This window comes from Sapajus apella, unplaced genomic scaffold (assembly GCF_009761245.1).
Source record: "Sapajus apella isolate SASKATOON/1434 unplaced genomic scaffold, GSC_monkey_1.0 scaffold125, whole genome shotgun sequence".
Classification (NCBI taxonomy): Eukaryota; Metazoa; Chordata; class Mammalia; order Primates; family Cebidae; genus Sapajus; species Sapajus apella.
The window spans coordinates 385,801-529,979 of NW_022437065.1; the positions used below are offsets into that span (position 1 = coordinate 385,801).

Genomic DNA, 144,179 nt, shown 5'->3' on the forward strand with positions numbered 1-144,179 from the left:
CTCATACTGGAGGTGGAATCTCTCTTCTTGTTTCTTTAATTGAAAGTACTAATGAATTGAGGCCTGGCAGATGATGACTTTAGAGGTCTTTTTTTTAAATTGTACTTTAGGTTCTGGGGTACATGTGCAGATCACGCAGGATTGTTGCATAGGTACATACATGGCAAGGTGGTTTGCTGCCTTCATCCCCCCATCACCTATGTCTGGTATTTCTCCCCTCCTTATCCCTCCCCACCCTCCTCACCCCCAGCTGTCCCTCTCCTAGCCCCCTGACAACTGACCACAGTGAGTTTTTTTTTGTTGTTGTTGTTGTTTTTTTTTTTTTTTTCTTTTTTTTTTTTTTTTTTTTTTTGAGACAGAGTCTCACTCTGTCGCCAGGTGCCAGGCTGGAGTGCAGTGGCACGATCTCGGCTCACTGTAACCTCTGCCTCCCCGGTTCAAGCAATTCCCCTGCCTCAGCCTCCCGAGTAGCTGGGACTACAGGCGCAAGCCACCACGCCCAGCTAATTTTTGTATTTTTAGTGGAGACGGGGTTTTACCATGTTGGCCAGGATGGTCTCGATCTCTTGACCTCGTGATCCGCCCACCTCGGCCTCCCAAAGTGCTGGGATTACAGGCATGAGCCACTGTGCCCAGCCGAGTTTCTTTTTAAATTTGTTTTTCTTTCTTAAAACATTGAACCTTGTCATTTTTATCTAGACTCTTCCACAAATGGCAAGGTCACTTATCTGCAGAATTCCCTGTATCTTCTTTTGCCTTTGTGTATCTGTTAATTACCCACTCTGAACTGAATTTGAAAAAATTACTTAAAATAACCAAATCACCCGTATTTTTGTTTTTAGGGGGATTGGTGAGTAATGTGGACTCAGACTATCCTCTCTTTTTTGTCTTTCTCCTCCCTGTCCAATACTGAAGAAGGAGAGGGAGAAGGGGGTAAAGATACATGAGGCTTAACTATCCAGGGTTATGAAAACAGTTTGCAAGGACTTCCTGTTTGCTTCCCTTTTGGTTTTTCTTAGTTCCTGTAGGAAATAGTTTACCCCTCTGTGTGTGTGTGTGTGTGTGTGTGTGTGTGTGTGTGTGTGTGTGTGTAAGTAGTTGAGCAAAAGAGAATGAGACTGACTTAAGGAGAGTCGATATCTCATATGAAGCAAAAGCTGACATTTAGCTATTTGATAGATCTCAGTGAAATGCTATGTTCAAGCTAAGTTGAATAAGTTTATTAAACTTATTTATTAAGCTTGACTGAGCTTATTAAAACTTCTGTCAGGTGGAAGCCATTAGTAACCATCTGTAGAAGACAACAGCCATGAGTTTCACAAATACAGTAGTGTGTGATGTGAGCCACAAATGTAAACCACATATGCAATTTTCAAATTTTCTAGTAGCTACATCAAAAAGGTAAAAAGAAAAAGATGAGATTAATTTTAATAATATATTTGACTTAGCCTCATATATCCAAAATGTTAGCATTTCAATATGCAATCAATATAAAAACATGAATGAGATAGCTTACATTTTTGTACTGAATCTTCAAAATCTAGTGTGTATTTTATACTTACTATATATCTCCAGTCAAAGTAGCCACATTCCAAGTGTATAAAAGCTGCATGTGAGTTAACTATTATATGGGACAGTGCAGGGCCTACATCCCATACCTGTTTCCTAGTACTGATAAAGTCTTCCTACCTTCCTTTGTTGTTATGAGAGAAAATGGAAGCAGAACCTCCCTATTACATGAGTGCTGCAATATTTCCCCAAACGCAGCCCAGCAGTACCAAGAGCTGCCCTGTAGAAAAATTGATTCTGTGATTAAATATGTTATGAAAGTTATTATTTTACCCCCTTTTGAAGAATACATGGTACATTAACATATTAAAGATTGAGAAAACTACCCTGGGTAAAGAAACCTGTTTGAAGTTGTTTAGTTGTTGAGTTCTGCGTCTGTAAGAATCCTGAAAATTGCCACAAGTGTCTCTCCATAAGAAAACCTTTGTGTTTTCCTCTCTTTCTCCACTCTTTTTGGAGCCCATTTCTATTTATCTTTGCATTCAGAATCACCTGAGAGCGAAAATATTTCTTGTTCTAGAAAAACCACCACCTACATTGAAACCAACAGATGGCTTTAAAGTCTAGCACTTGGACATAGATCTTCAGAAAGTACCCAAATATATACCTTCCTCTTATTCCTTCAGAAATGGTGAACACTCTAAAAAGATGTGTGGGTGGGGTGGGGGACATTTGAATGTACATATGTGTAAACACCAAATACAGTTTCTTAAGTAGAGTAATGCAATTCTTGCTGATGCTTTATTTTTATATTTTGTTTGTGGTGTTAATGTACATTCTTTAATGTGTACTGTTCTTGTAATATGTATGAAGTAGCTGTGACATAGCAGTCAGTTTAAAAAAAGATATGGACTATACTTGACTACTGTCAATCTATAATAAGTGATCTTTTTGCAACTTGGTTTTAGTGGGGTCTCTGATGTCGTTCCCGTAAGTTTCATTTTTAAAATCTATGCTTAAGTGGCAATTACCAATATAATTAATTCTGCATTGCAGACCACTGTATTTGGAAGACAAAGGGACATGCTCACATGGCACAGTGAAAAGTGAAATCTTTTCCCACTTGGTGGTGGGTGTATGACAATTAATTAGGTCTGCCTCGGAATAAAAATCTGCTTCCTTATTGGGCTCTGATCTTTGCCTTGAATTAATTAGTTATAGAGGAATACATTTTGTAGGCAGTTTTTCTGGGAGATAAGGAATTGGTTCCTAGAGATGATCTTTTCACCATTGGAAATTAATATTCTTTCATACTGAATTAATATACTTAAGTATTAAAAATTTTAAAGACTGTAGGAGCAGTAGAATCCCTATGTTCTTGAAAATGCAAAATGTAACATGAGTTGCACATAGACGCTCTAGTAGTAGAAATGGAATATTCTAAGTGCAAAAGTTTCGTTATAGAATCTGATAAGGAAGGACAGCCTAATCTTTAAAAAGATACAGCTTCCTCAGCTTTGAACATCTGGGGGAACTCTTCTTGGAAGTCTGAGTTTTAGTATCTTGAATTTAATGGCTCTAAATTAGCAAACATTAAAAAATGGATTTTGTAGAATCAAATTATCATGGGGAGCACTTTGCAAAGTCCTATACTTGGGAATATATACTGGGTCAAGCACCACATGTTAGTTTTGGAATCTGTATTTCCCAGTGAATAGAATTCACTGCACCAAAAAGCTTTTTTGGCACAATTCACAATACTTACAGAAATATAATTGTATCATTGAAGAAAACAAAGCTCACCTTCCTAATGATACATTTCACAAACAGCACATTAGGGTAATTTCTTAATTACAAGGAGGTATAAAGAAATACTCTGTCAATATAGTATAACTGCTTATTTCTAATTGTACCTAGGAATGAATAACTATTATTTAAAGTACTATTGAATTTTGAGGAACTGATCAAAGAATTACTATTATTAATAAAAATGTACTATTTGCAATATATTTGCCTTGGCACAAATGCAGAGTTAAAAACATAAAATTGTATTTCAAAATATACCAAATAATAGAGATTGGTTATTACTACTTTAAAATCTTACTAATTTCCACTAGCACTAAATTCAACACCAGTTATCTGTTGTATACAAGTAAAATTTTGAAAGACTTGTACACAAAATGAAAGGCTTTTTAAAATTGTCTTTTGCCATAACAGGTTATATGACCTCTTGCTAATTGTTATATTTCCTTAGAGGCACTTTGAGGCTCTTTCAAAGACATCTGCAGCAATTAGGTCTAAATTTAGAGTAGAATATTCTGCCAGATATTTTACTATATCACAAAATGTCATGCTACTGTATTTTATAATAAAACCAAATTCTCAAGTATTCTGGTATGTTACATATTATACCAAAACATCACTTTCTATAAATCTATTATTGTATACATAATATTTTTAAATATAATGGATATTTTGGTCCTAGTGAAAAAGTATAATGCAATACATTAATCTTTAGTCAAAACCCATTGAGGTGTCTGACAGGGAAACTAGCAACCATAAACTATAAGGTATATATTATTCTCAAGGACAAAATGGCAAATGATAATACAGAAAGAGATGATCACTGGAGCAATTTAGCTGGTGTGCAGACTGAATGGGCAAGTTGGCTGGTGCACAGACTAAGAAGGATCAACGTGCAAATGCCCATCAGAATTTAGCTTTTGTTATTGGTTGTTCCTGGAGGGGTTAGCACTAGTCAGTTGATATTGCTTCCCTTCCATGTGGTGTGTTTGCTCACAGCCCACTGCATGGTATACTGAAATCTCTTTATAACCAAGATAGAGTCTGAAGGTTAGAGATGCATCTTATGGTTTTTAAAACTGCTGTTACAATGTTCTAAACACTGTGATCTTTCCAAATGTGTTTTCTGTATTCGTTTTGTACTGTAGAAAATAATTCGCTATAAACTGGACTTTATAGTGTTTAAAGCAATGTTATTTATTGGCTTATTGCCCCCCTTATAATACATTTATGTACAGTATACTTAATGTAAAAGCTGTGATAATCCTTTGCCTTAAAATAAAATCCAATGCTAAATATTGAGTGTCCCAATTAATAATTCTAAGCTCCCAATTTTTCCTTTAAAGCTAACCGCAGCATCAAGTAAAACATTACACAAATACTCTGTGGAGTGTTGCTGCTGATTCTGTATTTGTCACAGTGTATGCATCTTGGCACAGGATACGGTGGCCTTCTGGGTTCTATAAATAGATATTAGTAATCCTTTTAGGGAAAGGGCCTGCTACCTCTCAGCTGTTGGCTGAATTTTCTCCTTAACTCATAAATGGATTTTCTCATGCCACATAAAAAACAGAATGACGGCCCACCATGTTCTCTCCCTGTACCTTTCTTTTTTTGTCTTGATTCCGTTTGAATCTTTATATTCTACTGGTTTTTACATTATTTTTCCCAAATAGAAAAATGCCAGAGATACCTGAAGATTGAAATCACCCACTTTCAACAGGGGAAGAGATCTTATAATTACTTAAGTCTAATCCCTTTATGGAACCTGAGTTTTAGAGAGATTTAGTGGCTAGATCGAGGTCTGAGGGACAGGGGTGGGCTGAGTACATCTTAATATCAAGAAGATGATGGAAAGTTCAATGGACGAAAAGGAGTTGTGTTAGTCTTGGTATTAGCACATGAATAAGCAGAGGTCTGCCTTGGAATAAAAATCTACTTCCTTATTGGGCTCTGATCTTTGCCCCGAATTAATTACAGTTACAGAGGAACACATTTTGTAGGCAGTTTTTCTGGGAGATAAGGAATTGGTTCCTAGAGATGATCTTTTCACCACTGGAAGCAATGCAGACCACTGTATTTGGAAGACAAAGGGACATGCTCACATGGCACAGTGAAAAGTGAAATCTTTTCCCCCTTAGTGGTGGGTGTATGACAATATACTTGCACTTTGAAAAGCATATTGTGTGGTCTGGTTATTTTTTAAAGGATCGGAAACGCTGGCCCTCTGAAGAATCAGGCGTTTCCTCGGCCCAGAAAATAGAGTGGGCTAGAAAGGCGTCCTGACTCCAATTCTTGGGCCGGGTGGTTGCAGTTTTTCAAAGGGATGTGAACAATTTCCCAAGAAAGCGCCGGCCAAGGGACTCTAGGACCCAGAGGCTGCGCGCGACGCTCGCGAGGCCCACTGTATCCTTTCGAGCTCCGGCGCCAAGGCATGAGCTGTCGGAGGACAAGGGTTCGCGGCCCGCCAGGGGACAGTCACCACAGAGACGCAGCTGGCACTGGGGCGAGCAAGCGGGCGGGCGGCGCACGGAGCGCGTAGGCGTGTCCCGGCTGGGCCGCGCTGCCCGCCCCACCCCACCGCACGCCAGCCAGGTCGGCCGCCCCCTCCCAGATCCAGCTCCAGAGCCGAGGCCGGTCGGCCGGGCCCGCGTGCCCTCGGCGGGCTGCGCAGAGCGCGGGAGTAGTTTGGGGCTGGGCATGCTGGGAGCCTCTCAAGCAACGGCCGCTGCCGCCGCCGCCGCCGCCGCGACACAGCCACAGCCACTGCGTCCGCCCCCGGTGAGCGCCACTGACGCGCGGAGATGAAATTCCCGGCCTCAGTGCTGGCGTCCGTGTTCCTGTTCGTGGCCGAGACAACGGCGGCGCTCAGCCTGAGCAGCACCTACCGCTCAGGCGGGGACCGCATGTGGCAGGCACTGACGTTGCTTTTCTCGCTACTGCCCTGCGCGCTGGTGCAGCTCACGCTCCTCTTCGTACACCGCGACCTCAGCCGCGACCGCCCGCTGGTACTGCTGCTGCACCTGCTGCAACTCGGGCCCCTTTTCAGGTGCGTGCAGAAGCCCAGAGCCAGCCCCAGGCCGTAACCCTTGTCCTCTGGCCTGATTCCCACACCGGCCCGAGTGGAGGGAGGCGGTTTTCCTGTGGAGACAGGTGGCTGGGCCCGAAGGAGGCCCGCCCTGCCCCTCAGCCCCATTATTCCAGTCAGGAGTGTGACGAATCATGGCATAATGGTCATAAACCTGGGGCACAATGAATTCCTGCTGGGTTCCCTCAGATGAAATAGCCAACATTCAGCTGAATTTGACCAACAAAAATGGCAGTTTCTTGTGATTCAACCTCATTAAACACACTGCTTTCTCTGGGGTCAAGTAGGCTCTGACAGGATTGGCTTCGGTGGTCACAAACCCTTGGGAAGTGTGTTCTAAGCTGTGGTTATGGGGACAGCATGTACAGGTGATTTAATTTTAATTTATCAAACACATGGAGCTTACTGTGTGCCAAGCACTGTTCTAAACGGTTTTCAAATATTTAATTCTCATAGGGAAGTCAAGAAATCCATGCACCCTTCTTTTCTTTTGATGGTGTTATTAATATTATGGGATATGGAAACATATGGGGTTCTAGAAATGTCTTCCAGCCCTGCCGAACTTATAAACATAGCCATTAAAGCTGGTGCACAATGCACCATTAAGACAAAACTTGCTGTGTGTTAAATAAAGAAAAATTGTTAATGACATTTCTGGAAATTATTTTTTATTAACACAAAGCAAGTAGAAATATATGGTAATAAAGGAGACTGGCTTATCTAAGGAGTTTAAAATGTGTTGTTTTGGTTCCTTTCATCTCTATGGGAAAAGCAAAACAAAGGCTGTTCATCTGGATTAGAAATAAGTTTATAATGCTGAACCTTAGACATAGGCGTCAGAGGAATTTGAAGAGATGGAAAGGCCAGAGAGACACCTTAGCTGCCAGAAAATTCAGCTAGCCAAGGACCTTTTCTACCGGGAAATCTCTCTCGCTCGCTCTCGCTTTCTCTCTCTCTCTCACACACACACACACACACAGACACACACACACAAACACACACACATCGAGTAGCAAGATAAATTTTACAAAGTTATAATATATAATTTTTGAGACAGGGTCTTGCTTTGTCGGCCAGGTTGGAGTGCAGTGAAGATCATAGCTCATTGGCTCCTCCACCTCCTGGGCTCAAGTGATACTCCTCTCTCAGTCTCCAGAGTGCCTAGGACTATAGGCAAGTGCCATCATGCCTGGCTGATTTTCTTCTTCTTCTTCTTTTTTTTTTCTTTGTAGAGAAAGAGTTTCCCTATGTTACCTAGGCTGGTCTCGAGCTCCTGAGCTCAAGTGATCCTCCTGCCTGGGCCTACCAGAGTTCTCCCTATGTTGCCCAGGCTGGTCTGGAACTCTTGAGCTCAAGTGATCCTCCTACCCAGGCCTCCCAAAGTGCAGGAATTAAAGGCGTGAGCCACCATGCCTGGCCATAAAAGTTTTGCACTTCACATTAAAGAAAACTGTTCCAGCTGACATACAGACTACTGACTTGTAGTTTACACTCAGTCACAGAAAACTTGGTGAACAAGTTTCTCAGCCTCCAGAAGCTGCAGAACCCTAGAAAGGAAAATAAACAGGTACACTGGCAGGAGTTGAGTGGGAATTTGCTGCTGATTTCCTGATAGGCTGGGAAGAGTCTGGGGCAAAAGAAAGGGAGAGAGGGGAATTTAAAAAGTCCTGCAACCTGGAGCCATTTAGTGAAGAGAGATTTAGTCCTCCCTAGCCAAGTGAGTCCTGTGGTCCAGACAGTGTTCCCACTCAGTAAAATAAATGTGATCTGACTTGGGCAGGGCAGTCATCATTTCTTAACCTTATCTGTGAAAAGAAAACAGATAATGTTTAAGTGGAGTAACAGGAAAAAGGGGAAGTGACATTTCTTAAAAGCTTCTTGTGCTAGATAGTTTGGTATGTACTTACATGCCTCAATTCACTGAATCCTCACCATGACATACATGTAATTGTCCCCATTTTGTAGGGCAGGAAAATGAGGCCTCGGACTGTGTTCTCAAGGCTCCTTAAAAACACAGTGGAGTTAATTATGCTCCCTATGCTCAGTGGAAGAAAGCAGAGGACTGTGTAGTACATTCTATCAGTAGTACCATTTTAAATTAAGAAAAAGTTTGGTCATCTTGGCAAAATCAAATAATCACAACCTAAATAGCTATCCAAATAAACGATAAGACCCTATCATTGCTACCATTTAAAATGTTTCTAAACACCAAGAGTAACCCAAAACAAAGCTAATGACACAATATATATAAAAACAGGATGACAAGTATAAACCTGAACTCAAGAAAACATGCCAAGATGTTAAGAATAGTAATTTCTGAATAGTGAGGTTATAAGTGATTTTAATATTCTGGAAAATATGTAAAACTATATAATAAAACAATTATATGCTTTGCTATATTTTTCCATTTTTAGAGTAAAAATATTTTAACTTTATTAAGGAAAGAAAACTTTTGGTGCTTTGAAGAGGTAACTTCTCAGCTATATATAAAGTTTCAACACTATAAAAATACCTATTTCCAGAAAGTTCTGAATGTGCCATTGTCTTCTTGGAGCAAAAACAAAACAAAAGATAAAAACCAAAACAACAGGCAACCCCCTTCCATCAATAAGGAGTCTCTGATTCTAATGCAGCTGATTTATTTCAAGGAGATATTGGACCCGTGACCTTAGAGCTGAGATAAACAAAATGTGGCTCCAAGTCTCTTAGATTCCAGATTAAAAGAAAAGCAGTTTGTTCTTGGGTATTAGCCTGACTTAATATCTTGCTGGAATTTCTTCCTGCTGACTGATTCTGTTTTAACTCTAAGACATCAACTTTACATGATAAATATTCTTTCCCTCAAACAAAGGAGAGTCATGGTGTTTCTTACCCCCTTCCTTATGGATTAGATTTAGTAATATTTCTAAACTGTGTTTTGACAGTTTAACTCTTCTTACCTTTGGGTGAGTACTAGCCAAACTCATGTTTTTGCTAGGTAGATGCTGTGTTTGAGAGTTCATGCAGCACGATGGCCCAGTTAAACTGCAAGAGATTACACTAATGATTCTGGGCTAAATACTACTAACTAGGCTTTGCTCCTTCTTTTCTTTAGGGAGGCATAGAGAGAGCACCATATTTCATTTGTATCAGTCTTGTATTTAAAATGGTAGTTGCAATTTATATGATTGTTTTCACATTAAGCCTGAGATTGAATGATATAAACTTTGGATAATGCCTTGAATGTATTTATAATTTTAAGGAAAATCTTATTGTGCATTAAAATAGATACTCTAGCAAACCAGAGCAGGGAAAAGATGTCTTACCCAAAACACAAAAAATTGTAAAATTCTGTTTATCATTCTTTTACATTTATGCTAATTTTCATAAATTAATTGGGAGGAATAAATATAATTGAGTCACAAGTTCAGGGATTCGCCTCATCTTTTTTTTATTGTTGGTATAGTGAGGAAAAATGGTACATGAAAAATCTGGATTTATAAAATAAAGGCTAAGAAGTTCTCGAAATCTTTTCCAGAATATTGCAAATGATTCACCATAATATATCCTTCTACGGTAAACTTTTGTAAGAATTTAAAGTATTAATAGTCTACATTTGAAGAGCGTTTATTTTTTTTCGTTTGCAAAGTGCTTTTACATACAGTATTTAATTTCATCCGTGGTAAAACCATGTGAGTTAACTGTCATTATCTTATTTTTACAGTCCAGGAATTGAGGTTCAGTGAGATTAAGCAAGTGGCTTTTCAAAGGTTTCACAGCATTTTCTATTTAACCAATTTGGGTTTTGTGTAGGCTTACAGAGCATGTGTGTCATGTGAAGATAATGCGGCTTATTGGAAATTATAGTATTTCTTTGGAAAAAGTATTTTAATTAGGGTCTCTGGTACCACGGATTATTTATGCTGGCATCAACATGCATGATTTCAGCTAAGGAATAAGCTCCTTCTGCTAGGATGCTTGAAAAATGGGATATATGATACTTGAAAATGGGATAAAGTGAAAAATAAGGATCAACATGCTGATTATCTGTATTGGGGTTGGCAAACTGTGCCCCACAGACCAAATACCCTCATCACTTGTTTTTGTAAGTAAAGTTTTATTAGAACACAGCCTTACCCACTGGTTTATGTATTGGCTGTAACTGCTTTCACATTGCAGAGACAGAATTGAGCAGTTGCAACAGAGACCATGGCCTGCAAATCATAAAATATTTACTGTTTATAAATACTTCACAGAAACGTTTGCTGTCCCTTGGTGTACATGATACTGAAAAACTATCTTGAATATTCAATTTTGATAAAAGTATCTTAATTTCTGGCTTTATTTAGACAACGTCTCAAGTAACAAACAAAAAACCCCAAAAAAATAACAGATTTTGAGTAATTAGATGAGTCTTGCAGAATTCCAAGCATAGTAGTTTGTTTCTTATCAGTTTTCTTAACCAACAGTGGCAGGAGATCGTGGAGACTTTTACAAATGTGTTAAACACCTATGACTACATGTAAATCTCTGTGCTAATACAAAAGTATCACCTGGGAAAAACAGGCTCTTACAAGAGGTTCTACCTGAGCTTTAGGACCTTCTTTCATTTCCATCAAATGACCATGAAAGTTTTATTTTGTTTACGATTCTGCAGAATGCTTCCAGTTTCACACAGCCCCTTCCCTGGCATCAGGAAAATTGCTTTCTCCTCTGAACCCTCATTTCATTCATTCAGTTCTTAGCATGTGCTGGTATTTAATTTTTTTTGTTTTAGTCTTTCAAAACTCTAAGCTTGATTTTATTATGCAAGTAAAACATTTTTTGAATGACAGGAGAGCAGAAAACAGATATGCACAATGAGGAAAAGAAAAGCTCTAATTCGACTGCTCAGAGAGAACAATTCCTAATTTTTTTGTTGTATATACTTACTAATATTTTTATAATGGTATGCTAGTAAACTGTCTCTTGGAGAAAACAAGCCTGGATTTTCAGTGTTTGCTGATTTCTTTAATGCATATATTCCCATCATGATTGATCAAGCTACCAGTTGTTTAACAACTGGCTCACAAAATTTCTATTTAACAGTCTGCACTCTTGAGTCAGCATGAGCCAACTCAAACAGCCAGGTTGCTTTTTATATGTATGTGTATTTGTGTGTAATCTGTATGTATTCTTATATATGTGATTTTCTTTTTACAAACAGAAATGGAATTTAAAATATATGATTCTATTGTAATTTGCTTCTTTCGCATGCCAAATATGTTAAAAATATTTAGCTTGGTCAACATAGTAAGATTGTTTCCTCACAAAAAATAAAATTAGCTGAGCACAGTAGCATGCATCTGGAGTTTCAGCTTCTTAGGAGGCTCAGGAATGAGGGTACCCTGAGGCCAGTAGTTGGAGGCTGCAATGAGTTATGATCACACCACTGCACTCCAGCCTGGGTGAGAGAGTGAGACTGACATTTTTAAAAATTTTGTATATTGGTATATGTACTTCTATACCATTGATGTTAAGGACTGTATAATGTTTCATTAAATTGATATATGAGGATTTATTTATTCTTTCATTTTGGGTACCTTTAGAGTATTCCCAGAATTTTGCTATTACACATAATGCTATGATTTAAATTGTTGCAATATATTTTCTTCTAAGTGAGATCGTATATGATAAAATATTTCACAACTAAAAGTGCTATATAAATATTAATTTTCATCGTTTATTATTCTTATTGTGCATATGTCCCACTATCCCATTTAGATTGTGAGTGCCCCAGAATGAGGCAGGAGTATCCGGCTGTCTGCATTCCTCACAGCACTTAGTAAACTGCATCTTCATTCATCTCGTATTTGAGAATAAAGATGATTATCAGTTTATTCTTTTTTTTTTTTTTTTAGACGGAGTCTCGCTCTGTCACCCAGGCTGGAGTGCAGTGGTATGATTTCAGCTCACTGCAACCTCCGCCTCCTGATTTCAAGCGATTCTCCTCCCTCGGCCTCCCCATTAGGTAGGAATATAGGGGCGCACCACCATGTTTGGCAAATTTTTGTATTTTTAATAGAGATGTGGTTTCGCCATGTTGGCCAGGCTGGTCTCAAACTTCTGACCTCAGGTGATCCACCTGCCTCAGGCTCCCAAAGTGCTGGGATTACAGGCGTGAGCCACCGCGCTCAGCCAATTTATTCTGTTTTCTAATCCTTGTTTTGGTCCGTGGTCCAACAGTGTGAAGTTGCTAGGCCCTATACAATCTCAGTCATTAATTTGAGTTTTCCTTCAGAGAAAATTCAACTGGACATGCTTGGGATTGAACTCATGGCCTGAACTTTATTGACATTATTTCCAACTGAAAAAACTGGTCTATGTGGTTTTACGTGTTTTCATGTAATATATTAAAGTGTTCTTGACCCCATGGGACAAAATGTACTATACAAATCAACCCCCATTCCCACACCCCCACACATTATGCACCTTCTTTCCCCTAGCAACAAATGAACAATGGTATTGATCACAAAATAAGTCCACTTCGAACTCACCAGAAAGGTTCCTGCATTTCCTCTCTTACATCAAGCTTTATTTTATTATTTCAAATTATAAATACATTCTAGTTGCTATAGTCGCCTCAGGGTAAGAGTATAAAGTAAACATTATAACATTAACATTTAATGAAATAGATAAAGCCATTAAAATCTTCTGGCAGCATCATAAGGTTGATATAAAAGTGCGTGTTAGAGGAGGGACAAAAAGTCCTTTAACAAGTTTTAAACCTAAGGCTGTGAGCATTTTTCTTACTCCTCAGGAAAACACATTTTTCCCCCAGAATTTTATTATGAAAATTTTTAAACACACAGAAGAAAAGTTGAAGGAATTCTATAGTGAACACCCAAGTACCCACCACCTAGATTCTACAATTAACATTTTGTTTCACATATTTATCCATCAATTCGTGTGTGTGTGTGTGTGTGTGTGTGTGTGTGTGTGTGTGTGTGTGTATACTTCAAAGTTAATCACAGACATCAGTACTTTTCCCACTTCAGCATCTATATTTTTACCTAGAGAGTAAATACAAATTTTAAAACCCAGGTATTCTCAGTCTGGAAAGGTCACTGGTTAAGCCTCCATCCCTAGGTGGGATTGACTTTAATCCTGCCCTGTAAGGGCTTATGAAAACAGAGAGTTAGGTAACATATTGTGGTCTCCCAGTGAAATGCTAGATGGCAAGCTGCCCTGTGCTGGACCATTTCTGAGCCATAGCTTCTGCTTTAACTGGGGTGGTTTGGGGCATTTTTTGGATGTGGAACACACATGCACATGTTTGCATGCATGTGCACAGTCACACTGTATTATCACCATTTTTCACAGCAATATGACAAGGTGGGTATTATATCTGCTTCATAGTGGAGGGAATGCACGGGACTGGGGTTAGTAAGCAACTTGGCTATGGCTACACAGCTAGTATGCACATTTTTTCTGTGGCTCTGGAGCCAGAACCACTTTCCATTCTCTAAGAGATCTCTTTGCTTCAGTGGCCTTTGGTGTTACCTCTTCATTTGATTCTCATTCAATTCCCATTGGCCTGCTGGAAAGCCTCAAGAGGACTGCATACTGAGAATTGGTCCTTGGAATGATTGATTTAGAAGAGTGACTACAGTTCAGAATAGCCAAGTCAAGGCCTTGAGAATCAAGCTAAAAGTAAGTAGGATGAGCATGAAAAGTCAGAATCCTGTCTGTCTCTAATTATTATGACTTGCTGATTTGTTTTCAGGTGTTTTGAAGTCTTCTGCATCTACTTTCAGTCAGGCAACAATGAAGAGCCCTATGTCAGTATCACCAAGAAAAGGCAAATGCCAAAAAATGGACTCTCAGAGGAGATTGAGAAGGAGGTGGGCCAGGCAGAAGGCAAGCTAATTACCCACCGATCAGCATTCAGCCGGGCATCGGTGATCCAAGCTTTCTTGGGCTCAGCCCCCCAGCTGACCCTACAGTTGTACATAAGCATCATGCAGCAGGACGTCACTGTTGGAAGAAGTATGTATATTTTTTATTTCTGCCTGCATTTGGGATCAAAATGAGAAGCAAAACATACAGTTTACTTTGTTTCAAGTGAAATTTGTTCATAAGTGCATTTAATTCTGAATCTGTGTTCTAGCTACTATGCTCAAAACTCAGTTAAAATAACAACATTTATTTTGCTTATAACTGCATTCTTGGCAGGGCTCAAAAGGGTTATCTCATCTGTCATCCACTGTGGATCAGCTGGGGTGGCTCAAAAGTTGGGAGTTGGAATCTGTTGAAGCTCACTGTTGAAGGCGCCTTCACTCACATGTCTTGCTGCACACATGTTTTCATATTGGTTGTTGCTGGGAGTCTCAGAACTTCTCCATTTGATTTCTCTGGGTGGGTGAGTTTGGGCTTCCTTCGAGCATGGTAGCTGCTTCCAAGGGTGAGTGTTCTAAGAATGAGGAAAGGCCAGATGGAAGCCATATCAGCTTTTGTGATCCAGGCTTGGGAGTTGTGGGACATCATTTCTGCTTCCTTCTCTTTGTTGATGTAGTTACAGAGTTCTGCCCAGATTCAAGGGAAGGGAGAGAGATGTAAACCAAAAATACTGTTGTGGCCATTTTTAGAAAACATGGTTTACTAGAGGCTGAAAATTCAGCTACTGGAGGCTGAAGATAAGTGCCTCTCTGAGGGTAAATTGTGGGGTATCTAACCAAGTTTGGGAAATGAGGCAAAGGTTTCCAGAACATAGGTTTAAACTGAAAACTGGTAGATGAAGAAAAGAAGCCAGGCTGAAGAAAAAGCAGGAAACAGCATCCCAGGATTTCAAGCTTTATTCCAGAGGCAATGGGAAGGCACTGATGAGTTTTAAGCAACAAGTGTAAGGATCAAATTTAGTTTTAGAAACTTATTACTCTGCAAAATGGATTGGAAGAGAGTGAAGGGAGAAACAGAGAAGCTAGGAAGTGGGCTACTATAGTTGTCAAGGTGAGAATAATGGCCTGGACTGGAATAGTCAGAGTGGATATTGGAGCAATATTAAGAATGCATAAGTGTAACAATGTGATGATTATTTGGATATGAAGGCATAGCAGTGAGAGATGTCAAGAATAATTCGCAGTTCCTGATGGATCTCCATTTGCCTTGGTAGAGCACTCTGGAGAAGTAGCAGGTTTGTGATGTATATTTTACTTTCAATTTCAGACTTAAAGAAACTAATACATTTTAAAGATTATATCTAACTCATGAGAGAACAAGCAAATGTTTGGACCAGCTTATAAGATAACCCAAAGGACAGACATAGGAATATTGACTAGAGATATTGAAATGAGTATGTAAATGGAAGTAAAACTGGTTTTATTACAGCATGAGAGGGGTGACAATTGAACCTCTACTGTACGATACATTGAGCATGTCTATTAGGGACTTATAGCTTACACAGGAATGTAAATGAGCTCACTGGCAATACAAAGTTAGAATCAGAGAACCTGGAGTGGTGTACTGAAGACAGGACAATGTTTTAATTGAAACACATTTTTTGGCTGTTGCTAGAATGTTTAAGTCAAGTACAAAGTTAGACTTTCCTCAAATAGATGGTCCACTTATTAGGGTGAGTAGGTTCCTGTCACAGACATTTTGAGACCAGGTTTGATCAGGGCCCAGTGGACACCAATAATATCACAAAGTTGATTTTGTCACAAAGGCAGCTCCCTGACCAAAGAGGGCCTGGAGCACAGTGGGCGGGAATAAGCACTGGTGCCTGGAGAGGCTCAGGCCAATGGGAAAATCAATGAGGGCTGGTCAAGACAAACTCACCAAGACCATGTCAGGGCAAAAAGGAGCTTTAGAAAGGAGATTCTTTCCTGCTCCACAAAAGCCTAGCTGCAGTTTCTTGTTAGCCACATGGATGGCTTTCTGTGAGAAGGTCAGTATGCCTAGCACCTGAGCTCATCCATACCTGTTTTCCTGGCTGGTATTCTCTAGTATCTGACAGCCAACATCCTGGGGCAGGCAGGCAAGGAGACCCAGAACAGCTGCGGGGTACCCATCACCCCAGAACACACGGAGAGGGCCATGCACAAGGATAAGCAACTCAGATGCATCTTGGAGGATGTACCCACCCTCAGGTTGATGAAGTGCCCCAGCCCAAGAAGGATGGATGGCTGGGTCTCAGAACCTGGCAGGACTTCATCAATCGCTTCATCCAGCCTCAAAAATTTCCACAGATGAGAGACCCAGGCCGCTGCCATCAACCCATGCTATTAAAGTCTTTAATGACAGTGCCCCTGACTTCTCTCAGGTTCTCTCGTTTTGTGTTGGAGGTGTCTGTGAGACATTTAGGAGAAGCTATCCCATAGAGAGCTGAATGGGTGGAACGTAATGACCAGTGTGGGGTGTTAATATCAGTGATTTTAAAGGGAGACAGTTTCCAATGGTGATAGTGAGAGCACCAGCCCTGGTGGGAAGAGCTGACTGGGGTAAAGACACAGGCATCCTCATTGGCTTTGAACTGGAAGGCCTTTTGAGGCCAAGTAGTTGGCTGGGGGCCTCCTAGGCTTGTTAAATTCTCAGCCTGATCCTGGGGCCTGGCGTGGAGTTGCAAACTCTGACTTAGGTGCGGGAGGCTTTATTCAGGATAGGAATGTCTAAAGTAAGAGGTTGGTGGCCACAGGGGTGAGTGCAGAGGGGGCATATTGTATACTGGCTGGCATGAACTTAATGGGACAGGCTTTACATGGATATTGAGGAGTGATGGGGAAAACACAAAGAAAAATGCAAAAAAAAAAAAAAGTTATGGTCATGTTATTTTATTTATTTCTGCCTCATTCCAAAAGAGGACTTGAGATAGGGGTTAGTAACTGGTACTGTGAAACTTTGTTAGGAATATATTCTTCTGTCGTCTTGTGGACACTGGACACTGTTAAATTAACTGGTAACGTTATATGAAAGTTCTGTGGCCTAGGACATGCAATCTAATCAGTTCTTAATGGTGCTAAATATTAGAAAACTTATTTGTAAATGTAATCCATTATAAACACAATTATCAATCGCATTCCCAGAAAAAATAATCTGTGTGTGATCATGTATTTCATAGAACAGCATAGAGTTATCAGTGGCCAAAAACAGGTTTGAAAGGTATACAAATGACCTGTGTAATTCTGTCTCGAGTGATGGCCTCCAAAGCATGTACTGTACTTTTAAAAATTCATGCTCTGTACTATTTTAAAAAGGTGTCACATCAAGTGTTGTAGCAATCTGTCCCCTTGCCTGTGAATGTCCATATTTTAGATTTTCACCTGTTCTTTGGATCCTCTATGGTCACACTCTGCTGCCTGCTGGGCAGAGGCTGCAGATTCAATAACACATCAGACAACCTGGGTTTAAGATCCCAGTTCACCACTTTCTGGCCATGCAATCTTGGACTTTTATTTACTCTCACAGAGCAGATTTGCTCATGTGTAAAATAGCCATAACAAGAGCCCCTCTATCTTTAGTTTTCCAAAAGATTGAGTCCACTTGGGATATGCACAGTGTGGTCCTTAATAAACAGCTGCATCTGTCTCCCTCCCTAACCCCAGACATGCAGGCAGGCTTCCACAGGGTGTCTCCGGGCCTGGTTCTCAGGTTACTGTTGGGCACTTGGGCCACCGGCTGTGAGAACCACATCCTGCTGAGCCCTGTGGAGAGACAAGAGAGTGCCCAGCAGAGGAAGGAGACAACAGAAGAGGGATGGGCCAGGTGGTCCCCACTCTGGTGTCCCCTTTGCTCCTCCTGCCTTGTGACTCGCCCTCTCTCTGCCTCTGTCTAAGCAAAAGGACCCACCTTGGCCTTTGGCTAATTCACAGGAGTGTCCTGAGAATGAAGGAAATAGCAGTCTCTTGTTTAAAAACTGGATTGTGAGAAACCTATGTCCTGGACACAAAGATGTTTTACTTCAGCAAGGGGAGGGGGTACTGATGTTGCCATGAAGTGATAAGCTGAAGGAGACTCCGCACTTGGAGCTGCTGGAGAGAGGCCTGCTTGCAACTCAAATGCACAGAAGAGAAAGCAAGGAGCTGGGCTAAGGCTGGGAGTGCTCCACGGCTCTCCATAAAAAAATCACTCAGTGGTGGGGTGGGCAGCTTGACAATAAGGTGCCTGGAAATATAATGTTCAGTGGACATGGTATGGCAAGAAAGGCTTCTGGGATTTAGACAAGCACATCTTCCAAATGGCAAGGACAGCCCTGATACTACTAATCTCTAATAAATTATTTCCTAAGCATAATCTACAAAGTGGCATCTTACAACTCAATATGGATGGCAGACATGTATGCTAGTTCTAAGCAGACTTCTTAAAAGAAAATTAATAAGCTGGTAACAGTTGAAAATCAAGAACATTTTACCTGAAAGTTGTGATTTCTGGCTCTCTTGAGACGTAAAAGTGAGAGTACACATGATTACAGTCGCATAGAAATGACTAGCTATTGCTCCATGAAGACTGGGCCTCTGGTTTGCCATAGTCTTTCCGCACTCTTCCCTATGGAGTCCCATATCTGATCCACTTCATCAATTTATAGTAGTTGTCTGATTAATGGAGATACTTGAGATTGTTACCCTCACTATAAATTAATTCTAAGTCCACAGTATTCAGAACAATCAATCTCATTTAATGAAGTACTATGGGTGTAGTGCTGGGTGTAGTGCTTCTCAAAATATCATTGGTGTAGGACCAGTATTAGCAAACTTCATTGTTTTTCTTGTTCCAGTACATTGTGAACTGATATGTGGTTTTATTACTAGTATGCCACTCATATTTGACTTGTCATTCGAGTTTAACAACTGCATTGGTATATACCTTGTTCAAAAAGTGAGCCCACTAATTCAAATGTTGTGGCCAAATCAGATGATATGCAAATTCCTAAATGCCATCTCTCAGTGTTTCTATCCATACTTATTGTAACTGACTGGTAACAGACAGTTCATTGACCAGTACCAGTCCTCAAACTTTTTAGATTTATATTTTAGATCTAATGAAAAGCAGTAAACGGTACCTGCATTTGGTATTTTTCTTCTTCAGAGTCTTCATGAAAACAGATTTATCCTTCTTATATTTAGGACTTTAGAATAATACTGATGAAAATGTTGCTAAACTACTTCTGTGAAAGCAAAAGATATTAAGGAAACCAATTAGCAACAGAGGGGCATGTTAGATGTGGCAGTTGTGAGATTGTTGAATTGTGAAATGTACGATGAAAAGAATCCACGAAGGCAACTGTGAAAGGGAGTCTTCATGACAAGAAGGAACAACATACTGAAAGGAGAGGCAGAACTGGGTTCTGGTCTCCTTCAGCATAGTTTACTTGGGGGCCCATCAGTTTCCAGTGAGGAAAATGGAAAAATTATTTCAAAGGTCAGCTAGAGATGTACAATTTGTTAGGTCTTCTCCTAACAAAATATATCTATGGAAAATGGGTAAATAGTGTTCAGAGGACAGGATTCTTTTAGAGTCTCCATTTTACAGCTGAGGCCACTGAGGCCCAGTGATGGTAATCAGCTCAAGTAAAGTCACATGGTGAGTGGGCCACATAGTAGAACAACATCCTGGCCTTCCTTACACGTTATTAAGGCTCTTTCCTCTACTGTATCCTGAAAAAAGGGTCTCAAAAGAGAAAATGTTCAATGTTCTCCTCTGAGAAAAAGAAGCTAAAGTCTTCAATACCAAGGTGTTAGGTCTCTTGGATTTTTTGGGATGCACTCAATAACTCACTCCCAAGAATATTTACTTGTACTTTACTTGGGGAATGCCAGACAGATTAGGAGAAAAGTGATGATTTTATAGTATAGGTCTTTGGACTTTGCAAACTTAGGTCTTGTTCCACTGGACATTGTGTTAAACTGTGTTATGAACACAAATATGTCTCAGTTACAGTGTTCTGGAAATTCTGACTCTGTCCACTAACCATAGTCTTAAATGTGGCTATGTGATGGCATGAGAAGTCTGTGTTCAAGAGCCTAGTATTTGAAGTACTTGAGATACTGACATTTTTCATGGTGCTTTAAGACAATTCTTTGTTGAAGACAAAAATCTCCATCCTGTAGCTGATTGTAGGGCCTTTAGGGAAGCATCAATGTAAATAAAAAACTATCTGGAGAGTCAGGCATGCCGGTTCATGCCTGTAATCCAGGCAACTTGGAAGGCTGAGGTAAGAGGAACTTCTGAGGCCAGCAGTTCAAGACCAGCTTGGGCAACATAGTGAGACCTCCATCTCTACAAAAATATTTTAAAAATTAGCTGGATGTGGTGGTACATAACCATAGTCCCAGCTATAAGAGATTCTCCCCAGCTGAGCTGAGCTGGGAGAATCTCTCGAGCAAAGGAGTTCTGAGCTGCAGTGAGCTACAATTGTAGCACTGCACTCCAGACTAGGCCACGAAGTAAACCACAATTCTTAAAAAAAAAAAAAGTATCTGGAGATGACAGAGACTTAAAGTGCCTGTGGTTCACTTATGACTTGTGATACAGTAGAAAGTCTGATGGAAGTACATAACAAACATAATACAACTGAAGAAGAAATTGTGACATACAAAATAATATAAAATACAATGTAAAAAAGTTTTGGACAAAACATTTGTAAGAATAATGATTAAGCCTATTTTCAAATAAGTCTAGAGTAGATTCTAAACATCTGTATTTTACTAAATCTCCACAAAAAAAATTTGATGGGCATCCTCAATTTAAAAAGCCCTGAGGAAAGATGCTTTATAAAATTTAAAAGAGAAAGTTGTGACTAAATAGTTTTAGAAATCTACTGAAATGATGACTGATAGCACTATAATTTTGTTGTCTAATATCATGAAGGAGAGCACCAGCAGGAGTCTGATAATTAGAAACATATTATGGACAGTGGGGGAACTGACAAATCTCTAGGAACTTCTCATACAATCTAGAACTTCTGAAATACTTATATAATAATATATTTTATATTCAGATTTAATCTAGGGAATGCTGAGTACCTCTTTTCTTTTCTTTCCTTTCCTTTCTTTTCTTTTCTTTTCTTTTTTTCTTTTCTTTTCTTTTTTGAGACAGGGTCTCACTTTGTCACCCAGGATGGAGTGCAGTGGGGCAATCATGGTTCACCATAGCCTCAAACTCCTGGGCTCAAGTCATCCTGAGCCTCCCAAGTAAGTGGGAGTACAAGTGCACACTACCATGCCTGGCTATTTTTTTTTTTAGAGACATGATCTCACTTATGTTGCCCAGGCTGGATAGCACCTCTTTTGATTTTTTTTTTCCATGCAACTCATCAATGCTAACAGCAAACAAAGCTAATTTTATCTAACATCTCTCTTTTCATGAGGTGAAGGAACAAATCTTTCCTATTTTTAGGTACTCTGTTGGAAATCTCAAAGATAAATCTAAGTGTAAAAGATTTATGGAGTTTTATTTCGTTTAAAATTTTGAATTTGATTTTGAAAGGCAAAATTGCTAGGAGATTTGAGAATTAAGGTAGGATCATGGGTGGCTAAGTACATGAAGGGTTGTAGCTTGGCTTTCTGTTAATTAAAGTGACAGTACAATGTTTAGATAAACATACAAAAGCCCTTTACGCATTCTTAATTCAGAATTTGTGTGTTGTTGTTTTTTTTTTTTTTTTTTTTTAATTTTAAAGAGAATAATCAAGGGCATGATGAAGTCAGGGGAAAAGGGTGTTATTGTAGTAAGATGCAGAATCCCTACTTTGGGGGCAGGATTACATAGGTAATATTTTGAGCTAAATTATGACCCCCAAAGATATTCAAGTTCTACTCCCTGAAACCTTTATATGGCAATGGGAACTTTGCAGATAAAGAGATTGAGGTTAGGAGAGTATTGTATTTTTTGTAGATCATGCAGGTGGGCCTGGGACAAGTGTTGTTATAAGGGAGATGCAGCAACAGGTTTGATCACAGAGGAAGAAGACAGTGGTGAGGAGTGAAACAAGATGCTGCACTTCTGGCTTTAAAGATGGAGAAAAGAGGCAGGATCCAAAGAATGCAGTTGTAGAAGCTGGGAAAGGCAAGGAAATGGATTCTTTTCTTGATCCTTTGGAGGGAGCATGCCCGTTAACACCTTGACTTCAGTCCAGCCAAACTGATTTCAGACTTCTGATATCCAGAACTGTAAGAAAATAAACATATGTTGTTTTAAGCCACCATGTTTGTGGTAATGTGTTATGGCAGTCGTAGGAAACAAATACACGTCAAAAGTAATCTTTTACAATATCTTATTAAGAACAGACCAATACTCCAAGAAAACTCATTCTCACAGACAAACTAAATTCTAGATTTGTTTCAATGAAATATTTGTTTCTAAATAACCCACTATTTACTTTTAGTAGTCTCACAAATAAATCATCAAAACTGAGCCAGATTTGGCAATATGTTAACACAAAATTGTGTTCCTTTTCAGACTCTTTCTGCAAACCTCTATAACTTTCTTAATTCATTCAGGTTTTATCCTTCACCATTCTTCCTCATTTCTATCCTGAAACAAGTTATTTTTCTGTAAAACAGAAATATACCTTTTTGCCATAATAAAAATTTCATTATCTTGAGATTCCTAGTAATCTCATTCACATGTATTAATTATAACTTTTAAGCATCCACTTGTATTTCACAAAGAAAACCATGGAGTAGATAATTGTGAATTTCTGTCATTTTAGCAGTCTAGTCAATCTCATGAATATACTTCACTGAGCTTTATCCAGCCACATACTTCCCTTATGTAATTCCATAGTGTGGCAGAAATGAACATGTTCATTTGCAGACCCAAAGATAGAGCCTCTTTGTAGCATGTACAAATAATAAGCAATAGTGTAAAAATAAAAACTGTGCTTGCTAATCAATTTTTCAGTATTGCCGTCTTACTTAGAAATGATTTGGAAAGCCAGTGAATATCCAAGATCTTCAGTTATTTAAAGATTTTGGAAATGCTTTTCAAGGTAACATAGTACACAACCTCATTACTATGGAACTATAAGTTCATCAGAACAATGATTCAATTTGCTTAAAAATAGATTTAAGTTTTTAAATAGTTTTAAATATTTAACAGGAATAATTCTAGCTCATTTGATCAAAAAGCTGTATAAGTTTAGGAAAAACATACCCTAGAGTATAAAAATATATGCATGTATTAAATATAACACTGATAAATCAGAGATGTTTACATTAAACTCAAAGTCTTAAACTAGTCTTATTTGCCAAAGAGTTACATAAATTATATAAATCTGAATTCTTAAAATGGTTTTGAGTTGGTTTCTAGAATAATATATACTTTTAAACTAGCACATTTAAAAATCAATAGTACAATTTCTGTATTTTAGGAAATTCCAGGTATATTCAATTTATATAAGCACTTATTTGTCTAGATATGCCAGAATGGAACTCCTTTAATTTGGAAGACTTTATAATCTAGTATATTAATACTGTGCAAAGGTAGGTAAATATTACACACTCATACAGTCAGCGGTTAGGGTATTACAGATAGAGAGAAATAGGGTTTGTAGCTTCAGTTCTGCAATTTCAGGCATAGGTCAAGAGTGAACACAAAATCAGAAAATCTCCCCAGTTCAGATTTTATTAGCTCTTTTCTTACCAAAGGGCATGAAATTCTTAAGTGATTTAGCTTAGAAAAATAAACTAACAAAAAGGATGACAAACCAGATTTTCTGTTGCCTGTCACCCAACAGGGACTAAATTTCTATAAACCATCAATGCACTTAGAGAGATCTCCAGATTGTTAGACCATAAAATCAGATTTCAAACAATTTCTCCCAATAAGGGGGAGTAACTTAATGGCCATAAGTAAACCAGAACAAAACAGAAACACAAAATTTGTAAAGAGAGGATTTAAAATGAGAAAATGAAGGTGTCAACAAAGCTCTATTGGTGCTCTAGATGATTAACCTATGAGAGCAAAGAAAGGGCATGCCTAGGTTTTAACTGCTCACGAGGTACATTTCCTTGTTAACAATGTTTACCTGGATCTTACAGGTGAATCTATTGGATTTCTTGTTATGACTTCCAAAGTGGTTAAAATATATTTTTCAAAAGGGTAAAATTATGTTGCTCATACAGATGTGAACCTGTTGTTTACTCATGAGGGAATGAACAGATGTTATGGCCAGGTGTGGTGGCTCACACTTGTAATCCCAGCACTCTTCAAGGTCAAGGCGGGTGGATCACCTGAGGCCAGGAGTTTGAGACCAGCATGGCCAACATAGTGAAACCTTGTCTCTACTAAAAATACAAAATAAATAAACAAATAAAAAATAAAATAAAAGAGAACCAACAAAGGATTGTTTATTAGGGATAACAAAATAAATATTTAATTGGAAACAAAACTTCTTGTATGACATTTTGAGAGGGAAGACAGTTGAACCTCTATTGAACAATGCATTTTGCAATGTGTATCAGTGACCTGACAGCCTGTATCCTGGAGTTGAAAAGCAACAAGACCAGTAACAACAACAGGAGTTACATCATCCTACAGAATATGGAGATGCCAGTGCACAGCCCTGAGTGCCACCAATTCTTTAGGGGTGGGACAGTCAGTCTAATTGACATGTCCCAATTCAAGAATTGCTGATGCCTGGGTTCCAGAGCCTGGCGGGTGTCCTCACAGCCTCATCCATCGGCAAAACCACTCAATTGAAAAAGCCCCATGCTGTTCCCATCAGCAAATTCTCTCAAAAAGTTTAAATCCATGGATGTGTTTCCGACTCCTCTCAGTTTCTGTCATTTTTAGTTGGAGGTGTCTGTGGGATGTCTAAAGGAACACATACCATAGGAGATTTTTAAGATTTAGAATGGAGGCAGGAATGGCTGTGTAGCCTGGGGAGCTACATAGGCTGATAGCAGTCCTTGGATGCTCTGAGCCACATGTCCATGCAGCTGTGGTGAAAGATTCTGTGCACATTGCCAACATCCCGTCTCGAGCTTGTGTCGCAGCACACACTGCAGTGTTTCTCTTCCTTTCTGCCTTGGGCCTTTCTCCTCTGGCAGGGAATGCAGCTCAGTTACTGATGAGAAGTGTGGGGAAGGTAACGCCCATGGAGCCACCCCCAAATTAAGGGAGACGGTAGTTGATGGATAAGGCCTCAACCTGTCTGTCCTTTAGATGGATAATTTGGGGTACAATTTACACAGTCCTCTGTGGATCTCCGGTGGGAAGGAGCCCCATTTGCCACACTGGAAACCAGTTTTAAAATGTAGTCTTTATTAGCCTTGCTTCCTTCCCTCTCCCACTTCCCACCCAACTCCTTCATTCTGCTTTTTAGGCTTACCTCCCAAATGAACCACCTGCACTCAGATGCTTGTCTCAAGCTCTTCAGCTTGAGAGTAGTCATCTAAATAGAGATGATAATTTGAGTCACAGTGGGCCAGGCATATGCAGCTGTGAAAAAGACAGTTAGGTTCATCCAGGGACAATTTCTGTCACAGAGGATGTGACAGAATTGAAGGGTAAGCATGTTTGAGGTTTGTGTAAGAGAATGAATGAAGTTTTGCACCAAGTAGTATTAGCTGGATATGGGAAAATAGTGGATTTGTTTCATTGGAGGACTTGTTAAAAATTTAAAAAACGATTGTAGTAGCTCTTAGGCAAGCAAGTCAGATGTATGGAAGGTGGTGTTGGTCAGGATAGGGTGTTTGAATTAGTGATTTCAGAGGTGTTTATTGACTCTTGGATTCCTCCTGCTGTTTTACTTCTGCTGTATTTACAGGAAGGCTGAATAGGCTAGGATTCATAGGTCTAATTTTATACTACAGTTCTCCAAACTTTGCATAACCTGATGCAATCATCTTTTATTTGATCAGAACACTGCCCAGAGGTCTACCTTGGCCAGACACATTGCCTAGATTCTGAAAAACCCTTAATTTTTTCCTGTTTTCTGGACCAACTGTTTTATGAACTAATCTAATGATAATAGCTTTAATTCGTATGTTCTTAAAGGAATATTGTGAAGAGGTAGTTGAAGGAATAGCTTTTTATGTTTGTATGTTTACATGATACATGCTTATAAACTTTTGCCAGAACATCATCTGTTTTTTGCATGTGTGTATTCACACACATGCACACAAAATACAAAACTTCAGAAAGTATGAAGGGAAACACACTGGAATGTCAATTAGTTGTTGTCCTGAGATAGTGAGAGTATAGGGTACTTTTTCTTCTTTCCATGTATCTGTTTTTCATGCTTCCATAGTGAATGTAAGTTTTTGTTGCAACAGAGAGAATGATTGATCATGGGCTACTCTGGGTGGCTGTGGGTCTTTGTCTTACTCGTTTGCGCATGCCCAGTTCAGGCACATATGACCACTCAATGTAAGGTCAGTGAATGTTGAAAAACCTAACTTCTATCCCAGAAGGTATTTTTGTGAGTTAAGCAGGGAAGTTAAATTAATCTCAATTTCAGAGAGGAAAAAACTGAGGGTATCATTTGAGATATTTTAATTGCAAGTGATAGAATGTGCAACTAAAAGCAATTTAAAACTGTAAAATGTATTACCTCATATAATATGTTCAAAGGCAGAGTGATCCTATGGTTGACTAACTTATTATCACAAGCAGTGTTGAGGATCCAGACACTTTCCATCTTTTTATCTGTCTTCTTTGGCTTCTTTTTGGTGTCTCCCCTGATAACTGCAAGAGGACCGTGTATCCATTGTATATTTCTGCATAACAAACCACCATCAAACGTAGTACTTAAACTAATAGCAGTTATTTTTTATTACATGAAATAATAGCAGTCTTTTTTTGCTTATGATTTTGTAATTTGTGTAGATATCTGCAGGGCTTACCTTGCTCCATGTGGCATCAGCTGAGGCAGCTTGACTAGGGGCTGGCAATTTGTTACTGTTTAATACTGGTTGTTTAGCTATGGCTGAGGGCTGGAGGCCTTGGTTCTTTTCCATGTGGACCTCTTTTTGGCTTTTTTACAACATGGAAGCTAGATCTTAAAAGTGAGGATTCCAAGAGACATGATGTAGAAGTTTTTGTGTCTTAATATGTTGTCCTGGAAACCAGAATCATTTTTCCTTGATCCTATTCAGAAGTCACATGATCTCAGATTCAAGAAGAGAAGACATAGATCCTAGTTTTTGGTGGGTGGCATTTCAAAGGACTTTAGGAGCCATGTTTTAAAACATCTACAGGTAGTTTTAGGTCTAAACATTACATGCAGACATGATGAAGAGGGAGATTTCTTCCTGTGTACTTCTTTTTATTGAAAAAGAATGCCTACATAGTTCTATTCAGTTTCCATTGGCCAAGACTGGGTCACATGTCCATGCCAAACCAATCTCTAGCTACAAGAATAGAAAATGAAGTTACAGATTTCTCTGTGGTATAGATATCCTTGACCCTACAGAACGGTTGAGCAGGGCCAGGAGTGGATAGACCAGCTTCATCCTCTTAACCCAATGAATGCAAATTACAAGTAGTATAATTTTTGTACTTGTCTGTAACACAGAATAAGTTAGGAGACTGGTCTACACTAATCTTTATTTACTACAATGGTCAAACGTGGGATCATCTTCCTTGAACATGTAGAAGGGTGAGCAGCACCTAATCCGAATTAGAGTTCTGCATTTAAGGAAGAAGAGAGGAGGGATACCAATTAAGTGGGAGGCCCACAGTATCTGCAACACTGAGAATTAGGAAGTTTAAGGACCCAAAGCCAAGACCAAGACCCGGTTTTTGGACCCTTGACCCAGTGTTAGTTGTTTTAACCAACACTGCTTCTCATGGAGTTGGAGAATGTTAGAGGTGGAAGTGACCTAAGAGATCATGATGTTTGATTTTGCACACTCTGTAGAAGCCACTTATTCAGTGTCCCTGAAAGGTAGTCCACCAGCCTCTGCTTGATTATGTTCAGCAGTGGCACTGTCAGTATTCAAAAGACACTTCTACTGGTGAAGCACTCGTTGTTAGAAATTATTTCTTGTATAGTAAGAAAATAAGTGGGACTTTTCCTTTTTCTCCAGAAATGACATCTGGCCCACGTGCTGAATATATTGCACTCAGAACAAAATCCAGTAAGACTTGGTCAGTTTTCTTCTTTCAGGATTTTCTGAGAGTGACAAACCAGCACTACCACAGTCAATCTCACATACCCCTACCTTCAGATTCTAAAAGGACTTACCTGGGGAGAAGGGGCAGAAGAGAATAGGATCTTCTGTAATCTATTTATGGTGAAAGGTTACGTCCTACCTTCCAGAAGCTACTTAAAGTAGGATTTCAAGATGAAGGGTCCTAGCATCAAGGGTTGCCAAGCCACTTCCTGGCTTGCAAAGCTGGGAACACATAGGCCTATCTCACAGTTGCTTACCTCCCTTAAAGCTAGCTTACTGTGTGTACCCTGGAGTTTAGGAGTATGAGCATAGTGACTGAGGCCTCCTTTTTATTTGTAGATTCCTGAAGGAGGGAGACTTGAGGGAATAGCCTGGAATGAGTAAAGACTGTGGTGCCATATGCCTGGAAAGGGGGTGAGAGGTCTCTGCTGTATCAGCTAGCTATTGCTAAAAAACAAACCAGCAAAGACTTAATGGTTTAAATAACACATTTATTGTTGTTCAACAGTCTACAGCTCAGTTGGTATGTTGGGATTCTCTAGAAAAGCATTATATAGATATATAATATATATCTATATAAATTTCCATATATACATATTTATCTGTGTGTGTGTGTGCGTAGATATATATATATATATATATACGCACACACACACACACACACACCTCTTTGACTGCTTTATCAAATCTTTACATGACATGTTTGCTTTAGATATATATTTTTTTGTCTTTTTAAGCAATAACATTTATGGTATATTTGGGGCACCCTGTGAGTCTTCCTTGTCTTGATTTCAGAGTTTGTCATTCTTGTGTATGATTTATAACTTTGTTGCTTAGGCACTGTATCCATAAATAGGATATATTGATTTTGTAGATCTTTAAACTTTATCACACTGCAAATATCGTTCTGAAACTTGCATTTTTTTGGTCAACATTATATTTTTGAGAGCTATACAAATTGATGAATGTAATCTTAGTTCATTCATTTTTGTGGCAGAAAAGTGTTCTATTATAGGGTGGCCAACTTTTTTCTGTAAAGGGATAAAAGAAAAACGTTTTAGATTTTGCAGACCGTCTATGGTCTGTGTCATATATTGCAAATTCAAGAAAGAAATAACTTGTATATATCTGATAGTAGATTGGACGCCCTGGTACTTTTCTTACTTTATTGGCTAACATTTCTAACAACAATTCCATTTAATGGTTTTCTGTACCAGAAGTCATTTTCAGCTATAGTCAGTATAGGATACATAGCTGCTATAGCAACCTAAACAATGGTCCATATGATTGTGTAATGGTATATGCCTATTACAAGATTATATGAAGTTTGCAAGACTTGAAGGTGGGTTCACATTCATTCCTCCTAAATTAAACCCACCTCCAAATGGGCCAGCAGGGAGAATGCTTCCATTTACCCACCAAGAGTTTTCACTTAGGTTTGGCTTTAGCATGATGTTGGCTCTGATTTTTTGTTTGTTTGTTTTTTTTGAGTTTGTGGCCACAAGTCAGTGGAAGTTACTTAGTGGTACTCAGCGGGAAGACATATGCTTCCTACCCACTTCCACACAAGGATGTCTTGTCAAGGCTGTGCCTGAGTTTAGTGAAACATGTAACTGCTGCTTATATAGCTTCCTAGATGTCTTTCAAAAGTTTTATTTGAATAATCCGATATCCAGTATAAGCCTTCTGATTCCTCATCCACATTTCTGTAAAGTAAGTAGGTCTTGGTAGTGCTGTGTAGAATTAGAGGCACTGAGCAGATATAATCACACCCAGAAGTTATGTCCTTGCAAGGTCCAAACCACTTACTTTTTATTCTTTATATCCTACCTATTTCTAAAAGGCTTTTCATATTGTTTATAACCATGGACACATATCAAACATGACCATAACATAAGGAGAATAAAAAATAAAGTATTTGAAAAAAGAGAACAGAAGATAGATTTGGGGGTTGCGGGGGAGTACACTGAGGATTATTGTGGTAGTTAAAAAGATTAGTGGAGGTAAGAATGTGTGTGAAAATATTTGTTAGTGTCTATGGTTCAAGTGTTGGCAAAGGGAAAAATATAATAGATTGATTCAGTCATGGAGGGTCTAATGGCCATGCTGTATTATTTGCAAAGTTCACTGTACATGAGTAGCTACATTTTAAGACAGTTTGTGATAACTTGCCCTAGCTGAAAATCTGCAGTAGGATAGAGAACCTCTATCTTGGGTTTCTGAGTAGTCTTGCTACCATATTGATGTTAGATACCATTTTGCTGCTACCAATTTGCTGATAGAGGGCCCTGCATGAGTCTAGGATCTTACTTCCTTGATCTGGCTATTGAAAGGAAGGGTTTTTTTTGGGGGGGGCAGGTTAGGGTGTCTAGCTCAACTCACTGATGCCCCTTTTCTCTGCCTGAGGCAGGATGATAAGGAAGGAGGAGGACAAATTGTTAGGGCAGATAGAGGCATCTGCTTCTGCCCCACTTTTCCCTGATCATTGGTTATTCCTTGAGAGGCAGTTCTCAGAAACCAGCTTAGCACAGTGAGACTTACCCATTCCCGGGTGCCTAAATAGCATTATTTCAGAAGGTCTTTACATATGAAATGCTCACATAATAGAAGACAGATATGAAATTTGGGCTCAGTGGAAGCAAGGAAAAATTGTACAATTACTCAAAGTACCCTTGGTGGATTATCCAGACTCCTTGAGGCCCTGGGCAGTTTTAAGGATAGCAGACTCCTTGCCTTCAAGTGATAAAACAGATAAAATGTGAAGCTGAGACCACTGCTAGGGAAATGGACCTAATTATATTTATTTTGGCAGAATAGCCTACTGGTTAAGACTACAATTCTGGAGCAAGACTACTTAGGTTTGAATTCCAGCTCTGTTAGCTGAGTGATCTCTGGGAAGTTAACATCTCTATGTCTCCACTTTCTCATCTCTGTTATGAGGATAATAACAGCATCTACTTCATAGGATTGTTGTTAGGATTAAGTGGTTCATACCTGTAAAATTCTTACAATAGTCCCTTAGCATGAACTAAGAGTGCAGTAATTTTTTGCATAAGAAAGGTGAGCTGGAGGAGATCTTATCATCCAGATCCTTAGGCAAGAAATCGAAATATATCTGGGAGAAAAGAAAAAAATCACTCAGGATCTCTAAGGATTATAGACTATATAGTTATAATCACATCATGTGGGTTATGGATGATGGGCCATAGAATTTGTTCTCACAGTTCTGAGAACTAAACGTGATATAAATATATATTGAAAGAAAAGTCCTCAATTTTTGACTAAACATCTGGTAAGCTGGCAGATGTTCAAGATAGATTTTAATAACAGTGAAATCTTAGTCACTAAGACTTTAATAATATTTTTTAACAGTACCAGGGTGTTGTACTGGTTACATCTGCAGAATGAATTTTGCTATAGTAATCTAAATAGGAGATTATGCCATATCTATTTTCTACTTGGCATTTTGCCAGGATAGGGAAAAATGTCTCTGAAACAACTTCATTATAACAATGAAATGATAGTCCTTTTGCCTTTAAAAAATCTAATCTAATAAACATTTATTGGGTGCCTACTAAGTATAGTAGTAGTGCATCTAGTTCTTTCAAATACATATTCTTACTGAAGTATAAAGTACACACAGAAAACTATACTCATAATAAGGCCAAATCTTGATGATTTATCACAAAGTAAACTTACTCATGTAGTCCTTTATCCAAGGTGAGAAACAGAAGAGTACCAGAATACCCAAAAGACTCCTTATGTTTCTTTTCAGTCAGTTTCCCCACCCTCCTCCCCAAAAGGTAACCAGTAAGCAGAAAGCAGACTTCTCACACGACAGATTATTTTTTCCTGGGTTTTAAAGTTTTATGTAAATGGAATCAGAGTTCTAGTTTCTTTCATTCACACTGTATTCATGAGAGTTACCCATATTGTAGTTTGTAACAGAAGTTTGTTCCTTAGCATTGCTGTATAGTATTCCATTGTATGAATATACCACAGTGTATTAATACAGTCTGCTTTTGATTAATATTTAGGTTATTTCCAGATTGTGACTGTGACAAATAATGCTTCTGTAAATATCCTTGTGCAGGCCTTTTAGCACACATATATATGCAGTTCTGTTGCATGTATATGCAGGTGTAGAACTACAAGACCTATAAGCAATGCCAATGTTTAGTTTCAGTGGAGACTGCAAAGGCAGTTTTACCATTTTACACTCCCATAAGCAGTGTATGAGAGTTCCAGTTGCTCCATATCCTTGCCAGCACTAGGTATTACTTTTTGTGATTGAGTATATGTATAGTATCTCATTGTAGTTTGAATTTGCATTTATTGATGACTAATGAGCTAATTTTATTTTCATGTCTTTACTGGCCATTTTGGGGGTGTGTGTTTCTGTGTGTGTCTGTGTTTGCATGCATACACACGTGTGTCAAATGACTGCTCAAGTATTTTCACTCATTACAAAACTGGTTGTATTTGCCCTTTTGGTCTTTGTTCATACCTTCTTGTATCTCCATGCTTCCACGTAGGATCATTTCTTGTTGGCCTGGAATACTACTTTTAGCATCTCTCCTTTAGTGCAGATCTGCTGGTGACAGATTCCCTCTCCTCATTTTTGTTTTGACAGAAAATGTATTTCTTTTACCTTCATCTTTAGGTATCCAAGCCTGTGTTACTTCCTACTTTTAGGTTATCATTCGTCTTCCGGCTTCCATTATTTCTGTTGAGATGCTATTGTCCACTGTCATTGTTGTTACTCCTTTGAAGTTCATCTATTTATTTATACTTTCTGACTGCTTTTAAAGACTTTCTCTCTGACTTTGGTTTTCAGCAGTTTTAACATGATATGCTTATTTGTGGTTTTCTTCATATTTACCATACTTGGGATTTGTAGCATTTCCTCAATCTGTGGTTTGATATTTTAGCAGTGTGAGAAAATCTCAGCTTTTATTGCTTTACATATTGCATCTCATCATCATTCTCTCTTGCTCATTCTCTCTCTCTTTTTCTCTCTCTAGGACATTTTCACTCTCCCATAAGTTTTTCATGCTTTTTGTTTCTCCATTTGAGTGTTTTCTTCTGACCTGCCTTCTAGTGAATACTAATTATCTTTATAGCTGTATCCAATCTGCTATTAAACCCATCTGTTGATTTCTTAATTGTAATTATGGTATTTTTTTTAGTTCTAGAATTGTCATATGAGTTCTTTAAATAGTTTTCAGTCCCTGATAAGTTCCCAATTTTGTCACACAATTTAAAAAATTTATAAATTATAGTTATTTTAAGTCCATGTCAGATATTTATAAAATCTGTATCTCCTATAGGTCTATTTTTATAATCTATTATTATTTTTGGATTTTAGTCATTTTTTGTTGTTGGCATACTATGTTATTTTTAATTTAATGCCAGATATTTGTAAGAAAAATAGTAGAGAATATTTGAGGCTCTGCAGGAAGATGTTGCTTTTTTTTATGGCAGTCAAATGGACTAGATGCAGATCAACTTGACACAGTCATGATTTGAAATGATTGAAATATGTACTTCAGTCTTTGCAAGGGCTGAATCTCTTTCCAGTCACCCTTACTCCTGATGTTCTTTGAACTTCTACCAGAAAGTTTTGGGTGTACACCGGGATCATTATGGGACCTGAACGTCAATATTTGCTCCCATACACACCAGCTTTGAGAGATTGCTGTAAGTTGTAATCATATTATTTGTCTCTTAGTGTTCACTTTCATTTGGGAAACTGTCTTGAGGGAAAAAGCAGCTTCAGAATTTTCTCGAAAATCTCTTCAGATTTTTTTTTCTCTCAAAGATCTTAGCCCCAGGAGTACTCACTGCTTTGGAATATCTCTGATGCCTTTGAACAGATGTTTGTCTAGTTGTTCTTGACAGACATAATGGATTATAACAAGCCAATCCACCAGGCTAGCATGGAAATCTTTTGCTTTTTGATGCCTTTTTAGGGAATTCAAAACGCATAAGAAAATAAAATTGTACTTTTTTGTTATTTTAAATGTTTGTTGATGGCTGTAAGACTAATAATTTATTCTTTTTTTCTTTTTCTTTTTTCTGTTTGTATGAATTTCAGAGGTACAAGTAGTTTTGTTACATGAATTTATTGCATAGTAGTGAAGTCTGGGCTTCTAGTGTATCCATCACCCTAATAATGTACATTGTACCCATTAAGTAATTTCTTATCCTTCACCACCCTCCCAAGTCTCCAGCATCTATCATTTCACACTCTGTGTCCGTATGTACACATTATTTAGCTCGCTTAGCTCCCACTAAGTGAGAATGAATATACGGTATTTGACTCTTCTTCTGAGTTAGTTCACCTAGCATAATGACCTCTGGTTCCATCCACATTACTGCAAAAGACATTTCATTCTCTTTTTATGACTGAGTAGTATTCCAATGTATATCACATTTCCTTTATACAATCATTCATTGATTGATACCTGTTGACTCCATATCTTTGCTATTATGAATAGTGCTACAATAAATATATGAGTGCAGGTATCTTTTTAATATGATTGGTTTTTTTTGGTAGATACCCAGTAGTAGGATTTCTGGATTAAATGGTAGTTCTATGTTTAGTTATTTGAGAAATCTCCACACTGTTTTCCATAGACGTTGTACTAATTTACACTCCCACCAACAGTGTATATGCATTCCTTTTTCTCCCATCCTCGCCAACATCTGTTATTTTTATTACCATTTTACAATAGCCATTCTGACTGGTATAAAATGATACTTCATTACGGTATTAACTTGCATTTTTCTGATGATTAGTGATGATCATTTTTAATATTTTATTCTATAATATATATTTAGTGTATGCAGATCTGGCCTTTGAATTCTGGCACACGTTTTGGGTTATCTATAGGACAATGTGAAATCTATTATGAGTTTTATTCATAGTTAAGAACCAAAAGCAACCAAAAGAGATATACAAATGGCCAATAAGCACATGAAAATATGCTGGAAATTATTAGTCATCAAGGAAATGCAAATCAAAATCGCAATATACTTCACACTCATTAGAATGGCTAGAATAAAAAAGTTAGATAATAAGAAATGCTGATGGAGATGTGGAAAAATTGGAATCCTCATAGACTAATGGTTGAAATGTAAAATGGTGCAACCCACTTTGGAAAACACTATGGCAGTCACTTCAATAGTTAAACATTATGTTATCATATGACCTAGCAACTCCACTTCTATAAACTCAAGAGAAAATAAGACATATGTTCACACAAAAATTTCCACATGAATGTTCATAACAGCATTATTTACAGTAACCAAAAGTTAGAAACTATCCAAATGTTTATCAACTGATGAATGGACAAAGTTGTGTATATCCATACAATGGGATATTATTTGGCCATACAAAGTACTGATAAATGTCACAACATGGATGAACCTTAGAAACATATGGAAAGTGAAAGAAACCAGTCCCCCAATACCACATATTCTATTACATTATTCATATGAAAGTCCAAAATAGGGAAATATTTAAAGATTGGAAGTGTATTAGTGATTGCTTAGGACCAGTGGGGACAATATTGACAGCTAAAGGATATGGGGTTTCTTTTTGAGGTGATGAAAATTTATTAAAATTGACTGGTGATGGTTGTACTTATATGTGAATATATTTTTTAAAATTATTAAAGTGTTCACTTTAAATGTATGTGAATTATAGCTTCATTATTATATAAATTTTTCAACATACAAAAAGATGTAAAGGATATTATTATGAACCCCCATGCATCTATCACATCTTCAACAATTATGTATGTTTTTAACCAATGAAGAATGTTTTCTAAAGATGCAGCTGACATAGGCGGATTCATACACTAAGAGAAAAGAGTCAGGATTGAGAGATTAGTTGAAAATTTAGAAGGGAAAAGTGATAATTGATACAGCAAAGTTTTTGAGGAGGCAAATGATAGCGTATAGTGCAGGTGGAGAGACCTTGGCTCCAGATCGTAAGAAAGACTCTGTGGCGGCTCTTGTGGAGGCAGCTAACGTGAGGCTGGGGAGCACTGAGCTGCGCATCATGCCCTGCGCTGCCCAGACTATTGAACAGTACAATCAGGATGGGTAAAGGTGACCCCAAGAAACCAAAGGGCAAGATATTTGCCTATGCCTTCTTTGTGCAGATGTGCAGAGGAGAACATAAGAAAAACCCAGAGGTCCCTGTCAATTTTGCAGAATTTTCCAAGAAATGCTCTGAGAGATGGAAGACAATGTCTGAGAAAGTGAAATATATCTAAATTTGATGAAATGGCAAAGGTGGATAAAGTGTGCTGTAATCGGGAAATGAAGGATTATAGACCAGCTAAGGGAGGCAAGAAGGATCCTAATGCCCCCAAAAGGCCACTGTCTGGATTCTTCCTGTTCTGCTCAGAATTCTGCCACTAAGATCAAATCCACAAACCCTGGCATCTCTATTGTAGACGTGGCAAAAAAGCTGGGTGGGATGTGGAATAACCTAAATGACAGTGAAAAGCAGCCTTGTATCACTAAGATGGCAAAGCTGAAGAAGTATGAGAAGGATGTTGCTGACTATAAACAGAAAGGAAAGGTCGATGGCACAAAGGGTCCTGCTAAAGTTGCCCGGAAAAATGTAGAAGAGGAAGATGAAGAAGACAAGGAGGAAGAAGAGGAAGAGGAAGAAGAGGATAAATAAAAAACACTGTTTATCTGTCTCCTTGTGAATACTTAGAGTAGGGGAATGCCGTAATTGACACATCTCTTATTTGAGAAGTGTCTGTTTCCCTCATTAGATTTAATTACAAAATTAGATCATGATCATATTGTAGTCTCTCAAGGTGCCCTAGAGATTGCCAGTGGTTTACATGAAGTGGCCATGGGTGTCTGGAGCACCCTGAAACTGTATCAAAGTTGTACGTATTTCCAAACATTTTTAAAATGAAAAGACACTCTCATGTTCTCCTCATTCTGTGTACTTTGCTGTTGGTGTGACAAGGCATTTAAAGATGTTTCTGGCATTTTTTTTTATTTGTAAGGTGGTATTAACTATATGGTTATTGGCTAGAAATCCTGAGTTATCAACTTTCTATATCTATAGTTTGTAAAAGGAACAAAACAACCGAGACAAACTCTTGATGCTCCTTGTTTGGCATTGAGGCTGTGGGGAAGATGCCTTTTGGAGGGGCTGTAGCTCAGGTGTGCACTGTGAGGCTGGACCTGTTGACTCTGCAGTGGGCATCTGTTTAGCTTCAAGTTGTCTTGTTTCTGTATATAGTGACGTAGCATTCTGCCACCATCTTAGCTGTGGATAAAGCGGGTCAGCTGGCATGAGATTTTTTTGTTTTGTTTTTGTTTTTTAGTTAAGTGAGGTATTTTTTAAACTGTTTGTTTTTATACAAACTGTAAAACTCTTCATTGTCAACAAAGTGAAGAGCCACTGCATCAATGAAAGTTCAAGAACCTTCTGTACTTAAACACAATTTGTAACGTTCTGTTATTCTTTTGTATGTTTAGAATGCTGAAATGTTTTTGAAGTTAAATAAACAGTATTACATTTTTAAAACTGTTCTCTATTATAACAGTCAATTTGTGACTCACAGCAGTGAACAACCACCACTCCATTGTATTTGGAGACTGGCCTCCCTATAAATACGGTAGCTTCCTTTATTACTCACTGGCCAGTTCACTTAGGGCTGAGATGAAGGAGAGGGCTACTTGAAGCTACTGCCTGCTTTTGTTTGTGTCTGAGTGGCATTAAGATGAAGTCTGGAGGAACCAAGAGAAGGACATAGGCAAGGTTCAAGCCTTCCAAGGTACAGGAAGGTGGGTGATTAGGACTGAGGCTGACTGCTAGGTTTAACTTTCTCTATTCCACCTCCACCCCGTATTTTGTGGGCCAAATGCATCGCTAAATAGCAATTTCAGACTGTATGGTGTTTCAAAAATTCAGGCCTTAGTTTTCCTCTTTCACACCTACCCCCATGCTCCTGGCACATATCACATTATTTGTGGTGCCCAACATTTGGGGTCTTGAGCCTGCTGCTTGTCTCCTGGAAGCCAGTGAGGGTGTGTGGGATGGGGTGGTGGGGTAGGAGAAAGTATCTATCTTTTTGCTCCTACTTTACGCCTTCAAAACACCAAATCCTCAAGGAAGATTGTAGGCTCCATCTTGGGACACCTGAGCTATAGGGCAGGCTAATGGAATCAACCATTTCCAAGCACTAAATGTATCATGAAAAGTTGAATGGCCTACTCACAAGTTTAGCTCGTTCACTGGAAATGTAGATTGATGTTCAATGTTTTTAAACTGGAAGAAGATTGGTTTGTGTGTCAGTGGTTATATTAGTGAGCAGAGTAAGATTTTATCCAGGTTGGAGTGAGGGGAGATGGCCACAATGGCAAGTGGTGACACTAAATACCATTTTGAAGGCTGATATATACATACATCATTACTGCCTGCAGCAATGAAGGATACAGTACTGTGTTGTGGGTGAGTATTGCTATTGCCCAGCATTAATATTTGGATGCATATGTTTGAGGCTATGAGACATGCAGGAGTGTTTTTGTGGTATTAATTTTAAGAAAAAGCAGCTTTTTCTTAAAATTCACTGTTCAGAAACTTGCATGTCTGGAGGCAGTGTCCTCTCTACCCTGTCAAGTCCTGGATAAGTACAAGTTATGGTCACGGTCATGGCCTGATCTCTATATATTCATATCCATTCCTTCTCCCATCAGAACTGTTTATCCTAAATGTGTTCTGTAGTTCTAGAAAATGACCACTAATTTAAAAAACTCAGTTTTGAGGTTTGCCCAGAGGCACTTGTTCTGGAATTGCCCCTCCTGCTTCAGCTATGTCCTTGTCATTTGGCATTCTAAGCTAAAGCTTCTGCTTCCCAATCCATGATGTGCTAGGCCAAGATTTAGGAGCTGTGGCCAGCCTTGTCAAATGTGGAAGAGAAACAACCTGTAGTAAAAAAAAAAGTGTGATTTGTTAAGTAGTGCCCATCTACCTTGTAACTAGACACACCAACCAGGGAAGGGCAAAGGATGGAAAGGGGTAACTTGTGCTTCCAAAGTAGCTAAGCAGAAGTGGCAAAGCAGTTTAGCCAAATGATCTTTGATTAGGCAAACACTGAGTTTTAAAGAGGCTGTCAAGTTGAGGCTAGTTGGTCCATTAGCTGGTGCAGCAAGACCACTACTCAACGTTTTCACACTGTCACAAGGTTGCTCCTCTAATGGAATAATACCCTAGTTTCTCTGAGATGCTATAAGTGGCATGATGTTACCGAAGGCTTGGGCTTAGCTTGATTTCTGGGCCCACTGTATGTGTTCTTAAGATGACAACCTGCTGCTCTTTTTTTTCCATTTAAAAAGATAGTACCTATTCCCTCTAACCACCTCACCCCATTCTTGAATGACATTTTATCCTTTGGAAAGAAGAAGGCTGTGATGAAGTGACTATTGTCTGTTTCTCCTGTGTGTCTGTTCTTATCACAAATGTATTTGGGGACGTTGGGTGCATTCATTTTTCTGTAGTAAAGTTTCTTAATCACTCTTTCCCACCTCAAAAAGCAAGAAAGACTCTTTTCATTTAGTTGAAAGAAAAAAGATAAGAATTACTGGCTCTCAGAAATCTGGTGATATTTCTAATTTTCAGAAGCTTTCTATGCTAACTTCCTCCAGTTTCCCTCTGCCACTGCACTCCATATCTCCCTAGATTTCCCCAGTTTCCCCTTTTAAGTCATTCACTATTTTTTTTGAAAAGTCTATCCCACAAAAGCATTTCATGAGTTCAGTCATTTTACTGAAGGTTCAATGTCTACAGAGAGTAATCATAATACAGAAAACAACCATCTACCATCCTCCATCTTACAGGCAGCCTCTGTTATCTCTTACAGAGCAACAGACAAACTATTCCCTTGTCCTATAAATAGAATTCCCTTCCTAAGAGGAATTCTGGGGAAGAAATATTCTCCATAACTTTACATACAGATTAAGTTTTTGGTGTCATCGGGAAATGAGCAAATGCATGCCTAGTGACAATTTCTCTGTGAAATAGGAAGATTCATTTATAAAGAGTTCATTTGGCTGGAATTGGGTAGGAGGAAGGTTTAGGAGTGTGCCAAGGGTTTGAAATATTGCCAAAGCCTTCCTTTTAGCTTTACCTACAGTAATGTCTTCCCTTCTAATAAAGATGAAAACAGCAAAATGCCTCCATCCATACAAACATCTAGGAAATGAGATTAGGATTACTAGGGGATGTTAGACTTCTGTGAAATGCCACTTAAATAGGCAGGACTGCCAATTTATTCCCTTTTGTGTTGGCTGTGTGAAGATAAGATTGGGAAGTATTGTCAGGGAACTTTCCTCCATTTAAGTCTGAATAAGTAGGTATTTGCATGAGCATCATCCTCATCGTTCATTAGATGACAGCTTAATTCTAGAGCTGGAAATGTACTTTGGAAGCGTTTTGTACAAACTTCTTGTCTCCCAAGTGTTTCTCCCTCCCTGACCCCATTTCTATCTGTGACATTTTGTAGTGAACAGTCAATAGTAAGAATGATGATTGAAGCCAGTGATTTCAAAATAATTTCTATGCATTCTCAGAAGGTTTCTGGGGTTGATTAAGCACCAGAATAATTCTGGGTAATAATTGCCTATTTCTCTTGATGGAGAAAAAGATGTAATTTGAAAATAATTGAACAAGAGAAAAATGAATGGATACTTGAAAAAGTTATGTAGGCCATAGTATTGCTTAAAGCAATAAATATTTTGGAGTTAAAATACCATAAATATAACAATATAAATACTGTGTATGTGTGACTACATAAGTTAGATTTTAATAATTTATGCTTAGCTCATCTTCCACACTTGAAGTATTTTTCTTATATTGGAGAAAACATAATGACTATAAAAATGATTTAATACTGGATCCTTTGAATTTGGAAATTTGTAACCACACATACATGTATAAGTCATATACAAAGTATATCACTAATATGTTCTGCTTTACAATGCTCCATTGAATTAGCCTCTCAGGAAAAATAACTTAGTCCAGTTACTTCCCAGTCAACTCAGCTAAGGGTGTTTCTATCTTTTAAATTTGATTAGTAGATTCCAGTCTTTCCAGTGAATGACATCATTAATTAAAGTCAGTGCCAAAAGACTATGAGAAAAACTGATGCTTTGAGTAAAACTGAGCTTCTCCCAGGCAAATAAATAATAAAGCTTCGGAGTTTTTATGTCCACCATCTATAGATGTTTTTCCATTTATTCAGAAACTAAATAATAAAAACCTTTATTCCTATGCATTTTAAGTTGTACATTTAGATAGAGACAATTACATTGCATGGACAGAATTACATGGTATTGAATTTTAAGAAGCAGGCGTGGATAAAGCTACAGCAATCAAGACAGTGTAGTAGTGGCAAACGAATACACAAATAGATCAATGGAACATAATAGAGAGCCTACAAATAGACCTACATAACAGTCAACTAATCTTTGATAAAGGAACAAATGCAATACGATGGAGAAATGATAATCTTTAAGACTCTAGACACAGACCTTACACCCTTGACACACACACACACACACACAAAAAAAAAAACAAAATAGATCACAGACCTAAATGCAGAATACAAATCTGTAAAATTCCTAGAAGATAACATAGGAGAAAATGTAAATGACCTTGGGTTTGGTGATTGCTTTGTAGCTACAACACCAAAGGCATGATGCATGAAAGAACTGATAAGCTGAACTTCATTAAAATTAAAAATTCCTGCTCTGCAGAAGACACTGTCAAGAGGATAAAAAGATAAACCACAGACTGAAAGAATATATTTGCAAAAGTCTTATCTGATAAAGGGCTGTTATGCAAAATGTACAAAGAACTCTTAAAACTCAACAATAAGAAAACAACCAGATTTTTTTAAAAAGAGTCAAAGACCTTAACAGACACCTTGCCAGAGATAGACAGATTGCAAATACACATATGAAAAAATACTCTATATTATATGTCATCAGGGAAATACAAATTAACACAATGATGAGGTACCACTATGTATCTATTGGAATGGAATATCATTTAGCCTTAAAAAAATAAGGAAATTTTGTCATTTCTCAATAACATGAATGAACCTGGAGGACATTATGCTAGGTGAGATAACCTAGATACGGAAAGAAATATACTGCATGATCTGACTTATATGTGTAATCTACAAAAGTCAAATTGATAGAACCAGAGAATAGAATGGCAGTTACTAGGGACAGGGATAGGTCTGGGAAATAGGGAGATGATGGTCAAAGGATACAATGTTTCAGTTATGTAAGATAAATAAGTTCTAGAGATCTAATGTACAGCATGTTGACTACAGTTAATAATACCATATATATACTTGAAATTTGCTAAGTGTTCTCACATAGAAAAGGTAACTACATGAGGTGATAGATAAATTAATTAGCTTGATGATAGTCATCATTTTACAGTATATTTGTATATCAAATATTATGTTGTATACCTTAAGTATATTGGCAAAAAATCAGAACACTGACTACGCAAAATGCTGGTAGGGATGTGGAGCAACAGGAGCTCTCATTAATACCTGTTGGGAATGCAAAATGGTACAATCATTTTGGAATACAGTTGGGAGGTTTCTTACAAAATTATACATGCTCTTACTCTACGATCCAGCAAACAAATCACACCCATGGGTATTTACCCAAAGGAGTTGAAAACTTATGTCCCTCCAAAAATCTACATACGGATGCTTATAACAAATTTATTCATAACTGTCAAAACATAGAAGCAACCAAGATGTCCTTTAACAAGTGAATGGATAAATAAATTGTACATCCAGATAATGGACTATTATTCAGCACTAAAAAGAAACTGGCTATCAAGCCATGAAAAGATATGGTGAAGAAAACTTAAATGTACATTACTAAGTGAAAAAAGTCAATCTGAGAAGGCCACATACTGTATGATTTCAACTATATAACATTCTGGAAAATGTAAAACTATAGAGACAATAAAAAGATCAGTGGTTTCCAGGAGCTGGAGACAAGGGAGGGATGAATAGGTGGAGAACAGAGGATTTTTAGATCACTTAAACTGCTCTTAATGATACTGTAATGGTGGCTACGTGTCATTATACATTTGTCCAATGTATAATGTCCAGTGTACCCATAGGATGTACAATGCCAAGAGTGAACCCTAATGTAAACTACAGACTTTGAATGATAACGTTGTAAAAAATGTACCACTCTGGTGAGCAATGGTGATAATGGGGGTTGTCGATATGCGTGTGTGGGGTCAGGGAATATATGGGAAATTTCTGTACCTTCTGCTCAACTTTGCTGTGAACCTAAAATTACTTTAAAAATAAAGTTAATTAAAATAAATGAATAAACATTTCAAGATTTTTTTTTTAAAATGAAGCAGCAGGCATAGAAAGGTATTATCTCAATTTTATGGGTAAGAAAACAGAACCCAGAGAGGTTGCCATTTCTTCCGTGTGAACTGGTGAGACAAGAATAAAACAAGAGCCAAATTGTCGGTTCCTAACTCATAGCCCTGCTTCCCATCCTTACTTGTGCCAGTATTTAGAGATGGTGGCAGCCTGTAGTAAGTAGTTTTGACCACAGTCTACTTATCGGTTGGCAGCATGTATCTTAGATAATACAACTCAAGGCCAACAGTGCTGTGCTCTGGAATGCAATACCACATTCTGTTTAAATGAGCCACATCTTGTCTCCTCTTCTACTTCCATTATAAACTGGATAAACCCATTACCCATTAGTCATTTTAAGAAATAAACAGTTAGAGTTGAGACTTCTTGAAATGCTAAGGACTTTCAGCCCAAGACAGATTGACTCTCAGTAACAGTGAAGTTCATTTGTTCAGCTCCCCACAGCATTTAAGAATGCAACCTCAATGAACATTCTATAGCCAGTGTATCAGTTTAAAAGATCCTGCAGATACAGAGGAACATACTGAGCAACTTATTACTGAGTGTCTTCTGTTTGTATATCTACTGCTGGTATGTGCTCAGGAACATCAAGAGGAAATACAAGATTTGGTTGGTCGGTCTTGATTCCCCAGAAGCTTAGAAGCCAATTGAGGAATCAAAACACACCATATAAAGGACTCTACATATTCAGATAGGCCCAGATGCGGCCAGGAAGGTATTTTAATTTGAGTTACCTGGAAGCAGACCCTCAGAGAAGAATTTCAGTGCATGTATTTTGGGAGGAAGATGTAAGGAGTGTGGGAGAAGAAAAATGAGGCAAGGAAGGGAAGGCAGCCAATAAAGGAATACAACTATTAGACGACTATCACCATGGGTGACTAGAAGTTAACCCAATGAGGAAATACTAGGAAATGGCATAGAACACATGCCTCAGAGATATTCTATGTAAGGAATAGGGAAGCCATGGTACTTGTATTCCCACTCTTAATCTGGGCTGGAATTGGGGCATTGAGGGTGCTCCCAGGAGTGTTAATTCTTGGCACTTCAGCCTGCCAGGCACCTGGACGCAGCAGCTTTCTGCAGTTCTGGAAAACATACTCAAGCACAGTGGGCAGACGCTAACAACTGGAAGTCAGGCTGTGCACATAAAACAGAAGAGTCCAAGGAATGCAGGTGGAGTGCTTGACAGAGTATCTGCTACAGTACGATTCCTAGTGGCGGTGAGACTTGACAATACTTTCTCTTTTCTCTCCAGGTCTCCTCATGACCATATCCCTGTTGTCCATTGTGTATGGAGCCTTGCGCTGTAACATCCTAGCCATCAAAATCAAGTACGATGAATATGAAGTTAAAGTGAAGCCTCTGGCATACGTCTGTATCTTCCTGTGGAGGAGCTTTGAGATTGCCACTCGAGTTGTAGTTCTGGTCCTCTTTACCTCCGTCCTGAAGACCTGGGTGGTGGTTATAATACTCATCAACTTCTTCAGCTTCTTCTTGTACCCCTGGATCCTCTTCTGGTACAGTGGTTCCCCATTCCCTGAGAACATAGAGAAAGCCCTCAGTCGGGTGGGCACCACCATTGTACTATGCTTTCTAACTTTACTGTATACTGGTATCAACATGTTCTGCTGGTCTGCTGTACAGTTGAAAATAGACAGCCCTGACCTTATCAGCAAGTCCCATAATTGGTACCAGCTACTGGTGTATTACATGATGAGATTCATTGAGAATGCCGTCCTCCTCCTCCTGTGGTATCTTTTCAAGACTGACATTTATATGTATGTGTGCGCACCTCTGTTGGTTCTGCAGCTGCTCATTGCGTACTGCACAGCCATTCTCTTCATGCTTGTGTTCTATCAGTTCTTCCACCCTTGCAAAAAGCTCTTTTCCTCCAGTGTTGTTGAAGGCTTTCAGAGGTGGTTGAGATGTTTTTGCTGGGCCTGCAGGCAGCAAAAACCCTGTGATCCAACAGGAAAGGCAGATCTACAGTCATCCAGAGATAGAGATGAGACACCTTCTAGCAGTAAAACAAGTCCTGAGCCTAGTCAGTTCTTGAATGCTGAAGATCTCTGCTCTGCTTAATGGGACCCAAGGTCTCAGGGCACAGACATATTATTTTCTGGGTTTGATACCCTGTTGTTCATATAAATAATTAGCCCTGCACAGGGAACAAGGCAGGAAGTTAGCTGTCAACTTCTTGTGAGATGCTCCTCTTTATAGAGCTCTTGGGTATGTAGAACTGTATGGGAAGATGCCAGGGGTGTTGAAGGGGCAGCCCAAGGCATCACAGTTCACAGGTAACCATGTTATGTTCTTCTAGGCATTATTGGCCTTTTCACTGACAAGTTACCCCTGAAATCTGAGTTGTACTGGTTAGATGCATCAGGTGGAATGAGGAGAGGGGCTTACCTGTTCTCTAGTGTTCCAGATTGTTGGGTTTGGGTAACCTGAAGATTTATTATCCCTGAACATAGTTTTCACCCAAGAGCTGTCCTGGTGACCAAAAAAGGTTACTAGAGTTTGCTATCAATGACATCATTCCAGTCAGAGCTTTCAGGGAGGGATGTTCAAGTTTGGTTTTTGAATAGATAGATGTTTCATATTCATCTCATTAGGGCTTTTTGTACATAGCCAACTGTAGCTACCCTGGCATGCTATCTCTAATTGATTCAAGAGCCTAGATTTGGAGACTTTATTCCTTAGCATCCATGGATGCAGAAATGAATAATAAATTTGGCTATGGAAGCCCTGGAATTTTAGGAAAGTTGTGATTCTTTGATATTTTGGTGAAATTCTGGATCAGGAGGGGTGTTAAAATATCAGAATTATGGAGGCTCATATAAGAAGAATTCTTATCATCTTAGTCCTCCTCCCCCATCTTTGCCTGTCAGGAACATTTTAGACAAGAGTTACCTTGGTTAACTTAAGGGTTTGTTTTTTGGTTTTTGGTCTTGTTTTTTTTTTTTAGAAAACCTCATAGAAATCTCTCACCCAGTTCAGGTATATAGGGAATTTTCCTTTTCATTATTTGAAGGAAGAGGGTTTTCCTCACCACCACCCATAATTAGAGATTGGCATCAGAAACTTTTCTAAATTATAAAGACAAATGACCAGAAAATTTTTGTCTTTCATTGAATGCAGTTTGATTTAGCATAATCATGAGTTAATTTGATAAAGATCTCCAGTTTTATCCTTTGACACCCTTTAATGTTCTATATATTTTTTCCTTTAATCTGAGACCCTATTTGTTTCATAAAAGAAGATTGGTTAGCATATCCTCAATTGTCTTGGAAAAAATGCCTAGATCTAGTACCATTATTTCTATGATTAAAATCTTGAAAATGAAATACTTGAAAACAGGTAACCATAAAGATCATACCAATTTAGAATGAATATTAGAGTAAAGTATGAGAAATTTACAAAAGGACTCTATTTATGGACTCAATTTTACCATATGGAATAGGGATCCATTCTCTGTGTTAACCTACAAAACGTATTTATCTGGCCATTGCACTTCTGATAAATTTCATTTTTAAATCTTCATGGTGTCAAATTCTTAAGTAATTTCATGCACACAGGTGAAAATGCAATTTAGTAATCAGTTTCTACTACATTTAGAGGTCAAGGAAACTGCATATATTCTTTCACAAGGCATCTATATTGTTTAATATTTATAGAGCTCATAGAAATACATCAATAAGCTCCTAAACTATACAGCCTCAATTTCGGGTTTTCACATTTAAAATGTTTTTGATTTATCAATATTTGTGGTTTAACTTTGTGGGGATGCCCAGACAGTAGATCATTTTTGTCTCTATTTTACCAAATAAGAATAACACTAAAGACTATGTTTTCCATTCCAACACATCACTTACCACTTTCACCATTTTTAGTAGGCCTAAAATAGTGAGCATATATAATCAAAATGATACTTCATACAACATATACTTCCATGCACTCTCCATGTAATCACATATATGCATAGATACACAATTGTATACATAAAATACCCTTGAAAATATATAAAGACTTGGAGTAAAATAAAACTACCATGTTAACACATAATTTTTTTGTTTTTTTTAATTAACAAAAGGGCTCTATAAATGATTAGGAGAGCAGTAAGGGAATTCTTTAGTCATTTCAAGTGTGTATTTGTATCACACCAGTTACTTGTGTTCATTGACACCAAATATTTTCAAGCTTTTTGTCAGGTATACTTGCCTTGAGGTTTTGCAGTAGCAAGTGGTAGGGATGATAGTGCTCCCTTTTCACCTGAGATGCCTTCAGCTCATACCTTGGGAGTGAGGTGTGGGAGTAGCCACCAGCCTGCCACTGACTAGGCACGTTAAGAATTAGACAAGGATCGAGAGACTGGTTTTTTCCAGCCTTGGCTTGGAAGCTTGTTTCAAAAACCGTTACAAAATCTTAACCTTCAAATACATTTTAAATCACTTTAATTTAGAATATAGGTGAGTAACTTGAGTGATCCTAAACCAAACTAACAAGTGCTGGTTTGTCAGACACCCAAAGCCCACTTCACACATTTATAAGGACAGAGATTTAGGCATTTTGTCAGTTTTAAGCCCTGATATATAGGTATTCCAGCTTTGGGGACATGTATGTCCATTCACTTTTGGGGAGAGATATTACTACTTTCTTTCTGTGTGGTGAAAACATAAGCCATGGTGAACTGATAATTTTTGTTTTTAAATTATTTATATTACTGAATTGGCAAAATTACGGTTCACACTTCAGAGCTACATTGTCCTATGGGCATAAAACAAGCCAGCAAATTTTCTGATGCATTTGAAGTTGAAATGTGTTTTTCAGTTATCATTTCAATTTTTAAATTTCTTGGTGCTTTGTCTAATTAATTACATGCCATAATTTGTCAGAATAGCTGCTTCAACTGAATTGCTATCATTTGGCTGGATGGGAGTGAACTATGTCCTCAAAATATATTGAAATAAGTTCGTCAAACATGTTTAGACTTCCTCTCATTGCTGTAGACAGGCCAGTGTAGAGATTGGCATTTCCCTGTCCAGCCCTACAACTTAATTCCTCTCTGCCTCAGTTTCCCCATGATACACTTGTCCAACCTACCTCACAAGGTTGTCAGAAAGATCAAATTAAATAATAGATGTGAAAATGCTTCGAAAATGTTTTTAAGTGCTATGCATATTTATAGAGTTGTCATTATAGTAATTCAAATCCATAAAAAGGTTATTATTATTTTTTTACTGTTTGAAAAGAAATATGTAGTGTCATTCATAGGAGTTCCTGAGTGGATATGTGAATCTTTGGTCTTCTTGGCAGGTGCCCTTTCTCTTACCACCAGTTGCTTACAAAAATTAGCACCCAAACACATGGCACTTGGAGGAAAAAGACCCACTGAATCTGATAAAGTACTTTCTGGTGGCAAATGAATTTTTCATTTTGGTATAGTTTTCTATAAAGGATATAACAACATCTTTTGATAATTGTGCTTTACAACTTGAATGCTGATTCAAGGCATTAATTGGATGTGAGTTTAATCTTTTCAGCCTTGTAAATGGGAAAATATACATTAAAATTGATTGTCAAATACAGCATTTCTTTGGAAACCACCTTGAAACATTAGTGCTATGGTTATGAGTGTATGTGCCAGTACTTACCATTGTGGATATGAGCTTTCGTTGACTGCTTCTCTGCAGTCATTAATGCTAATAAATATTGTTATGTTTCTTCATGTAATAAATTAATTTTTCAATTTCTCCTTGTATTTCATTCCTTATACAATTCTTACATGGCCTTTTAACTTCAGGGACCATTTTTAAAACAGAAATCTTTAAATGGTTTTGGTTTCATTGTGACTAATTATAGTTTTATAACCTCACCTGGAAATTCTTTCTGTAGGCTGAGAAATTTGAGATTGCTAAGATTCAGCTTTGCAGGACAACAACAGTCCATGAAAACTCCTCTGATTGTTTTATAAGTATTTACTCCATTTGTTAAAAACTATGCTTCTGGATACTAAGATTCTGTTCAGTTGTCCATTAGTTGCCATGCACAATACAAAAAAGGGAGGCAATATACATCCCTTCTAGACAAAAAAAATGTATGCTGATTCAGAAATATAAAGCACCAAAGAAATGGCTTGGTATTAACATAAATAATCAAATGTAAATGGTTGGGAAAAACATCAGTCATTAAAGGGATCATTTCAGAGCATGAGAGAGACATGGACTGTTTCAATAATTTGTTTGCTTCTGAAGGTGGCCTTGGAATTTGCAAAGACCCATGAAACCATCACCACAATCAAGATAATAGACATATTCATCACCTCTAAAAGTTTCCTTGTGCCTCTTTGTTTTTGTTTTGTTTTCTCTTTGTAAGAACACAACATGAGATCTATGCTCTTAATATTTTAAATTCACAATACAGTATCATCGACTATGAGTTCTATGTTGTACAACAGATGTCTGTAACTTATTTTTCCAACATAACTGAAAACTTTATACCCATGAACAACAACTTCCCATTTCCCCTACCTCCTAGGCCCTAGCAACTGCCATTCTATTCTCTGCTTCTATAAGTTTCACTATTTTGGACACCCCATATACGTGGAATCATGCCATATTTGTCCTGTGTCTAGCTTATTTCACTTAGCATAATATCTTCCAGATTTTTCCATGTTGTCACAAATGGCAAGGTATCCTTCTTTTTTTAAGGCTGAATAGTATTTGGGAATATGCCATATTTTATTTATCCATTTACCTATCAATTGACATTTAGGTTATTTTTATATCTTGGCTATTGTGAATAATGGTTCAATGAACACTGGAGTGCAAATATCTCTTCAAGATCCTGATTTCAATTATTTTGGATACATACCCAGAAGTGAGGCTGTTGGATCACACAGAAGTTTTATTTTTTTTAATTTTTAGAGGAGCCTTCATACTATTGTCCATATTGGTCTTACTATTTTACATTCTTACCAACAGTATACAAGTATTCTAATTTCTCCAAATCCTTACTTATATTTAATTTTTTGGTTTTGGGGATAGTAGCCATTCTAACAGGTGTGAGGTGATATTTCACGTGGTTTTGATTTGTATTAAGGATGTTGAGCACTTTTTCATATACCAGTTTTCCATTTGTATATTTTCTTTGGAAAAAGGTCTATTCCAGTCCTTTGTCCATCTTTTAATTGGGTTATTAAGCGCTTTCTGCTATTGAGTTGTAGGAGCTGTTCTGAGACTGTCAGATATATGATTTGCAAATATTTTCTCCAATCTGTAAATTTCTTCCTTTACTGTGCAGGGGTCTTTTAAAATAAATATTTTCATGTTAAGAAAACTGAATATTAACAACTATAGCATTCAGGTAAGTCCATATAAAATTACTTAATTTGGTATTTATGTTTTATTTTGAAATAATTTTAAACTAATAGAAAAGCATGAAGAATAGTGGAAGGAATTTCTTTATGATCTTCACCAAGATTCACCTATCATTAATATTTTGCCATGACCATTATCATTGTCACTTTCTTTCTCTTTCTTGTGAACCATTTAAGATTACGCTGCCTACGTTACACCCCTTTGTTCCTAAATACTTTGATATGTTTTCCCTATGAGTAAAGGTATTCTTTTACAGAGCCATACTACAGTTATCAAATTTAGGAAATTTAATGTTGACACAATACTAATATTTAATCTGATATCTATACTCCAGTTAACAATTGTGCCAGTCACTTCATTTGTTTTCACAAAGCTTCCTCAACCATGTGAATCAACTCAGTTTTCTTCTTTGGGATTGTCTTTATTTAAAACTATGAGTAAGTTTTAACTTTTCTATGAATAATGGGAGAACTACAGCAGATGTTGAAAGTTATTTGAAGAAAAAACATAGATGTTATCAGTGCTGACTAATAGCTTAAAACTGGAAATTTGAGATGTTTATTGGCAAACTGGGCAATTCTTTTTCATGGACATCCATTTTAGGCTTCAAGTATTTGCTGTTTAATATTTCAACCTGTAATTCACTCCCCTCCTCTGCCTTGCTGCTATAACTCTATTTTACAGTGTTTGGGTCCAAGTTTTAAAAGATTAGGAATGAGGTGAGGGAAGTAGATATTATTGTGCTATGACCATATTTCTCTGGGCGACTCTCTTCCAGGAAGAAAGCATATTTTCTATAAATATCTCTCCAACTGGAAAAGAGCTCAGAAATATCAGCTATACATTGTAACATTTTGAGCATTTCCTCTTTTTCAGGAAAAGGCACTTTATAGCAGCAGAGATTTGTACAGAGCTGGAAATTCAGAAACATCCCCAATCCCTCCTTTCCCAGCACACATATACAAACACACAACCCCTGTCAGAGTAGACCCTCAATATGCTAAGAAGTTGAGTCTGCCACAGAAGCCTGCTCTAGAGAATGACCTAACATCGTATCCCCTCTCTGCATGGCTATTTCTCTGGAAATTATTAGGCCAAGGAGATCTAGAACACTTGGTTTAAGCAGGTTTTAGAATTCAGAGCACTTTTAAAGAGTGTTACTGCAACATATAGCTGCATCTCTCTGCTGCAGGTTATCAGAAAACTTCACACTCAGACTCTGCAGTAGCATGCACCTAGCAGGCAAACCGAGGGTTTGCCTCCTCCCAAGAAGGATAAATTTATCTAAATTGATTTTGAGGTTCTGCCTGTGCTTTCGCTCCCTCCTGCCTCCCATCCTGAATTAATTTTCTCTCTCTGAATGATGAGTTCCTGATTGAAACCTGATTAGCCTGCTTCCCAGAGCCCTGGAGATACCATCCTCCTTAGACATATACATTATGCATACTGGTTTAATTTCTTATCAGTTTGCTTCCTATCTTAATTACCTAAACTCTGGAGTTAATGAGTTAGGTTTTCAGGGGTGATAGCACTCAAGAAATAAAACAGGATTTTGAAATTTTGTTTTGGAGTGATACTGCAACACCACACCCACTGCCACCCTAGCAGGGAGGATAATGATTCCCTTTTGTCATCTTCCCAAGGTGACCTTCTTAATTGGATTGGCAGAATTTTCTAGAAAAATGGTTCCCGTCTGTAGGGCTGCAGGTCTCCAAGAATCAAAGGTATTGTGATTCTCTCCACTAACTACAGATATCTGGCACACACTTGTGCAATTATTTTTCAAACTAATGGGAATGCTATTGTGAGTGATAGGACAGGATTGATTAAAAGTGTCACTGTAGTCAAAGTAATTTTGTCATTACCCTCTCAGCTCCCACAATGAACAAATATTAAAAATTCAACCACTGTCATTTGGAGGGTGACCTTAAAGGATGTCTTTTGTAATTAAGGCTATTGGGAACTATTACCCTGGGAAGTTTTTCTTTATGTTTCGTTTTCTGCTGAATTATTTTCTTCTATGGACTTATGGTACAGTCTTTTCCTTTTAAAATGAGGATAATTCACCCACAAATCATGTGGCTTCTCTCATTTCCAGCTTGCTTCAAGAGATCAGAAAATATTTTTATATTAAAAGTGTACTGTAAATGTTCTTCCTTCAAAAAGTATATTATCTACCTTCACAGGAAGTATGTAATCAAGGTGAAATGCTTCTGTAGTTTCAAAGCATTAATAAATGTATATTATTATCATAATATCCATCAAAATAATATGATTTCTACACACTCTTCAATTCACCTCCCAGTTTACTTCCTTGGTGTTATTATAATATCAGGGTGCTTTCAGCTATAATTTGTAAAATACCTGGTTAAAAGTGGCTTAAACAGTAGGACTTCATTACCTGTACTAGCAAGCAGCTTGGAAAGAGGTGATTTTAGATTCTAGCAGGCAAACCATCCTCAGGCCCCAGAGGCTTTCCATCTTTCCTGTCGCCTTCAACCTGTTGCTCCATCTTCATGCTTGTCTTCTTATTATTGAAGCATAGTAACCTGACCTTCAGGTATCATATGTACTAAACTGAATCTGGGCTTCTTTTTCTTGAAAGATGTCAGGGGTCCCAAGAGTTTTGGAAGGAGGCAAAATGGTCATCTTCAGCTGCCAGGGTCGCACATTTCTTCCAGTACCATGAGTTACAGAAAAAAAAATAATCCTAATTTTTCTGCCTGAATGTTGACCTCATGTTTTAGGTCTTAGAACTTCTTGGCATTGCTTTCTATTACACTTTCCACCTCCTAGACTGAATTTATGGTCTACTTTCTCTGGAGAACTGATTCTGAAGGAAAAAGAAAAGCAAGGTTTCTATTAAGCCCTAAAGAGCTACCAGGGTACAGCAGGACAATTTATATCCAAACAGAGCTTTGGGGTAATAGAAGAAAACAAATATTATGTTCTTGGGTCCCTGATAACATCTGCATATTTCCGAAGAAAAATCAATTTGATGCTAGAATGCCGTCTCTTTAAAAGCACTCAGTTCGGCATTTAATACTAACGACATTATTAACACCAGCGATGTCCAGTATTGCAGCCACTAGACACATGTGACTACTAAGCATGTGAGATGTGGTTATTCCAAATTGAAATGAAATTCCAAATTGAAAAGTGTTAATTACACACCAGATTTTGAAGATTTAGCACAAAGAATTCAAAATATCTTAATAATTTCTACATTTGATACCATGTTGGAAAGTTTTTTTTTATATATGAGGCTAAATAAAAGATACTATTAAAATTAATTTCACTTCTTTCTACTTTTTTACAGTGGTTACTAAAAAATTTAAAATTTCCTCTGTAGCTCCCTTATCTGGTTTGTATTACAGTGGACAAGACATTTTGCAGATATGTTTTATCATGAAGAGCACTAAGTGTACACCAGAAAAATGCTGGATTAGCCAAGATCTGTTCCTTGGATGGCATTTCCCTTCTCTCATGTCAGGAAAAGTGTGTTTACAATAAGAACAAGGACATCTCACTCTAATGTATTACTTATGTGTTCAGAAAGTGTCCTGAGTAATGAAGAGATATTTTCGTTTTCTTTTTCTTTCTTTCTTTTTTTTTTTTTTTTTTTTTTTTTTGTGACACAGTCTTGCTCAGTTGGCCCAGCTGGAGTGCAGCGGCACCATCTCAGCTCACTGCAACCTCCACCTCCTGTGTTCAAGCAAGTCTCCTGCCTCAGCCTCCTAAGAAGCTGGGATCACAGGCACCTGCCACCATGCCTGGCTAATTTTTTTTTGGTATTTTTAGTAGACACAGGGGTTTCACTATGTTGACCAGGCCAGTCTCGAACTCCTTATTTCAAGTGATCCTCCCACCTCAGCCTCTCAAAATGCAGGGATTACAGGTGTGAGCCACCACTCCCGGCCTAGATGTTTTCTACTAAGTGGTTTCCAAACATGGCTTCCCATTGGAATCACCTGGAGAGGATGGGGGTCATTGAAAATGCTGCTTCCAGGCCACACCTCAGGCCAATTAAATCAGTATCTCTGGGCATGGGACCCAAGCATCAGGATTTGCATCTGGACTCTCTAGTATCCCAGCAATCTTCCTTTATAAGCAAAGGTAGGTGTCTGGAGCTTACAACAGTGAGCCAGTCATCAGATATAGGTATCTAAAAGTATCAGAATTACTGATTTCTTCACACTGTGTTCAGGTGTTCAAGTAAATGTAGCTTCTTTATATTCTAGTTGGATTTACACTTCCTTGTGATTCCCTGCCAGAATTGGGTACCAAAGAAAGTTGAGGGGAACCAGCCTTGCTAAGCTCAGTGTCCCCATCTCTTCTCACCTGGAGGGTCTGTCTCTTTGGAGTGATTGCACGTCTGTGAATTAAGTGCTCTATATTTCAGGATGCCTCCCCCTGCCCTCCTCCTTCCCTGAGATGGCAGTACCTAGGTGTTTGGGAAAGACACTGCATGCTACCTCCTGGTAGAGGGGTACCAGGACCTACCGGCCTGAGGCTGGGCCTACGGCTGGGTCAGGCCCGGGTTTGCTCACATGGGTCCCTCTGAGTTCTCCTGGACTCTGCTGCCAAGATCTTCAGTTGTCAGGGCCTGTCTTCTGCTTGCTTCCAGGCCTCTGCTTAGCTCGATCTACTGTGAGCTGCAGCCCAGGAGTCCATACCATGGCCTCTTGCAAGGGCCGGAACTGGGCAGTTCTACACAGGGGCACCATGGAAGGCTCTCACCCCTCAGCTTCACATCCCAGCCTCCCATGGATCAGGCTGGACTCCTGGATTCCACGTTGCCTCATCAAAGGACCACTTTCTACCCTCTGTAGGCATGGCCACATCTCTCCTGCTTGGGAATATGGGATCAGACAGCACCCCAGAAAAGGGACCCTCAGACAGTACCCAATGAAAAGAGGTGGAGAAAACCCTGAGCCTCTGGTATTGCCTCAACCAATTTATTGTGTCCTTCCCGGGCTTAGTTGTGGAGGAAGCCATCAGAACACAGGGGCCTCAAATGCCAGCCTCCCTCTTTCAACAGTCTATGGATGCCCACTGCCTCTTGCCCTCATTCACAGCCTCCTTTCTCTGGGACAGCAAGTCTCCAGTGCCAGGCATCCCAGGTTGAAGCAGTGTCCCCTTTGCACTGTGGGTGCACTGTGACCTCAGTCCTCTAAGACTTGCTTTTGATCTGCTAAGTGACAGCCAGAGGAACTTGAACAAGGTTCTCTCTCACGACAAAACCTGGCTTTCAGCATCATGACTTCAACTAAAAAAGTCTTAGTTTTGCTAGCCCCGAATGGAAATACTCTGCCTTCCTCTTTCCAATTCAAACCCAAATCTCATCCGTCCCTTCTCCCATGCCAAACAGATGATGCCTTAGGGGGCCTAGAGCCAGGGTCGGAAAAATGCAATAGAGAAAAGTCCATTCATATGCATTTTAAGCCATGACAACTACTCTAGTTGCAATTATGTAGGAACACTTATTGATTGCCAGGCCCTGTTCTGTGTATTCCATGTGAATTAAATCATTGTAATCCAAGCCACAATCTAATGAGGAAACAGGCACAGAGACATTAAGTTACTCACCAGAGTCAGACAGCTGTCAAATGCCAACCGGAGACTTGAGTCTAGCCTGGCTCCAGAATCTGTGCCCTAACCACTGAGCTCTTCTCTCCCTTTGTGTGGCCCTTTCCCTCTGCAGTCTCCCACCTTTCCTCTTGAGAGACGCCAAGAAGGAGAGCTGCAAGAGAGTTTTCTTTTGACAAGGGAGGGCCAGGAGAGTCTCTCCTGATATGCTTTTGGAAGGAGTTGGAGGACAATATTTTAAAAGTAAATCAACGTGCAGGAAGACTACGTCAGTTGTGTTTGTTATCCATTATGAATGTGCCCCCTATTCACAGGAGATGTGGAGTCCAAATCCTTTGCTTATGGCTATTTGAAATCTAGGCACCTTCATTAACTTAGTGTTACTTATCTTAAAATGGCCCCACCCCCACTCCACGGCTTCACTCATTACTGCCTCCTCATTTCTTCTGTCACCTGTTCTCGGCCCTGGACAATTCATAACATGTCTTTATGCAATTCAATGTCACCTTCTCATTGCTTCCTACATGTGTGTTCTATTTCTCTATCTTGACAATGACCTCCTTGCAGGTGGGACCTATATCCTATATCAGATTTGCAGCCTTCACAGTGACTCACACAGTGGGGAACACATAGTAGGTGCTCAAAAAATATCTGTGGATTGATTCGCTGGAGAAATGCTAAATGATCTCCGTGTCTTCTTGGTTAGTTCACCTCCTTTACCTAATTGCTTACCTTGAAAGTTACATTCAATCTCTTGCTTCCTGTATACTTCAGATATGTGCGTTGGGCTCAGAGCTAAACTGCCTGGGCTGAAAGTTTAGCTCTGCCAGCTCCTTGCTGAGTGACTTTTGGCTAGGTGTATTTACCTCTCTGTCTGTTTTCACAAATGTAAAACAGGGACATAATTGTATTGTTTCACAAGGTTGATGTGAGAAGAAAATGAGATAATGCACACTCAACAGACTAGTGCCCAGCACGCTGTCAACATTCAGTAAATTTCAGCTATCAATAGCATGGTGTGTGTTCCTCATTTATCTCATAATCTCACTTCGATTGCTCTCCAGTTCCTATATTCCAAACACATATTTACACTTGCATGATAAAACACAACGTGTTAAATATTTTAAATTTTCTATGTTCACTCCTGTTTCATCATATTTTTCAGATACAGGTATACCTCAGAGATTTCGTAGGTTTGGTTCCAGACCACTGTAATAAAGTTAATATTGCAATAAGTGAATCACAGGAATTTTTTGTTTTTCAGTTCATATAAAAATATGCTTAGAGCATATTGTCATCTATTAAGTGTACAATAGCATTATGTCTAAAAACAATGCACATACCTTAATTTAAAAATACGTTATGGCCAAAAATGCTAATGATTATCTGAGCCTTCAATGAGTCATAATCCTTTTGCTGGGGGAGGGTCTCACCTTAAGGTCGATGGCAGCTGACCGATCAGATTGGTCATTGCTGAAGGTTAGGGTGTCTGCAGCAATTTCTTAAAGCAATGAACTTTCCTGCATTGATTGAGTCTTCCTTTCAAAAAATATTTTTCCAGCATGTAATGCTGTTTGATAGCACTTTACCCACAGAAGAACTTCTTTCAAAATTGGAGTCAATCCTTTCAAGTTGCAAATGATTTAGCAACTAAGTTTATGTAATGTTCTAAATCCTGTATTATCATTTCAACAATGTTCACAGCATCTCCACCTGAAGCAAATTCCCTGTCAAGAAACTACTTTCTTTTCTCATCCATAGAAGCAACTTCTAATCTGTTAACGTTTTATCATGAAGGGAGCAAGATGGCTGATAGAAGACTCCACCAGTTTCCCCCTGCCCCTGCAGGAGCACCAGATTTAACAACTATCTACACACACAAAAAAGTGCCTTCATAAGAAAAGTGCCTCATAAGAGCACTCACATTACCTGCTTTTCGCTTCATGTCACTGAAAGCGGCACTGAAGAGGGTAAAAAAAGACAGACTTGAATTGCTGATGCCACTCCTCCCCATCTCCTGGCAGTGGCAGCATGGCATGGAGAGAGAATCTGTGCACTTAGGAGAGGGAGAGCACAGCAATTATGAGACATTGCATTGAACTCAGTGTTGCCCTGCCACAGCAGAAAACAAAACCAGGCTGAATTCAGCTGACCCCTGCCTATGGAGGAAGTATTCAAACCAGCCCTAGCCAGAGGAGAATTGCCCATCTCAGCAGTCACACTTCAGTTCCAGCAAGCCTCATCACTGTGGTATAAAGTGCTTTGGGGCCAGGTGACACAAAGACTGCAACTCCTGGGCAAGTCCTAGTGCTGAACCGGGCTCAGAGGGAGTGCACTTGGGGGGCACACCCTCCTGAGACACCAGCCTGGGTGGCTAATGGAGTGCTATAGGCACTCCTCCCCCAGTCCCAAGCTGCACACCTCATAGCTCCAAAAGAGACCCCTTTTTTCCACTTGAGGAGAAGAAACGGAAAAATAAAGAGGACTTTCTTTTACATCTTGGATACCAGCTCAGCCACAGTAGGATAGGGCAGCAATCAGAATCATAAGTCTTCTTTCCTGGGCCCTAGCTTCTTAATGACATTTCTAGACACATCCTGGACCAGAAGAGAAACTGCTGCCCTGAAGAGAGGGACCCAGTCCTTGCAGGACCCATCGACTTCTGGCTAAATAAGAATTCGTTTGAATAAACAACCTAATGATGCATCTGAAAAGCTAGAAAAGCAAGAGGAAACCAAACCCAAAATTAGTCGAAGAAAAAACAATTATAAAGATCAGAGCAGAAATAAATGAATTTGAAATGAAGAAAACAATACAAAATATCAATGAAAAAAATGTTTGTTTTTTGAAAAGATAAACAAAATTGACAAAACTTCAGGTTAACTAAGAAAAAAAAGAGAGAAGACCCAAATAAATAAGAGGTGAGATGAAAAAGGAGACATTATAACTGATACTGCCAAAATTCAAAGGATTATTAGTGGCTAGTATGAGCACCTATATGCCAATAAATTGGAAAATCTAGAAGAAATAGATAAATTCCTAGCCACATACAAAATGCCAAGACTGAACCATGAAGAAATGCAAAACCTGAACAGACCAATAGCAAGTAACAAGATTGAAGACAATAAAAAGTCTTCCAGCATAGAAAAGCCCAGAACCCAATGGTTTTACTGCTGAATTCTACAAAACATTTTAACAACTAATACCAATTCTACAAGAACAGATTTTAAAAACAAAGGAGGAGGGAATACTTGCGAACTCATTTTATGAGGCTGGTATTACCTTGATACCAAAGTCAGACAAAGACACATCAAAAAAAGAAAACTCCAGGCCAGTATTACTGATGACTATCAATGCAGAAATCCTCAATAAAATAGCAGCAAGCTGATTTCAACAGCACATTAAAGAGATTATTCATTATGACCAAATGAGATTTAACCCAGGGATGCAAGGATGGTTCAACATATGGAAATCGATTAATGTGATACATTATATTAACAGAATGGAGGACAAAAACCATATGATCATTTTAATTGATCCAGAAAAATCACTTGACAAAATTAACATCTCTTCATGATACAAACCCTGAAAAATCTGGGTATAGAAGGAACATACCTTAACATAATAAAAGCCACATACAACAGACCTATAGTTGGTATCATACTAAGTTGAGAAAAACTGAAAGCCTTTCCTCTAAAATCTACAACATGATAAGGATGCCCACTTTCACCACTGTTCTGTAAATCCTAGGTAGAGCAAACAGACAAGAGAAAGAAATAAAAGGCACCCAAATTGGAACGGAAGAAGTCAAATTATCCTTATATGTAGATAATACGATTTTATATTTGGAAAAACCTAAAGACTCCACCAAAAAACTATTAGAACTGATAAACAAATTTAGTAATGTTGCAGAACACAAAATCAACGTACAAAATCAGTAGCATTTCTACATCCCAACTGTGAACAACCTGAAAAAGAAATAGTAATCTCATTTATAATAGCTACAAATAAAATAAAATAAGTAGGAATTAAGCAAAAAAGTGAAAGATCTCTATAATTAAAACGGTAAAACATTGATGTGAGAAACCGAAGAAAACATAAAAAATGGAAAGACATTCCATGTTTATGGAAGAATCAATATTGTTAAAATGTCCACACTACCCAAAGAAATCTACAGATTTAATGTAATCCCTATCACAATACCAATGACATTTTTCAAAGAAACAGAAAAAAACCATCCGAAATTTATATGGAACACAAAAAGACCCAGAATAGCCAAAGATGTCCTAAAAAAAAAGAAAAGAAAAGAAAAAAAGAAGAAAACTGGAGAAATCTCATCAACTAACTCTGAATTACACTACAGAGACATGGTAACCCAAATGGCACAGTACTGGCACAAAAATAGACACATAGATCAGTGGAACAGAATAGAGAATCCAGAAACAAATCCACACACCTACAGTGAACTCATTTTTGACAAAGGTGTCAAGAACATACACTAGGGCAACGACAGCCTCTTCAATAAATGGCACTGGGATGATTCTACATTTATATGCAGAAGAATGAAACTAGCCTCCTATCTCCCACCATGTATAAAAATCAAATCAAAATGAATAAAAGGCTTAAATCAAGACCTGAAACTATGAATCCACTAAAACAAACATTGGGGAAACTCTCCAGGACACTGGAGTGGGCAAATATTTCTTGAACAACACCCAACAAGCACGGGCAACCAAAGCAAATATGGACAAATGGGATCACATCAAGTTAAAAAGCTTCTGCACAGCAAAGGAAACAATCAACAAAGTAAAGAGACAACCACAAAATGGAAGAAAATATTTACAATCTGCACATTTGACAAAAGATTAGTAACCAGAGTCTATAAGGAACTCAACATTTTAGGAAAAAAAGTTATTATCTCAGTTTTAAAAGCGCAAAAGATCTTAATAGACATTTTCCAAAAGATAAGACATACAAATTGCAAGAAGACATATGAAAAGGTGCTCAACAGCACTGATTGTCAGAGAAATGCAAATTAAAACTACAGTGAGATATTATCTCACCCCAGTTAAAATAGCTTTTATCCAAAAGACAGGCAATAACAAATGCTGGCAAGAATGTGGAGAAAAGGGAAGCCTGGTATGCAGTTGGTGGTAAAGTAAATTGGTACAACCAATATGGAGAACCTACTTTTCTCTACGTGGGCTTAACATATTCAGTAAATCATGCTGTAAGCAGATGTGCTGTCATCTAGGCTTTGTTGCTTCATTTCTAGAGCACAGGCAGAGTAGATGTGGCCTAATTCTTATGGGCCCTAGAAGTTTGGAATGGTAAATGATCATTGGCTTCAGCTTAAAGAAGAGAAAGAAAATGTGGTACACATACACACTGGAGTACTGTTCAGCTATAAAAAGGAACAAGATACTGTCATTTGCAACAACATTCATGGAACTGGAGATCATTATGTTAAGTGAAATAACCACAGACAAACTTTACATGTTCTTCCTTATTTGTGAAGAGCTAAAATTTAAAACAATTAAATTCATGGATATGGAGAGTAGAAGGATGGTTACAAGAAGATGAGAAGGGTATTAGTTGGGGTGCGGTCAGAAGTGGGAATTGTTAAGTGGTACAAAAACATAGTTAGAAAAAATGAATAAGACCTAGTATTTGCCAGCACCACAGGGTGACTATAGTCAAAAATAATTTAGTTGTACATTTTAAAATAACAAAGAGTGTAATTTGTAACACAAAGGATAAATGCTTGAAGTGATGAATACCCCATTTGCATGGATATGATTATTATGCATTGCATGCCTGTATCAGAATATCATGTGACCCATAAATGTATGCACCTATTATATACTCACAAAAATTAAGAACAAAAAATGAGATTGCAGCAATTCAGTCACTTTTTTATACTCCAGTTCTAATTCTAGCTCTGTTGCTATTTCTACTACATCTGCAGTTGCTTCCTCCATTGAAGTTTTGTATTGTTCAAAGTCATCCATGAGGGTTAGAATAAGCTTATTCCAAACTCCTGTTAATGTTGATATTTCTGACTTCCTCCCATGAATCTTGAATGTTCTTAATGTCATCTTAAATGGTAACTTTTTTTCAGAAGATTTTTCAATTTCTTTTGACTAAAGGCATCAGAGTAATCACTTTGTATGGCAGCTGTACCTTACAAAATGTATTTCTTACATAATAACACTTGAAACCTTAAATAACTATTTGATCCATGGCCATCAGAAAGGATGCTATGTTAGCAGGCATGAAAACAACATTCATCTCCATGCACATTTCCATCAGAGCTCTTCGTTGACCAGGTGCAGTGTCAATGAACAGTAATATTTTGAAAGGAATTTTTTTCTCTACAGTAGGTTTATGTGGGCTTATTCAGTAAACCATGCCGTACACAGATGTGCTGTCATCTAGAAATGTGTTTCATTTCTAGAGTATAGGCAGAGTAGATTTGGCATAAGCCTTTTGGGCCCTAGAAGTTTGGGAATGGTAAATGAGCATTGTCTTCAGCTTAAAGTTACCAACAGCATTAGCCCCTAACAAGAGAGTCAGTCTGTCTTTTGAAGTTTCGAAGCCAGGCATTGTCTTCTCTTCTTTGGCTATGAAAGTCCTGGATGCATCTTCTTCCAATATAAGGCTGTTTGTCTATATTGAAAATCTGTTGTTTAGTGGAGCCACCTTAATGATCTTAGCTGAATCTTCTGGATGATGTTTTGCAGCTTCTCCATCAGCACTTGCTGCTTCATCTTGCATTTTTATGTTATGGAAACAGCTTCTTTCCCCAAACCTCATGAACCAACCTCTTCTACCTTCTAACTTTTCTTCTGCAGCTTCCTCAACTCCCTCAGACTTCACAGAATTGAAGAGCTAGGGCCTTGCCCTGAATTAGGCTTTGGCTTAAGGGAATGTTGTGGCTGGTTTGATCTTCTATCCCGACCACTAAAACTTTCTCCATATCAGCAATAAAACGGTTTTCCTTTTTGTCATTCCTATGTTGACTGGAGTGGCACTTCTAATTTCCTTCAGGAACTTTTCATTTGCATTCAAAACTTGTCTGTTTGGCACAGAGGTCTGGTTTTTTGCCTCTCTCAGCTTTCAACATCGCTTCTTCACTAAAAATCATTTCTAGCTTTTGGTTGAAAGTGTAGATGTGTGACTCTTCCTTTTACTTGAAAACTTGGAGCCATTGTATGGTTATTAATTGGCCTAATTTCAATACTGATGTGTATCAGGGAATAGGAAGGCCTGAGGAGAGGGAGACAGATAGGGGAACTGTCAGTTTGTGGAACAGTCAGAAGACACACACATTTATCCATTAAATTTGCTGTCTTATATGGGTGTGGTTTGTAGTGCTCCAGAAGAATTCTGATAGTAATATCAAAGATCACTGATCACAGACCATCATAACAAATACAATAATAGTGAAAATATTTGAAATTTTTCATTTCTTTAAAAAATTTCAGAGAATTACCAAAATGTAGCAGAGACATAAAGTGAGCACATGCTGTTGGAAAAATGGCGCCGATAGACTTGATTGAGGTAAGGCTGCCACAAACTTTCAATTCGTAAAAACAAACAAACAAAAAACAATTACGTTCAAAGCACAACAAAATGATGTAAGCATGTGTGCCATTTTCAAATGTATCCCTTGGCAGTCACATTCCCCTTGGCCAGCAGGTGGCAGTGTTTACTCATTGAGGTACAGAATATTGTCCCTGCCTTACTTAGCACCAGGGCCCAGTTTTACCCAGTTTTAGCTTGTTGTTTTACAGTGTATGTGTTCTAATTTTCTCCTTTTTATATTTCTTATTCTGTGACTTGTTGTTTTTTCTTTTTCACCACTTCTGTTCCCCTCCAATGCTAGGCCCATCTCTATTACGCACCTAACAACCTCCTTAAATATGTGCCTTGTAGAATATTTTCAGGAATGTAGGTGAGGCTTATGTATCACCCCCGGAAATGCCAATGAGAAATAATGCCTTTAAAAAGAGCCACCTTGAAAAGCCTGAAAAATTAAGGCTAAATCAAAAAATATTAAGTCCTAGAAAGGAAGGGAAGGCAAATACTCAGCTGGCTTGCCCATGTTTACCACTCCAAATCCATGACAGGGCAAGATGCTCAGTGCGAGGCTCTGTTACCACACTGGGTCTTGCCATGGTTTCGCAGTCCTTCTGAGCACAGCTGCTCAAGAAACTTCTCTTCCTAACAGGCAAGTATGACACACCCTGCCAAACCAGGAAGGGCAAATTTCTGTAATAGGGCACACTATATGTGCAGTTCCCAGGCATTACATCTGCATTTAGCTTCATTCCAGGGGCCACTGGCTAAGTCTTTACACCTTTTTCTCTTACCCAGTATGATAACAACAGCAATGCATTAATAATAGCAGCTACCATTAATAAGCCCATGCTATATGTTAGGCAATTCGTGATTCATGTGCATTATCACATGTATTCTTCAAAACAGGATGAAAAGTAGAAGTTACACAAGTGGAGACCACAGACTAGGTTAAAAAATTGGTCAACGGCAAAGTCATACAGACAATAAGGGGAAAACCCAAGATTTACTTGAAACCATCTGACTTTTAAAATCTTACCCTTAACCTCCCACTCTTTTGAGATCCTCCAAGCCACCACATGTTCTTCCTTCAGCTGCTAAAAGTGAAGCAGAGCCATCACCCCCATGCCCACCCACACCCCCAATTTCCCATTTCAATCCCCTCTCATAGTTCTGCAGATCAGACTTGGCAACCTGATCTGCTGCTCTGGAAAGGCTGTGGTCCTTTACTTCAGGGTCCCATCTCCAGCATTGTGAGAAAGAGGCCCTATAGCAATCGGCCCAGTGGCAAAGGGTAGCTGGGCTTAAGGCAAGAAAGCTCACACCACCAGCAGGGCTGCAGGAGCCTGGTGAACTTGGAGCAAATGGGGAAACCTGAAGGGAGGCTTAGAGGCGGCATGTCCCATGATTCAGAACTGGGGTTTGGCTTCTCTGAGTAAACAGTAATTCTTCACACCCTGGGGGAGGGCAGCTCCTCAAAGGACCCATAAAGGAATAAATTCTAGTCTGAGTGGCTGTTGAAGCGAAGGAAGGGGTCAGCACTTTCACAGCATGGGTAAGATATATGAACCATTTCTTGCGAAAACTGGCCTGATTTCCCTGCGAAAGCACTGTCAAGAGATGTCACATTCCTGCTGCTTTCATTGTGTGGTGCTTTCATTGTGTGGTCCCAGGTCTGATGAAGAAGAAAGAGAGGAGCAGATCGCCATGATAGTTTTGGTTCACTGCATCATTGATTTTATTGACCTGAAAAATGTGTAGCCATGGAAACTGTGGAAAGCTTGTTCTGGAAAGGCCCTACTAGCCTAGTGTTCTGTACTTTTTGCAACTTATGTTCCAGAAGTTTTCCACCTGTGGGTTGCAAACTATTAATAGATCCTCATATAAATTTAGTAAGTCACAACCAAAAATTATTGAAAAGGAAATAGACAAGAATTAAATACTAATGAGATATCACACAGCTCTCCTTATATTGAGTCAAGTAGCCTTTGGGAGAATTTTTGTTTCCATTCTATACAGTTATGAGTACATTGAGTCACAATATAAAATGTGTTCTTACTGTGGCTGTGGTAACAAATATTTGTAAACTTGCTGTATGGTGTCTCATGCCTGTAATTCCAGCACTTTGGGAGGCTGAGGCAGTTGGATCACTTGAGCTCAGGAGTTCAAGATCAGCCTGGGCAACATGGTAAAACCTCATTTCTACTGAAAAAAAGACAAAAATTAGCTGGGCATGGTGCACGTGCCCGTAGTCCCAGCTACCTGGGAGGCTGAGACAGTAGAATCTCTTGAACCCTGGAGACAGAGGGAGACCCTGCCTCAAAAAAAAAAAAATTGTAAACTACTGTGAACCCAAATCTCAACTTTACTGAAAGGAAAATTCTCCTTTTTCATTTTTCCAGAGGAGGGCACTAGTAATAGTCAAACACTGGTCACAACTCAAATGACCATCAACAGTAGAAGAGGTAAATAAAATATGGCATATTTATGCAATAAGAATATTACACAGCAATAAAAGAATGAACTATAGCTACATGCAACATCATGGATGAATCTTACTGACATATTGAACGTAAGAAACAAGATGGAAAAAGAATTCCTGCTTTATGATTCAATTTATATAGTTTTTTTTTATATGGCAATTCTATTTTTTTAACATTTTTAAGAGCTACCAAATAGTTTTCCAAAGTGGCTACAATTCATATAGTTTTTAAAAGGCAAATTAAATTCCATGGTTTATTAATCCATTCATAGGTGGTAAGATTATAAAGAAAAGTGATAATCACATAAAATCAGGGTATTACCTCCTGAAAGAAGAAGGACCATAATTAAGAAGGAATATAACAAGTAGCAGATTCTAGAGGACAGGCAATGTTGTTTCTTAACCCAAGTGGTGCTTACATAGGTATTCATTTTATAATTGTATGTTTATGTTATATTCATTCCCAGGTGTACATATTTTATCATTTTTAAAAGAGATTTTTAAAAGTATAGTTATCAAAATTTTATCTTTCTTTTTAGGCTTTAATTTTTTTTATTATGAGTACTGTTGCCATGTATCACCTTGCATATGTTTCCTGTGGCATTTGTGCACACATTTCTATACACTATACATCTAAGAATAAGATTGCTAAACTAGGCCTGGTGCAGTGGCTCATGCCTGTAATCCCAGCACTTGCGAGGCCAAGGTGAATGGATCACCTGAGGTCAGGAGTTCAAGACCAGTCTGGTCAACATGATGAAATCCCATCTCAACTAAAAATACAGAAATTAGCCAGGTATGATGGCAGGTGCCTATAATCCCAGCTACTCAGGAGGCTGAGGTGGAAGAATTGCTTGAACCCAGGAGGTGGAGGTTGCAGTGAGCTAAGATCATGCCACTACACTCCAGCCTTGGCCACAAAAGGAGACAAAAAAAAAAAAAAGAAAGAGAAAGAGAAAGAGAAAGAGAAGAAAGAAGGAAAGAAAGAAAGAAAGAAAGAAAGAAGAAAGAAAGAAAGAAAGAAAGAAAGAAAGAAAGAAGTAAAGAAAAGAAAAAAAGGAAGGAAGGAAGAAAGAAAGAAAGAAAGAAAGAGAGAGAGAGAAAGAAAGGAAGGAAGGAAGGAAAGAAGGAAGGAAGGGAAAGAAGGAAGGAAGGAAGGAAGGGAAAGAAGGAAGGAAGGAAGGAAGGAAAGAAGAAAGGAGGGAAGGAAGGAAGGAAGGAAGGAAGGAAGGAAGGAAGGAAGGAAGGAAGGAAGGAAGGAAAGAAGGAAGGAAGGAAGGAAAGAAAAGATTACTAAACTATAGGATAGGCATATCTTGAAATTGCCAGTTATTTCCAAATTAATTGTACTAATAAACTCTCACATGGGTATTAACAGGATAGCTCCTATGCTCCACACACTTTCTGCAGCTTAGTGTTGTTAACATGTTTAATTTTAGTCATTCTGTTATTTTAATTTTATGTTTTACTAATGTCATTGGAATATTTCAGTGTGTTTTTTAGTAGACCTGCCAATTCAAGGTGCTTGCCCATTTTTTGAGTGATTTCTTGAATACAAAATCAAATGCACAGGCAACAAAAACAAAAATAGATGAGTGAGAGTATATCAAAATAAAAAACTTCTGCACACCAAAGGAAACAATTAACATATTTTAAAAGCAACCTATAGAATGGAAGAAAATATTTGCCAACAATATATCTGATAAAGAGTTAATATCAAAATATACAAAAAACTCCTACAACTCAACAGTTAAAAAAAAAAAGGCAGGCAAAGTACTTGAAAACATTTTTTTAAAGAAGGCATACGACTGACCATCAAGTAGATGAAAAGATGCTCAACATCACTAACCATCAGGGAAATACAAATTAAAACCACTATGAGACATCACCTTTTACCTGTTAGAATGGTTATTATCAAATAACCCAAAAGAGAAGAAGTGTTGGCAAGAAGTCTAGAAATTAGAACACTTGCACACTGTTGATGGGAATATAAAAAGGTACAGCCACTATAAAAAACAGTATGGAAATACCTCAAAAAATTAAAACTAGAACTACCATATGATCCAGCAATCCTACTTCTGGCAGTATATCCAAAAGAATTGAACTCAGAATTTCAAAAAGATATCTCCACTGCCATGTTTATTATAGCATAATGCACAATAGCCAGGACGTGGAAACAACCTAAATGTCTATCAAGAGATGAATGGATAAAGAAAATGTGGTATATACATACAAGGAAATATTATTCAGCCTTAAAAAGAAGGAAATCCTGTCATTTGCTATAACATGATGAACCTGGAGGACCTCATGATAAGTGAATAAGGCAGATACAGAAAGAAAAATGCTGTATGATTCCACTTATATGGGATATTTAAAATAGTCAAACTCATAGAAACAGAAAACAGATGGCAGTTGCCAAAGGCTGGTGGGTGAGGAAACTGGGAGTTCATGTTCAATGGGTATAAAGTTATGTAAAATGAGTAAGTACTAGAGATGTTCTCTACAATATTGTGCCTATAATTAACAATACTATATTTTGCACTTAAAAATTTGGTGCCAAGTGTTCTTACCACAATAAAAAAATAAAATAAAAATATAAAATCTTCTCTTCATCAAAAGATCCCATTAAAGAGTAAAAATGCAAATGCTGGAATGGGATATATATATATATATATATATATATATATATATATATATATATATATTTAAGACAGAGTCACACTTTGTCACCCAATCTGGAGTGTAGTGGGGCAATCTTGGCTCACTGCAACCTCCGCCTCCCAGGTTCAAGCCATTCTCCTGCTGCAGCCTCCGGAGTAGCTGGGATTACAGGCACGTGCCACTAAGCCCAGCTAGTTTTTGTATTTTTTAGTAGAGACAGGGTTTTGTCATGTTGGCCAGGCTGGTCTCGAACTCCTGACCTCAAGTGATCCTCCCACCTTGGCCTCCCAAAGTGCTGGGATTACAGGCGTGAGCCACCACGCCCAGCTGTATAATATATTTCAATGCATATACCCAACAAGGACTTCCACCTAAAATATGTAAAGACTCCTGCAAATCAGTATGAGAAAGAAATTTCTAGCTTTCAATTTACATAGTTTAATTAGTTGTTGGAAAACATCTTGTCAATGAAATACTCGTAGAAGTGATTATACAATTAAATTATGTCAGGACCTGTTAGTTCTATATCAGCATTCTCCAATGAAACTTTCAGTGATGATGGAAGTGTTCTATATCTTTAATGTTCAGTAGAAAAGCCACTAGCCACATGTGGCTATTGAGCACTCAAAATGTTCCCAGTTGAACTGAAGAACTGAATTTTAAATTGTATTTGATTTAAATTAATTTAAATTTTAAAAGTCACGTATAGCTTTTGGCTATTATATATTGGACAACACTGGTTGAAGTCCATTTGGTAGATACAATCAAAAGTACTAATGCTCTGTTTTTAGATAAACCTGAATTTGAATTTTATTTGTCACTCTCACCATGAAACATTACATGGGTTTCATAACTCTCAACATATTCATCTATAAAATGGGGATGAGAAGAGATACTTCTCTTTATATTTTTAATTTTTGTAAATACATAGTAGTTCCACATTTTTACGAGGTACATGTGATATTTTGATTCAATCTTACAATGCGTAATGAGCAAATCAGGGTAACTGAGATATCCATAACCTCAAACATTTATCTTTTTTTTTTTTTTTTTGGTGTTGGAAACATTCCATATCGACTCCTCTAGTTATTTTGAGATATCTAAAAAATTATTTTTAACTATATTGATCCTATTGTGCTACTGAACACTATATCTTATTCCTTCTATCTAGCTGTATTTTTGTACCCATTAACCAACCTCTCTTGCTCCCCACTTTTCCACTATCCTCCCTAGCCTCTAGTAACCATTATTCTACTCTCTACGTCCATGACATCAATTTGTTTTTAGCTGCCACATATGAGTGAAAACATGCAATGTTTTTCATTCTGTGCCTGGCTTATTTCACTTAACATAATGTCTTCCAGTTTCATCTATGTTGTTGCAAATGACCAAATTTCATTCTTTTTATGGCTGAATAGTATTCTGTCATGTATATATACCACATTTTCTTTTTCTATTCATCCATTGGTAGACATTTAAGTTAATTCTTATCTGGGCTATTGGCTATTGTGAATAGTGCTGCAATAAACATGGGAGTGTTTAGTCTTCAATACTGACTTGCTTTACTTTGGATATATACCCAGTGCTGGGATTCCTGGATCATATGGTACTTCTATTTTTCATTTTTTGTTTTTGTTTTTGTAATCTCCATACTGTTCTCATAGGGGCTGTACTACTTTACAAATTGCCACCAAAAGTGTGCAATCATTCCCCTTTCTCTGCATCTTCACCAGTATCTACTATTTTTTTTTTTTGTCTTTTTGATTAAAGCCATTTTAACAGGGGTGAAGTGATAGCTCATTGCGGTTTTGATTTGCATTTTTCTAATGATCAGTGATGGTGAGCATTTTTCATATGCCTGTTTACCATTTGTATGTCTTTTGAGAAATGTCTATTCAGAACTGTATTAGTCCATTCCAGCATCTGTAAAGAAATACCTGAGACTGGGTAATTTATATAGAAAAGAGTTTTAATTGGCTCATGGTTCTGCAGATTGTAAGCATGATACTGGCATCTGCTTGACATCTGGGCATGCCTCAGGAAATTTACAATCATGGCAGAAGGTGAAGGGGGAGGAGGCACATCACACAGCCAGAGCAGGAGTCAAAGAGGGATAGGGGAGGTGCCTTACACTTTTAAACGCCCAGATCTTGTAAGAACTCACTCATTATCACCAGGGCAGCACAAAGGGGATTGTATTAAACCATTCATGAGAAATCCACCCCCATGATCCAATCATCTCCCACCAGACCGCACCTCCAACATTGGGGATTACATTTTGACATAAGATTTGGGCTGGGATAACATCCAAACTCTATCAAGATATTTTGCCCATTTTTAAATCAGATTATTTGCATTTTGCCCACTTTAAATCAGATTATTTGCATTTTTCTTGACGTGAATACTTTATTAAATTAATTACTCCAAACCACCTATCACAGAACCTACTAGTAGGTGATGTTTGAGGAATATTGGTTCCTCTTTCCTTACCTACGTGGTCATCTTGAAATTGTGTGACCTCCTTCACATAAGAACTGGGCAAGAGAATCTAGATGATTTAATGTAGTCTACCCAACAACTCTTAACAGGAACTCCAAGCATGTATCTGCAGGGCAGCAGCAGCAACATCCTAGCCATTCTTTCCAGGGCTTTTTCCATAGGTAAAACTCTAAAGAAACACTTATTCCCATGTTTCTAAGGAGGAAGACATGGCCAGGCATCAGCCAAGTACTGAAATATAGAAAAAGATAAACTTCCCATGTGAGTTTTTTTTTTAATTTTGCCTTGTTTTGTTCCTTAGACTTGAACACTTGTACATTTAATCATTTAACCTGTAGTAAAGAGGATGCATTACTTACTTCTTCACTCAATGAATACTTTTTTCAGAGATTTTTCTCTTTCATATGAAGAACACCCATCCCTTATTATATGTTACTCAAACTTAATTTATATTCTCCCTCAGCATTTATTTTTTGTGTGTTTCTAATGTATATTAAAATGTGACAAGAACACTTGGCAAATTTTTGGTGTTTGAAAATAAAATTCTCATTCACCACTACTGTTATGGGCTGAATTTTGTCCCCTTTGAAATTTATATATTGAAATCTTAGCCCTTAGGATCTCTGAATGTGACTTAATTCAGTGATCTTTAAAGAGGCATTCAAATTAAAATGAAGTTAGAAGGTGAGTTCTAAACTAATATAACTTTATAGGAAGAGGACACAGTCATGTACACACAGAGGAAAGACCACACAGAGGAAAGACCATGTTAAGATAAAGGAAGAGGATGACCAACTACAAGCCAAGTAAAGGGGCCTGAGAAGGAAATCAAACATGCTGAAATCTTGACATTGGATTTGTAGCTTCTAAAACTGTGAGAAAATAAATTTCTGTTATTTAAACCATCCAGGCTGAGCGACTTTGTTATGGAACCCCTATCAAACTAATACAACAACACTTCCTCCTATTAGGTTGCTTGATTCATGTATACTTTGACTGATATGTCTTATCAGCTAACCCAACTCAATTGCTGCAATTACATTTTTCAAAGTTCTGGTGGTTGTGGTTGATTGCACACTTCTATATGAGCCAATAAGGTGAGGCAAGTCTTTAAAAGGGTAGCACAATCAGTCTGAGGTTACACCATAGATGTGTGGTCTCCACAACATAGGAAGTCAAGCTCCCCCGTCACTCTTGACCAGTCAGATCACACCTAGAACATTTTCTTCAATTCTGCATACCACATTTAAAGAAGAAGACAAAACCCATGCATTGTGCAGCTCCACATGTGGAGCATCAGACTATGTGCATTGTGTACACTTAGTCCTCCCACCAACTCAATGAAGATGGTATTAATACCCACTTCCCATTGTTCAGATGACGAGACTGAGGCTAAAAAAGGTCAAATAGGTTACCCAGGGTCTAACAGTTTGTTAGTACGGTGGTCAGAATTTGAACAAATTCTATGTAAGTTTATCATGAAACCACTTTGCAAGAAAAGGAGGGCAAACAAGGTGGGGAGGTATTTGGCTATTGAGCCACCTGGGAATGTTGTAAAATGTTGATTGTGGTTCATCTCAATAAAAGGAACCAAAAAATTCTTGAAATATGTTTGAGAGACTCTTGTCTTGAACCAAGAGACTCTTGAAACATATTTGAGGGAACAGGATCAAGGGAGGGCAGCTCTTCCAATTCTCCCATCTCTTCTACATTCTCTTAATTCATCTGGGCAACCACATAGTCTTCCCCATCCTCTACAAAACCTTCACACTGGACATCTGTACTTCTCCTCCCATGGTTAACAGCCTCCCCTACACCCTCAGCTCTTCTTTGAACATCTCCACCACTTCATAGCCTTCTTTTCTCCAGAAGACCCCATGGCCTACAGACAGCTAAACTACAGCAGTTGGCTCTCTAACTACTCTGCATGCCATGCTATGAGAGTGGACTAGGCTATGAGAGTTGCCTTTGTCCTAGCTCCTCATTAACATTTCTATACTTTCAGTCCTTCCACTGCATGTAAATCCTTGTGCCCCATTGAGGTTCGGGCCACTCCTTTTTAAAGGAGGCAGTCCATGTACTACTGTGTCCTCACATGAGTTGCTTTATTAAGAACTTGGGCACTGCATTATAGTCTGCCTCTCCTGGTTAACATTTGCCATCTTTCTGGGTGACTTCAGTGGATCAGATACCCTGCCTCAGTCATCCTTAACTTCCTCATTCAAAGGTCTTCACCTCCATGCACTCCCATGGCCAGACTCTGAACCCTGTTATCTCTCAGAAGTGCACTGCCTCCAAAATCTGCATCTCACACACCCTCTTAACAACCTCCTGCTCCTCGGCTTCCTAATTCACTTATGTCCAAGATGATTGTCCTTCAAATTCATCAAACTTCGATTTTGAGTTTCTTTTTGACTCTTTGACTTTGCTCCCATCTTGTGTTCACTTCTTGGTATTCTACTCATCTTAGACTCAGTTCACTTCAGCCATTTTTCTTACAGAAGTCCTGAATTCTCTCAGGCAGTGCCCCTCTGTACCACCTGCAGGCGAAACCCAACCCTGATCAACTCAATTGTCCCCTACACTTGCACGTGGGTGTGTAAGAAAAACTAGAAAAGCTACCCATAGACTCCTACCACTATTGATTTATGAGCTCCAGGCTCAGCTGGGCCCTTAACTGAGCCTGGAAATCATTTTGTGTTTCTACAGTCAAGTATCCCTTCTGAAAAGCAGATACAGTACAGCAAACTGTCTTCTGTTTCCTGAAATGTCTACCCACTACCTCACTTTCAACAGATAACCTTGCCCTCTCTTTCACAAACAAAATGGAAACCACAAAGAGGAAGTCCCTCACCCCACTGCCCCCAGCCCTACAAACGCTCCTGCATCTGCACTCTGCTCCTTCTCTCCTTTTACAGAGAGAAGGCCCCTCCTCCTGTCTAAACCAAGGTCCATTTCCTTCCTTGAGCTCAAAAACCTCGCTCCATCCAAGATCTTCCATAGTTAGCCTCTCCCTTTGTTGTAGCTCCTTCTCAATATTTCCAAGCTCCTATTTTTTTTCAAAGTAACAAAACTATATCGTCCTGGTGTTCACATGTTTTCCCAATTGTAGCCAAGCCCTCTCTTTCTTATCATAGCCTCAAACATTTTGAGGTGTCTCACTCCCTCACCTCAACCCACATCTGCTGTCCTTCAAACCAAGATCTCCAGCCACTGTTCTTCCCTAGAGCACCCTCCTTTCTAACTGCTGCACTTTCTCATGACTTTGTTTACTTTCTCCTTACTCATGACACCCTCACCTGTGTCTCCAGGCTAGATGTTGTTATTGGACTCCACCTTTGTACATCCAACTAACCAGCCAACATATTTCATTAGAGATGGCCCCTGCCCAACTCATCTAAACTCAATCATATAAAAAGCTGAATTCATTCTCTTCCTCCACATAATGGTTATTCCTCCTGTGCATTTTTTCCAGGGGATGACATTATCATTAACTCAGATGCCCAAGCCAGAAACCTGAGGCCAGCCTTGGCCCCTTCCTGCCTCGCAGCCCTATTTTAGTTTATTCATTCAACTATTCCTGGAAATATTGCTTTTGAGTCTTTCCATTTCTCTTTCTTGCCTTCCTCTCTATTATCATCTAATTCACATCATTAATATTTCTCCATGTGGTGGTGTAATATGTATTTGCTATATTGTTTCAGAATATTCAATTATACCACAAAAGACAAGAAAATAATGGGATGAGTGAAATTCATACAATGTGCCAGGCAAAGATGACTGCCTTAGGTCTGACTGCCATAAGAAAATACCATAGACTAGATGGCTTCAAACAGAAATTTATTTCTCATAGTTCTGGGAGCTGGACATCAAGATTAGGGTGCCAGCATGGGCAAGTTCTGTGAGGGCCCTCTTCTGGGCTTGCTGCTGACTGACTTATTGCTGTGTGCTCACATGACCTTTTTTCAGTTTGTGTGTGCTCAGTGTGAAGAAAGGATTTCTCTCACTCTTCCTTTTCTTATACAACCACTAATTATATCAGATTAGAACTCAAGCCTTATGAACAAATTTAACCTTATTTATTTCCTAAAAGCCCTATCTCTAAATACAGTTCATATTAGATGTTAGGGTTTCAACATATGAATTTTGGAAGGGCACAATTCAGCCAGTAGCAATAAATAGCATATTAACCTTGCAGGCATGTAAGATAAGTGAAGTAAGTAGAACATGTATGTGTGAACATAGAAAAAGATAGAAGGACCAAGGGAATGCTAATACTCACTGATATATATGATAAATATACATGAAGTACATGGGGCACACCATTTTTACTTCAGGAATATGAGGCACTCTGTATTCATGAAGTCTTAATTTGGCCACCCATTGGTGACACCCATCTTGGTCCCATGTGTCCTCTGCCTAGGAAATGCAATTAAACTCTAAGTTGTTCAGCAGCCTTATTGGCAAGCTGCAACTGTAGCCAGGTGTACTTGTCTCAGCATCTCTCAGAGGATAGTGTGTGTCACTGGTCCCAAGCACTTTCCTCTGTGGAACCCATACTCAAACCTCAACTCTGGTATTTGTAACAACACCATTAGCAGGGAAGACTGATGCAACAGAGAGAAAGGATGAATGCCCAGTCCATACCCCAGGATTCAGTAGTTCTGCTTTTTTGAACACTGTCTTATATGTGTGAACCTATCTCATCTCTTTCCCTTTGAATATTGCTGTGTGCATTAAAATTTACTTGGTAAATGGTGATTTTAGCATCTTACTATGTTCTGTGAATCTTTTTTGTGTCCTCTGGGATAGTTTGCCTCGTGATTTACTTGGAGGCTACCATTGCATCAAGGCGATTTCCGATGACAGATGGATTGTATTAATGATCTCAATCTTTAACCCTTCCCCAAATGTATAGCCTTTGCCATGTGACTTTACATTTTCTTCAATCAAAAGACAAAATGTAATTCCCTGTCCTTTGAAATTTAACTCAACTATGTGGTGTGTTTTGCCCAGTGGAATGTTAGCAGACATAATACTAACAAAAGCTTGACAGAATGCTTGTCTGCCTGGGCTTGCCCTCCTGAACCTCTTCCATATCTACATGAAGGATATGTCCAAGCTTGCTCACTGTTTCCAGGAGGAAAATAAAACACACAGAGTGTGAAGCCAATCCTAGGCAAACCCAGTCTATATGACTCTCAGCTTGCTGCAGATGCCCAGACAAACTAAGTTTAGATTAGCCATCTATCATCTGATCTGTATACTCATGAGAAATCATCTTTAAATGTTGTTTTAAGCCACTGAGTTTGGGGTACTTTCTTATACAGTAATATCACCTAGACAAATTCTGTGGCCTCTTAACTTGTTTTCCTGCTACAGTACTCTCCTCCAATCTGTTTCTTACTGAAGTCATAGTGCTCTTCTACAACACAAATCTGATTACCTTATTTTCTTTCTTAAACCATTTAAATATAAATCTTATATTTATCTTTAGGTTAAATTACAAACTTCTGCTTAATCTTATCCCTGCTTATTCAACTAGCCAGTCTCATTTCTGGGCATTATCTTCTCCATCTATAAATTTCAACTATAGTGAGATACTTACATATCCCTAACTGAGACATTCTCTCTCTTGCTTCTAGGCCTGTAAACATATCATTTTCTCTAAAGGGGACATCTATTAATTCCCTAGGTCTGAAATCAAGGTGTTAACAAAATCTCACTCCCTCTGAAACAAGCACTCATCCTTGCATCTTTCTAGCTTCAGGAGGTTGCTAGCAGTCCCTGGCATTCTTTGGCTTCTAGCTGCAGCACTTCAATCTCTGCCTCTATCATCACATGATAGTCTTCCCTCATGTCTTCACATCCTCTTCTTATAAGGACACCAGTCATGTTAGATTTAAGGTTCATTTACTTCAGTATGACCTTATCTTAAGTAAATACATCTGCAACAATCTTACTTCCAAATAAGGTCACATTCCAAGGTACTGGTATTTAGGACATCAACGTATTTTAGGGAAGACACAATTCAATCCATATCAGCATACTCTTCCAAATAGCCTTTTCTGGCCATTAATCTACTCTTTGATCAGATCACATCCTTGATATTAGTTTTCCTTGGAAATCATTCCTTGTCTCCAAGATCTAGTTAAGTGCCACTTCAATGTATAAATGAGATGTCATGAGTTGCTGAATATGGAACAATTACATTAAAAACTTTGATTTAGTGGCTTCCAAATTAATGGGATCTTATTTTATTATGAATGTAATGGTGGTACACTGAGGTTTGATATTGGCTTTGTTTCGTACTACATACATATCTTTAAGGCATATTATAAACCCAGATTAGACCAGAAACTAAAGTACTTTCATGACTTTCTCTCAATTTCTCATTGCTGTTTCCTTTTGTACATCAGCATTATACGTCTTTCCAGATGCAGGCAAGCTTTCTTTGCTCTTTGTCACATAGAAACTTGTGGCCATCCTGTTGTCCTGCCAAGTGAGTTTAGGTATTACTCACTTGAAGTATTACAGTCTCTCACAAAAACAGAGATAGGGTATCCAAAAATTCCAGGTAAAATAATCTGGTTTGCACAACTTAGGCTAGTGTTAACCAGTTAACCAACCAGCTACGGCCTGGGATAACGTTATGCAGTTTAAACATGATTTCAGTGGGTATGTTGGTGTCAGTGTTCTCTGTAAAATGGGATTTATTAATTGGTGGTTGGAACCATACACTAAATGTAATGGTGCTCATCATAGTGTAATTATATGACAGACTGGATTTGCCTACATAATAGTAATAGTGCTAATGAATCAGAGGACATAGATTCTTTGACTCATTAGTACTATTACTATTAACTAACAGTAATATCATTACTAATTCTCGAATTAGTAAGGAAGATTTGCTTGTTCATTGTCAAATAGCACATTGAGCTGTGGATAGCTGTCTCAATAATGCTTTGGTAAGAATGTTTCCCCATTCCTTTCCTGGTCTAGCTTTCATAAACTATAGAGAAGAAATAAAGAACGGAGAGTTCACAGACTCCAAGAAAATAAAGACTAAAATGCATTTCCTAATAGACCTTGACTTCATGGAGGGAAAGACATGCCTCTTATTTATCTTTGTCTTTTTTTTTCCTCCCCAGAAACTAAAACATTTCATGGGCCATATAAATCTTCTAGTAGACTGAATTAAAATGGACTAGACCAGGCCATTTTAAATTTCAGATAGAAGCTGATTTGAATACTATTGAAAGGAATAGATAAACAAGATGTCATGGGTTGCTAAATATGGAATCAATACATATAAACTTCTCATGTTACACCACCATCCACACTGTATATTAATTGCCTGTGAACACTTACTTCTGCACCATCCACTGGGCTATGAGTTCCATGAAGAATGAGAAAACCGTGTTTGTCATGATGACCACTGTTTCCATAATACCTAGCGTGATAGATTGATTGCAGTATTAAAACCAAGTAATGGCTTTTCTTTATCAACACTTTATGCCTGCAGCTTTGTGGTGCCATCTCACTCTGAGTAACCGGCCAAGTGACTTGCTTTGGCCAATCAAAATGTTAGCAAATGTGATGCAAGAAGAGGTTTGAAAAGCTCACACCTGTAATCCCAGCACTTGGGGAGACTAATGTGGGTGGGTCAAGTGAGGTCAGGAGTTTGAGACCAGCCTGTCCAAACTGCTGAAACCTTTTTTCTACTAAAAATACAAAAAATAGCCAGATGTGGTGGCTCACACCTGTAATCCCAGCTACTCAGGAGACTGAGGCATGAGAATCACTTGAACCTGGGAGGAAGAAGTTGCAGTGAGCCAAGATTCCACCACTACACACTAGCCTGGGCAACACAGTGAGACTGTCTCAAAAAAAAAAAAAGAAAAAAAAAAAAAAAAAAAAAAAAAAAAAAAAAAAAAAAAAAAAAAAGAAAGAGAGAGAGAGAGAGAGAGAAAGAAAGAAAGAAAGAAAGAAAGAAAGAAAGAAAGAAAGAAAGAAAGAAAGAAAGAAAGAAAGAAAGAAAGAAAAGAAAAGCCCATATATATCTCCTCTTACTGTTTTGCATGATTTTGCTCACTCACTGTTGCATCTTTATCTCATCATGAGAGTATGTCTGGGTTAGCTTGCTGGAAAAATAAGAGAAACCAATGAAGAAAAACTGGGCCCATCCTAAACTAGCTAAGAGCCAGATGCCTTTCAAACATATGAATGAGTTCAACCAAGATCAACAGAGTCACCTACCCAACCCAAAGATGAGTGTAGATATACCAGTGAGCCTGATGAAGACCAAGAGAACTACCCACATAACCCATGGACCCAAGAACAATAATGCCTGATTAATATTTTAAGCCACGATGATCTGGAGTAATTTATATGCAACATTTTTGTAGCAATGAATGATAAATACATCTAACCCTCAAGATTTGTCCCTGGTCCTCTTTTCTCTCAAGCCTCTTTAAATAAATTCTCTAAACCAAAGCAGTAGATCAATTATTTTCTATGCTTGTTTTCGTGCATTGAAATAAAGTGTGCTGCATTGAAATAGGATATATAATTTATTTTCATGGAATTCTCTCACCTTACTTATTTTAGGCTACATTTACATTTATCATTTCCTATAACTTATCAGATGATGGGCCTTGAAACTGTGACTCTCCAATTTCCTACATGTCTGTCTATTCTCTTTTCCAAATTAATATATTTTATAAATGCAGTCACAATTTTTTCTTTTTCATTTCACAAATACTCTTAGCACTTTTATTTTTCCTCTTATCTGTCAGGCCTTATGTCACTCTTATTCACTCAGTGTTATTCCAAAGCCATTGCATAATTGGTCATGAAAGCTAATTGTTAAATTTTCAGAAATTTTGTGAGCTGGATATTAAACATAACCATCTTTGAAATCTGCCATGGTGGGAGTATTTACACCACAAAAATTGGCAAATTCCACAAATCAGGGCTGCCTCCCTAAACCCAGAGATGCAGTTGTTAAACATGTACTAGTGTATGTGCCATTGTCTGTACCATTTGTATTTTATTGCTGAAACCTACTCACCTTTCAACTTCTATCAGAGGGGCAGATGTACTGTCTGAGGGATTCGAGAGCTGAGAGGAGATAGGTAAAGGCAGTAGAGTATCTGGAATTAGGATATAAAAATTTGATTTCCTATGCATCTGTGTCTCATGGATGCACAAATTTCTGCAGCACTCTTTCTACAAACTGTCTTAACTGGCAAAGGCATTATATGTGTGGGTGTGACCAAAACTCTAGCACTTACTTTCTTCACTGGTGCTGTGATAGAAATTAGTCAATCATTAGCTGCCTATCCTACAAAGCCCCTTCTTGTCCTTGAAGAATCCACCATGTGACAGAAGATGAAAAGCTGAAATATTTATTCTCTTTGGTCCTTAGCAGATGGAGCAAGAGCACAAACATAATGAGATGCTTCCAGGACCTGATATTTGGTGGTGATGATGAGAAGTAGGAGAGTTTATAATCTCATTCTATTGCCAGTGCTGGTGGCAGATGCCAGTGACCCAGAAGTTTTCCTTTGGCATCACCTTGGCTTCCCTCTGTTATTCCCTTGTTTCCACTCCTACTTCTCCAACCTTCCTGTCAATCCATCAAGACATTGTATAGCTTTTTGATAAGTTATGTTTTGCAGAGTTAATCAAAACTTGGCTTATGTTGTTTGCAACTAAGTGCTCTGCTTAAAACAAGCAACATGCTGAGAAATCCATGAGGGTGCCACCAGTGGATATGAGAAACATGAAGTGGATGTTGATGCCACCACCTGGATATGGTGCCTGGTTTATGCAGCTAGACTTCCACTAATGGATTAACTAAGTTGAAAAGAGTGTAGCTGACTTTCACATTCAGTTATGCTTTTTCTATAATGTTAAAATGCTTCATTTAAGTAATTTAAATAAAAATAAAGTGTGCTGCATTGAAATAGGATATATAATTTTGAGAATGGTATAGTCACTAACACTGAGAGAAATAAGGTATATTTTTTTTCATTAATCTTTCGTTGTTCTCTCTCAGAGCTTGACCTAATAGTTTCCACCCATGCCTTTTCCTTGAGTGTTGTAAAATTAAGTTAAATTTTCTTGGCTGTTCCTTCTTTGACTGATTGTCTTTGGCTCCTAAATTCTTTAAAAACTCTGCACCAAAAGCACTAGCACCATTTATACCTTGATTTAGAAAGAAATAGATACAATTATGACTATATTTTCTTAATATCTGAACTAATATTAAAAGAATAGCTAGATCTGCCTCTTCATGACATTTAGCAGAAAGTAAGACTCTGGATTTCACTCTAAGTTTTGTCCTTTTTTTGTGACAAAAACTAAAGAAAATATACTTGATGGCAAGGTCTTTATGAAAATCTTTTGGCTTTCTATTCAAAGTGAGTTTTGTTACATAGTTAAGTTCATTAATTTCACTTAGAATTTTAAAGAGTGTTCTTTGAATATAAATTAGTGTTTTTACAAGTATATAAAATATTTCATTGTTTCCAAGTCAAATCTACAAAACAAGGCACAGTCAGAAAAATATTTGATTCAACCAATTTTCTTAGATAAATGTTAAAATATATACATTTCCTAAAGTGGTACCAAAAATGAAGCTAATTTACAAGTTTAAAAAAATCTAAACAGTAAGAGATAAAACAGAAAAATACAATAAAGACAATGCTCTAATACTAAATTTATATTTACCTATGTAGTCACTTTTACTGGTGCTCTTTATTTCTTCAAATTGCTTCTTGTTATGTTTACTATCCTTTAATTTCAGCCTGAAGGACTTCCTTTAGTATTTCTTGTAAGGGGGGTCTACTAGTGACTAGCTCCTTTCGCTCTGTGTTATCTGTTAAATATCTTTTTCTCTATTATTGAAGAATAGTTTTGCCTGATATAGAATTCTTAGTTGACAGATTTTTTTTTTCTTTCAGCACTTTAAACATGTCATCCTACTTGGAATTTGTTGAGCTTCTTGGATGTGTAGATTCAGGTATTTTATCAAATGTGGAAAGGTTTTTTGATAATTTTTTTGAATATTCTTTCTCCCCCTTTCTCTTTTTTTTCTTCTGAGATTTCCACTACGTGTATATTATTATGCTTGAGGTGTGCCACAGGTCTCTTAAGCTCTTCATTTTCTTCATTCATTTTTCTTTCTGTTCATTAGGCTGTATTATTTTATTTGATCTATATTCAAGTCTACTAATTCTTTATTTTGCCTGCTCAAATATGCTGTTGAGTCCCTCTAGCATATTTTTCATTTCAGTTACTGTACATTTTCAGGTCCAAAATTTCTATTTGTTTCCTTTTTATAATTTCCTCCTCTTTATTGATAGTTTCTCTTTCTTGAGACTTTATTTTCCTGGTTTCCTTTAGTCTGTGTGAATGGTTTTCTTTCATTCTATGAGAATGTTTTAAAACTGTTGACTTAAAGCCATTATTTAGTGTGTTGTCATGGATAGTTTCTGTTAATTACTTTTTTCCTTGTAAATTAGCTGTACTTCCTTTTTCTTCCTTGCATGACTTGTAACTTTTTTTGTCAAAAACTAGGCGTTTTGAATATTATGATGTAGTAAGTTAGATTATCTTCCCTCTCCAGGGTTTGTGTTGTTTGCTGTATGTTACAGTCATTTTTTTGTTTAGTAATTTTTTTTTTCTTTTATAGAGATGAGGTCTCACTATATTGCCCAGGCTGATCTCAAACTACTAGACTCAAGTGATCCTTCCAGCTCCAGCTGGAATTATTCCAGCACTTTGGGAACTGGTGTTGGGAGGATCACTTGAGCCCAGGAGTTTGAGATTAGCCATACATAGCTGTTTAGTGACTTTCTAAACTAATTTTGTAAAGATTGTATTTTTCCCCATAAGTGGTATACAAGGTATCTCTTCCTTTAGCAGAGTGATCAACTAGTAATTTGACAGAGATTTACTTGAACATCTGGAACCAACTTCTAAAAAAAGAAAAGAAAAAGAAAAACATACTCCCTAGGTCTTTGTAAATAGGTTCTGTGTTAGGACAACGGTCTAACCCTTAGCCAGACATTTACAATTCTGTCTTTACCTTCACTTTCTGCTTGCTCTGAGCCTAGAAATCAGCCAGAGGTAGAAGTTAAGGTCCTCTTAGTCCTTACTCCACCTGTATGACTATTAGGCAGCTAAAGCTGCCATAACAATGCTTTACCCTCCTTTGGAAGATTATTTTTCTGAAGGCTACTTGCAAAGAAGTTTGAAAGAGCTATTATTTGTTTTTTCATCCTTTATACTGAGGGCAACAGAAAACAAGGGACATAATAAAACGTTTGAAATAGTCAAGACAATGCCTGCTATGCTGGTATTTAACAAACTAGGCTATTCTGGGGAAATGTGAAGTGGAGACAGCTAGAGAGAATCTCGTTTTGACTCTAGGTTTGCATTGCTCATGGTGCCTCTTTGATTTCAGCTATTTCATCAAGATAGTAATTTTATATATTAATCTGAGACTCAAGCGTTTCTCATAATTGGGCCATATTGCTAGCTGCTTTATGAGAGTTTGGGGATCTATAGTCAAATGTGTATCATAAATCCATGGGCACTTTACCATTTTGGATTGGCAGGTTTCTTTTCTTTCTTTTTTATTTTATTATTTTTTTTAATTTTTTGAGACAGGGTCTCTTTGTCACCCAGGCTGGAGCACAGTGGCATGATCACGACTCACTGCAGCCCCAAACTCCTGGGCTCAAGCAATCCTTCCACCTCAGCCTCTTGAGTAACTGGGATTACAGGTACACACTAACATGCCCAGCTAATTTTTTAAAAATTTTTTGAAGAGATGGGGTCTCTCTGTGTTACTCAGACTGTTCTCAAACTCCTGGGCTCAAGCAATCCCCCAGCCACAGCCAGCCAAAGTGCTGGGATTACAGGCATGAGCCACCATATCTGGCCAGATATGTTTCATTTTCAAGTGCTGTTTCACCAATGAGCACTTTTAAAACTGAACCACACTTACAGGACTGATAAATATCAGTCCAAAAATATACATAGATATTTAAATTTCAAAAGCAAATAGAAAAATTTAAATGACTTCGTAGTCATCAATTTTTTTTTCCCTTTATTTATTTTATTGCATTTTAGGTTTTGGGGTACATGTGAAGAACATGCAAAATTGTTGCATAGGAACACACGTGGCAGTGTGATTTGCTGCCTTCCTCCCCATCACCTACATCTGGCATTTCTCCCCTTGCTATCTCTCCCCAGCTTCCCACCCCCCACCCTCCCTCCCCTATTTCCCCCCAACTGACCCCAGTGTGTAGTGCTCCCCTCCCTGTGTCCATGTGTTCTCATTGTTCAACACCCGCCTATGAGTGAGAACATGCGGTGTTTGATCTTCTGCTCTTCTGTCAGTTTGCTGAGAATGATGGTTTCCAGGTTCATCCATGTCCCTACAAAGGACACAAACTCATCGTTTTTGATGGCTGCATAATATTCCATGGTGTATATGTGCCACACTTTCCCTATCCAGTCTATCGTCGATGGGCATTTGGGTTGGTTCCAGGTCTTTGCTATTGTAAACAGTGCTGCAATGAACATTCGTGTGCACGTGTCCTTATAGTAGAACGATTTGTAATCCTTTGGATATATACCCAGTAATGGGATTGCTGGGTCAAATGGAATTTCTATTTCTAGGTCCTTGAGGAATCGCCACACTGTCTTCCACAATGGTTGAACTAATTTACAGTCCCACCAACAGTGTAAAAGTGTTCCTATTTCTCCACATCCTCTCCAGCATCTGTTGTCTCCAGATTTTTTAATGTTCGCCATTCTGACTGGCGTGAGATGGTATCTCAATGTAGTTTTGATTTGCATTTCTCTGATGACCAGTGATGATGAGCATTTTTTCATATGTTTGTTGGCCTCACGTATGTCTTCTTTTGTAAAGTGTCTGTTCATATCCTTTGCCCACTTTTGAATGGGCTTGTTAGTTTTTTTCTTGTAAATCTGTTTTAGTTCTTTGTAAATTCTGGATATCAGCCCTTTGTCAGATGGGTAAACTGCAAAAATTTTTTCCCAATCTGTTGGTTGCCGATTCACTCTAATGATTGTTTCTTTTGCTGTGCAGAAGCTATGGAGTTTGATTAGGTCCCATTTGTCTATTTTGGCTTTTGTTGTCAATGCTTTTGGTGTTTTGGTCATGAAGTCCTTGCCTACACCTACGTCCTGAATGGTTTTGCCTAGATTTTCTTCTAGGGTTTTTATGGTGTTAGGTCTTATGTTTAAGCCTTTAATCCATCTGGAGTTAATTTTAGTGTAAGGTGTCAGGAAGGGGTCCAGTTTCTGCTTTCTGCACATGGCTAGCCAGCTTTCCCAACACCATTTATTGAACAGGGAATCCTTTCCCCATTGCTTGTTTTTGACTGGTTTGTCAAAGATCAGATGGTTGTAGATATGTTGTGTTGCCTCTGAGACCTCTGTTCTGTTCCATTGGTCTATATCTCTGTTTTGGTACCAGTACCATGCTGTTTTGATTACTGTAGCCTTGTAGTATAGTTTGAAGTCTGGTAGTGTGATGCCCCCCACTTTGTTCTTTTTGCTTAGGATTGACTTGGCTATGCGGGCTCTCTTTTGGTTCCATATGAAGTTTAAGGTGGTTTTTTCCAGTTCTTCAAAGAAGGTCATTGGTAGCTTGATGGTGATAGCATTGAATCTGTAAATTACTTTGGGCAGTATGGCCATTTTCACGATATTGATTCTTCCTAACCATGAACATGGAATGTTTCTCCATCTGTTTGTGTCCTCTCTTATTTCGTTGAGCAGTGGCTTGTAGTTCTCCTTGAAGAGGTCCTTTACATTCCTTGTTAGTTGTATTCCTAGGTATTGTATTCTCTTTGTGGCAATTGTGAATGGAAGTTTGTTCTTGATTTGGCTCTCAAGTCTGTTATTGGTGTATAGGAATGCATGTGATTTTTGCACATTGATTTTGTATCCTGAGACTTTGCTGAACTTGCTTATCAGTTTCAGGAGGTTTGGGGCTGAGACGATGGGGTCTTCTAGATATACAATCATGTTGTCTGCAAATAGAGACAATTTGACTTCCTCCTTTCCTATTTGAATGCCCTTTATTTCTTTTTCTTGCCTGATTGCTCTGGCTAGAACTTCTAATACTATATTGAATAGCAGTGGTGAGAGCGGGCATTCTTGCCTGGTGCCACATTTCAAGGGGAATGCTTCCAGTTTTTGCCCATTCAGTATCATATTGGCTGTTGGTTTGTCATAAATAGCTTTTATTATTTTGAGATACGTTCCATTGATACCTAGCTTATTGAGTGTTTTTAGCATAAAGGGCTGTTGAATTTTGTCAAAGGCCTTCTCTGCATCAATTGAGATAATCATGTGGTTTTTGTCTTTGGTTCTGTTTATGTGGTGAATTACGTTTATAGACTTGCGTATGTTGAACCAGCCTTGCATCCCCGGGATGAAGCCTACTTGATCATGGTGGATAAGCTTTTTGATGTGCTGTTGCAATCGGCTTGTCAGTATTTTATTGAAGATTTTTGCATCTATGTTCATCATGGATATTGGCCTGAAGTTTTCTTTTCTTGTTGAGTCTCTGCCGGGTTTTGGAATCAGGATGATGTTAGTGTCATAAAATGATTTGGGAAGAATTCCCTCTTTTTGTATTGTTTGGAATAGTTTCAGAAGAAATGGTACCAGCTCCTCTTTGTATGTCTGGTAGAATTCAACTGTGAACCCATCTGGACCTGGGCTTTTTTTGGGTGGTAAGCTCTTAATTGCTGCCTCAACTTCAGACCTTGTTATGGGTCTGTTCAGGGTTTTGGCTTCTTCCTGGTTTAGGCTTGGCAGGAGGCAAGTGTCCAGGAATTTATCCATTTCTTCCAGGTTTATTAGTTTGTGTGCATAGAGTTGTTTGTAATAATCTCTGATGATGGTTTGAATTCTGTGGAATCTGTGGTGATATCCCCTTGATCATTTTTTATTGCATCAATTTGGTTATTCTCTCTTTTCTTTTTTATTAATCTGGCTAGTGGTCTGTCTATTTTGTTGATCTTTTCAAAAAACGAGCTCCTGGATTTATTGATTTTTTGAAGGGTTTTTTGTGTCTCTATCTCCTTCAGTTCTGCTCTGATCTTAGCTATTCCTTGTCTTCTGCTAGACTTTGAGGTTTTTTGATCTTGCTCCTCTAGCTCTTTCAGTTTTGACTATAGGGTGTCAATTTTTGATCTCTCCTTGCTTCTCATGTGGGCACTTATTGCTATATATTTTCCTCTAGAGACTGCTTTAAATGTGTCCCAGAGATTCTGGTATGTTGTGTCTTCATTCTCGTTGGTTTCAAAGAACATCTTTATTTCTGCCTTCATTTCATTGTTTATCCAGTCAACATTCAAGAGCAAGTTGTTCAGTTTCCATGAAGCTGTGCGGTTCTGAGTTAGTTTTTGAATTCTGAGTTCTAACTTGATTGCACTGTGGTCTGAGAGACTGTTACGATTTCCTTTCTTTTGCATTTGCTGATGAGTGATTTACTCCCAATTATGTGGTCAATTTTAGAGTAGGTGTGATGTGGTGCTGAGAAGAATGTATATTCTGTGGATTTGGGGTGGAGAGTTCTGTAAATGTCTATTAGGTTTGCTTGGTCCAGGTCTGAGTTCAAGTCCTGGATATCCTTGTTAATTTTCTGTCTGGTTGATCTGTCTAATGTTGACAATGGGGTGTTAAAGTCTCCCACTATTATTGTGTGGGAGTCTAAGTCCCTTTGTAAGTCATTAAGAACTTGCCTTATGTATCTGGGTGCTCCTGTATTGGGTGCGTATATATTTAGGATCATTAGCTCTTCTTGTTGCATTGATCCTTTTACCATTATGTAATGTCCCTCTTTGTCTCTTATGATCTTTGTTGCTTTAAAGTCTAATTTATCAGAGATGAGAATTGCAACTCCTGCTTTTTTTTGCTCTCCATTTGCTTGGTAAATCTTCCTCCATCCCTTTATTTTGAGCCTTTGTGTATCCTTGCATGTGAGATGGGTTTCCTGGATACAGCACACCAATGGGTTTTGTCTTTTGATCCAATTTGCCAGTCTGTGTCTTTTGATTGGGGCATTTAGTCCATTTACATTTAGGGTTAATATTGTTATGTGTGAATTTGATACTGCCATTTTGGTGCTAGCTGGCTGTTTTGCCCTTTAGTTGAGCTGGTACTTGTTGTTCCTTTATATGTGTAGAGCCTCTTTCAGGAGCTCTTGTAGAGCTGGCCTGGTGGTGACGAAGTCTCTGAGTACTTGCATGTTCCCAAAGGATTTTATTTTTCCTTCACTTATGAAGCTTAGTTTGGCTGGATAGGAGATTCTGGGTTGAAAGTTCTTTTCTTTAAGGATGTTGCATATTGGCCCCCATTCTCTTCTGGCTTGTAGGGTTTCTGCTGAGAGATCTGCTGTGAGTCTGATGGGCTTCCCTTTATGGGTAACCCGACCTTTCTCTCTGGCTGCCCTTAGTATTTTCTCCTTCATTTCGACCCTGGTGAATCTGACGATTATGTGCCTTGGGGTTGCTCTTCTTGACGAATATCTTTGTGGTGTTCTCTGTATTTCCTGGACTTGAATGTTTGCCTGCCTTGCTAGGTTGGGGAAGTTTTCCTGGATAATATCCTGAAGAGTATTTTCCAGCTTGGATTCATTCTCTTCGTCGCATTCAGGTACACCTATCAAACGTAGATTAGGTCTTTTCACATAGTCCCACATTTCTTGGAGACTTTGTTCATTCCTTTTTACCCTTTTTTCTATGGTCTTGCCTTCCCGTTTTGTTTCATTGAGTTGATCTTCGACCTCTGATATCCTTTCTTCTGCTTGGTCCATTCGGCTGTTGATACTTGTGCATGCTTCACGAAGTTCTCGTGTTGCAGTTTTCAGCTCCATCAATTCACTTATATTCCTTTCTATTTTGTCCATTCTTGTTAGCATTTCGTCAAATCTTTTTTCAAGGTTCTTAGTTTCTTTGCATTTGGTTAGAACATGTTCTTTAAGTTCACAGAAGTTTCTTACTACCCACCTTCTGAAGTCTGATTCTGTCATTTCATCACACTCATTCTCCCTCCAACCTCGTTCCCTTGCTGGTGAGGAGTTGTGATCCCTTTTAGGAGGAGAGGTGTTCTGGCTTCGGGTGTTTTCATCCTTTTTTCGCTGGTTTCTTCCCATCTTTAAGGATTTATCCACCTGTCGGCTTTGTGGTTGTTGGCTTTCAGATTGGGTCTCAAATCTTTCAGATTGACGGTCTGTTTGTTGATGATGAGGTTATTTCTGTTTCTTGGTTTTCCTTCTGACAGTCTGGCCCCTCTGCTGTAGGTCTGCTGAGGTTCACTCCAGGCCCTGCTTGCCTGGGGTTCACCTGCAGCAGCTGCTGAACAGCAAGGGTTGTTACCAGTTTTCTTCTTCTACTATCTTTGTCCCAGAAGGATACCCGCCTAGCGTCAATCTGATCTCTCTTTTATGAGGTGTCTTTTTGGATATATAGGGGTCAGGGAGCTGCTTGAGACGGTCTCTTCTTTATAGGAGCTCAAATGGTGAGCTGCGAGCTCTGTTGTTGTTCATTCAGAGCTGCTGGGCAGGTACTTTTAGGTCTGCTGCAGCAGAACTCATAAACTGCTTTTTGTTCCCAGGTGCTCTGTCCCAGGGATTTAGGGCTTTATGAGTTTCGGTTATGCTGTTGCCTTCTCTTTTTTTTTTTTTTCCTTCAGAGCTGCCCAGCCCAGCAAGGAGGCAGCCTAGTCACTGTCGGCCCATAGCAGCTTTACTGAGCTGCTGTGGGCTCCGCCCCGCTGCCAAGTGAACTTCCCTGCAGTCCTGTTTATATGGGTGTAGTTAGAACTGCTTTGGTGATGGTGGCCCGCCTGGTTGGGGCGGAGTCTCTGCTGTGGCAGGTTGCCTTGGCAACGGCGGGCTGCCTCGGTAATGGCGGACGCCCCTCCCCCACAGAGCTGGCCCGTCCCGGGTTCAGCTGCGCTTGCTGTGAAACTCTCTGGTTTCTGGTTGCTGTTCTTTTGTGGGGGTGGGGTCAGCCGAGCCTGATCGCCTGGCTCCCTGCCTCAGAGCCTTTTTTAAGTTGGTGTTCCAGTCGCCTGTTGAAGAGGCGCCGGGGTCTGTTTGTTTTCCCCTGCAGCCACTCACTGCGCTGGCTTAAACAGCGGCACTGAGGTTTGTGGCGCTTTTTTTGTGTTTTTTTGCCCTGGAATCTACTGTCCTGGTTCTCTGCTCAGTCCCCTTTTTGAACCGGCAAATGGGCGACTTCCCATGGCTCCAATCGCCAGCCAAAAGGGCCCCCGGACCGGTGTATTTTGTACCGAGAACCGCGGCTCCGGGGCGCCGACAAAGCAGCCGCGCGGGACAAAGCAGCCGCGCGGGGCAAAGCAGCGGCGCTGGCTGGCACAGCCGCGCTGGCCGAAACGGCCGTGCTGGCGACCATGGAGTTCCTCCGCCCGGGAATTTCCTAGTCTGTGGGCAATAAAAATGCGGCGTCCTCTGCGCTTTCACTGGGAGCTGCAATCCTGAGCTGTTCCTAAACGGCGATCTTGGGAAAATATTCATCAATTTTTTTAAGTTATTATTTAATTTCCACCAAACTGTTTGCCTGTGTTCAAAACATTTATTTAATCCATTTAGGCCAGAGCAGTTTAGCAAGGAAGATAGGTGCCGTCTCAGAATTACATACAAATCTGGTTTGAGTCTGAATACCTTCATTTCCTTGAACTGAGGGTAGTATTCACATTTTACGCTTATAGTTTCAAGTTTAAAGTGTGCAGCTGTCTTTGCACATCCGTTAGAAAGTAAAATCTTCTGATTCATTTGCAGTCTTGCTGATTGATTTTCTTAGAATTCTTTAATTACTGAGATACTCAGTCTCAGAAAGCAATTCTGTAAATGTCCCAAATGGCCACAAATTAATAATCTCATATTAAAATATAATAAAAATTCATTATCTTTTTTTATACACACTATAAAACAGGCTGATATGTAACCCCTGGTTTACCAATAGGAAGTTGACAGTGACCTCAGTAAAGGGTCATATTGGAGAGAAATGAGGGGAAGCAGATGTTGTGGGTTGAGGCAAGGGGGTGAGACACCTCAAAATGGCTGAGGCTGTGATAGGGAAGAAAGAGCTTGGCCCGAATTAGGAAGACATGTGTACACCACAAGGATCTAGTTTCATTTTGTTTTTAAATAGGAGTCTGTAAATGTTGTTGATAGGAAGCTAGTCTACTTCAACTAAGGATCAGCTTCTGCCTTATCCCCCAAGAAGACCATTAATTCAAGGCTGATGCAGTGTTGTGCTTGTTAATTAGCTTTACTGAAGACATATCAACAACACAAAGGTATTATAAAACAGGAAAAGGCAACCCAGCAATAATTATTGTGTATCTCTTTTCTCTAAGATCATCATCATGAACAGGAAAGCCCTTTATCAGCTATATCCTTTCTTGGGACAGATACTCTGTTTTATTCTGTGACCTATTCCTCATCTCTGTGAGAACCACTTCTATCCACCATGACATTCCCTTCCACAAACTCCAGAGCAAGCCTCACATCAAGTAACACTCTTAAGTTTCTCCACCCAAGAACATCACCCTTTCATTTTACTGTACTGAGCAGTTTAACCCTTCTCTGACTCAACCTCTAATCCCTAGACCAGGAAGTGCCTTTTAATTCCCAAAAAGCCCATCCAAGTGTCTGCTCTAACAAAAGGGTAGCCTCTCCTCAAAACTAATTCCCCAACTCCCAGAGAAATGTGTACACACTGAAGATAGCTTCTGATGTGTTAGATTTTACAAACCGTTTTCTTTTAAAATAATTTCATGCAGGAGATAAAGCTATTACAAAGAAATTCAAGGTATTCTTGATCCAGATTCATCAACTATTAACATTTTGACACATTTTACATTGTCATTCTCTCTCTCCATATTATTTTTTTCTGAACTATTTGAGTATAGGTTGCCTACATTTCAACATTTCAGTATGTATCTTCTAAGAGAAAGGCCATCACCAGTAATGTGACAAAGCAATATCACATGCTTTCTCATGCCAAAAATGCATAGCCAAAAATGCATAACCTGAATTAGTTCTTAACAGATATCAGACACACCTCAAATGAGGAACATGCTACAAAGTAACCAGTCTGTGTTCTTGAGAGATGTCCATGTCATGAAGAAAATAAAGGCTGAGGAACTGGCCCGAATTAAAGGAGATTAAAAATATATGACAACTGTATTCCCTGCATGATCATATATTGAATACTGGACTATAATCCAAAAACATCACAAAACAAATTATTGGGACAGTTGGCAAACTCTACGAACTGTAAATTAAATAGGAATATTGTATCCAGGTTACATTTTCTAATTTTGACAATTCTGCTGTGGTTACATATGCTAACAGATTTTTACATGTGAAGACATATGTTTATGTGAAACATCTTCAATTTCTCATTAGCAGGCAGTAAGATCCTATTAGTTTTGTTAGGCCAAACATTATTGTACTTAAAGCATTAAACGGGCTAGATCTCAGGGTCATATGAAGTCCATATGCCTTTTCTCTTGGACAAAATTATATTACAATGCCAGCATTTCTAAGAAAACTGACACTTGAAGTTCTCACCTAACACTCAAGTTACTGATTAATATATTCACAATGATAAACCATTGCCAATCTCTCAAGGTGAGACTATGAGAGCTCTGATACATCTTGGAGCAAAGAAAACTGATGGAGGGGACTTAGAGACAGAACTTTCTCCTTTAGGTCCCGCTGAAATATGCAGAGGCTGGTTGTGGGAACCTAACACTTCTTCCTCAAGAGACTTCTTTAGGCTTCTGAGCAGGTTTTGCATATTGGTTACTGCAAGAACCTGTCAGTAACATCTAGGTTGTCAGAAGGAAACTGAAAACCAAGGGTCATTCTGATCAGGTAAATGGGGAAGACTTATATTACATATTGCAAACCGAAAGCAGGATGGCAGAGTTCAAACTAGGGCTTTGGGAAAGCAGTTGAGGCTCGTGAAATAATTTTATTATTTACAACAAAGTACTAGCTTTATAGAGTGATTCTGGTGGCTCAAATAAGCAGTGATACAATTAGACTGCCCAGATTTAAATCCCAGCTTTTACATCAAGTAGCATGCAACACTGGCAAGTTACTTTATCTCCCTAGACTTGTATCTCATATCTGGAAAATGATGTATTAAGCTTCCTACTAGTGCTGTAACATATTACTGCAAACTGATGGCTTAAAAGAACACAAATTTATTTTCTTACAGTCTAGAGGTCAAAGGTCTGGAATCAGTTTCACTAGAGTAAAAGAAAAATGTCAGCAGGCCTTCATTCTTTCTGGAATGCACACTAAACTCCATCTCAGAGTCTGCTTCCCAGGAAACCCAATCTGAAATAATAACTGAGACATCCAAGTATCTTGGGCAGTTCAGACTCAAGAATTCTCCAGAGGATAATTCAAAATTCCCTTGCCTTTTATAGATTCTAGAGTTGTATTTCTTGATTCACGACCCCTTCCTCCATATTTAAAGCCAGCAGCATAACATCTCTTCCCTTTGACCTCTGATTCCATCGTCACATTCTCTTTCTCTAACCCTGAGCCTCTTGTCTCCCTCTAATAAGGAACTTGTAATTACATTGGGTGCACCCAGATAATTTATGAAAATCTTTCCATCTCAATAGCCTTAACTTAATTACACATGCAAAGTCCCTTTAACCATGTGAGGTAACATATCCACAGGTTCTAGAGATTGGTACCTAGACATCTTTAGTTGGGGGCAATATTTATCCAGCTACAAATGGTTATGATAATTTTACATACCTCATAAGATGGTTGTGAAAAATAAATGAGACCAAGCACATAAGACATGTGGAGTGTATAAAATGCTTTATAAATGTAAGCTGTTGTTAATAAGACCAAGTTGTTTGTAAAAATAGATTTTTCAAGAAAATAAGCCAATATAACACAATATGCATACTGAAACATTTTAAATTCAAATCAATAACTAGAGATTTCCTCCCTTTTTTTCCTTATACTGATGAATTAATGTATACAAATTACACTTAACATAAAGGGTGAAAATGTAAATCTTCATCACCAGACATTTTCACTTTCTATTAAGTGAAATGCCAGTAAAACCCATATTCTTAATGCCTTTAATTGCCTAGGTCAGTAAACTACCCCTTCTTCCCTGAATGTCTCTTCTTTTACTTTGTTATTTTCTCTCTCAAACAGGAGATAGAACATTTGGATCCCATTCCAGCAAACTTATTCAACTTTTATTAACTTTTGAGATTCTGGTTATGAAATAAAAGTGAGTTTCTTTATATCATGATTTAGTAAGAGCCTTGCTTGATATAAGCAGCAGAAATACAACTGGAACTGTTTTTTCTTTTCCTAAGCAGCAAGTGGTAGTGGTGGGAATTTATGGCTTCTGTATCCACGTTAAATACAGTGATGTGGCAACCAGGTCCAACTTCAAGAATGAAGAACTTACTCCCCTACTGTCAGCTCGTATAGGGACTTTTCTCAGTTAAGAGAACGATGTTGCCCAAGATCACTCAGGGTCATCCCAGCTATGGTCACAATAAGGCCTCAGCAATCCCATGAGGAGATTTGAGTGATCTTCTCATGGGATGGTCTCCTCATGGGATTGCTGAGGCCTTATTGTGACCACATAATTCAACTGCTCCTTCTGCCCACTTCTGTTTTCTTATTTTTCATTGCCTTTCACAGGTATTTACCTCCAAGAACACTCCCTAATGAAACTCCTGCACACTAAACTCCATCTTAGAATCTGCTTCCCAGAAAACCCAATCTAAAAGGATAATTGAGATGTCTAAGTATCTCAGGTGGATCAGACTCAAAAATTTAAACATTGTAATCACATCTGTCTCCAGACCTCTCGATCCTTCCCTAGCTACTGATTCTGATTTTGTGTTGGCGAAATTCTTATGTAGCTATTTAGCACAAGGTTGTCCAAACGGCCTATGGCAGTATCAGGCATACATCATTGACAAAGAGAGAAAAGCTTGACTTTCTCTTCTCCAGAGTTCCTAAAACTCCACCCCATGGTGCAAAAAACTAATTGGTCTTGCTTGTGTCAAATGCCCACCCCTGGGACAAACACTGAGCCCAGAGGGATGAAGTTATCACAGTAGCCATCCTTTGGCAAGGAATGTGGAGCCACACAAATCATAGAAGGATGTAGAGTGGGAGCACAACAGTCCCAGAAAGAATAGGATACATGGCAGAGATAAAGGGAACATAAATCCATTTTTCATTAGCACCAGGAACAAAACTCATTAAGCATCTTGGCATAGTAACACATCTCCCTTTCATCAGAAATTTTATGCATGCACCTTGAAGTAACTAGAAACATAATTTTGCGGGAAGGTAAGCTGAAATTTATTTTTATTAACATGACAGTCTACAACTACTGTATTATTTCATTTCAGAAATTTTTGACTACCTACTGTAGACACATAATATTGAGGTTTATGATTAAAAAAATTGGATTTAAAGAAAAAGATCCAGAACACATTCTCTCACTTATTAGCTATAATCTTGAGAAAGCAACCAAGCTTTTCTGAAACTTAGTTTCCTAAGTAAAACGTGGATCACTGAGCAATCACTGGGCAGTTATAAGTATAAAATAGCATATATACATGAAAGTGTTATGCATAATGTAAAAAGCTTATGAAAAAGTAATAATTCCTCAGGTATGAAGATACATTTTAATAACCTGAAAATATTTTTAAAAATATGTTCATTATCCATATATTTTCAAGGAAAATAATGATGTTATTGATTATGGTAATATGAAGGTTGCCTTAGAGTCTTTCCACTTTCAACCTGGTCACAATGTAAATTTTGTTATCAATAACTAATCATGGAAAGGGGTATATTATTATATATTCCTGTTAAAGTTTTCAAATATAGTACATGTGACTCTGTGAGCAAATGTTTCCTCTAGAGCATTCCTTAGGAAGTCCTCAATTTAACTAGCAGTGTTTGCAAGTTTGCATTTTCTCTAACAGCTCTTAATCAATCACCATCATCATCATGGTCATCTCAATTGCTAAACATGTCCTGTGACTATGTGATAATCCAGGAATCAATCTAAAATCTAAAAAGATTTGTGCTTTGCAATCCATAGTGAAAGACTAAACAAAGCAATGCTTTAGAGTTCGTTTTAATTAAGCTTTTCTTTATATCAACGTGGAAATAATTAGGCAAAAATTGAGAAAATGTGTGTCATATCTAATAGTCTCTCACAGTGCCAAATTAATTGACTAGAATAATGGTGATTAAACTCTATAGACTACTTGACTATTGCAGGGGAACACAATTTTTAATTTAAGCTTTCAAGAATGAATTTTACTCCAACTGCAAAATCAGGGAATTTCCTAGACTTGGGTCTGCTTCTCCTCTCTCACCTTTTTCTCAACCAGAAATGTTTAGGATTTCAATCACAAGCCTGAGGACGCTGGCCATTACTGCCTATTGGGAATTGTGAGTACTTCCTTACGTTCAACTGCAGTCTAGTTTAATACTAACAACTTAGGAGACAATGAAAACCAATGAGGGTGGGAAAGGGTAAACTGTTAGCTAATGCATAGAGGTTCAGTTTTCTTCATCTCCATGTCTAGTCAATGCCTTTCAACTAATACCTGTTGCTCTTCCATAAAACTTTCTGTGTGCCTTTCTAAGAGCAGTGCACATTACATTTTACTTAACCAATGTTCTCAAAAGGGAAGTTAGTTACTTTCCGTAAAAGAAAGACTTTACTCTTCATTGCAGCTATCTCTATTTCTCCAGCTGTAAAACTGATTGAAGTGCTTAAGGTTCTCAAGAAATTGCTACTCACAGCCTTATGATTACTTTCATAAAGGGAGGAAAAAGCAGAAGAATGGAATGGTTGATTGCCCAGGGAAAATAGTCTTTCTTTTTTGAATTTTCTGCTCAAATTATGGAGGGAAGGAAAAGCAGTGGGAAAATGTTCAAGAAATAAGTTTATGTGAAACTGGAAACATTATTTCCTGGTATATGCAGATTCGTGATCTCCCTGTCATTTCCTCCCCAGCAGAGCACTGGCTTCAGGAGGTAGGTGGAAAAGTATGAGAAAGGCTTGAAAATTTAGGTGGATAAGGGAAGGTGAGCCAACAGGCAGGGAAACAGAACAGCGGGGATAAGTACAGAGGAAGAAACTGATGAGTTTCAAGAGCTGATGGAGAAGCAGTCATCTTTGTAGAGGAGTTGAGAGTGGCAGAGATGGGGGAGAAAGTGGATTTTTAAAGACGTTTTATTTTTCTTTAGGTGTAAAGGCCTCATTTATTTAATTACGTGAAAAAGTGAATACACATGTGAATAACTTTTTGTATCAGTCAGAAAACAGAAACCACTGTATTTTAAGAGGGAGAATTTCAGACTAGGAAATTTGTTGCATGGATTATGGAAAATTAGAGAATCCCAACACAGGGTGCAGCGGCAACAAAATATAAAGATGAACAACTACAGGAAGTGGTTACCACCCTAAGGGTTGGGGGAAACTAGGAGGTGGTGGTGTAACTTGAGTTCAGAAGCCAGGGCCACCTGGCAGAATCTAGAACTACAGTGGTGATGGCCAGCAGGAGCTCATGCCACAGGGGGAGAGGCTGACTGGTGAAAACTGGAGCCTCAATGCAGATGCAGTTCCTTCATGGATGCTACTTGAAGCAGAAAGCTCAGGGAAGAAACACTGTGGCTTATTCCCTGCTCTTCATTCTTCAATCAAGTCAACATACTAGAAGCCAGAGGGCCAAGGAGCCTGGCAATACAATTCTCTCTGAAACACAGTAGAGCAAGGAAAGGAGGAAATAGACCTGAGAGCAAGAAGCAAATTCTTGTCACATATTTGGATAGTCTAAGTTTGTTTCTTTGAATTCATCTCTGTGTGAAACAGAACCATGAGGCCAACTTCTCTTTATGTGGGTTATACATGCTTGAAAAGCCATAGAGGTCAGAAAAGTACCTTTCCTTGAATATTAAGAAGTGAAAAACACTACTACTTTGCCAATTACCATAATTCTAGAAGCTTCGCAAGTAGTTCATAGACAGCAACCAAAAGAGTATATATGTCTTCTTTTTCTTTCTTTTGTTCCCTTTTTGTCTTCCCATTTCTTTCTTTTTTCTTTTTTTTTTTTACTGCCCTATTAGCTATAGCTGCTATACAACCACCCTTGTGCAATTAGTCAATATCGATTTCCTAATGGGGTTACTATCCTACCGTCCTGTCTCTTTCATGTCTTGAAGAATGGGTAGCAACAAGGGTAAATTAGGCTACATTTAGATTTTGGCATCTACCATATCTGACATACCTTTGTCCTGACCCTGTTTACTCATGTAGCATATAGGATGACATGTTTGCCTGCAAACACAATTGTCATGTAAACATTTTGGCATATTTATTGTATTTTGTTATGTTTTCATTTCCTATAGTTGTATGTGGAGTGACTTAGTGTAGGGTTTTCAGTGTAGGCATAGTCAGGCTTTTTTCTAGTATCTTGGTCAAAAGTATAACCAAATTTCTTGGGTTTCAAATCCCAACTCTACTATTTTCTAGTCATGTGAACTTGGCCAAGTAATTGAACTGTTCTGAAACTCAGTTTCCTTATCTGTAAATAAAATCATAATAATAGAATCTGCTTTACAGTCGTTGAATTGCAAGGATCAAATGAATTGATGTGTGTGTATGTGTTTGCATGTGCGTCTGTATGTGTAATACACACATATATGCAGTCATATCACAACTATGGGGGATTTGTTCTGAGAAATGTATCCTTTTGATTTTGTTGTTGTGTAAAAATCATAGACTGTACTTACACAAAACTAGATAGTATAGTCTATTACACACCTAGACTATATGGTATAGCCTGTGGTGGCTAGGCTACAAACCTTATAGTTTGTTATTGTACTGAATACTGTAGGCAATTCTAACACAATGGTCAGTATTTGTGTATTAACCATAGTTAAATATAGAAAAGAAACAATAAAAATAAAGTATAAAAGATTAAAAATGGTATACCTGTATAAGGCACTTACCATGAATAGAGTTTGGAAAACTAGAAGTTACTCTGGGTGAGTCAGTGAGTGAGTGGTGAGTGGATGCGAAGGCCTAGAACATTTTTGTCCACTCCTATAAACTTTATAAACACTGTATACTTAGGCTACACTATATACATAAAACATTTTATTTCTTCGATAATGAAATAAATTTAGCTTACTGCAACTTTTTCGTTTATAAACTTTTTCTTTTTTAATATCCTGCCTCTTTTGTCATAACCCTAAGCTTAAAACAACAAAGAAATTACAGCCATACAAAAATATTTTTAACATCCATATTCTAGAAACTTTATTCTGTTTTCAAAACATTTATTTTTATTTTTTACCTTTAAAACATTTTGGTTAAAAGCTAAGACACAAACACACACATTAGCCTAGGCCCACACAAAGTCTGGATCATTAATATCACTGTCTTCCACCTCCACATCTTGTTCCACTGGACAGTCTTCAAGGGCACTAATATACATTTTTCTGAAATACCTTCTGAAGGTTCTGCCTGAGGTTCTTTTACAGTTAACTTCTTTAAAAGTAGGAGTATATTCTAAAATAATGATTAAAATTATATTCTAGTAAATAAATGAACCAGTAACATAGTCATCTATTTTTATTATCAAGTATTATGTAATATACATAATTGTATGTGCTATACTTTTTACAACTGGAAGCTCAGAGGGTTTGTTTACCCCAGCATCGCCACAAACACATGAGTAATGTGTTATGCTACAATGTCACTAAGTGGTAGGAATTTTTCAGCATATATATATATATGGAGAGAGAGAGAGAGAGAGACAGAGAGACAGAGTCAGAGCCTTGTTCTGTCACCCAGGCTGGAGTGCAATGACACAATCTCAACTCACTACAACCTGACTCCCAGGTTCAAGTGATTCTACTGCCTCAGCGTCCCGAGTACCTGGGACTACAGGCACCCTCCACCACACCTTGCTAATTTTTGTATTTTTAGTAGAGACAGGGTTTCACCATGTTGTCCAAGCTGGTCTCAAACTCCTGACCTCAAGTGATCCACCCACCTCAGCCTCTCAAAGTGTTGGGATTACAGGTATGAGCCAACATCCCTGGCCAACACTATTATAATCTTACAATATTGTCAGCTGTCATACATATGGTTCATCATTGGCCAAAACATCTGTATTTATATATGTATGTTTCACATCATATATATATATACGTGTGGATATATATATAATGTCTATACATGAACATACACACACATATATATAGACATATATAGCACATAACATTGGCACATAGTAAGCATCTTGTAAATATCAACCATTGCAATTGTCACTACTTTTCTCAACAAGGCTGTAAATGCTGTTCCAGCCTGTCAAAATCACACCTGTTTAATGTGTTTTACGCAGCACCAAGTCATATGTAGTTGAGTATGAGCAATTACCTAAAAATTGCTAGCAGATAACTGGTTAGTTAAAAAGTTAGTTCACTGTGTAAAATACATGCCATAAAATGCACTGTTATTTCTCTCTTAGTTGTAGAAGTTGGTTTCGTTTTCCACTATGTTTAGTTGTGACTGTATCATTATAGACTTTTTTTCTTGTAGTTGTTGAAGTTTAAAGATTTAAGTTTCTTATGAATACAAGCTTTTCAGTTGACCAATGATTATTAGCCAATTTCTGATAAAAGAAAGGAAACAGATTGCCCCAGGGCTGCTGTTTTCATTTCCTCATTGGAAGAAGAAGCATAGTATAGAAGAAAGGCAGACACAACACATTCAACCTCTGCCACCATGGGGAACTGGGCTGTGAATGAAGGGCTCTCCATTTTTGTCATTGTAAGTACCAACAAGAGATAAGTTATAAATTCTCTGACTTTTTGGGGTTATCTTGGAACTAAAATAGGCCAAATCTTTTTTGTTCACTTGGGAAATTGCGTTGAAACTGATTCACCATGTGAACATATATCTATCTGTAAACAGACTGAGTCCATTCTTCCAAATTCCTTAATGGAAAGAACATATCTGGGGGCTCACTTCTAGCTTACTTCTGAATTCCTAGGAGGACTAACTTAGCCAGCATTTCACAGAAGGAGTAGAAAATATTTCATGCTAATGATCTCTGATTCTGAGTTGTTTAGTAATGTTTACTCAGACACATATATCTATGTGTTTTTACTACTTTAAAAATGACCAATTGTAATTTTATACCATTTTCTAAATAAAAAGTATAAGATTGACTCATGTATGAAAAATTAGCCTTTATTTCAGTAATTATACTAAATATAATAAATTTCTCAAATTTCTTTTCAAAATAAATTTAGATCTTCTTTTCTCAGAGATCTAAATTTGAGTTATTTACAAGATTTATAAAAATTCAAAAGACAAGAATTGAAATAAGTCATCTGGATTCATTTATATGTAGTATGTATATATTATATATAATTGTATATATATAAATCAATATAATCTTTTTTTGTTTTCAACATGGAATCTCTCTCTGTCACTCAGGCTGGGGTGCAGTGGCGCAATCTCGACTCACTGCAACCTTTGCCTCTTGTGTTCAAGCAATTCTCCTGCCTCAGCCTCCCGAGTAGCTGGGATTACAGGTGCCTGCCACCATGCCCAGCTAATTTTTGTATTTCTAGTAGAGACAGGGTTTCACCATGTTGGCCAGGCTGGTCTCAAACTCCTGACCTCAGGTGATCTGCCTGCCTTGGCCTCCCAAAGTGCTGGGATTACCGGCATTCGCCACAGTGAAAATGGTTAATTTTCTTTATTTTATAAAGTACAGCCAACTTCTGTACTTTTTAAAATAAAGAAAATCCACCATTCTCTTAAAACGGTGTTATCAGCAAAGCAATAATGGACAAATTGGGTAAATACAAATGTGGTTTTTAAATAGGCTTTCTAGATAACCAATAGAAGCATTACACAGATGTTAAAAAGAACAATTATGAATTGAATATGAATGGAACGTTTGTAAAAATTTATCATGAAAAATATGAGTCTTTGAGTTTTAAATATAGAAGGAAATTAGTGGCTCAAATAAAATAAAAACAACATATATTTTGTTACAAAATTGTTTTATGCCAAACCAACATTCTACTGCAATAGAGAATTCTTCTAAAAATTTGAAGCTGTAAACTTAACTTCTTATCACCATTTTTAAGAGCAAATAATCTCTATAGAAAATAAGTTCAAATTATACTTTTAGCACTTACCACAATTTTTCACATGAAAGGAACTCCTTCTAAATTATATACTCATACACTTGAAAGTGAAAACACAGCTTGGAAAGTCAGAGTAAAGAAAGAATGACAAGGTCAGGAAATTGGGAAGTTGCTTTTGCACCTTTTTCTTTGTAAAGATAGAATATTATACCAAAGACTGAGGGAAGAGGGGGTTGTGATCATAAAGTTTCAGTGAGACAAGATAAATGAATTTTTGAGATATATTGCACAGCAAGGTAACCATAATTAATAAGGATACACTGTATATTTGAAAACATATTATAGCTAAGAGTAAATTTCAAATGTCTCACTGCATAAAATGATAAATGAGGTGATAAATGTTAATTTTATTTAATCATTTCATGCTGTGTGTGTGTATATATATATATATATATAAAACATCACATTGTACCCCATAGATGTATACAATTATTTGTCAATTAAAAATAACTTTAAAAAATATATAAAAATTTATTTCTTTAAAAAAGTAGAATATTATCAAGTGTCTATGGCATTTAATAGCTTCAAAGCATAGTTGAGAAAAGATCACTATGGAGCTGAAGGTAGAGAACTGGGTAGTGTTGCCACTTGATCCAATCAATGCTTAGCATAAAATGAATTGTCATGACCTAGAAAGCTGTTTTTGTTGTAAATCCCATGCCCCTCACTATGCTCAATATTCTCTCCTTCAAACGTTAAGTAAAACTAACCAAGGAGAATGGAAGTCTCAGTATTTTCGCTGATGAGACTTCACTAGCTGGAGTACTGTGTGGTAGAGGGAGGTGAGTGGCACCTGTGAGAACAAAATGCAGTATCATACTGGTGAAGGGAAAGCAGTAACATGTTGCCTTCCTTTCTCATTTTAAGTAGAGTGGCCTGCTATCAGCTACCTATTTAAGGTTAAGCAAAAAGGAAGAGGAAAAAGGGAGGCGGGATGTTAGACTGATAATTTGGCATACTGGCCAAATCATAAAACAATCATGGGGAACAACAGAGGGTGGAAAGGTTAATTATAGACAGTGACACTGTTGAGGAAAGAGCTGGCTTTAAGCTGGTTACTCCCACCTTTGTCACAACCTTTGTCAAAGTTGGACTTGGGGAAGTCCTGACCCTTATCTGACTCCAATCTTGTGTGGAATCTACTGTCGAAATGCAAAAACTTCATGCAATTATTTCTTTTTGTGCAGTTGGTATGGCTGGGGTTGAACGTCTTCCTCTTTGTCTGGTATTACCGGGTTTATGCTATTCCAGAAAAGTTTTTTTACACACGAAAACTTCTTGGGGTAAGTATAAGTTCCACCCAATGCAGTATTGGCTGGTTCACATATCTCATCAGACATTCTTGTTCATCTCCCTGTTAGCATTTTAAATAAATATTCTGACCAATCCAAACCGTACCATCAGCCTCACTACCTCCATTGCAACTTCCTGGGCAAGATTCATTAAAACCTTCCAGTCCGGGACCAACAAAAGTAGGGAAGAGGGGCCCAGTGTCATCCCTCCCCACACAAGGACCATGTGCCATTGTTTATCTTAAAGGAGAAATCTAATACTCACCCTGAAATGGAAGGCCAGGTTGGAGCAATCCATCTGAAAGTGACACGTGTGGGACAAGTGGGACTTTCCATATTTTCTAAGTTATCTGATTTCTGCTACTTTTTTGCATGGAGAGCTCTGCTCCTGATCACATGTTATGAAATGATCTTCATAAAATCAATGTCTGTCTACATATGGAGACTTGAGGAACTTGCTCAAGGGCCACGTCTGTTGACTAGCCTAGTAGAGTGAAGGCCCTTCAGTTTCCTTGGGTCCTTTAGTATTCTGAGTTTCCTTGAACTGTCAGGCCTCTTGCCTCCAGAAAACATTTGTTACATCATGCTGAAACTATGACTTAATTGCTCAATATTAATTATTATATGTTTTGTAAATAATAGCAATGCTATAAATAATTATAGCATGTAATTATACTATATTATTATAATTATTGTTAACTTATTCACATTGATGCTTTCTCCCTCCAAATTATGCAACTTCTTTAGACATTACAAAGATAAGAATTATAATGCCAAAGCATTATACCATACAAATTTAAGTTACTGTTAAGATCAATCTAAGTGCTAAGAAAATATATTAAATCTTTAAAAGTTTTGATACTTAACTCTAGTTAATGATATGCACATTAAGTGTTTAGGGGAAAGTGAACTGATGTCTGTAACTTACATTGAAATGCATCAAAAATTAGATAAGTTGATGAATAGATACAGGAATGGATAGATATGTGATAAAGCAAGCATGAAGGGTATAATCTGGGAGTTAAATAAACAGATATTTATTGTAAATTTCTTTCAACTTCTCTTCATGTTTGAAAATTTTAATAATAAAATGTTGGATTAGGGAAAATGGTCAATTTCAGATGAAAACAAAGGGTCTTCACTAGCCCTAAAGGAAAACTGTTGGCTCTGAAGGACCTTCCTGTCCAGATCACTTGGTGTCTCTGGTGTGTGACTGAGAACCTTGGGGAAGTGAGGACAGGGCACATTCTGTGCTCAAAAGAGTCACTCTGCTCCCTTTCCTGCCTCTTCTAGTCAGCGTTGGCCCTGGCCAGGGCCCCTGCAGCCTGCCTGAATTTCAACTGCATGCTGATTCTGTTGCCAGTCTGTCGAAATCTGCTGTCCTTCCTTAGGGGTTCCAGTGCGGTAAGAGAAAATGTTTTACTAAGTTCCTCTAATTTTCAAAGGCCATCAAGCTCCAGCTTCTGTGAAATATTCATGCGCCAAGCCATTCTCTAGCATATTTCCATACTATTTGAGGATGGAGCTCCCTAAGACAACTATTTGAAAAACAAATTTTGAAAAAACACACAAAACCACCTATACCTCAACAATAGCAATAAAGTAGCACACACAGGCACACGCTTACACACACACACACATATATATAATAGATATGCATATATACAGAGCTTTAGGAAGTTGACATGTGATATTTGGGAGTTAATCTTTCAGTGTCATTCAAAAATATTTAAGTCATAGGAAATATCTTCTGTGGATAACATCCCAAGGAGATGGAGTCAATGGACAGAGTCACACTATAATGAATGTGACCAAGAAGTGTTGGCTTTATGGAACTGGGGAGCATAGAGCTTTCCAAGTGCCCAGAATTCCTTTGACTCTCACTTCAACAATTTAGTAATCTGCTAACTGTACTGTACTAGAAGGGAAAGAAAAATTGTAGGAAGAACCTGTAACCCATTAAAATGGTATACAAATTTCTCATTAGTATTACTATACAAAGATGACAAACAAGGAACTTAAAATCTACAAATGTACTCAAATAAATATGATACAAAGCAAAATACAATGGGTCCCACAATGCTTTATAAATAAAATACTATGGGGAAGCAAGAGAGAAGTTGTGTCAGGTGGGGCAGGGGATGAAGAAGGGCTTTTTAGAGGAGGTGACATTAGAGATGAACATATAAAAATAAGTAAGCTTCTAAGAGGTGTAAATGAGGGAGAAAGGCATCCTAAATGGAGAAGATGTCATGGACAGAAGCACAGGAAATAGTGAGGAAATCGTATTCTTGAAGGTCAAGAATTGGTACAGCCTTAGCTTCTCTTTGTATTGTTATTATTATAACTATTTTTTGCCACCAGTTATAATAGTTATTCATTATAACTATTTTCAGCATACCAAAGAGGGTAGCTGGGAAAAAGTAGGGATTGGTGTCCTGGTGGGACCAATTCCATAGTTCATTAACAACTAGTAGCTTCTGAGTTTTGGTTTTTTTTTTTTTTTTTTTTTTTGAGACGGAGTTTCGCTCTTGTTACCCAAGCTGGAGTGCAGTGGCGCGATCTCGGCTCACCTCAACCTCCGTCTCCTGGGTTCAAGCAATTCTCCTGCCTCAGCCTCCTGAGTAGCTGGGACTACAGGCGTGCGCCACCATGCCCAGCTAATTTTTGTATTTTTAGTAGAGACGGGGGTTCACCATGTTGACCAGGATGGTCTCGATCTCTTGACCTTGTGATCCACCCGCCTCGGCCTCCCAAAGCTGAGTTTTTTTAAAAAAACTAAAAGTATAATAAGCTTTTTGAAAAAGTTACTTATTAAGTAAAGATCATTTATGGAGGAGAGCAGAAAGCAAACTACTTTTGTGGGAATGTAGGGACTGTACAGGGCAGATGCCTGACATAAGGCTGGAAAAGAGGGGTAGGATTTTGCTGGTAAACTAGAACCATATATGTATAGTTGAGGAGTTCATGCTTAATTTGGCAATTACAGAATATGTGAAGGAGGCAGTGAACTAAACTGTAATAACAAGTATAACTTACCTTGAACTCAGCCTCATTTTTCTTAGTTACACTAAATTCATGCTGATCCGAAGAAGGATTTTTTTTTCTTTAAGGACATACAACACTCAATTTACTAATATAGGACTAGAGGCTATAATTTAGCTTTTATGTCTTAACTATTTAGAAAATACCATTTCATCTTAAACCAACTGCCAAAATTGGTCTTTCACAAGTCTAAAGTAAAAGTTGGCAGAAATAACTCTAACATCTCTACTTTATCAGAAAAGAAAAAGAATGTTGATAACCACTTTGAGATATTCCAGAAATAGTCATGATGTTTTCCTCTGAAAAATTCTGTGATGAGGTTCCTTTCCTTAAGCCATAAATTCTATGCCACACAATGTTGTCTTGTAAACTGACAGCTAATCAAAACCAAAACTAACAATAGTACTTTGTATTAGACATTGATTACAAGGATTTCCAAATAATCTTCTAAATTTCAGAAATCACAGAGTTAAAATTACACTCAATTGAAAGTGTTATTAATGAGCTACCTATTGTAAAGTATGATGTTTAATATATCATAAGTGTCCTGTGAACATTTGCTAAATGAAGCCCATGCACTATAGCTTATTTTTGAGTTGGGTTCTCTATCACCCAGGCTAGAATGCAGTGGTACGATCATAGCTCACTGCAGCCTGGAACTCCTGGGCTCAAGTGATCCTCCCTCCTTGGCCTCCATACATGTGGGGATTACAGGCATGAGTAACCTGCCCGGCCAGTTCCAGTTCCTTATTTCTAAGGAGACACAATTCATTTTTATTCTTCCTACCCCCATTAGAATAGTTTCTATTTAGAGGAAGTAAATGCTGAGAAACAGGCAATGTTTTCACCAAGATGGTCTGTTAAGAAATCTTGGTTACTCCACAATTCCAAGTTGCACTGCCATTGAGCACCATGTCCTATGAGCAGCACATGTTGTAATGGTAGCTTTTAGGCTCTCTGTGACCCAAGAAGGAAGATCTACATGAGGGTCTCTAAAGACAGGGATGAAATGAGGCTGTCCTTCAAATTGCAGAGAAGCTTGGCTCTATAACTAGATAGATCTTTATATAAAATAATAATATTTTAAACAAGCAGCAAGCAATATTCTCTCATAGATCAAGCATGTACTTTCTTCTGGGATTCCTAACCTGAAATGTGAACTTTTCAAATAAAACTTCTTTCCTGATTGGGATTAAAATGAGTGAGTCTGCCATGACTAATGCTATAAATCATATAGCTGCCGCTCACTGAAGTTTAATGGAATTCACCTCATGAAATCTGCACATCAAGCCAGTAAAGTGGGAACAAAATTAAATGGAAGTATTGGCATTCAAACCCAGTTCATTGTGTCTCCAGAGCCCATTCACTTTAAATCATGCTGCCAAAGCTTCTTGAAACTGTGCTGTTGCAATATGATGATCTTAGAAAGCCATTATAGATATGAGTGTTGTTTGAGCATGCCAAGTAACCTAGACTAGAAATGACAAGGATTTTGTAAATACAAGGACTCAATAGTAGGACACTATATTAGCAAAATAGCCACAAACTTGCATTGAGTTTCTAGAGGTCTCAATCATTGAAATTTTGCTTTGTAAGTTTGCTTCTGGTTACCTAGAGAAAGAAAGCTGCAGGGTTGCCCACCTCACCACCCCAGGAAATGTAGGGGTAAAGGCTCTCAGACTGCTTTGTTGAGAAAAATTGAGAAAGGGTAAATTCAGCTCAGCATACAAAAGTCTCTGAGGAACCCTTAATAATCCCCAGCTTGCCATACAGAAACTAATTTCTAGCTGGATGGCAGTCCCCGCCTTAAGATCAGAAAGAAACAGGAAGATGAGAGGGTGAGGTTTTTATCTGTTGCCTTATATAGTCTGGGAGTCAGAGGCACTCAGTGTGCCTCTATACCTCATCATGTGGTCTAGCACGAGTCTTTTGGGCTTTCTATTTCATATTTTTTTTTAGTTGAAAAACAGGTCAACTAATGCAAATGTAAGAAGGCATATGTTGTTCTAAAACATATTAATTGAATAAGTCTGTCAATTAGTGAGGTGTCAGTCAATAAATATTTGTTGAGATCCATCTATGTGCTAAGGACTGGGGACATATGGTGAGTAAAGAGTGAGGTATAGATGGGCCATGAACTTAAGGAGCTTAGAGTGTTACAGAAGACATAGAGAATAAACATGGAATTTCCAAATTATAAACAGTGCTATGCAAATAATGTAATGTTATTCAGATTTATCGTACACTCTACTGCCAGCAGGTGTGGACATTAGTGTCAACTTCTTTGCCTGATTTCTGTAGATTCAAAGTTGGATTTTGCAATTTCTCCAAATTGAATATAAATATCTAAATCAGATACATTAATGGACCATGTGGTAAGATCAAGTGTAAAAAAATAGAGGCTTTGAGTTTCTGTAACATAAGTGTTACACCCCATAAAATATGTACTTCCTTTTAGTTCCACTTCCCATTTTCTTGATTTTTTTTTCTCACTCAGTTTCAATAGAGCATAGAAATCTGCTGAAGTGACTCAATAATCTCCCTTGCATTAGAATGGTAGTTTATTGAAATTGGGCAAGGCTTTAAGTGACAGTAACAGATAAATTTCCCTTTAGAAGTCAATGGCAGAAAGTAAAGTAAGTTGGTAAGGAAGCTATGGGGCACGATGGCAACTTGGATAAGTGGGGAGTGGCTGGCAATAATTTAGAAGTAACTCAAAGCATATAAATGCAATCTGCATGGTGATGAGAAACAAAAAATCATGGTCAGTCACAGACATTAAAGTCCATCTTTCTTATGCCACCAACTGGTTGTCTTGCCTCCTTTTTAAGGAAGTGGTAGGGAGATGGTCTTCTTAAAAGCCCAGTATCAGCATGACTTGTGGCTTATTTTTGGATTTTTTTTTTTAATTCCTGACCATGCCAAAGAGAGTAGATGGGAAAAACTAGGGATTGGTGGCCTGTAGATGGGAAAAACTAGCTTTTAAAAATTACGCATTAAGATGAAACGGAGTATCATTGAATGGACAATGTATTTCCCAATCACATCTCTCCACTGTTCTGGCTTTCAGTTAATTTTTCTCTAAGGATCTATGGTTAAAGCTATCAGGGGACATCAACATCTATTATTTCACACTTTTTATGATACATGGTGATGATGATGATAAGGATAGGACTATGAATACAGTACAGTGTAGGTTCCACAACAAAACCATATACTTTTTCTTTAAATTCAGCATGCAGGAGCCAGTGAATTTTCCCCAAAAAATTTCAAAAGGATTTGTCAACAAATAGAAAAGAACAGTGTGGCAAGTATAGATATGTGGGTAAATACACCTCTATAGGTTTAGTATCATTATCTTCAGTTCCAGGGCAATGAAAATGTACTTCATTTATCCAACCAAATACTAGTTAAAATATTTTTTAAAGTACATGACATACCATTCTTACACAGGAAGCTTACCTGCTAGCTGGGGAGTGCAGCCATACTAACTGAAAACTTAAATAATGATACAAAATAACATCAAATATTTATGAAATACCTGTCAATGAACATATGCAATTGGGATATGAGGGACAAACTATGATAATTATACAGGTGAGGAAACTGGAGACTGAGTACGTTGTTCAATGTCACACGGCTAGGTGGAAGGACTGAGAACCAACACAGAAAAAACTTGCTCCGAAATGTAATTTAGTACTGCTTTCCAACACTACTAATTCTCACTCTCTTATTCTTTGGACTCCATCCTAGTATCACCACTCCTGTATCAGTCATCTATTATGTAACAAATTATCACAATAACTTAAAACAACCCCCGTTTATTAGTTTACAGTTCTGTAGATCACAAGTGCAGCCCCCAGTGACTGGGTTCTCTGCTCAAAGTATTACAAGACTGAAATCAAGATACCTTCTGGTCTAAATTCTCACCTGGAAACTCCAGGTAAAAACCCTCCTCCAAGCTCATTCTTGTTGGCAGAATTCAGTTCATTACAGATGTAGCACTGTTTCCTTGCTGGTGTTCATCTAGTGGTCACTCAGATCCTAGATATTCCTGCATTCCCTGCCACATGCCCTCCTCCATCTTTCAGCCAGCAACAGGGCTTCAAATCTCCGACTTCCTCCATCTCCGACTTCTAAACCCAGATTTAAAGAGTTCATGTGATTGGGTTTGTCCGCCCAGATAATCTCCCTATTAAAGTCAACTTGGAACCTTACCTCTGCAAAATCCCTTTTGCCATACAAGGTAACAAAATCACAGAGTGGTGTCTCATCATTTTCACAAGTCCTACCCAAACTCAAGGGGAGGAGATTATATAAGGTCATTGGGGGTCATTCTAGAATTCTGTCTAACACAAGGACTCTCAGAAACTATAGAGGAAATCAAGTTGGAACTTGAGGAGCCACAAAAAAAAAAAATTATAGAGGAACATGGCAATTGAGAAACAGGAAAAAGATATTTCCTTAAAATTTTAAAGAATACAAAATAGAAAATAACTTTCAGCACTTGAACATGAAAAACAAGGCAGTTATACAAGAAAACAAAGATAGTCAACTTTTCACCAACAGATCTGTGAAATATTCTTTATTGCAAAAACATTCAGTTTGAAACAAATTATTTTACAAGTTTTTATTTCAAATAGGAAACCATTGTCTACAGTGTGAGTCATTGCTCAGCTCCACTGGTCAACATTTAATTGTAGCTGATGCCATTGGCATATTCCCTAAGCACTGACACTTCTGATCCAGGCGACAACTGCGCTTTACAAGCGTCATTCACTTTCTGCCTGGGGATTGTCTTTCAGCTTTCTCCTGGAGCAAGCCTGAAATCCTAGGGAGGTGATGCCGTCAGAGCCGCCCTCAGCCAACCATAGTTGGCAGTTGGTGGTTGAACACCCAAGCTTCTTAATCTGTTAGGTAAAAACCAAAGAACAAAATAAAAACAAAAGATAAACCTTTGGGACAAGTTCCACACCAGTTCCCTGGTGTGATTGAGCCCAGTGATATCATATGATCATGGTAGCTGATATGATAATGCACTCTTCATTGATTTCCTCCCCAGTCTTATTTCTACCCTCGTTTTCTATGATCACCTTCTGGATAGAATACTGACACTTAAATTCTTGCCTCTGGTTTATAGGCACTTAGAATAATAGTGACTATATTCCTGCATTTGGTTTGATAGAAAAGGGCATTAACCTTTTATAGACAAATAGACTTGGATCCCAGCAAATGTGTAATTTTAACTTTAGTTTTCTTACCTGTAAAATGAGGACATTAAGACTTTCCTTGTTACATTAATGAGGTAATGATTATGGATAAACTACCTGGTTCACAGAAGGAATTCAGTAAAGCCTAATTCTATTTTTATTTTTTCTGGAATCTCCAGTGTCTTCCTCAGCACTATTTCCATAATTCCAAGAATCTGCCCCCATAGTTTAAGCTTCCTGCCCTTCCTAGTAATGGCTAATTGAGAGAGAGATGGTGGAGTAAGCACAATTTTCTATGCAATTATATTTTCTATAAAATCAAAGTATTTTATTAAAAATAAGTAAGCCAAATATTAAACGCCTCTGTATTTAAATTGAAGACAACCTTTAGAACCAGATACTTTAAATACATAAATTTTCTTTGGTATTTCACTCTCTTGTTCTTAAAGTTCCCTGAATCTCTGTGACAGTGCATTTAGACTATGGAACAAAGCAACCAGAGCAAGACATTGGCCAGTTTTCAGGAGAGCAAAGCTCTAATTCAACCATAAACCAGTTTTTTTTTCCTTGCTTTAAGCATTGGCATGAAATGAGATTCAAACTCACATTTTCTATCACGTGAAGGCTGTTCAAATACACTAAAATATTGAGTATAACAGTATTTTTAATGCCAAAGTAAATCATGCACAGTATGAAATATCAGAATGTTGATATAAAATCTAGTATCAGATGGCCTGGGTTTAAATCCCAGCTCTGTGACATATCAGCTGTGTGACCTAATGCCAGGTAAACTCTCTATCCCTTTGTTTTCTCATCTGCTATGTACTGATAATAATGGTACCTTCCTTAAACTGTTATTGTAATATAAGAATTAAAGAGTTAATTCGATTCTGACATTAAAGGTTAATTACATTAAATATTACATTAATTACATTAAAGATTAATATAAGAATTAAATGAGTCAATGCATATAAAACAGTTGCAGACGCTATTGGTAAATGTTAGCAATTGTTATTTTGCCTATTCGTTTTTGGTCAATGATCTCCCCTGTAACGTTGTTCACCTACATGGGCAGGTGTACCCCTCTTTCTCATCTCATACTGTGTATGTCCTAGAACAGTGTTGTTTGAAAACTATTCAATTCTTCTACAACTGTTCACTTGTCTGTGTCCCTGCTTGACTATCAGGTATGTGAAGACAGTCTTGTCCTTTATTAATTTCTACATCCTTTTTAATGAGTAAATTAATCAGAACTAGAAACTATGTAGCTAGATATGTTTCCTGTCCAAGTTTATATTTTTATATACTTAAGCAATGGATTCCAGGGGAATGTCACCAGTATGAGAACAGAAAACATACCAATTAAGCCAGCCATGTCACTTACTGGCTGTTTGACCTGAGAAAGATGACTGCATCTCTCTGAGCCTCAGTTTCCTCATTTATAAAATACATACAATGATATAGTTTGTAGGGAGATCATGAAAATTAAATGTTATAATATGTATCAAATGCCTGGCACATAGCAAGCTTTCTTGTGAACAATTACTATTCCATTTTTTTCCCCTTAATCCAAAGTGCTGCTCAACAAGAGTTCGAAGACAACTGGACAGGAATCTCACCTTTCATAAAATGGTGGCATGGATGATTGCACTTCACACTGGTAAGTTTATTAAAGAAAACTTAGAACCAGAGAGTTCCCTCTATTCATAAATATCTTTTATATAAGAGATCAATCAGTCTTTGTAGTTAGATTAAGTGGTGGCTGGATATGTTGTATTGAGTTCTGCTCAAAAGTATTTACCACACTTTCTGCCACTTCAATATTAGGATTTATTTCTTTAGGTTTTAAAGCATTTTTATTTCAGGATTTCCCTATAAAAATGAAAATATGCCATCAGAAAAGTCAATTCTAGTGTCTTCATCTTTTCCTGTTCTTTCTACTGTCAAAAATACACATGAAAGCTTATTTATTCTAAAAAAAGTTCTTGGCTGCCCAAGTGTATCTGTGGACTTTTTGCAGTAAATCTATAGGAGTTATAAATTGAGAATCCCTCAAGACAGTCCTTATCAGCCAAATACATTTATTATTATTATTACTATTGTTATTACATGTATCCATGCAATACATATATATGTGTATAAATAGATATTATATATTATTATTAAATTTATTAAATTATTAGGGTGGTAGTGTCAGTGCAAGAATGGATGTATCTGGGGCCCTTATCTAATTCCATTAATTCACTCAACAAATAATTCATGTGCCAGAGAATAGATAAACACAATGATAAAGCAGACTTGTACTCTGCCCTTAAAGAGTCTGTTCCTAGCCTGAGTAAAATAGGCTTAGATTACAGGCATTTAACTGAATTTCTCTTCTACTAGTAGATCTGGCAGGCTTTTTGAGCAGCGGCAAATAGATAGTTCAAAAGAAATGAATGTTAAAATCTTGTTAGAAACTGGCATAGTGTACAAATTAAGAGCACAGATTTGTGTGCCAAATGTACTGGATTTGATTCATAATTCTGCTGCTTCCTAGCTTGATGACCTTGATCAAGGTTTTAAAGCAGTCTATGTCCCAGTTTCCTCATTTGTAAGATGAGCCTATGTTAATAGTACCTACATCACTGGGTCAATGTAAGGATTAAGTTATTGTGAAGCACTTACAACAGTACTTGGCATCTAGTAAGCCCTATGTAAGTGTCTATTAATAAACGACGCAATTTTTAAAAGAAAGAGATTCATACCTTATGGCCATAGATTTGTATTAATTCAGTCAAATTTGTCATCTCTCTCTGGAGGTAATTTCAGAGTCAGTTTAATGGGCCAGCAATTAGGCATTCAGTCCATGAGAGTTTTCTTGATTGAGCCCAAATATATTATGCAGAGAGATAATGAAAGCATATCTAAACACCTTCAGAAACTAAGACTATTGTGTAGAATCTTAAAACTTGGTTGGGCCTTTAGGAGCATATAGCTCAACATCTTCATCTTACAAATTAGTAAACCAAGACCAGAGAGTTAAGTCATTTTCTCACAATTACACAACTAGAGAGGAGTTTACTCACTAGAATTGTCTTGCCTCCCTGGTTCTGGAGAACCAGTTCTTGTTTATAAGTTTCCTAGGCCTCCCTTTGTCTCCCTGTGGCTTATCATAGAGTCAGAGGCTGTCCCAGAAACCCAGCTTACAATAAATTTGTGCATACCCTTCACTCTCTTTGTTTCTCTTCTCTGCCCTTTTCAGCAATTCACACCATTGCACATCTATTTAATGTGGAATGGTGTGTGAATGCTCGAGTCAACAATTCTGATCCTTATTCAATAGCACTCTCTGAACTTGGAGACAGGCCAAATGAAAGTTATCTCAACTTTGCTCGAAAGAGAATCAAGGTAAGCATCTCATTGTCTGATTCAGATATTCTCTAGGCCATTATTATTGAGGATTAGATTTCAGTGAGTGAAGGCCTCTACTTTGCCAGAAAAAAAAAGTTGGCTAACCATCGGAGGGACAAGTCTGTAGGTTACAAGAATGGGAATATAGAAGAAAATGTCTCTCACACTCCTCATCCCATGTGTAGCGGTCTCTAGATGTTTTCCAGGTCTTTAAGCTCACCCATGAGAATGTGCGCATGTGAGGCCTGGAGTAACTCAGTCTTACCTGTGACTATGCCCACCAGTCAAAGAAAGCTGGGAACACATGTCTAGTCGAACAAGGTTTGGTTTATTACTTGCTACTGCAAAAAAAATCTAACACCTTAAGGAACTCTGGGCATCTCAAGGGGATGTAAAGTAGAACATGTTACAGGATTTAGGATTCTGTTAGATGGTTTAGGGGAGAATTTAAGAATGCAAGAATTTTCTCTGGATCAGTTACAGTCAGGAATTGGGGGTAGTTCTCAGATTAGGTATCTTAATTATTTTTCTTAGGAGGCAGAGGGAACAGAATAGGACTAAATCTATAATAGGAAAAGAAGCAGTAGTCATTGTCTACGATCAGACATGATTTTGGAGAGATTTTGTTTTATCTCACTCTATCACAGTCACAGAGTGACCTCGTCTGATGTTGTTGTTTTATGAAATTATTTATGTGAAGTAGCGAACATCCTGGCCTAAGTATTAGTGTAAGGCCAGCCACCAGCTGACAGTTGTCAGTGATGCCTTTGTCTTTTCTTACAAACAGTATCTGAGGGATGGCCTATGTCTTCTAATTGTCATTCCTTGAGAAGCATAGGTACACTGGGAGTAACTCAGCAGTTCTCTAGAAGCAGCCAAGAGGGTATCTAGAAGAACTTCTTCCATCCCAGCAGCTGTTGAAGCTTCCTACACTCAGAGACAGCAGCTCCAAGTCTTCATGCACCCAATGACTTGGGAAGATGACCAAATCACATTAATATGCACTGAATTCCAAAAATGTTTTCTTGTGTTTAGAAAACATCCTTAGTTTTGAAAAAAAAATTGTCCTCAGACTGACATGAGAAAAACTTGCCTGATATACCTAGGCACAGAATTAAACACAGAATTAAGCATCATAAAGAACAGATTTTTTTCTACAATATATTTGGTAATATTTCTTTTAAATTGTTTATTGTTTGCCCAATGATACATGAGGGTGGCAACGTGAACATAACTAGGTGAGCCTACACTATCATGCTCTGGATCACTTTTACTGTATCTATGTTCTCCCACTCTTCTAAATGTTTTCATTTTCAATAACCTGTAACTGTGTTTCTTCCTCAGAGGACTGCCCAGGGGCTACTAGAGTCCCCTTGCTCACAGACTCAGAGATCTTGGAAGGTGGGGGGTGGGGGGACTTGTTCCTGTTACTTGTTCCTGTGCAATCCTTAGCCAATAACTGGTGGATGCAGACTATGAAAGCCTGACTTCCTTGCCTCGAGTCAGGATAAACTCTTAAGTTGTAACTTACCCTCCAGAGTTCCCTTGCAAGGTCAGGTTGAAGCTATTCCCCGTGAGACTGCCTGATTTCACCTCCTTGCTTGACTTGTTTGTCTTTTCTATCCTATTCCCCACTCTCTTACCAGTTTCTCTTGGAGCACATCTTTTCTAAGTCACTTGCCCATGAAGTCTCATCTTAAGATCTGCCTCTGGGGAACACAGCTGATGATATTTGGCATTCCCAGAATATATTTGCAAACTAAGCACTATCACCTTTTCAAAATCAAGGCAGAGAGAGCCTTCAGGAACTTTTAGGACATCCTATAGTTGATTGAGTTCCTTTATTTGATACCCCCTTAGAAATAACTACTTAAGTATAGCAATTCACATTTCCTATGACACCTTAACCATGTAAGACATTTTAAAATTTAGAAACATCTATTTCAAGTCTATATCTCTCTGTGAGGGATGATGAGAATTATTCAAAGAGGGAGTGGAAATATCTATTGTTCTATAAATTGGACACTATATAATAGTCCTGCATTTGAGATTTGAGAGCCTATAATAATGTGTGCGTGTGTGTGTGTGTGTGTGTGTGTGTGTGTGTGTGTTTATATTTTACAGAACCCTGAAGGAGGCCTGTACCTGGCTGTGACCCTCTTGGCGGGCATCACTGGAGTTGTCATCACACTGTGCCTCATATTAATTATCACCTCCTCCACCAAAACCATCCGGAGGTCTTACTTTGAAGTCTTTTGGTACACACATCATCTCTTTGTGATCTTCTTCATTGGCCTTGCCATCCATGGAGCTGAGTGAGTGTTTAAACTCTGTAGTCAAAGATTTCATGTCCCTCAATGTCTAGGCATGATGCTCTATTAGAGGCACAGTGACCTCCTTGCCTGTGTGTGGTTAGCCTGTCTGCTACGGGAATGTGAGGGGACAGCAGAGGTCAGTTTGGTAGAAACCACTCAACACTGGCATTTTTGTTTCATACACACATGTAATTGCTATTCATAGTGCAGTTATTTATAGCAAGCTTGAAAAATACACCAAAGTCTGAGTATCTTTGCAAGTGTATAAAACATGTTGAGAGCGCTGGTAGGATCCAGAATATCTGCAAAGATGACCCTTATGGTTTAATCACTAGTCAATTAGACAAACCTCCAAACAAGATGAGTTAATGATTAATTGGTTGAAGAGGTTTGTTATAGCATAATTAGTTTTTATTTAAGCTCACAATCATTTATTTGTTGCCTACTATGTATAAGGACCTATCTCAGGCACTGCAGGAAATACAAGCAGGAAAGATACATGGTTACTGCCTTCAAACATTCTAATATAATGATAAGTAACAGATAACTTCTATTAAGGGTCTGTGCTAAGGATTTGACATGAGATATTTCTTTTAACCCCCAAAATGTATAGATCTTTCACTATCACCATTTCTTGGGGATAGCAATTGTAGACAAGAAATTTGGAGCTAAAATGTTAAAATATGTAGCCTAAGCCACCCAGCTGGTAAGTGGCCCAGCTGAGATTGGAGCCCAGGTAGTTTAAAGCAGGCTGTGATAAATATTCTCTCAGAGACACACAGCGCCTGGCTGTGTGGTTAGGAGAGTTTGCCTGATTGAAAATCCTCTTTCATACCAAGTTTCCTTTTTTCTACTGTTTCATACCACCTGCACACAAAGGCAGGCCCGGGGACGTTCCCTGGTGAGTATAGGGCTCCAGGAAATTAGCAGTGAAGGAAGTAGAAGCTCAAGACTCTGTCTGTCCAGAGCCCAGCTGGTGGCCAAGACATGAGTATGAAAAAGGGGAAGGGTGGGGGACGCTGCATTGAGCATTCTTAATCTATTTGTTGACTGTAACCCCTGATAAACTCTTTCTAAGCATGGATAAATCAGTGTAGACCAAGAATCTCTTGACTCCTAAATCACTCAAGTATCTTTAAATGGGACTTACTCATAATCCAGTGTTTCAGGTAATCCTAGAGAAGAGAAAGAATTTCTTCCCCTCTCTAATTTAGTAATTCCACCACTTTCTGTTTGTATAGTTTCACAGATAATCATCTTCCTTTGAAGCGGACAGAGGAGACATGTTTATCTCCTCCACTTGAACAGAATCTGCTACTTACACTGGTTAGGTGATTGCTTACAGTCTCCTGACACTGTAGCAGCTGAATTGGGTTTAAAATGCAAGTTTCGGGACTCCTGGTCCTAGCATTGAGAAGGAGAAAATCAGATTATTTTTCTGTCATTTACTTTCCATGGTAACTTAGGCATTTTGAACTTCAGTAGTTATTTTCTGGACACTTGCTTTGTGTCGGACATTTTTTTATACATCATGCAAATTGATTATTATCATGAACTTTTAATGAGTTCCTATTATGCCTGTTTTACAGCTGAAGGAACTGAGGCTGAAAAGAAGTTGAATAATTTACCTGAGTCCACCAAACTAGTAAGGAGTAGAACTGAGATTTGAACCCAAATCTGTCTGACACAAAACAGAATTGTTTACACCAAAACATTTTTCTTTGACTTACTAAATCATTCTGATTTACATTCTCATGTAAAATGGGGGTAATAACACTTGCCTCTCAGGCTTGTCATGAGGATTAACCGATATGATTTGTGCAAAATGTCTTTCCCCAAGCCTGGCACATGATAGGTACTCAATATATGATAATTCTTTTCCTCAAGACCTAAGGATAGAAAGGAGTGGTTAATAAACTTGAATTAAAACATTCTCAGAATATATCAAATGACACAATAAATTTTAGATCTCCAAAACAAACTTTTACAATGGGTTTTCTGTGCCTTTTTTTTTTTTTATGTATTCTGAAGACGCTGTCATTTATGTTCCTTGATGTCTACTCAACGTTGTGCCTTCCTCTCTCTATCACTAATAATTGTCTTATGTTTCGGTAGTTGCTCATCTAACATTTATTGAATTGAAATAGATGGGCTCTGAGCATTTCAAGGTACACACTATTATTGTTGATGTCTGTGAGAATGGCATAATCCCTATAATGTTAAGTATCTCAAACTGGTCTCAAAATTTGGGTTTAATTTAGATAATTTCTGAACCCACAAATAAGGCACTTCTGGTAAGCTTCAGGGCTACTGTGTATGACTTTCTGTGTTGTCCACTGTAGTGAGTGCTGGCCAAAGACGATAAAGTTAGCCCACTTTGATGATTGAGCCCTTTGCTTGTAGGACTATCCTTATAGACAGGGTACCTTTTTCTAATTTGCATAAAGGCACTGTATGGACCAGCAGTCACTCTGTTAGATTTGCAATCTTTCTGCTTTTGTTTGTTTGTAAATTAAAATGATACTTGAGACAGAAGTATAAATTCTCCCTTTAAGAGAGCATATATTGATGATCCAAGACCTACCCTCTGTAATGTTACATGTAAATATCCCTTTGGTAATTGAACATATGTTTTTTTTTCTATTGCTGAGTATTATACATTTTCTTTCCTTTAATCTATTCAGAGGGAGCAATAAGCTATCACTTTTAAGTGAAAAATAAAGGACCTGCATCAGAGCACTTAAAATATGTCTAGAATCTTTTAATAAAACAGTTTAATTTCCTATTACTAAATGGTCTGGACTTACATTTTTCTCCCAGACGAATTGTACGTGGGCAGACAGCAAAGAGTTTGAAAGAGCACAATCCAATGGAGTGTGAAAAAAATATCTCAGAATGGGGAAAAATACAGAAATGCCCAATCCCTCAGTTTGCTGGGAACCCTCCTATGGTATGTACAATTCATTGTTGTCATTACAGTTCATTACTGACAATCCTTTACCTGTGTCTAAGAAACATGTACAGATGTTATACATCTACATAGATGTCCATTACAAATGTCATGGAACAGCTAAAACGTGTCTACTTTTCTCTGCTATACTTACTAGATATAACTCTTTCTTGAAAAATAAGCTTTGCATTGTTTTGTTATCAACATCCTGATATAAAACTTGTAAAAATAATGTTTTTAAAAGTGCTATTTCAGTCAAGAGGTTCTCTCTCTTTTCTTCATGACAACACCAGCTAGTGATTTTTAGGGAGATACTAGGGATTCCGTCTTGAGCTGAATTGAATAGCTCAAATAAATAATTTATAAGGAGTGAGGGGCCTCTTGAGATACCAACACATGATACTTTCCGTACAGCTTTCAGATTTAAAAAGGAAATTGATGAGGTGGCATGTAAGGCTACCTTTAGGCATTAGGAGTTTTCTGTTTATGAGGCATAAAGGAGGCTAAACAGCCAGGTTCATACCAACACTCAATGTCATCATGTGGTAGGCAGAAATGTGGCAAATGACCAAGGAAATACATGTTGAAATACTTTCTTTCTTCTATTGGGAGCTCTGAAGGGCTCCATTTTGTCTATTCTCATATCACTGTTCCATGGAGTAAGATGTGGGCCTTGTAATCATCATATCATTCTGCCCATTGGCAGACAGTATACTCTGTTAGTTATTATGCTAGCCGTTGGTATAAAACTAGGCAAAAATCAACATTTGTGCAGAGCTTCTGAAGAGGATTATTTTTTTTTCCTTAAGCACAGTATAACATGAAGGCAAATATCCCATTCCATTTCTCTTTTCTTTTTCCTACTCTCTTAGCATAGGATTACTGTTTCTCTAGACACAGCATACTATCTGAGAACTTAATATCTTTAAGCATCCTATCACATTAATGAAAGCAACCAGACAAATCAGTGAATTGGCTCCACTACATGCAGACATCAATAGAAAGGATAAAAAGGGAACTGTATTGCCAGTCCTCTTGTGGGCAGGGGAAGGCACATTCCTTGATGACAGCTAGAGTCAGAGTACTAGCACCTTAACAGAAATCTACCTCAAAGAGTTTCTAGAGATACTAGCAGCAATATCCAAATCTGGCTCCATTCAGTGGGGCTCCATAGAAGCACCCAGGAAACAGATGGATGATTCGAGACTGTTTTAAACATCTATCCCATCAAAAAAAAAAAAAAAAAAAGGCCAACAGCACAACACTGTTTATGTTATTCTTCAACTTTGGCTGAAGATGGGAAGATTCAGGTGCTCTCAATTTCCAAGAGTAAGTTTCCTGTAAAAGTAATTTCATAGAAAGATTATATGTGAGAGGATGGGAAGCACTCTCTTTTTTTCTGTTAGAATACATCCCAGAAAGTCATCTTTTAGATAATCTTGCCTTCTAAAATTCTTTGCTACTTTAGGTATTAAACCAAATATCCAGCTGGCTGCATCTCAGGATGGATCTGTTTGGCCTCAATGTTTTTGTACCACCAACAATGCTACAGAGTAATTCCAGTGTTCTGAAACACTGCACGTTCTGACCCAAGAGATACCTAAAGTCTGAAAAGCTCTGGGTTTGTCTCCATTCAGCAAGTGCATTGCATACTCCCAGAATTTATCAGAATGTTGGAGAAACAGCCAAGCTCTTGCATAAAATCTGTCATCTTGCAAATTTGTCACTGTGACTACATAGCTAAGAGAAAGCAATCACAATGTTGCATTAAAAATATTGTGTTGCTGAGTTACCCTTTAGAGAAATGTTAATTCTGAAACCAACCTTGCTTTGTTATAGGGTTATTGCAACTGTAGTTGCAACACTGAGGGGAAATCCCACTCTTGTGAGCAGTTCCTCTTCGGAAAGTTTTATATTGTCAGTACAGTTCCCCGATGTGGCTAAGGAGAATGTTTACTTTTACTGCCTCAAAATTATCTTAGTTTCAGATATTTTCATATATTCCATTGTAGAAAAAATTTATTTATCTAATGTCAAATATTTAAGCAAGCCTACAAAGAAATTTTCCCCCTCCGAATATTTTGTTATCTATTACCACTTTATGCATCTCATTTTCATTTTTGCTCTGATTACAGACTTGGAAATGGATAGTAGGTCCCATGTTTCTGTATCTCTGTGAGAGGTTGGTGCGGTTTTGGCGATCTCAACAGAAGGTGGTCATCACCAAGGTATTGATTGATTTAGTAATTACTAGTGGTCAGTGTGTAACTATATCATGAACAAGTCTATCCAACTTTTCTATAGCATTGGTCAGAGTGGTCTTTTACTCAGTTTATTTTAATTAAAGTTACAGCAGAGAGAAGACCTACAATTTATTTCGATTTACTTAGCTCAATAGTCAAATGTTTGGGCCTTTAACTGGGGAAACTGCAAGTTACCATTTTCGATGTTAAAATGAAGCCAAGTTTTTTGTGTGCATGAATCTCTCCCACTCACCGTGTGTGTGTGTGTGTGTGTGTGTGTGTGTGTGTGTGTGTGTGTAGGGGAAGGGCACAGAGGCATTATTTGGTTAGTTAAGAGCAGAAAAGAAAAAGAAGTGAGTTTAAAGAGGCATAAATTGAGTCTTAAAATTTTCCGATGCCAAAAGGTTGAGATGGTTTTCCAGATTACCTACCACCTTTTCTGTGCTGTATGTGTAATAATCTATATGAAAGTCGAAGTGCCCCAGGTTTCAGACAAGTTAGTAACTAAGCTGCCTCTCAAATTTGGTCTCCTTTTTCCAAGTCTAGAGCGGCTTTTCCTGAACGCTAATCTGTTTCTCATCACAAAATAAATAAATATCCAACTAAATAAATGTAAATTGAACTCCCTGTTATAATTTCAGGAAACACCAAGAAAGTATATCTTTAGCAAATAAAATTTAATTCGATTCCACTCAGTTCAAAAGGTATTTGCCAAAACCCTACTATCGGTTATTTTTGCAAAACACACAAATTCTTCCTGTCCTCCACCCTATCTTTCCTCATTTGCTGTCTATGGTGGATCATAGTAAAGTTAGTTCAGCTGGATTTGGAAGTCTTGAAATAGAGGAAACCACAACAGTTCTCCCTTTCTGAAATTTAGATTGTATTATAATAATAATTCCACAATTATCAGCAAAAAAAGTTTCTGCAAAGTTTCCCTTACTAGACTAGAGATGACTGAACCAGACAAGTATTTTTCTTAAACAAACTTTTAAGGAAAACTTGTTTTCCTGTGAAGAAAATAGATATTCATTTTCTTATCATATAAATAAGTATGAGAAACAAGATGTTATCCAAAAGTATTCCAATGAGAATGCTGTCCCCTTATTTACTTACATCTCATTTGTGTCTATGATAGCAAAATTGCAATATGGTAAAAATTGTTTCTACCACACAAAATTACAACATGGTAAACAATTTTCAACATAATTTTAATTTTCTGTTTTCAAAATGAAGCTTTACAAATTCTTATTTCAGAGCAGAAGGGAAATTGGTTATAGTTTTAACATGTAAGATGCATTTAAATCACAAGTTCTGGAAACGTTTGACAATTTTTTAAAAAAAGAATTTCCCACTCTTCCACAACTCCCTGTTTGAGAAAAGCCCAGCAATAGCAGTTAACGTTAGGAAGCTGCTATGCTATTTTATTTCTATTGATTTTTCTTTCTTTTGATGTCCCTTGGTTTATCTTTAGTTATACATATAAAGTTCTTCTAGAAGTCTTAGGAATCACTAAATAAACAGTATATTACTTTTTTTATTGCTCTTCACTATGTTCTGTTTTTTTAAAAAAGTTATCCACTCAATAGTTGATGGACATTTGGATTGTTTCCTGGGTTTTGCTATTACGAGTAAAGCTGTTATAAACATATGTGTACATAGACAAATGAGGATGGCAATGGGTGTGTAAAATACATGCTGTACTCCCCAGGCAGGGAGAAATGTAGAAGTAATGCATGGATTCAGGCTGATTCAAGGTGTGATTCAAGACAAAGAAAGACTGGCTTAGTTAGGCTTGGTTTGGAGAATGTTGTTACATAACTAGCCAATGGGATCTCCTTCTTCTGGCCAGTTATTAGGTTGGTGCAAAGTTATTGCAGTTTTTGCCATTACTTTTATGGCAAAAACCACAACTTGTTTTGCACCAATCTAATACTAAGGCCCTCTCTCGTCCTCTGGGAAGATAGGAAGGCTGAGCAGGAAACATCACTTTTTGTAAAATTTTTAGCACCTTTTTTCACTTCTGAGAGGGAAAAAATCACAATAGGCTGATTTCTTACATTGGATTCCCTGGTAAAGACAGAAATAACTGCACGCAGAAGGTTTCTAAGGCAATCTGTAGGAAATAAACCTGGAAAGGAAGTAAGAAGGCAGAAATGGGGATAGAGAAAAGCTGACCCTCTTTCTAGTTGCAACTGTGGCCTCAGCTGATTCTACAGGGAATGCTGGAATTGAGATGGCCCCTTGGAAAAGGAACTGGGCCTAAGTATTCCTTCATCAGCCCATCATTGGTAATGGGCTACAACTGAGGGCAATTCCCTGTGACAGACATATCTGCTGGAGGAACTGCTTTGTTGGCCCTAAAGCAGAGATCTAGATGGGCCAATTTAGCTCAGCTATTTTTTAATATCCATATGGACACCAAAAAGGCAATAATTTAGGAAAAATGTCATTTCTAGACATGTGTTTTATTTGACAGGTGGTCACTCATCCTTTTAAAACCATCGAGCTACAGATGAAGAAGAAGGGGTTCAAGATGGAAGTGGGACAATACATTTTTGTCAAGTGCCCCAAGGTGTCCAAGCTGGAGTGGCACCCTTTCACACTGACCTCTGCCCCTGAAGAAGACTTCTTTAGCATCCATATCCGCATTGTTGGGGACTGGACAGAGGGGCTGTTCAATGCTTGTGGCTGTGATAAGCAGGAGTTTCAAGATGCTTGGAAACTACCTAAGTGAGTAAAAAGTACATATTACCAATGCGTATGAGTTCAGGAAAAATGGCACTAAATAGCTCCTTTTCCTCCATGTTTTACTAAATCTCCAACAAAACACACAGGTTCTGAGAATATAGGTAACTATTTCTGTGGTCGCTATTTCATATGTGTTTATGCATATTTTTATCAATCTTATGTAAACTGTGAAAACTTTGAATCAAATATTAGAAATAAATGCCCCCAAACTCCTTTAAATATGTAAGGGTCAAAGCCAAGTTATATTAACTTTCCTAACAAATAAATTTATAGTATATCAAAAATATTCTTAAATTTTAATTAGCATAATTTATTTGAGGTTAAATGCCATATATTAGCCCCCTTGCCTCCTTTTCCCTGCATGCCTAAAATGGTATCAGGCACTTAGTAGATGCTAAAGAAAGGTTTGAGAGTTTGTTGAATAACTCAATGAGTAGACAAATGAAAAGTGGAGACATTAAATCTACAAAATGTTATGATATGGCAAATTCTCACTTCAATGTGCAGCATGTGCAAAAATTTCAAATGGGATGTCCTGGCAAGAGATAGGGTGTGTGTGGAGGGGGATTTGTTGTGTGAAGTGGGGTGCGGGGATAAAAAAATACTTGTGCTGTGTTACCAAATGTTTTTGGTTACCCAAATATTTCTCTTCTTACTTCCAAACACAACATTGGCACTAAGTTTTGTTACTTGAAAGCTACTTCATAGAAAGCAGCACCTAAATAGATACATTGTTCCAATTTGAATTAACATATTTCACATCCCCAATAATCATAGGTGTCCCAGCTCACTCTGAAGAACAAGACATCTCTGTAACTATCTACTCCCCGTTTCCCTTCAGGATAGCTGTTGATGGGCCCTTTGGCACTGCCAGTGAAGATGTGTTCAGCTATGAGGTGGTGATGTTAGTGGGAGCAGGGATTGGGGTCACACCCTTCGCATCCATTCTCAAGTCAGTCTGGTATAAATATTGCAATAACGCCACCAATCTGAAGCTCAAAAAGGTAAGTCCTTTGATTTATTGGAAGGCCTTTAGCAGTCTCCATACTCTGCCATGTGAGGCCTGAAAGTGCTATCAGGGCTGAGATTGACAGAGACCATGGGAAGTGAAGAAAAGCTTCCGGTGGTTCCAGAGAGACAGACCTTTCTTCAAAAGACTATTTAAGTCCAATGTGCTTCTAGAAAAGCAGGCCTATTAGTGAAGGGAAAATATCGTATCTGTATAGTGCTGCTGGAAATTCAGAAGAAAGAAAGTTGGGAAAGTGTTCACAGTCCCAATTTAATAGCTATCATTTTTATATATTCTCTTCTAATATTTTCACGTTTACATATTTTTAGAAAGTTTTATATATTGAACATGTATAATTTCATGCCCTGCTTTTAAAAAACGTATTATAGGAAGTGTTTTTCAATGTCTTCACAGGCTTTATAATGATTTTTTTTTCCATTTATTTTATTGCATTTTAGGTTTTGGGGTACATGTGAAGAACATGCAAAATTGTTGCATAGGAACACACATGGCAGTGTGATTTGCTGCCTTCCTCCCCATCACCTACGTCTGGCATTTCTCCCTTCATGTTCCACTGAGAGGATATTGAATAATTTTTATTTCATCTTGTGTTAGATATTGAGATTGATTCCATTTCCAGCTCCCCTCCCCCCACCACCAATACTTTTTATGCAAAGGGAGGAGAGGAGACCTGAAATTTCTACTTATGAATATCTCCTCAGGATCAATTCACAGGGGATTTTTTGGTTACCTATAAATTTGGTTTTATTGTGGAATAAAAGACATCCTAAATAAACCTCAGGCCATTCTAATAGTTGAAAAGATAAACTCTAATAGGGACATTAAGCCTACTTTGACTTTTCATTCTCCTTGTACCTCTTTTCCATGTGGGAGGGGATGTGCGTACAACTTTATTTTTCACCTAGAAACAAATGAATATCTGGCAGTAGCAGGCAGGGAAGAATTTCTGTGGCAGTCCCTGCTAGTCTAAATCCCATCAGACTTTCTGAGAAGAGGTTCAAAGGAAGCCAGAGATTCTGGGAGAGTAAGAGCAGACCCAGAGGGAAAGTTGGTGGGCTAATAGTTTTTTATTAAGCTATATATTTCTGAGGTCAAGTTAGTTATTTACTGCCCTGCTAGCATGAAGACCAGAGCAGGTTCATGTAAACTAGCCTGTGAAATGTTCAGAACCTCCTGAGAAGTTATGTTTCTAGGCATTCTGAGCATCAGGAAAAGGTTTAAGTGACAGAAAGTAGAAATCATATTTTAATGCTGATAGGGCCTACCAAATATAATCTGCTTCATAATCCACCGCATTTTCAGATCTACTTCTACTGGCTGTGCCGGGACACACATGCCTTTGAGTGGTTTGCAGACCTGCTGCAGCTGCTGGAGAGCCAGATGCAGGAAAGGAACAATGCTGGCTTCCTCAGCTACAACATCTACCTCACTGGCTGGGATGAGTCTCAGGTAAGGACAAGACTCAAATGCTCTGGTCCTTCCCATAGTGTACAGGACTCACGGATTTCCCCTTGGTTATTGGTGTGTCTTGTGTACTATTTTTTTTCTAAGTACACTTAGTGGATTTAGTGATCAAGTCAATTCACTCTCATTCGGTATCCCCACATTATATTTAGACTGTTCAGACTAGATTCAAAGCCAAGGAGCCTGTAAGGGAATAAAAGCCGTCGCTTTGACATTATTAGGGCAATGCTCCCACCAGACACTCTGAAACCAGGTGGACAAGACGATGCACAGGGTTATGGGAGGGAAATTTAACTTTCTCTCTCTCTCTCTCTCTCTCTCTCTCTCTCTCTCTCTGTGTGTGTGTGTGTGTGTGTGTGTGTGTGTGTGTGTAAAACAGACACTCCCCAACTTACAGTGATTCAACTTATGATTTTTCAACTTTACAACGAAGTGGAAGCAATATGCATTCAGTAGAAGCCATACTTCAGTATTGTATTCAATAAATTGCATGAAGTATTAAACCTTTTATTATAAATAGGCTTTGTGTTAGATGATTTTGTGCAATTGTAGGCTAATATAAGTGTTCTGAGCACATTTAAGGTAATCTAGGCTAAAGTATGATGTTTATTAAGTTAGGTGTATTAAATCTATTTTAAACATGGTATTTTCAATTTAATGTTAGTTTTATTAGGCTATAACCCCATTGTAAGCTGAGGAGCATCTGTATATATAACATATATAAGTATATAAAGGATTCTGTATATACATATATATATTGTATTATGTATTTATATATGTATCACATACACTTATATGTATACATGTATTTATAAAATCATTTAATGTACATATTTTTGCATATTTTACAATATACTTACTACATTTATTATTATTATGCATGCATATTGCCCAGTATTATTCTTATATATCTATTTACATAGACTGTATAATTTTATCCTCTCACCAACACTATGAAGTAGCTCCTATTATTATCCACATTTTACAGATGAAGAAACTCAGACCAGGTTAGGTCATTTTCCTAAGAGCACCCAACAAATAAGTGACAGAGACAGAATGTGCCAGAGCCTGCACTCTCAGCATCTCCCAGTAGTTCATGATTATCATTTGTAAATAAATTAATATATATCTAATGAAGGTGATATATATGCATGTATGTGTGTGTATGTGTATGTGTGTGTACAATGAGAGCGGTCTTTCAAAAATGTTTGGAGACCACTATAATAAAGTAAGCCAGTAGTTCTTAACTGGGACAATTTTGCTCTGTTCCTCCAGCCCAGACATACACCAGAGACAGTTGGCAATGTAAATATCCTGCAATTAACAAGACAGCCCCCCACAACAAAGAATCATACAGTTCCAAGTATCGAAAGTGCTGAGATTGACAAACCCTGAAACAATTCAATGATTCCTGGAGGGGTAATATCTTTGTAAATAAGCACACATTAATGACTTGGCCTGGAAACAGCATAAGCTGTCACCATGAATGAGAAGCTAACGCAAGAGTCTCTGCATGTTTCTTTCCAGTGTCTTAGCTGGTGTCTTAGTCCATTTGTGCTGCTATAACAAAACACCCGAGACTGGATAATTTATAAAGAAAAGAAATTTATTTTTTCAAAGTTCTGGAGGCTGTCAAGTCCAAGATCAAGACACCAACATGTTTGGTTGTCTAGCAAAGCCTGCATCTTCTGGGTGGGAGAAATACAGCGTTTTTACATGGTGGCAAGAAAAAAGGCAGGCTTGTCAAATACTGTGTGACAACTATATTCCAAAGCCCTTAAACTCATTCATAAGGGATGATCCTTCATGTCTTAATCACCTTTTTTAAGCTCCACTTCTTAATGCTATGACATTGGCAACATCTGAATTTTGGAGAGGACACATTCAGACTATAGCAGCTGGGTATTCACAGACATTGGTTCCGCCACCCTGGGCGTTTTCCTTGTGGGCCGTGTCACTGTGAAGACTGAATCCCCCATTTGGGTTTCCACATATTATTTGTCACAGATTCTCCTAGTCTTAAAGGAATCTTGTAGCAAATATGGATTATGGAAACATAACCATAAAAATTGTTGCTCCAGAAAAAAAGTGGTTTCCAAAATGTTACTTATGCAATTTAAAAACACAACAAAAACACTTTGATAAAAATAAAACTCAGGAAACAAATCTATAGTATATAAGTTGCTTTACTGTTTTGTTATTTTAAAAGCCAGGCAGAGGTGTTTTTTTTAATCAGTAATTTATTTGTATTGAAAAAGTAATTATTTAGCTTTGCAAAACTGATCTCTATGGAATTATTAAATCAGGGTGCCCACCTTTCTTAGCCTCCTCTATGCCCATTATCCATCTAGTGAATTTAAAATTTGATTTACTTTTGAAAAATAAATTTAATTAACCACTTTTATGAAAAATACCTGTTGTTCAAACTGAAGCCTCCTAGATTGTAGCAGCAAAATAGCATGTGAACACACACACACAGACACACTAGCTTTAGGCTTGATTTGATGTCTCATTATGCAACCAAAGTATTGCTGCATTTTAGTCTAAAATCGTTACATCTCTTAGTAATTCTCCCAAAGAAGTGGAAGTATATTATGGTAAAGAACAAAAGTCAAATATAGAGCACAGAGAAAAACAATGAGACACTACTCATTCATCAATGCCTGACTCAAATCCTGTGGCCCTAAACCTTCCCCTATTCTTCCACTGCACCTTCCTTCTTTGTTCTCATTAGGATCCTTGTGCCTCTCTCATGACTCTCATCACACCCTGTTCGACATATGGGATTGTTTATATTTATACTTCAAAGTCTCCCCTTCTAGATTGTAAATTGCTTGAGAGAGATCCAGTTTGTTCATCTTTGTTTATCTTTTAACATCCAGCAGGGTGCCTTGGTTAGAATAGTTTGTGAATTACGTAAATACATTGTATATGATTTTACAGCATGTCTTTTTCTTAATTCATGTCCTTTCCTGCAGGCCAATCACTTTGCTGTGCACCATGATGAGGAGAAAGATGTGATCACAGGCCTGAAACAAAAGACTTTGTATGGACGGCCCAACTGGGATAACGAATTCAAGACAATTGCAAGTCAACACCCTAAGTAAGGAGTCTGTCACCAAGATGTTTTGAGGCTTGTGTCTGACTAAAGCAGCAGTTCCCATACATATCGAAACTTGTATATTTTAGAAACTCAGATATGTATATTGCTATATAAAGGTTGAATTCATGTCCAACAGTACATCCCAGGTATCTTCAACTTTAAGAAGGAATATCTAAATTATATAAGCATTACCTGGAGAGTTATTTTAAAAAGTTTCCCAGGTCCCCATCTCAGACTTTCTCAACCTGCTTGTCCCAAGTAGGGCCACAGATTGGTTCTTTTCTTGAGTCTACTAAATTTCAATAGTGTAACTACTTCTTTTAAAGATTCAATATAATTTACACTTATTGTTAAGAAGACACTGTCTCCACTTTTAGTTATAGCTTCTGGGTCTAAAATCTTAAGTTGACAGATGTCTCAAGGTGCTTTCTGCTCTCACTAAAACTTTAGTCATTATAAAACCTTGAGGGGGGATCCCTTATCTTGCTAGAACACCTGAGAAACTCAAGAGATCACCATACATGTACTCTTTAGACTATTGCTTTTTGCACTGTAATGAGCATACAAAGCATCTGGGGATCTCTTTAAAATGCAGATACTGATTTAGAAAATTTGGGGTAGGGCCAGGTAATCGGCATTTTTTAAAAAGTTTATGGCAAGGCTACTGATCGGAAACTACACTTTGAACAAGGCTTTAGACTCTAAAATTTAGAGAAATGAAGCCACACCAAGTAGTTAGCATAGTTGGCTTGTTCTTAACTTCAAGATGCCAGGGAGAGTTTAGGGGACACAGAGCTGAAGGAAAGTAGCCCAAAGACTCATGAATTCACCCCCATTTTCTCTGTGATAAAAGTTCCAAAACTTCTATTGGTTAGATTTTATTTTTCCAGGGAAGTCAACTACCTTTTGAACTATCCAGCTGCTCACACAAACAGGCTGAACCATACTCCCTCTGAGCAATATGAGCTCTTTGCTATTCGTGGAAAAGACAAAGGAGCAGAGGGGACTCTGCCCTGGGGCCACAGATTAACAGGAATCTGCTTGTTAATTGTAGACATCTCATTTGTAGACATCTGCTTTATAGACATCTCATCCCAAAGCTTGAAATTGTCTTTTTTTTTTTCTCTCCCAAAAGTACCAGAATAGGAGTTTTCCTTTGTGGACCTGAAGCCTTGGCTGAAACCCTCAGTAAACAGAGCATCTCCAACTCTGAGTCTGGCCCTCGCGGAGTGCATTTCATTTTCAACAAGGAAAACTTCTAACTCGTCTCTTCCATGAGGAAATAAATGTGGGTTGTGCTGCCAAATGCTCAAATAATGCTAATTGATGATATAATTATCCCTTGCTTAGAAATGGAGAAAAAGAAAGTGTAATGTAATGGGTTTTCCCTTAAAGGAATGTCAAAGATTGTTTGATAGTGATAAGTTACATTTATATGGAGCTCTATGGTTTTGAGAGACTTTTGCAACATTATTTCATTTATTTCTCTCAGTAATGTCAGTGGCAGGTAGGAAAAAGATTCTTGGATTCAATTTTAGAATCAAAAGGAAAAGGATTGAAAGATTCAGTAATCTCCCTAAGGTTATGAAGCTGAGACCAGATCTAGCCCATCTTACTACAGGTTTGATACTTTTCCCATAATACTGAGCTGCCTCAGAATCCTCAAAATCAGTTTTTATCTTCCTCAAAAGAAGAAGGAAACCAAGTAGTAGCTATGTATTTCCATTTGGTGTCATTTTTGTCATCATTAATATCATATTGAAGGAAATTTTCCAGATCATTAGGAAATAATATATGCTGAGAGTGTATCAACACTTAACAGTGACTGTATTCACATCTGAGCATACTCCAGTTTACTAATAGAGCAGGGTAACTGGGGCAGATATTCTTTCTATAGAATATTGGATTGATTGGAGATAATGTAATATTAATCATTTACCACAGTGCTTGGCAAAGAGTGGATACTCAAGTAAGGTTTTTTTAAATGAATGAATGAATGAACTTAGAATCACACAATGCCAAGATAGAATTAATGTAAAGCCTTAAACAGAATTATCTAAAGAAATAACTTCTGTTACTCTTATAAACCAAAGGAATCCGATTCTCCCTAGGGTAAAGAATAGGCTAAGCATACTAACCAATAGGATGTCCTGGAGGGTTCTGCACATTCTTACTGAAGCATGAAAACAAGAGGGTTGGAGGTGGAGAATTAATCTCCTGCCATGATTCTGTCTGGCTTATCTAGTCCTGCTCCTTGTGCTATAAAATAAATGCAGACTGATTTCCTGCCCAAAATGGTTTTCTCCAGCTAGCCCTTATGAATATTGAATTTAAGAATTGTGACAAGTATGTATCTGATATGGCAATCTGCTTTAAATAGCACCCACCCCTTGTTTTCCTTAAATACACACACAAGACGGATCACATCTGTGTCACTAATGGTTTATTTGTATTATATCATCATCATCATCCTAAAATTAACATCCCAAAAACTAAAATCTCTATACAGAGATCAAATTCACACCTAATAGAATGTTCTGGACATATGTTCAAGAGTCTGTAAATCACTGTTAGTGTGGCCAAGAGCAGGGTTTTTTTGTTTTTGTTTTTGTTTTTTTTTCTTAGAACTGCTCCCGTTTCTAGGAATTAAAACCAGTTTTATTTGTCCCACCCCTTGGAACCACAGATATTTATAACTCTTAAGCTTTGGTAATGAGGAAGAAAGAGAAAGAGCTGGGAGAAGGGCAGGGCACTGGTTTGGGAGGAAAGGGAAATAAGAAGAAAAGAGAATGGGAAAGTGAGACAAAATAAAAAAGGCAAAAGAGAGACAGAGGGGAAGGGGGTCTCATATTGATCATTCCCTGCCCCAGATTTCCTAAAGTTTTGTATGTGTTGAGTGTAATTGAAGGAGGTATATACATATTCATGTTGTTTTGATTGTCTATAGTACTGAATGTTTTAAAATCTGGTCACAAATTTTGATGCTCAGGGGGATTATTCAGGGGACTAGGATGAACTAAATAAGAACTTAGTTGTTCTTTGTCACACTTCTGTTCCTTTGGTCTCCCAGAATCCTCAGAGCACTGAGGGTAGGTCTGACAAATATGGCCTGCTGTGCAAATATAGCCTTTCTGAAATGTACCAGGATGGTTTCTGCTTAGAGACACTTAGGCCCAGGCTGTTCACACTGCACTTCAGGTATCAGCTCATCTATTCAATAGATATTTATTGTGTTATTAGTATGACTCGGGCTCTGTTTATTGCTTCAATTCTTTACACCAAAATATGAACTGGATTGGGTACCTCACTTATAAGGGGTCTGAGAATATTGTCCCTTTCTAACCTATGTGCATAAGTAAAGCCAGCTTCATTTGTTGCTCCAAGAATGTTTTTCCAAGGTTTTCTATCTTCGAAACTAAGTTATGAAAGTAGAGAGATCTGCCCTGTGTTATCCAGTTATGAGCTAAAAAATGAGTATAAAAGTGCTTGTCATTAAGAGCTTCCTTCTTTTTTCTTCTCTCAAGCCACCATCTGCCAGCTGCCAGCACAGCTCTACACGTGTTTTTATTTCATTTTTTTTTTTTTTTTTTGCACTTAGTATTTAGCATTTAGTAACAGGTACTATAAGAATCATGAAGCATTGTTTTTAATCTTAAGACTGTGAAGGCTTTTCTTAGTTCTTCTGCTTTTGCAACTGTGTTTGTGAAATTTGAATACTTGTAGACTTTGTATGTGAATAGTTCTAGGGGGACTTGGGAGATAATTTCTAGGGGGAATTCTTAAAACTGTGCTCAACTATTAAAATTAATCAGCTTTCTTTGTGTCTGTGTTACTGATCTTTGTATCAACGGGTAAATTCAGCTAGCAATGATTTTCTCCGCCCCAGAGGGGTTTAGACACTCTGTGTTTTTGTATATGACATGCCAAACACTTCATGGTTTATGGATTTGGGAAGTGAAAGCTGTAGACTAAGTTCTGTGCTGAATACTGGTGATCATCACTACACTGATATAAGGGACAAGGGAATGCAACTCAATTTCATAGATAGAATTTCAGAAAGGAAGAAGCCCCAATATGACCTCTTTGTTCCATGTCTACTGAACTTTCATGTTCTAACCTCACAATTGAGTGTCATCAAGTTCAATTGTGGGCATATATGCTTGTGGTTCTGTGATAGCCATTGTTCTAAATGAGTCAACCAGTTATAATCTCCACCATTCAGGAAATGCATAGGGGTGTGGAAATGGCATGTTCCTGTGGGAGTAAGTGGGTGTTGCCATGGAGGGAAAGCACATTACCTAAAATAAATGGCAATAATAGAAATAGCCAACATTGAGTAAACACCTCTTACTATGCCAAACATTTTACATATACTTTAGTCAACCCCTTAGCAATACTACAAGGTAGCCATTTTATCCCAATTTTGTTGACAAGAAAGCAGTCTGAAAGAAGATGAATGAGAAGCAAAAGTCCCATAACTAGTGGGTGAGTACGTCAACATTCAATCCACATCTTTCTGGGGACAAACTCCATGTGCTTTATACTACACTAGCAGATTAGGCTTAAAAAATTAAGGATTTTTTTTTTTTTTTTGAGACAGAGTTTCACTCTTTGCCATCTCAGCTCACCACAACCTCCACCTCCCAGGTTCCAGCAATTCTCCTGCCTCAGCCTCCCGAGTAGCTGGGATTACAGGCATGTGCCACCATGCCCGGCTAATTTTGTATTTTTAGTAGAGATGGGGTTTCTCCATGTTGGTCAGGCTGGTCTCAGACTCTTGACTTCAGGTGATCCACCCACCTTGGCCTCCCAAAGTGCTGGGATAATAGGCATGAGCCACCACACCCGGCCAAAAACTAAGGATATTTTAAAAACAATTATGCTAGGTACAAATTATGCACCAAGAATAGCTGGCTGACAGTGGTAACATAAATCTCTAGTTTATGTCATCTAAGTAGCTTGGTATCTTAGTTTAGAAACACTGATTAACCTGATTCATGCTAATTATTACTTTTAAATTAAGATAAAATAGAACCTATCAAAAATGGAATTATTTTACTTGGAGTAAAGAAGGCTATAGGGTGACTCAATAATATTTATTGTATATTTTTTCATTTATATTTATTTTATTTATAAACAATTTCTGTCTTTCAGAGAATGGCCAGCTATTGCCCAAAGGATGTGTGTGTGCGTGTGTGTGTGTGTGTGTGCATGTGTGTGTGTGTGTGTGTGTGTGTGTGTGTCTAATAAGATTGCATGAGGAAGAAGCTAAATTTCTCAACTGTAAATGTGGTTGGGCAAAAAACAAAGTGCTAACACAGGCTGGGAAATATAACCACTAGAGATTTTTAAAATTTGGAAAAATGATTAACCAGGTGGCCTGAGGTTCATTTAAACCTGTAGTATTTACTATCTTCTTGTAGTGATTGGGGAATGAAGTAGTCTAAGTAATTGGATATTCCAGTTAATGCTTATTGCTAATAGATTCATAATTTTCAAGGAAATGAGAAACTAAATCATGAAATACACTGTTTCTTGGATTTAAAAAATACTAGGAAAGGTTGTACATGAGCAGAAGCCACTATGAGCTTGTTTTCTAGATCTTACTCTGAAGATGACATGAATACTGTGCCTCTCTGACTTTTGAAAACAGCACAAAATATCATATCCTGAAACTTCATCCTTCATAGAGGACTGCTCCAAAGATAGCAAACTTGATTTATATAAGAAATTAAGTTCAAAAGATCTTCATAAATCTTAAAATTACATTAGATCATAAAGAAATCACCAAGTTTTCGATTATGTTGGATCCCTTGATTGCTAGATATCACTTCATCTTTTCAGTAATACAATACCCAATTAAGTAATAATAAAATCACTAGCCTATTCATGCTCATAGAAAACACTAAGCATGATCAGATGAGGACAAGTCAGGGTATAAGGAATGGAAACACCTTTGTTATTTCCAAGAGATTCCAGGGCAATTCTTAGAAATCCTTATGTTGATTGATAAGAAAAAAAAATGTTACCTAAACATCTCTTGAGAATAGCCAATGTGCTTGCATTTGCCAAAAACCACGAGGGCACACTATTAACATGGGAGTTATTCGACACCAAACTATTGGAGGTCAGCACAGCTATCTGATCATCCTGTTTTCCAGGTGGGGGCTCTGCATCACTCGCAGCTAAAATATCACACTCATACATGTGCGTTATCAGCTTCCTGCTGCATTCCTTACCTAGTGCTTATTCTTCTGGGGCAAACATGCCTATGGCTTTACTGAGATTGAAGGCAACAGCAAGTTTGACCATGTCCAACTCACAAAGAAAGCCAGATGCAAAACGGCCTTTAAGAATATGAGTTTTTGCCTTTTTTTCTTTATAGAAAATAATCAGAAAACCTTCCTTTCCTTTTGGTAAATATAAAAATGCATTTTGAGAAATTTGTTTCTTCTTTAAGATATTATATATCTTAAGGGATGGGAATTGGGGAAAAATGTAAAACAAATGAATGGTAACCAAGTTAATAGAAAAGCAAGATAAGGAATATTATAATAAATAGTGTTTTTTAATTGTTTTTTAAAACAGTAATGCTTGAATTGATTGCAAATTGGCTCAGATTTTCTACTTCTCCCTGGATCCACATCCTCTGCGTGTGACTTTGTAGTTCCTTCCACCATGAAGAGTCCATTTCCTCATCTCTTGAATCTGGGCTATTCTTGTAACACTGACCAATTGTGTGTAATAACACCAAAGTGCTATTGTAGCACTGACCAATAAAATGTGGCAAAAGTGATGTGTGAGTTCCAGAGTCTAGGCCTCAGGAAACCTGGCACACATCTCTTCTCTCTTTTGCTCCTCTGCTTTTTCCATACAGAATGCTCAGGCTAGGCTGCTTCAGGGTGCAACCTATGGGGCAGAGCAGAGTCAGCCTACTAGTCTCAGCCAAGGCCCCAGGTATGTGAGAGAGAGCCCAAGATTAACAAAACTGCCCAGGCCATCCACAGGTGACTGCAGGTATATTAGTGAGTTCAGCTCACATCCGCAGAACCACCGAGATGGCCTGTAGATGCATGAGAAATATTAAATGATGGTTGTTTTAAGCCACTAACTTTAGAGTAGTTCGTTATATAACAAAACCACTGATATAAATGGGATCAAAAATTGTTGAAAGAGAGAGACAGGTTCAGGGTGAGAGCTGTAGGTGATTGTATCTATGCTAATACCACATAGCTCTTTTGGGGGGATTGCCATGAATAATACATTAGCTTTGCTATGAGTAAAATACCATATCCTCTGAATTGTCATAAATTATGTGGAGTCATCCGTGTTTTGAAAGTATGAAAGTCCTTGGGCTCAGATCAAAGGTGTTGTCATCTAGAAAATATAGGTAGTTTATTTCAATTCTACTTCAATAAATAGCATGTCATTCCATTCATGTAGAAATAAGCTATCTGGCTATCTCACTATCTGAAATAGCAGTATGAACTGTGGGTAAGTGTGTGAGGACAGTGTCTGGGCAACCAAAATGGAGCTCAAATCCAAAAACAGTACATTAAACAATGGCGAAATTGGTCAGAAATTCACTCAGAGTTTTTGTATACTTGCCATAACTAGCTTGGTCATCTTTGTCCCAAAGTCATAGTTGATGAGAAGTGGCAAGTTAAGAGAGAAAAACTTCTAGAGATCGGTACATACACAATGATAACAAGCGACATCTGAGAACCTAAGGAAGGGCAAAGAAAGAAACACTGTGAAGCACACTCAGACACTTAAAAGCATAGCAGCTAGGGGCCAGTTAAGTGTAAGAGGAAAAGAGCTCCACATGCCTCAGTAGAACCTAAGAGCATCATTGTACTGCATTTATTCATTCATTCACTTCACATGTTTATTCAACAAATGCTATGTATACTGAGCTTTTTCTCTGATCATTGTACTTACTAAAACCTAAAGGAGTGAGACTATCAATTAGAGTTTACAATCTGGCAATGATATTATTCACAGTCCATTCACAAAAGGGCTAATTCAAGTTAAGCCAGCCTAAATGTTTATGCAAAATAATTAGGACTTTTGCCTAAGTTTGAAGGTAGCCATTTAGAATGACTCATTTCATGGTGTTCTCAGATGGCTTAATTATTATTAGTGTGTCTCCATTTCTAGTGCAGGAACCTTCATGTTTTAGAGGAAAGGAGGAAATAATTTGTGTAGACTGTGCCTAAAATAGGTAAACATTTGTTTAAAATTTATTTGAAGATAAGAATAAAGAAATAGGTTGCTTTTGAAAAGGGAAGGAAAGAAAATCAAAATACATCTTGAGGCATTAAAAATTTTTTTAAGAAAAACAATAAAACAATAATAAAATTTAACAAAGTAAACTTTTATTCTTCTAAAAATAATTTTTAAATCTTCAGCTTAAAGTGAAAAATACAGATTATACTAAGAAACAACTGTTTTACATTCTGCTTTCTCAATTGTATTTAAAGGCTCAATTAGTTATTTTCAGAAATGAGGAAGTCTTGATCTGCTAGATGAAGGTCCACTACAGGTGGTGTTTATTGCTTTGAGATGGCAACGAACCATAAACCCTTCACTTAGTAAATATTAAACTGGCTGAATGAATCCAAAGCATGTCTAACATATAGGAAAAATACAGCCGTGTTAAGCATTCATGAAACCTACAAGCTATATGAAGAACACAGATTCAACTATATCATAAAAATTCAGACAATGCTCGTTCAGGATGGTGAATTGATCCCAAGCAATTTTCTTTCTCTCTCTCTCTCTGAAGACTCTTAAATGGCATTTTATAAATAATAATGGGCTGGACGCGGTGGCTCATGCCTGTAATCCCAGCACTTTGAGAGGCCAAGGTGGGCGGATCACAAGGTCAGGAGTTCAAGACCAGCCTGACCAACAGGGTGAAACTCTGTCTCTACTAAAAATACGAACATTAGCCAGGCGTGGTGGCATGAGCCTCTAATCCCAGTTACTCAGGAAGCTAAGGCAGGAGAATCGCTTGAACCCGGGAGGCAGAGGTTGCAGTGAGCCAAGATCACACCACTGTACTCCAGCCTGGGCAACAAGAGCAAAACTCCATCTCAAAAAATAAAAATAAATAATAATAATAATGGTGGCTGGGTGCAGTGGCTCACACCTGTAATTTCAGCATGTTGGGAGGCTAAGGCAGGTGGATCACCTGAGGTCAGGATTTCAAGATCAGCCTGGCCAAGATGGTGAAACCGTGTCTCTACTAAAAATACCAACATTAGCTGGGTATGTTGGTGGGCACCTGTAATCCCAGCTACTTGGGAGTCTGAGGCAGGAATAATTGCTTGAACCCAGGAGGCGGAGGTTGCAGTGAGCTGACATTGTGCCACTGCACTTTAGCCTGAGTGCCAGATCGAGGCGCTGTCTCAAAAAATAAAAGTAATAATAATAATGGTATAACCTATGTGAAGAGAATAAAAGAGGACCATCAAGGAATAAAAAATTTTTGCCATGTTCCTGGAAGCTGAATAATTGATAGAGAAGTGGTAAATCATGAACTAGGTTGAAAGAAATGAAATTTAGAAGTATGTGAGGAAGGGGACAAGGCTCAGGAAGATGCCTACCTACCCTGAAGAATTACAGAGAAATTAGAGGCATGGAAATACCAGGTACAAAGAAGAAGAAGAGTGAAACATGGGAATGAAAAGAGTAAAGTCTGTCATCCAACTGATGGAAGTTTCAGAAAGAGAGTATAGAAATAGCATGTGAGAGAAAAGTGTCAGAAATTATAAGATACTTTATCTGAGGGAAATAATACAAGTCATCATACTGATAGAGTCCACAGAGTAGCCAGGACATTGAAAATAATTTCTTATGACTAGACATATTATTACAAAATTTCAGAACATAAAAAGATTCAAGTAAATTTTCAATAGCCTTCAGAAAGGAAATACTATAGCAAAACAAAACAAATCAAAACATAGCTAACCCATAAATTAGCAACAATCAAACTTGTTTCAGCAACACTGGAAACTAGAAGATGATGGACCAAGGCCCATGGACCAGAGACCATACCCGAGAGAGAAAAAGGATATGCCATTTGTTTATGTAGATATGACCATGGGAAGTTTCATAGAAACTCAAAGTTCTGCTGGAAATTATATTCAAACTGTAATTCCTTTTTTCTTTTCCTTTTTTTATTTTTTTTTTGTTTTGTTTTGTTTTTTGAGATGGAGTCTCACCCTGTCACCCAGGCTGGAGTGCAATGGCTCAATCTTGGCTCACTGCAACCTCCACCTCCTGGTTCAAGCGATTCTCCTGTTTCAGCCTCCCCAGTAGCTGGGATTATAGGCATGCACCACCATGCCCGGTTAAATTTTTTTGTATTTTTAGTAGAGACGGAGTTTTACCATGTTGGCCAGGCTTGTTTCAAACTCCTGAGCTCAAGTGATCAACCTACCTCGGCATCCCAAAATGCTGGGATTATAGGCGGGAGACACTGCGCCCCGCTGCATGGCACTATCTCTAACAAATAGTACGTGTGATAAACGTTACGGAGAGTTGTGAGGCTGTATGAACTCAAAATGATAAGGCAGGGCAAACAGATATAATCTGTAATTCTTCCTAGGGAGCAATTTAGAGCAAGCTTTCATTTTGGGGGCTGTTTAAAGCTTCTGCTTTACACCTTTGAGAAATTTGAACCCTTTGAATTCCTCAGGTAGCACACTACAGTAGGAGCAATACTACCACAGGGAGAGGCCAACTGATTTGTCCATCAATTTGATTAATTATTACTAACATGATTTGGCAGATATGTTACCTGAAGTTGGTTAAAACAAAATGAAATTTTAAGAAGACATGCTGGATAATTTTTGATGCTTATGGAACCACACAACTCGTCTGCTCCTGAAAGTTAGCACTAAACCTGGGCACAGTGGCTCATGCCTGTAATCCCAACACTTGGGGAGGCAGAGGCATAGTCATGACATTAGTTTCGCAGAAAAAGAAAAATAATCCTAGCACACAACTCAGGTGAAAGTTGAAAAGATGTATTTCATAGTAATGTAATGTGTATTGGTTTTCTAATTTTAGAATTAATTAACAGACAAATTACAGAAGACTCAGCTATAGTTAAAAAATAGAATGTAAACTTATCAACCTTGACAATATAAAAGCACAATAGAAGGGGTGGAATATTGACCACACCTGAGGGAGAAAAAGGTTATGCCATCTGTTTATGTAGATATGACCATGGGAAGCTTCACAGAAATAATTTCACATGCCCAGATGTGTCCCAGAAGTAGCTGAAAGACACTGGATCTGATAGGGAAAATGGACAAATGACACTATGTCCAAGATCCCCACCCACCCTTCTTGACTTGTATAAGATTCTGGAACCATTATTCAAATTCCATGGGTGGCAGTAAGGCCATAATCCTAAAAAGACTGGGATTAGTTTTCCTGCCACATGATAGAGGGTGCTTAAAAGAGAAATTATACTTTGTTAGAGAAAAATAGAGTCATACATTGTGCAAACCTCAGTTTGGAGACAGCTTTACAACCACTCTTGATGTGCATAATTATCTATTGCAGCACTGGAAACATTCTAATTGTTCATCAATAAGAAGTTATAGTGTAAGGTATGTTTACTGTGGCACTCTTCGCAATAGCAAAGACTTGGAACCAACCCAAATGCCCATCAATGACAGACTGGATAAAGAAAATGTGGTACATACACACAATGGACTACTCTGCAGGCATAAAAAAGAATGAGTTCATGTCCTTTGCAGGGACATGGATGAATCTAGAAGCTATCATTCTCAGCAAACTAACACAGGAATACAAATCCAAACACTGCATGTTATCACTCGTAAGTGAGAGTTGAATATTGAGAACACA

At 38.0% G+C, this 144,179-nt stretch overlaps 2 protein-coding genes and 1 pseudogene across 3 annotated transcripts; all 3 read left to right on the plus strand.

Moving 5' to 3' along the window:
* The first annotated feature begins 5,726 nt into the window (after positions 1 to 5,726).
* XK (X-linked Kx blood group) lies at positions 5,727 to 49,702 on the plus strand. The gene is made up of 3 exons (XM_032261630.1): positions 5,727 to 6,361; positions 14,145 to 14,407; positions 45,205 to 49,702. Exons 1-3 carry the CDS (start codon positions 6,117 to 6,119, stop codon positions 46,029 to 46,031), a joined length of 1,335 nt encoding a protein of 444 aa, XP_032117521.1. The 5' UTR covers positions 5,727 to 6,116; the 3' UTR covers positions 46,032 to 49,702.
* On the plus strand, positions 35,251 to 42,703 carry LOC116539038 (annotated as a pseudogene). The gene has a single exon (XR_004263899.1). The product of XR_004263899.1 is annotated as a high mobility group protein B3 pseudogene (transcript).
* Positions 49,703 to 101,946: 52,244 nt separating the features above from the next.
* LOC116539039 (cytochrome b-245 heavy chain) lies at positions 101,947 to 136,110 on the plus strand. The gene is made up of 13 exons (XM_032261631.1): positions 101,947 to 102,103; positions 104,685 to 104,780; positions 106,083 to 106,193; positions 114,620 to 114,704; positions 116,289 to 116,434; positions 118,562 to 118,752; positions 121,573 to 121,702; positions 123,838 to 123,930; positions 126,425 to 126,678; positions 127,538 to 127,700; positions 129,029 to 129,175; positions 132,169 to 132,293; positions 133,429 to 136,110. The coding sequence occupies exons 1-13, from the start codon at positions 102,059 to 102,061 to the stop codon at positions 133,553 to 133,555; spliced, it is 1,713 nt and encodes a 570-aa protein (XP_032117522.1). The 5' UTR covers positions 101,947 to 102,058; the 3' UTR covers positions 133,556 to 136,110.
* Positions 136,111 to 144,179: the final 8,069 nt, after the last annotated feature.

What these genes read in the sequence shown, in the direction of transcription:
- LOC116539039 (XM_032261631.1), top strand. Translation starts at nt 102,059, where the DNA reads ATGGGGAACTGGGCTGTGAATGAAGGGCTCTCCATTTTTGTCATT. An exon ending in TTGCTGGGAACCCTCCTATG is followed by an intron (nt 121,703 to 123,837) that starts GTATGTACAATT and finishes CTCTGATTACAG; the next exon opens with ACTTGGAAATGGATAGTAGG. An exon ending in GATGCTTGGAAACTACCTAA is followed by an intron (nt 126,679 to 127,537) that starts GTGAGTAAAAAG and finishes GTTTCCCTTCAG; the next exon opens with GATAGCTGTTGATGGGCCCT.
- XK (XM_032261630.1), top strand. Translation starts at nt 6,117, where the DNA reads ATGAAATTCCCGGCCTCAGTGCTGGCGTCCGTGTTCCTGTTCGTGGCC. An exon ending in CAACTCGGGCCCCTTTTCAG is followed by an intron (nt 6,362 to 14,144) that starts GTGCGTGCAGAA and finishes ATTTGTTTTCAG; the next exon opens with GTGTTTTGAAGTCTTCTGCA. An exon ending in GGACGTCACTGTTGGAAGAA is followed by an intron (nt 14,408 to 45,204) that starts GTATGTATATTT and finishes TTTTCTCTCCAG; the next exon opens with GTCTCCTCATGACCATATCC.